General features: G+C 36.8%; 1 long non-coding RNA gene and 1 pseudogene across 1 annotated transcript; one reads left to right on the forward strand and one right to left on the reverse strand.

Moving 5' to 3' along the window:
• The first annotated feature begins 8,324 nt into the window (after positions 1-8,324).
• Positions 8,325-103,371, forward strand: LOC141581407 (uncharacterized). Its single transcript, XR_012513992.1, has 5 exons — positions 8,325-8,376; positions 9,672-9,888; positions 36,617-36,739; positions 99,417-99,480; positions 103,244-103,371. It is a non-coding gene; the product is annotated as an uncharacterized LOC141581407 (long non-coding RNA).
• On the reverse strand, positions 16,708-17,615 carry LOC101045107 (large ribosomal subunit protein eL6-like; annotated as a pseudogene).
• Positions 103,372-144,179: the final 40,808 nt, after the last annotated feature.

The following is a 144,179-nucleotide window of genomic DNA, read 5'->3' on the forward strand; positions in this document are numbered from 1 at the left end:
TGTAAACCAATATATTGAGGAAAGGGTGGAAATAGAATAAGTAATATTGATTGCATCATTCAAAAATTATTTGGTTTATTACAAGTAGTCATAGTATAGGTTAAGTTTTTCTTTCTTTAAAAATATTGACTTTTATTTTAGATGTTTGTGGTACATACACAGGTTTGTTACATGCATGTATTGGACCCAGGTAGTAAGCATGATATCTGATAGATGTTTTTTTAACCCATGTTCCCCTCCCTCCACTCTCTAGTGGTCCACAGTGTATTTTTCCCATGTTTATTTCCATGTGTCCTCAACGTTTACTTCCTACTTACAAATGAGAACATGCAGTACTTAGTTTTCTGTTTCTTCATTAGTTTACTTAGAATTATAACCTCCAGCTCCATCCATGTTGCTGCAAAGGACATAATTTCATTCTTTTTTTCTGACTATGTAGTATTCCATGGTGTTTATATACCACATTTTGTTTATCCAACCTACCATTGATAGATACCTAGGTTGATTCCATGTTTTTGCTCTTGTGAACAGCATGTTGATGAACATATAAGTGCATATGTCTTTTGGTATAGTGATGTGTTTTCCTTTGGGTATATACTCAGTAATGGAATGGCTGGATCAAATGGTAGCTCTGTTTTGAGTCCTTTGAGACATATCCACACCATTTTCCACAGGGGCTGAATTAATTTACATTCCCACCAGTAGTGCATGAGTGTTTCCTTTCCTCCACAATCTTGCTGACATCTGTTGGTTTCTGACTTTTTAATAATAGCCATTCTGACTGGTGTGAGATGGTATCTCACTGTGGTTTTGATTTGCATTTTTCCAATGATTAGTGATGATCAGCATTTCTTCATGTGTTTCTTGGCCACTGGTATGCCTTCTTTTGAGAAGTGTCTGTTCATTTTTTTTGCCAATTTTTTTAATGGGTTGGTTTTTTCCTTGCTGATTTGTTTATGTTTCTTATAGATTCTGGATATTAGACATTCGTAGAAGGTATAGTTTGTGAATATTTTCTCCTGTGAATATTTTCTCCTATTCTGTAGTTTGTCTGTTTAGTTTTTTTTTTTTCTTTTCTATGCAGAAGCTCTTTAGTTTAATTAGGTCTCACTTGTCAATATTTGTTTTGTTGAAATTGCTTTTGGGGACTTAGCTAAAAATTCTTTTCAAGGCTAACATCAAGAAGGGTATTTCCAAGGCTTTCTTCTAGGATTTTGATAGTTTTTGGTCTTACATTTAAATCTCTAGTCCATCTCGAGTTCATTTTTTATAAGGTAGGGGTCCAGTTTCAGTCTTCCGTGTATGACTAGCCAGTTATTCCAGAACCATTTATGGAATAGGGACTTCTTTCTCCATTGCTTGTTTTTGTTGGCCATGTTGAAGATCATGTGGTTGTAAGAATATGACTTTATTTCTGAGTTTTCTATTATGTTCCAATAGTCTACATACATGTCTGTTTTTGTACCAGTACCATGCTGTTTTGGTTACTGTAGCCATACAGTAAAGCTTGAAGTCAGATGGAATAATGTCTCTAGCTTTTTTCTTTTTACTTAAGATTGCTTTGGCTATTAGGGTTATTTTTTGGTTCTATATGAATTTTAAAATAGTTTTTTTTCTAATTCTATGAAAAATGATGTTGGTAGTTTGATAGGAATAGCGTTGGATCTGCACATTGTTTTGAGAAGTATGGCCATTTTAAAGATATTGATTCCTCCAATCCACGAGCATGGAATGTTTTTCCCTTGATTTGTGTCTGCTTTCTTTCAGCAGTATTTTGTAGTTTTCCTTGCAGAGATCTTTCACTTCCTTAGTTAGCTTTATTCTTAGGTACTTGATTTTCCTGTGGCCATGGTGAATGGGATTGTGTTCTTCATTTGACTGTCAGCTTGGACATTATTGGCATAGGGAAATACTAATAATTTGTGTACATTGATTTTGTATCCTGAAACTTTACTAAAATCTTTTTTCAGTTCTAGTAGCCTTCTGGCAGAGCCTCTAGGATTTTCTAAGTGTTGAATCATATTGTAAGTACTGAGAGATAATTTGACTTCTTTTTTCTATTTCGATGCCTTTTGCTTCTTTCTCTTACCTGGTTGCTCTGGGTAGGATTTCCTAGATTAACATTTTTTATTCTCAATGTATGGAATATTAGAGGGGAATCTCAGAAATTAGCTATTTGTCCTTTTCTTTTTCCTCTGTTTTTCTCTTCTAACCCCTCATTTTCTTTCTCTTTTCACTGTGTATATAATAATAAGTAATGTTATTCTCAGCTGCTGAAAACACCTTCTTTTTGGCTCTTCTTTTTGCCCCTAACATAAGGAGTTGCCCTTTCTGTCTCAGACACATTGGACACCAGTACCCAGAATGGTGAGTGAATACTGATTTTGAGAGCACTTATTTATGTCTGCAATTCAAAATCCACAACACCTTTCATCCCTAGCAGTCAAGTTGGGAGCAGAATGGTCTTTTTCTTTTTCAGTCAGGCTGCATTGCTGACATAAGTCTAGAATATCTCTTGTCTTCCTTGCTTTGACATTTGATTTCTTCTGGCAGATTGAAGCTTTCATTTTTTTCCCCAAGAAATTTGTCAAAGTCCCTGAAAGTATCCCTAAAATATCTCTCCCACCAAAAACACGGCAACAGAAAATCAACCTGATCAGTTAATGATAAATGAATCAGAAACATACAGATTAAATTCACCTTAAATATACAAAGGTTTAAAAATTAAGCAGAAAATTACTGAGTAAAATATTTTTTTGCCAAATCCCAAATGTTAGAAAAGTAGTTCAAGATGTCTGTTGAACCTGAAGTGAGTGTGAGTTACCCATCCATATTTAATTCAGGTGAGAATAATTCTTACCAGTTGAATGCTCTAGTCAGTAGACTCAGTAAGAAAAAAAAAAAATAACCATGTAGAAGAAACTCTTTTTAACATGTAATAGTTCAAACTGGAAACAAATTACCTCTGGGAAAGGTTTTCTAGGAAGATGTGAAGACTCCATTCCTGACTCTTCAGGCCACCCAGCTTTCACCCCAAATGATGTTTGGTACCCTAGAGTCACCCCTCCTCTATACAGCCTGTGTCTTCCTATGCCTGTCAGCTTCGCTATTTATTTTGATAATAATATGGCCAACAAATACCGTGGAATGGTGGGAATGACCATGTCAAGAGCTTGTTACTGAAAGAAAAATCTCTTTTCAGGGTAATTTTGGCCATTAGTGACATTAAGCATTCCTATTTATTTTCAGCAATACCTGGCCTTGTAAATACTGGTCCCATGAATCTTAACAAACGATTTATCTCTTTCTAACAGATGGGTAGAACACTAGATAGCCAAGAAATAAGTGTGTTTGCTGGAAATTTAAAATTGTTAATAAAAAGGTTGGTGTGAACTGTATATAAATGACATTATTTTCCCAAAATAAAGACTTTCTCCTGGTATAGAAGTTTTAAAAAGTCAAATAAACAGAGCAAATAAAAAATTGTCTGAGAGGGAAATAAAGGAGAGAGGGGACTTTTAAGTACCTTCTGTCAAAGCTGTAAGTTAGGGACCAGTTTACCTGCTATTGCATACACTTTAATGGGAGGAAACTGGAATTTCATAATGGGAAGGCACAAAAAAAAGAAAAAAAAAAGGTTATCTAGGAGAGTGTAGTGCCCTCACTTTCAAATTTCCAGGTATTCCACTTGGCAACTTTAGAAAGTTATATAATAATGAGCACTATGCATTCCTTTCTATTGCAGCCATAGCCAATTATCACAGGCTTAGTAGTTGAAAACAACACATACTGCAGTTAGGCAGGTGTTAGTCCAACACAGGACTGGCTGTGCTAAAAATCAAGGTATCAGTAGATCTGCATTCCCTCAGGAGGCTCTAGGGGATACCGTGTGTCCTTGTCTTGTCCAGCTTCTAGAGGCTGCTCACATTCCTTGGCTTGTGTCCTCTTCCTCAATATTCAGAGCCACCAAGGCTGCAGCACTCTGACCTGGCTTCTGCCGTCACATCTCTCTCTGACTCTCTTGTGCTTCTCTCTTCTACTTATAAGGATTCTTGTGATTAATTGGGCCCACTCAGATAATCCAGGATAATCTCTCTATTATAAGACCAGCCGCTTAGCAACCTGAAGTTCATCTGCAATCTTAATACCTTAATCCCCTTCTGCCATGTAACATAATGTATTGACAGCTTCTAGGGATTAGGACTTGGACATTCTTCTGAAGGGAGGGGGGTGGTGGGCATTATTTTTCCCACTACACACTATAATCTCATTTTTAAATGGAAGTGGAAAGTTGCATAGGAGGGAGGGATTGGATTATTATCTTTACGCCAAAGCATGCCAAACATGCTTTCTTCTATGTTTTTATGGGAGTGGAATGACACAATAATAATCATCCATTGCTAGTAATTCTGCTCAATGATTTCCAAAACTAGAAATGTGTTTCATCGTCTGATCAGAGTCTAAACATTAATTTACTTTTAGGTCTGGCCAGGACAGTGCATGAACAGTGGAAGAATCCATCAACTTTAAATTGCTGAATGGTTACTATGCACCTACAAGTGGACTCCTGACTGCTGAGATCATTCATTTGTCCTATGTTTGGGGCTTTTGAAAACTAAACCCCAGTAGTGTACACAAAGATGCAACTACATTATAACTTAGTCAGAGTCAATATCTCATAGAGGTTCTCAGTCTCTTCTGAACATAAATTAAAAAGCTTTTATGACAATGGATGTTAATGAAATACAATATACCATAAACTTTTAGATAAAAGATGGAAAAGCCACTGGCCTGGATAAAAACATCATAACAACTCAGCATTATAATAAACCCTAGTCTTTTAAAATCAGAAATATAATACTTTTAGGAAAAAACAATGCTTAATGATTTTTTGGAGGAACAAGTAATACTAAAAATACATGAAATATAGCATAATTTTGCCACTATATTAAATACAACTAGACTTATGCAATTTTCAATTAATTTTCAGCCATAATAGATATACAATTGACTTTCTCATATTTGCTGATATCATTTAATTTTCTTTCCTCATTTATCATGAGATATTTTCACTGTGACCTGTTCATTGGTCACTTATCTTTTTGTCACAGAAATAATAAAGAAAATATTTATGAATGTTAACATTAATATATTTATATGTAATATATAAGCAATAAATAAAAAGGAATAAACTAATGAATGAGAAAATTAGTTTTAATTATCAAAAAAATACTTGAAAAGGACTAAAAGGTAACTATAAATTAGGTGTAAATTTTTAGCTAAACAGAATTTTTTTAAAGTACTCTTCGAATCCAAGCCATGTGAGTATATATTTGTGCCTTCCACAGTGGGAACATCTAGTTGGTCAGAGAGAGAAAGAAACATCAACATGTTTTTAAGTTTTCATAGCAGTAAACTTGACCCAGTTTTCACCTATCTAGAGAGCCCTTTCACATTGCATGTGTTTACATGCTGGGCAGTCAAAATAAACTTTGAATTGTAAAGGTCACCTTATGTGAGAAAATTTTTAAAGAAATTTTATTTATGAAAATAATGTTTGTATTATTAGCAATGAGTGTCTATTAATTTATTAAGAAAAAATTACCAGCTACTGTACTAAGCCCATTATATACATCATCTAATTCATCTCTTAAATAGGACTAGGAAGGTGTCATTTTCACTTTACAGTGAAGGTTCAATGTTGTTAACTAGCTTGCAAGAAGATCTTACAATTGATCCCAAATACCATATTCTTCTGCTGGTTTTTAACACTAATCCTAACTATATTAAAACCAACATGATGTCATTTTATTTTTTTTTTTTTTTGAGACAGTCTTGCTCTGTCACCCAGGCTTGAGTGCAATTGTGAGATCTCAGCTCACTGCAACCTCTGCCCCCTCAAGCAATTCTCCTGCCTCAGCCTCCTGAGTAGCTGGGATTATAGGTGCCTGCCACCACATCCAGCTAATTTTTGTATTTTTCAGTAGAGATAGTGTTTCACCATCTTGGCCAGGCGTGGCTCAAACTCCTGACCTCCTGATCTGCTTGCCTCACCCTCCCAAAGTGCTGGGATTACAGGCATAAGCCACCGTGCCTGGCCCATGATGTCTTTTTTAATGCAATACTGTACTAAATTAACAAACTCTTCTTGTTGGGCTTCAACAAAACCCAAGGGAGTGTTGCATCTTACTCTGCTGTACTGGAAAAAAAGAACCTGATATCTTGACATACTAAATGAATACAAGTCACCTAATTCATTTTATTTATTTATTTAAGTGAACCACTGAAATTATTATCTCAGTGCTGAGCATTGACTTTAAGATTATTTTTGGGAAAGTGGCAAAGTTAATTTTGGATCACTTACTAGGGAAAAGACATGAAGTTAAAGTTTAATACTGAGGACATAAGCAAATAAAATGATCTTAACCACTATCTACTTTTGATGTAATAAAAAACCCAATAATTAGTTTCAAAATTCATTGAACTTGGTTACCAAAATAGTGTGAGTTTTTAATCCCTCACCAGTTCTTTAAATCCTATAGTGTCCTAGAATTCTTAAGGACTAATTTCTCCTGAGGAATGGCTTGGCTATTTCAACCTCAAAGAGTGTTGTTCTGATTAATTTGATTTGTTCTTGAATGTACACACAGGAAAATGTAAGGAACAAATGAAACCCCAAACCTTAGAAAAGTTAAAATCATTTTTCAAGCATTAGCTATTGCCTCCTTCATCAATTTCTTCCCAATAATTTAATCTGGATAGATTTTCAGTGGAGTTATACAATTTTCATAGTCACATTTTCTCCTCATACTAATGTCTCTCTATCTCATATCTATAAAACTATTTTGGTAAATGAATGTCTTAGTTCATTTAGGCTGCTATAGCAAAATACAACAGGCTAGGTCGCTTATAAGCAACAGAAATTCATTTCTCACACCTCTGGAGGCTAGGATGTTTGAGGTCAAGGTGTGGGCCTGTTTCCTTGTTTACAAATGGGACCTTCTCCCTGTGTTCTCTATGTTGTAAGGTGTAAGACAGCTCTCTGGGGCCTATTTCATAAGGGCGTTAATCCCATTCATAAGAGTTCCATCCTTGTGACCCAATCACCTCTGAAATGCCTCACCTCCTTATACCACTGCAGTTATTCTACATCAACAGATGAATTTTGTTTATGCTGTTTGATTACAGCTCTATTGTTTGTTTTTAAATGTATATCATTTAAGCATTTGAGTAAAGTTCGAATAATAACCATGTCATACTTCTGTATTCTTATTTCACAGAGTCTTTCATTCGGTCTTCAAAAAAATCTCACAGTACAGTAAAGGCCTCCTGCTCCTTTCATGCCACAACTCTCCCTGAGTAATATTATTAACAAGCAAACTTTCAGCAGCCAAATGCCCTCCTAGTGCAGCTATGCTGCATGCTGATAACTTCTAGTGAGTCTCTTCAGCCAGAATCTTCCCTGAGTTGCTGACTCATGTATGCAATTTTCTCCTGTTATTTTCTACCTGGATAATCATTGGTGCCTAAAACGCCTTCTGTCTGAGCTCTAATCACCTTCCCCATCACACCAGCTTTGTTTTCATTATTCTTGGGGGCAGTTTTGGCATGTCCTCTAACCTGTATCCTTGATTTCTTTCTATTTTTGCAAATTTTATGTCCCAAAACTCCCTAGCTCTTCTCCAACCTCTTTGTCTCAGCCCATTGCCAAGAGAATCCTAATGGTCTCCTTTAAATCCGCCCTTTGTAGAGTAATCCACATAAATGATTTCAAACATAAATATGAACATAGCATCTTCCAGATGGTTCATTGTTGTCTTCAGGATTAAGTCCAAGCTCCTTAATGAGGGCTAAAAGACTCTCTATGAGCCATCCTATACCCTTCCAGCATTTCTTTTTCTCTCCTGAAGTTAGCCAAAGTTGATCAACGTTGTCTTGTCTCATGTCTTGCCACTTTTTGCACTCTGGAAATATCACTTGCTTGAGCTCCTTAAAAGGGGCACCATTTTCTAATGTTTTTCTCCCCTTGAACTGGCTCAATCCTCTAGTAAGCAAAGACTTTGAGTCTTAATTCATGTGCTGATGCTTATTGGAAGCTTTTCCTAAGCCCCTTTTTAATCCACACCCTCCTGAGATGAATTTGTCTCCTCCATGTTCCCATAAACCTATGTTTTCGTTACAAATGAACACAGGGTCACACCATGTATGATGTTTCAATTATGGGCCTGCCTCTGTGTCCCTACTCTGTGGAGTATTTCTTAAGAAGAATACCTAGAAACATCTGAGGTCTTTCTATTTCAGTGTCTTACAATTATTAGACCTTGTGTAAATGCTTTCAGAGTGAATGACTAAATAAGAGAAGAAACCACAGCACAGGTATTTCAATCATTATGATTTTTTCTTTCCTTTCCTTTTTTTTTTTTTTTTTTTTTTTTTTTTTGTGGCTACACCATGCTGTCTCTAACACTGATCTTATCTACTTTAAAACCCAAATAAGTACTGCAATTTTGGTATGATAGAAATCACTAGTTTGAAAGGCTACATTTTCATAGTTTGATACCATAAACAATAAGTAGAATTTTAAATGAAAATTGATTGATCTGGTAAAATGTTCATATTCTTCCCTCTATTTTCACAGTTCTGGGTCCAAAATCATTATAATAAAGTTTCTGCTTTAGCATTCATCAAAACTATAAAAGAAATGTTGTCATTCATAGATGTATTAGTGCAACAGGGCCCAATGCTGCTTTCAAGGACTATTTTCTTATACAGAGAATTTTATAGTCAGGCAGTCATCTTGTTAAACATTTCCTATAAAATTTTAAAAATCATTACCTGGGAGTCTATCACTGTGGCATTAATCACACCTCTACAATTAAGTTTATTTCAACCCTTTCACTGTAATCCTTTTTCTTTAATCAAGGGTTTATTATTGGACTGTTAATGTGAGAGTTGAAATAAAAAAAAAAAAATCTCAGCCCAGGAATGAATTTCAAATGTAGCAGTTATAGAAAACCCTGAGAAATTCTAATTTTTTAATGAGATTTACGTTAGGAGATGGGTTTATCCCCCCGGCCCCACCACCTGCCGCCCACACCCCCCTTTTTTCTGTAGAATGATTCACCTTACTGAAGGGAGACTGGAGCTTTTCCTCATTTATTTAAGGCTATCCCTTATATGCTGTAATTGGATTCTCCTTTACATAAGCACAAAATTAGTTTATTAAGCTGGGAGGAGCAAATACAGTTGACCTGGGAATATTTTTTTGTCTTTTCTACATCACTAAATAAAAGTGAAGTTTTGACTTTTGTAAGTAAAAGTAGCTTTATTTTACCAAATGAATCAACCAGCTTTTATATTTTTCAAGAGTTCCAATAATAGAGAGGAGTTTTAAGTTCAAGGACAACATGTATCTTAAAAACAAGTCAGTCAAATTCTGACCTTAAAATGCACAAATTCGGTATAAAACTTTACAGTGTTAAAGTGCATTCACACATATAATTGCATTTGCTATACATAACAATCATATAAATAGTCAGAGTCATTCTAAACCTCTGTTTCCTGAATCCCTCTTCTGCCCCTCTCTACTACCATCATCTCCATTCATGTCTCAGGCATTTTGTACAAGGTCAATATCCTTCTATCACTGCATACCATCTTTTCTTCTTCAGTCAATTTTCACCATGACAGCCTGAGAGATGAAGCCAGTGCTGCCACTTTTCCTTCATTTTTTCCTGCCTTGAATATGGTGGTGACGCCTGGAGTTTTAGCAGCTATCTTATGTCCATGAAATGGCAAGCATGAAACTGAAAGACATTACACTCATCATGAAAGGAGGAAGAGCAGAAGAAATAGGTCCCTGGTGATATCAATGGTAGCTGAAACAGTGCGGGTAATTGCTTATCTCTAAAATTTCTGTTATATAAGAAAAATTCAATCCACGTTTTAAAGCCATAATTACATGACTTGAAATCAGAAGGATTCCTAATGAAGGTATGACTTACAATGCTTTCCGTAATTCTTCCATTTTCCAACAGCACTAGTGTTATTTGAGTTCCTAGGATGTTCTTTCCTACCTTGGTGACTCTCCTATCACACCATTCCAGTCTCCTCATCCCACACACTTCATCTGGTTGAATCCTACCCAGTCTTCAAATCTCAGTTAAAAATGTGTCTTTCTCCAAGAGACTTCCTCTGATCCCTAGGGGAGCTTTTCTTCTCCAGTTGTATAATCTGATAACATCCAACAGTTGTCCATGTTGGTATATACTGTATTGTTGGTGCATATTGTATTGTTACTACTTATTCATTTATATAAGTATTTAGTAATGTTGTATTTTTCCAGAGAATATAAGATCTGTTAGGGCAGAGTGTTGCTTTTTACTGTTTTGCCAATTTTTAGCATAAGGCATGGCACTGAGCATGTATTCAATAACTTTAAACTAGGTAGGAAGGAATGAAAAGAAAGAGAAAGAGAGAAAACAGAAAGAAAGAAAGAAAGAAAGAAAGAAAGAAAGAAAGAAAGAAAAAACTTTTTTCTGAAAACTAAAACCCCAAATTGGATGGTGAGCTTGGGATTTCCTTTGATATTATAATTTCTATCTCACATGTAGAAAAGAAATGGCCAAAAATGAGTGGTCTGTGTTTTTGAAATGCAACATGAAAGCATCCTAGTGCACTTGTTGCAAAAGTGTTAAAACAAATGTATTTCTTCATTATTTTGGCTTTTGGTTTTCTTTTACTTTATTTAATCTGCCTTAAAAATAAAAAGTGAGTTCATGCCTTCTGTGCAGATTGGTGGTGGGTAATCAATGCACTGTTGTTGTCAAAGAGCCTGGAATAGATAGAGTGAAAAGAGTCTTGACACTGGGTTTCTGGACATTGGGCTTTATGGCTTGATAAAGTTTGAATAGATTGACAGAAGTTCCTGCATAGGTTAGAAGGGACAATGAAGCTCTCTGAAGTTATTTATATATATATATTTTTTGTCTATGTATATTTTTCTAGAGAGGAATCCAAGGGATCTAATCAGATTTTCAGTTGGGTTTCAGTTCGACAAGAGGTTAAGAATTACTGGGTCAGGTTACAGGTTATAGTGATGATAGTAGAAATCAGAAGTCATATTCTTTTAAAAAAGATTAACTGGGCCAGGTGCAGTGGCTCACTCCTGTAATCCCAGCACTTTGGGAGGCTGAGGTGGGTGGATCACAAGGTCAAGAGATTGAGACCATCCTGGCCAACATGGTGAAACCCCATCTCTACTACAAAGTACAAAAAATTAGTGGGTCATGGTGGTGCGTGCCTGTAGTCCCAGCTACTCGGGAGGCTGAGGCAGGAGAATTGCTTGAAACCAGAAAAAGGAAGTTACAGTGAACCGGGATGGAGCCACTGTACTCCAGCCTGGCAATAGATTGAGACTCTGTCTCAAAAAAAAAAATAAATAAAAAAGATTAACTTGTGTTTACTATATGTATGTTTTGAAAGTTGTACTTGGAGTATATATAAATCCATATCATAACCAGCTGTGTTTTACAGTTTCTAAGTAAATTATTGATTAATTTATCAATCAATTTGTTAACCTAATTCATTGATTAGATGAATATAATGACCTTTATAAATGCTAGGCACTGTGCTAAACTTCTTACATGCATTATCTCATTAAATTCTTGTGCCAAATCTGCAAACTTGCCATTATCATCCCTCATTCCAGATGAGTAAATACAACCTCTGTAAGGTAAGATTTTCAGTAACATGTCAAAATTTGAGTCTGGGTATGGTGAAAAAGTAAAGATAAATATATTTTCTAGAAAAGAGTTGAGAGGAGTGAGAAAAAAAATAGAAAAATATATTTTTAGCCTCCAAGGAAACAAGACTTAAGTAAAGGAGAAAATAATGATCATTTAGAAGTAATGTATGATAATGGCCAAAGAAACAATAAAGAATAATAAACATTTTAGGATTTTTTTTAAAAAAAGATCCTTTGGGATTCTGTCCAGACCATGACCACTGGTTAAAAGCTGAATAGAAGAGCAGAAGATTTTCATCAGCCTAAGTTACATGAGCAAGACAGGGAGTGGACAACATGTGTTCGAGGGGCTAAGGAGTCCCCAGCTTTACTAGGACTGGGTTCCTGTTGAGGAGCCAGGGTAGATAAGGCTGGGAGGGTTGTCTGGGTGCAATCTCACGGTCTTCTGTGCTAAACTAAAATGTTTGACCTTTACCCTTAGATAATGAGAACCACTTGAAGAGTGTTTTGAGCTGGAAGGTGACATCATGCATACTGTTTTTAGTAAGATTAATTTGGCACCAGTGCAGTAGATGGACTGGGAATAGTCAAGATCAGAACAAGGTGGTCCAGCTAGGAAAGCATAGAGAACTGAGAGAAAGGGTCATGTGAATGGAGGTAGAAATGTCAAGAGGGGAAGAGTTTGAAAAGACATTCTCATGGAATAATTGATAGCATTCAGTAACTTTATTCCTTTCAAAGTCAACTCTTCCCTTAAAGCGGAAAAGCCACTGAAGAGACCCCACCTTTATGGGCTTCAACTGTGAAAGAAGCATCAGCTCCATCTCTACTCATTTTGTTTCTACTTCCCCTTTTTATGTGTTCTGACCTAATTTCTCTTTTTTCCTCCATTTTTCATTCTTTCATTTACTCAACAAATTAATTTTATTCCTGTTAAAGGCTACACTCAATCTAATGCTAGATATATGGGAGTTAGCAAGAGAGACAAGGTCTCTGCCCTGATGAAGCTTACAACCTATTTGTTGATAGACAGACAGTGACCAAATATATGAATATATCCATAGGAAAGTAAGTAGAAAATCAAAATAAGGTAATGTGGCAGAGAGTGACTGGGGTAAATTTAGGCAGAGTGTTAAAGTGGCCTTTCTGAGAAGATGACATTCAAACAGACATTTGAATGGCAAAAAGTAGACAGCTACAATATTTCCCAAAATATTGGGAAAGAATATTTTAGGTATAGAGCACACTGGTGTGCTGGTCTCAAGACAGAAATGAACCTGGCATAATCCAGTAACGAGAGAGGGCTCGAACATGGTAAGCCACAGAAAAGTGGAAGGAGGCAATCTGAAAACTAGGTAGAGGCTAGATGAGGTAAGTTCGCACAGGCCAGTATAATGAGTTAAGGGTTGCCATTGTAATAAGGTAGAATGTTCCTCGATTTAGGAATTAAAACAACTGGAAAGTTTTCAAGAGGACTAAGATAAAGCCTAATTTCCATTTTTAAAAGATCACTCTGCCTTTAGAATTGATTATAGAAGCAAAAGGAGAAGTAGGTACATTGGGGAGGAATCTGTGACTAGAGTCTAGGGAAGAGATTGCTGATATGAGAGACTTGATGAGAATTTTAATAGTGAGTAGTAGACAAGTGTTTGAGAGGAGGGATGCGTTTTGAAGGCAGAGTTGGTAGCATTTTGAATTACATGTGGATAGGGCAAGAGCAGAATACAGAACAATTCCCGAATTCTTTCTTTTGAGCATGAATTATGGAAGTAAAAGATGGAAAATACTGAGGGGAAGTGGAAGAGAATTAATAAGTCTTCTTTTGGCTGTGTTAAATTCACGTATTTTGGTCCGTTTCTTAAGGTTTTAGCCTGACTTTCCCCTCTTTGCTTAAAAGTTTGATAACTTAGTAACAGCACTATCCCCTGGGCATATTTTCCCAGATGGTAAGTTCCTTCGTATTGGATGCTTGGGAAGTCTTGACTGCATAGTCTGACTAACAGATAGCACTTGGTGGCTGGAGTTCTAGTGAAGGAAGGTAGAATGGGTGTTTGAGATTTTTCAAGATCTAAGATGCTAAAATTTAGGGATTCTGAGATTTAGATTTAGAGGATACAGTTGCAACTGACAGATATTTGAACATTGAAAAAACTAGTTTGTTTTGAACCCCAAAAGACACTGAATTTGGATTTGGTATGTTGTGTGAGATCAAGGCAGAAAATTTCCCTGGTAATATTCTGCATGATTTAGAGACATATCAATGTATAAAGTCTTTTATTCCTGGATTTACAAATAAATCATGTTGGAGAGAGTTAGCCTGGCTTCTAGAGTCAGTAATCAAGAAATCCACATAAAAATCCAAACTTTTAAAAATAGATATTGATTTAGAAGCAATATTCCTTGATGTTAGCTTCCTTATATCAACTAGAAACTTTATTTACAGAAGGATTCACCAGGAAGCTTTAAATAGAAAGCAATTAAATGACAAGCCCACATAGAAAAACCCAAAGTGAATGTGGCTTTTCAGAATCACAATATAATGCATTAAATAAGGTATAACTATGTCTAGGCAGTTACTTTTTTTTTTTTTTTTTTTTTTGAGGCATTCTATAAAATGCTTGGTGCTTTTTTGAAGGTGTAGAGAAAAAATGGTGAGTACCCTTCATACTCGTGGGTTAACTGATTTTCTGTCAGGAAAATAATTTTTTATAAATGTTCTTTTTTAAACTCAAAATTGCCTTCCTCTTGAAAAGGAAGCAGCTGAAGAGTTAAGAAAATTTACTATAGTTGAAAATTTACTTCAATTTCTTTCCAGATTATTTTAAATCTGCTTTAAGAAATGCATATGTCCTCTCTAAATATATTGTGGAAATGGTTCATTGAGTGTTATGAAAAGAAAGTTTAGTCTCATTTCCTAAGCTGACTTTTTAACCTGACAGTGTTAAATGGGGAAGAATTCTTTGGGATTATTGTGTGTGTTTTGATAGAGATCCTGAAACAGCTGGTTATTTTCAGTCATTTTCTCACTGAGGGAAGATACCTCTGCTGTTTGAAGCATGGGAGACAGACCCTTGCAAATTTTTTTTTTAAAGTAGGGGTTGGGGCAGGAAATTCAGAAAGAAAAAATGCAATTTATTTTTTAAACATACATATTTTAATACTCTATTTATAAAATGTGTATTTATGTGACAAAAATAATGTATCTACTAGCAATATCAGATCCTGAAGATCTGAGGGAAAACAGCTTTAAAGTCTTTAAGGAGGTAGAATTTGTGACCTCCCTTAGACATTTTCATGGTAGAGAATCTGGCATATCTAACAGGTATGGAACTCACCTTTTCTTAACTTAAAGGGCATTGGACTATTTGACAACTCTGATTCAAAACTCTAATCATTTCATAATGAGATTTCTGAGAATTCACTGTGTGGTTTGCTCTGAGGCCATGAGAAACACATCCATCAGGTACAGTTCTGATTGTACACAGGTAGATGGTTTATAGACTGTTAGCCTGCACTGCTGGTTTAGATTTGAGGAATTACTCTACAAGAACAAGGCAGGTTCTATTTTTGACATTTCAGCAATGAGACCACTTGTACATTATGGCCTGATTTGATTTACTGTAAGAAAATAAGAGTGCTGTAATTTGTAAAAGACATTTATTACATGAGTCCAAAAATTAAAAAAAAAAATGCTTAATGTCTCTGTCCATCCCATCTGGTTTTATTTTAATCTCACTCTAGTCACATATGAAATTTTGCTTAGCTGTCTTCATTTTCTTAGTCAATCTTGATTAATGGCCTTCAAAGTAAAAATAATTGGCCTGCATCAGGGTTGTTTTATAACTCTTGTTCACAAAGAATGTGAAAGGCTGGAAAATGAGCCTAAACAGAAGGAATGCATTACGTCCGTCTTTGAGAAAGAGCAGTCCTTCAGTTTTGTTTCACTGTGTATTTTTATAACAGGCGCCTCCTTGACCGTCCATGATATTGCAAATATGTGGTGCCAAAAGCTTATGTATACTTCGTCAAACTGACCATGGCAGCTGGACGTCTCCAAGCAGCCACACATGTGAAGGCAGAACTCACCCAGGCCCGCCTAACAGGCCTGGGAATTTCCAAAGTAAATTATCAGGAAAGCTGAGGCTATGAAACCCACAAGTTTAAAACGGGCAGGGGGCTAATGGTCTCTGAAGTTTAAATGGCTTGTTTATAAAAGGCTTCTCTAGCGTTCATATTTTTCCCCCTTTCTTGAAGACTACATTCCACTTGAAAGGAGTGAGAGGGAAACACCAGCGCCTTGTGAGCCTGTGGGTTTGCAGTTGAGCTCTGCTTCCTTTCAAGATCTTCACTTCTGGGAGAGCTCCTCAGTGAGAGAAATAAATTTGAGTTAAAAAAAAATGCTGAGAAGATAATTTTTTCTTATGTGAAGTTTTGGTAAATGGATATATAATGGCTCCTAAAAAGCTAGTTATTTTATGCTCGTACTGATTAGAAAATTAACATTAAGAATGTTCCAGTTTTTCAGTAATTCCAATACTAGGTTCAATTACTCAATGATTATTCAGAAATTTCATGTGTCCTCATATTTGGTAATTTAGAAACAAAATCCCTACTAGGAGTCAATTAGTGTTGGATATAAATGGATGTGCAATGACCTGCACATGCCAGGAGACCAATGCCCCACCCCAGCATGCTCAGCCGGCACCTCTGTCCACACAGCCCGAGGGCTGGCTGGCTGCCTCTGCGAGGAGGGAGGCAAAAGGTGGAAGAGACAGCAGGCAGTTTGCCGATGTTGGCAAAAACTTTGACAGTTCGATTAAGAGTAGTTGCAGTAGAGACTTGATTGAAGACCTATTACGTTCCACGTATTTTCACAAAAGAAAAATAAGTTCTCTTATAGCTGGGAAGGCTGGATTTTTTTTTAAAAGGTAATCAGTTATTTAATTAGATTATTAGGGCATCTAAAATACCAATTTGTGAGGATAAATTCCATTTCTTAGGGCAAACACAGATCACAGGTAGACCAGCAGCTGAGGAATAGCTTTGATTTTTGGTAAAATTTGTGAGTTCACAGCTTTCTGATCAATCTTGCGCTGCTCTGTAATCTCGTATTTCTCTTTTTCTGTGTCGAAGATCTCACCTTCCTGGTGTCTGGGCTTTCGCAGCTTCTTCTTCTTGAAGTAAGCATCAGTAAGATGTTTTGGGATTTTTACATTGCTGATATCAATTTTAGTTGAGGTGGCAATGACAAATTTCTGGTGCGTTCTTCGCAGAGGAACTCGACTGAGGACCAGAGGTCCAGTCACAAGTAGTAAGCCACTAGCCAGCTGCTTCAGGAAAACCACCCTATTGCCCCTGTGGCATCCAGTGAGGATGATCAGAATGGTCCCGGGGGTAATGCTGGCTCATAGTTTTCTCACGTGCTGACTAAAGGGTTTTTTTTTTTTTTTTTTTTTTTTTTTTTTTTTTTTTTTTTGCCGTGGCTCAACAGCTTTCGAGGCACATCCTCAGTAGGATAATACCTAGGCATTTTGCGAAGTTTAAGCACCCGGGTGCTGCCGTTTTTGTCACCACCAACTGGTTTTGTAACAGTTGCAAGAACTTTCTCCTTCTTTTTTTTTTTTTTATCAACCTTGGATTTAGCTGCTGAGCACTTCCTCTTGTACATGGCCTTTCTGGAATACATGGCAGATCGGGAATACCTGCCAATTCCTCTGACAAGAACAGGATTGCGGCTGCAATGGGGCTTCCCCTTCTTGGGCTTTTTAGCCTTGAGGTTACCCTTTTTCACTTTGCCACCAGCATCAGCCTTCTTGGCTTCAGGTTTCTTCTCTTTAGTATCCGGCTTCTCAACTTTTTCACCAGCCATCTTGCAAGATGGGAAAGGAAAGGCTGGATCCTTATGGTATCAGGGTGGCAGCTATAGGTAAAAATTGGCTTTAGAATTCCAACCCCGCTTCCTTTAATCTCCCATATGTGTGTTGCTTTCTGCTGGGCTTTCTGGGCCTCTACCTTCACGGAGGTTTCTCACTTGCCATCCTCCCTACCCATCTCTCTCTGTCTTTCCAACCACTCCTTTTCTTTCTTCACCTCCTGAGCCCTCTCAGTCTCTTGCTTGCCCCTTGCTTTTCCTTTATCCCCAAGCCCAAGAGGTGAGGCTGGGTAGAGCTGGGATTTTCCTGGCTGGTGATTTGTACATCCTTGTGCTATGCATTATAGGATGGTTTCACTTCTCAGGACAATGGAGCAATCACAGATAATTTGCCAGTCTACTACAGACACACACACACACACACACACACACACACACACTCACACACGTATGCATGCACAGGCAACACACAGGAATCCATAACCTAGTCCGGATGCTATATACTTACAACAGTTTGTTCATTTATTTAGAAATCTATCACAGCTGTCGCTTACATTTATTTGATACTTTCTGAGTCAGTCACTGCATGAAGCACTTTAGAGTTTGTTCAGCACCTGGTTTATGCTAAACTGACAATAAATATATTGTCTCAGTTACTTATAAAATAACTTAGAGACGCATGTTTTAGTCCTCATTTTATAGATGGGTGAATTTAACCTTAGTTAGGCCCAGGAAATTATCTAGGTAATGTCTAAATCGCATAGCACCTTCTCAAGACAATATTCCAACTCATAACCATATGCCATTGTCATAAGATAGAAAAAATATCAGGCCTACTACTAAGGGCATGCAAAAGGGCATTGGACCTCTGGGTCAATTTAAAACTGTCACCTAAACCAGACTTTAAGGTTAGGGAGAGCTCCCAGGAGAAAAGCAAATCATAGTTGTGACCTAATTCATGACTAGTGTTATGAATGGAACTATGTTTTACCAAAATTCTTATGTTGAAACCCCCAGTGTGACTCTATTTGGAGGTGGAGTCTTTAAGAATGTAATAAAGGTTAAGTGAGGCCCTAAGAGTAAGACCTTCATTTGACAGGACTGCTGTTCTTCTAGAAGGAAGAGGCATCAGAATTCACATGCTGTCTCCTTACCTCCCCACCCCCTGCCATGTGCATACAGAGGAAAGGCCATGTGAGGACAAACTAAAAATGTAGTCATCTGCAAGCCAGGAAGAGAGGCCTAGTCAGAAACCAATCCTGATAGCACCTTGATCTTGAACTTCCAGTCTCCAGAACTGTGAAATAAAATTCTGTTGGTTAAGCCATCTGGTCTGTGTTACTTTTCTATGGTAGCCCTAGTGAACTAACACAACTAGAAATGAGCCAAATAAAGTGGGTTCAGGGGCAGGGGTGGGGACAACAAGCACAGAGGCCCAGAGTGAAATAGAGTGATTATCCCCAAGGGAAGGCCTGACAAAACACTGCATCTAGTCCATTGCATTGGTGTTTATGCATGATCTGCCTAGCAGCACCACTCCTCAAATCTTACCCACCATGAATCTGACAATAAACTATAAGTGATCTTTTCTAAGGTCAAGCAGAGGGTCTATATATATGTTGACTATTTGAAACCTCTCAAAGCCATCACAGGTTCGTTTCCAGTCCCAGTGATATACTGTGCATGATAACTAAAGTTGGGTAACATATCTTTAAAGAAAAAGGCTTTACACTGAACAAGTACTTAGTAAAGGGTGAAGTGAAGTGAACAAACACAAACATCACCTAATTTATTTATTTTGAAACCCTGTAAATCAAATTCCAATGCTAATGAATTTTAAAGAAATAGAATATTCAAGATGTTTGAGCTTTTATTAGTTTAACTATGTGTCAAATATCATACTCCTTTAGGAGACTTTAAAAACAACACTGACAACATTATTTACACAAACAAACAAGGAATAAATATTGTAATTGTCTTGTTTCACCACTAACACCTTACTTGCTCCATAAAAAAGAAAGTGATGGAAGCAAAGGAGCACTATCATCTTCACTTTAATTATGGGCTCTGCTATTTCTTTATAGGTAAAATAAAATAAATGGTTGATATGTACAATAATTTTGACAACTACAAAATGTGAAGACAAATAATAAGACCAAAAATCTACTTTTTTAGGTGAGTCTTGCTTGTTTTTAAAGGCCGGAGTAAATGATGTACTAGACCCTTCATTTTCTTATGCTCTCTTCCAATCCCTGCTGAAGAAATCTGCATTGATCTTTTCATACGATATGCAGCTATATGCTCTTTCTTACATAAACATTTGCAGTTCACCAAGGAGAATGTAAGATGCATCCTGCATGCTTATCAAGCGCCACAAGAACTTTACAGATTACTGCCTGCCTCAGGATTCTAGTTCCCTGGTGCTTATGCATAAGCAATGGATTTATGCAAACATTGTAACATTTCCAAACAGACTGTGACATGAGTCGTTCCTAGTTCATATAAGGTTCAGATATGCAGCCTATTTTCTGCTAGTACTAGATCATTCATCTCATCAAGCTTAAAACGTATCATCTCAGCTTATGATGTTGTCAATATAAAATGTCGTAATGTGGTACTCAATTTGAGCAGCAAGATGGATATTAATCTCAAAGGCTTCTGTGCACTGCTGTGGTGGAATTGAACAATGTGAAGCAGCATTAGTCTGTTTGTTTGGTAGTCTTAGCATCAAGCACCATATGCATAGGTGGTAAACATTTTGTTATATACAGTCTACTAATTTTCCCTGATCTAGAGTGTTTATACAGCCCCAATGGTATAATATGCATTATAACTTAAATTGGATAATGTATTTGGAAAAGGAAAAAGCCTTTACAAAGAACAACATCATCGAAGTATAATGATAACATGCCTATTTACATAATGATAATGCACATATTTACTGCCAAGCATGTTTGTTTTGCCTTAGTGTTTGTAGCAGGGCACAGTGAATTAAAGAATTACGAAAGGGAGTTTTTCTAGTCTCCATTACTGTGGTGGGGTGATATTGGCAGTGAAGAAAGAAATAGAGAAACCCATATTTTAACTAGTGAGAAAAATGAACAATGCTAGTTGCTGGGTTCACATTGTTTATGAGTACAAATAGGCATGTGCCCAAACCCTTCAGTTTTTTTCTAATACTGAGACACAGTGTCTCTTAAAGCAAGTACAAACTCTTAGACAATTTTTTTGGCAGCCAGAATAAAAAATTAAATACTAAAAAACATCTCTGTTGGCTGTATTCATTCTTAACAAACATGTGCTTAAGAAAAGCCACCGTTGGAATAATTTACTCCAAGATGTGAAAATCTGCATTTTTGTGTTCGCCTCCAAAACTGTGAATTTTATTTATATGTCTATGAAAGCCTGGAACCTTGCACTTTAAAAAAAAAAAAAGTTGGTAGATGTTATTTTGTGAGCTGTCATATGTTTTCTGAACTTTTTATAATAGAAAGGAGTCTCTGAAGAGCCCTTTTCCTCACTCCTTTAACAAAGCTATGTCCCAGTTTATTAAAAAATCATACACAACAATACTGCTTGCCAGGTTTTATAGTCCTAATGAAAATTTGGTCCAGAGCACAAAAATTATCTGGAAAAATGCCTAAAATTTTCCCTGTCGCAGATGTTTCAACAGAAGGTGCTTGCATGCCATTCGTTAATACGGCGCCATACGGGACTCAGTGTGGCCACTGCAATATAACCAGTAAGTAACACACGCAGCGTGCGCAGAGCTGCGCCAAATTCTCCGTCTGTTGTGTGGGACTCGTATCCCATGGATTGAGACGTACCTTGATGAAACTGCATTGTCATGGAATGATAGTATTTGTGGATCACCATGCACAGAAAACATCCTATCGAGAAAGTGGGAGGTCCGTTTAAAGATTCAGTGCATTTCTTGGCATTGGAGTTGGTTAGAACGGAAATGAATATTAGTGTTTCGAGCCTCCTTTTCTTCCTCTTACGCCAATTTACAGGAAAAATTCCATGGAGAGAAAATTCGTTTTCAAAGAATAGTAGTTTAAGGCAATGTAATTAAAAGGCCATGTGAAAGTTGATTCATGTGGACATAGAAGACAAATGTACAGGCTGCTTTAGTATATTCTCTGCTGTAAAAAATAGATGAGTGAAGTGACTCGATGCTCACTCTCTTTAAAATAAAAGGAATTGCTTCGTCTTTGCGGAGGCCGGTAGAAATAGAGGCACGTCTAGGAGGCTACTCTCATGCCCTTAATTTTTCTGGTGAACATGGATAATTCTTGCTGGATAAGACTATTGAGAGCAACATCATTATCCATTGTGAGCAACAGATTTTCAGTTACCCGATGCATATTCCATACTCAAATCTGGCCACTGGATCGTGAAAATAATGAGCTTTGTGCTGGGCGGTGAGACAGTTGGAAGAAGGTCGCAAGTTCATTTATCCAGCATCTTGTGGTCATCCGGGGTGCTAAAGGGATGTATACACACAGTATATTATTTTTGTGTTTCCTGAAGTGTTACTTTGCTATGTACGGAGAGCAAAAACATATCACAAATTTCGAGACTCCATTTTGGCATGTTTATGTTCTCCTACTACATCAGAAAGCCTCAAAAAATAAAAGTGGCCTGGGCTGCTAAGAAGCTCTCTATGATCATATTGTTCTATGTTTTTCAAAACAATAAAGTATTTAATTATGCTACTTCATTCACATTTTATAATTCTTTTGTGGGAAAGAAGTTGACATGTTTAAATACTTTGTTTTCTCTTTTTGGGGGAGAGAAAACAAATTATAAATACTTCTTCACATTAAACAATTTAAGTTAATATCTCTGTAAATAAAAAAGAATTTACAGTAAGCAACAATTACTTAAAATTTTCCTTAGAGTCTTTCTTATCTTCACCGAAGATTTTGACATCAATGCTAAGCATTTTTGCTACAAAGTGGAAGGTGGAGAGATTCTTTTAGCCATTTTTTCTCAAATAAAATAAATTATTGCTTCTTGTTAGTAATTATAATTATCATTTTTTAATGTGTTCATTTATATTAATACTTTTAAAATATATTATCTTTCTTGATGTTTGCATAAAGTATTTCCAATTATTGGCAAGAAAATTGAGGCTCAATGCACTTGCAAGACTTGCCTAGAATCATATTTTCAGTTATGGATATTTCTAGGCCTTGAACTTGAGGCTTCTGACTCTGAATTTTAGTTTCCTTTCATTGGCTTATACAAGATTTCTGTATAATTAATTCAAACTTTTAAACCATGAAATAAATTACTACCAAGACATGGTCAATGAACAACTCTTAGCCACAAAACCAACGGTTTCTGTAGGTCTACTAAAAATGGTATTATTATAATTTATGCCATTGTCTATATTGACAATATGGGACATAATTATCTAAACTTCTATTTCTTATTCATTAATATATTTATAAGTCTATGAAATTTTGAGAACACTATTCTTCAAATTATTTCACTATTTTAAAGTGTATATATATTTGCATATTTAAGTACATATTTTGTTATATTTTAGCGTTTTTATCAGTATTTTTCAGAAAAAGTAATAAATATGGCCTACAAATCTTTTTACTTCATAGACTATGCCCCCAATCAAGAATAGTTTGAGGTCCACTTGGCTAACCAAAAATCAGAGAAACCAACAAACACAATGATTTGTTCCCATGAAATTCTGCTTCAACATGGATTCATATAACCTGTTTATCTTTTTTAAAGGTGAGAAAAATGTTATTTTAAAAATCCCCATAAATTTACTTTCTTTTGAAAAGTATCATCCTCTCTAAGTCATTCTGAAATTTTAAGCACTGGTATATTTCTATGCTCCAACATGGAAAAGAACTAAATTTATCTTCGTGTGATTATCCTGCAGTTAAGAATACTACTTATGGTGCCCTGAGATGACATTCCTCTGTTATAACATTGTTAGAAACCAATGGTTGGGAGTAGCAAATTGTTCACTGATGATTCTTAGTAAGGCCAATTTCAAAATGCTTCTCTCCACAGTAGCACTTCACAGAGGGGAAAGAGGAAATGTCTCTGCTTGCCGGTGAAACTCAACCAAATGATAATATGCTGATATATAATATGCCCTTCAAGACACTGATCAAGTTAATTTTTTTCTGAACTCACAACGGCCTGCTCTTTGAAGCTATGCTGCTATCACTTGATATTATTTTAATGTATATTTACTAATCTCCAAAATTCAGCTTGTTCTCTGTTGATTTTTTTTTTTACCTTCGGGTAGATTAAAATATTCCTAAATGCTGCTTCTGTGGAAGATTTCTGAAGTATTCTAAGCCTTCCCAGAAGCTATTGGTCAATGTTAAACAATACTGAGAATTTTAAAGTAGTTCTACACAGTCATACCCATTGGCTGAGCCCCAAAGGAAAAGATGCTACCAGCTGTGTTTCTGATGCATAAGAGCTCTTTCATATTTTGATTTTTAATAATTTCCTTTGATATTTTAACACTTCTATAATATATCTTATTTTGTTTTCTCTTTTTCTTTAATTTGCTTCTCCCTCCTTTTCATCACCCCTCCCTCCTCTTCTTCTTTCCCACTGTTTCTTAGTTATTCCGGTCACCCTCTGTGCTTTCCAACTGGGTTGCTGAAAAAGAAAGTGCAGTTGGCTTTGCCTGTTTAATCAACTTCGGAATATTAGCCAGGTCTCAAAACACTCCTTTAGCTACCAGAGGGTTGCTCAATCATTGTCCTGTTATTTTGAAACTAAGTGAGATTTAAGGTTCTGATGTTAGTAACTGTCTATCAGTGCTCACCAGGTAAGAGAAATCAACTTTAAATATATATATATATATATATATATATATATATATATATATATATATATATATAAAGTTAATCTAGATGTCACTCAAATTGTTTGCCCTACAGTGAAGTTAAAAGTGATTGTGGAACCTCCTTACACATTCAGCTCCTTGGTAATATATGTCCTACTTTCAGAAGAATTTGCTTGCTGTTTCCCCGCTGCCCCTTGCCCGGCCAGGCTCGCTTTTTTTTTTTTTTTTTTTTTTTTTTTTTCTTTTTTTTTTTTTAGCACTGGTGATACTTTCGCTTCAGAATTTCCAGACCTTGAGTGGTCCCTCATCTCATTGTTGAAAACACTGAGGCACAGCGAAGGGAAAGGGCTGGCTCATGACACCAAATCTGTAAGAAGGTCCCACTCCAAGTTCCCATCTAATACGATACTCTGAATTGAAACACATCTGGTGCTGCAAAATAAAGACACCCACCTTGTGAATAGAGAACATTTCAGCATTCAGAACATCTTCAGATACCTTATCTCATGCCAGTATCCCTTTGCTCATTACCAATAAATCTTAAAAAAAACCATCTGAATGTTCCGTGGCCTCCTCAGGACAAATATCCCAGAGGCTGAGAGGAAATAGATGTGCTTGTTGAAGGCTTTAGAGTGTTTTGAACAGATTACAATGTGTGGGCTAGGCACAGAGAAAACAGAAAACTAAAACAACAAAAAAGAAGAGAAAACAAGAAAGTTATGAGGTCGTGAAATGTTGATTTGGGGTGGTAAATGGATATGTAAGAGGATGAAAGGAGAGGCCCAGTAGAAAAATAATTGATAAATTGGAGAACAAAATTAGCTGTGTAGGAAAAGGAACAAGAGTGAAGGAGAAAAAAAAAGTTAAAACATGAATGCCTAGGAAGAATCCTGTTATAAAGCAAACATGTTTTCATTGTTAAAAATACCTTCTTGGTGATGATTTCTTCCCTCCATGGCAATTGAATGCCTTTATTTTGTTGAATGTTAAAATGACTATTTGTTCTGGGTGCAGGAGTGCTGGGAGAGACATTAAATTAGCCACTCTATTGATAAGAAGTCACTGTGGGAATAATGTGAAGATGTAGATCTCCCATTTTTTCTTTGCTTTTTGTTTCTCTATATAGTATTTAGAGAAGTCCGTTGAGCAAGCATTCCTCTAAATTTGTCATTAGTAATATGTTCAATGTCTTCACAAATGCTGTCCCCCAGAGTAAAACTCACTATGAAATCCAGGCTGTGATTGACCCAAATGCAGATTTTTCCTGAGCTGGAAGATCCCTTGATTCATTAGGAATTGCATATTTTTCATTTCACATTTGAGCATTATTTGTTGTATTTCCCCAATAGGCTATAAAAGATATAATTATAATTATGAAAAGTTAACACATAATACTGTATGGTATTTCATAATAAAAATATTGAGATATTTATGGCAGCAAGTAGGCAAATGAGTACCCCTGCTTGAAATTTACAGAAATAGGTGGCTAGGTAGAATTTTTGGCTTTTATTATCAATTTAAATTCTCATTCTGAAGAACAGAGATATTGTTAATGTGTGGTGACTCAGTTTCCCTTTAGCAATCTTGACATCTAATTTCTCTGTGGATGTTAAGAGTAGCTATCTAGGCCAGATTCAGTGACTCACGTCTGTAATCCCAGCACTTTGGGAGGCCCAGGTGGTCAGATTTCTTGAACCCAGGAGTTCCAGACTAGCCTGGGCAACATGCTGAAATCCCCTCCCTACAAAAAAAAATTAGCTAGGTATAGTGATGCGTGTCTGTGGTCCCAGCTCCTAGGGAGTCTGAGGTGGGAGGATCACCTAAGCCCAGTGAGGTTCAGGCTGCAGTGAGCTGTGATCATGCCACTGTACTCCAGCCTGGGTGACAGAGTGGGACCCTGTCTTAAAAAAAATTTAAAAAAGAGACTGGCTATCCACACACAAACTGCTATGCATGTTTGGTGAAAAAGTAGTGAGAGATTAAAATGTATTTTAGGTGATGCCAGATTGAATTTTCTAAACTGATTTTTAATTTGACTTTGAGAACTTTGTTTCCTTCACGCTCTTTGTAAGTACATTTCTTTGTTTCCTTCATGCTCTTTGTAAGCACATTTACTGTAAAATAGCTCATTAGAATTACCACGTGTGGTTTTTGCAAAGATTATTTTTTTTAGCAAGGGTGGCTTTGTTCATTAACCCTTTGATTTTGATCACATCAGCAATAAGAGGGACTAGTTACATAAATGTTAATGAATGCATATTCATGGATGAGAACTAGGGAATTGATAGCATGGCACTTTGAATTAGCTTTTGATTTTCAAGTGGAATGCAAGATAAGATCATTTTAGTGACCACAGAAATAAGGAAAGCTTTGGCCTTTCTATTTTTCTCATGTGTCAGGATAGTGAATTATCTATTTAGGGGCTCTCAGACATTTTCTGCTGACTAGAGAGGTTAAGAAATTGTAGCTCTTGGTCATGCAAACTTAGGTACAAGCCCCAGCTCTACCATATACTCACTTAGATATGCTATTAAAACTATGTGCCTCAGTTTCCTCATCTACAAGAAGGCTATATGATACCTCACATAGCCTTATCTATGTGATAAGGCTCACATAGATAAGCTTCTTCATCTATAATAGAGCTATATGATACCTTACATAGCCTTTGTGAGTATTTTAATACATACATAATGTGTTGTATGTATTAAAATAAGATATAATAAGACATATAGTTTCAAGGCACAAGGAATATCTATATTATCACTCACTCACTTTCTAGGTTTATACATTTTTTCTCCCTCTTGTTATTGGAGTAGAAAATTGAGCTAAAAGAACATGGGAAGGTGTCAGACAGACAATATCAGGCTGGGGTTGAATTCTGGTAATCCAACACTGAGAGCAGCGTAACGCAACACTAACTAAATGTTCTTTGAATAAAAGAGTGGACAAACAAAGAAAACGTTCTTACTCTCCTTATTCAAATAGCTTATGATTTATAACAGTAGCTTCATTTATTGGGTATTTATTATGTGATAAGCACTTTACATTTTTACTCCCACTAATTTCTCAATTAATTCCTTCAAAACAACACTATGAACATTTTATTCCTATTTTACAGATGAGGAAACAAGTTTAGAGGGGAAAGCTTTTCTAAAGACCTAAGGTTAGTAAGTGGCAGAGCTAAGAATTATTTCATTCATGCGTGCTTCAGGGCACTACTTCACAAATGCTGGGCTCCACTGTATTTGCTTCTTGGTTAAATAGTGGCTTTAAAGTCAGCTGCCCTGGCCACATGAACTTCTTGAGATGCTTCCTTAATCCTCTGCAAGGAATATGACAATCAGTTTAAGATATTTACAGTGCTGTTCCAATTTAAACATCATAAATGTCTTAGCCTTTTACCCTTAGTAGTATTTTGGGGTGTTTTAAGAATAATCAAGACTTGTAATACCCAGACTTTTGTCTATTATCTAATTTTCTTCTCTTCTTAATTTTTTTTTTTAGAGTAGCCAGTAGAACACACTACTTTCTTTCTTGAAAACCTTTCATGATTTACCTCAGATCTTTCATCTACAGGAATGTCTTAGTTTTCTTTTCTTCTAACAGGTGGCCAGTCACAATCTCTGTTTTAGCCAAACTAAACAATAGATGATTGTTATTTTTGGAAAACAATGTTAAAGTCCAAAGCCGTAATTGCCTGCAAGGTAACATGGCATAGTAAAAATAATATAACATGTGCTTGTCTCATTAAAGCATCACATTTTTCTGGATCAGAATATATTGGTCTTGGTGCTAGCAAAGTATATAGCAGCAATAAAATGCTATCAATACCAATTATTGTGAAATGGAGTCAGAAGGCTGAATACCAAGAGAACTTTCTAATTGGCTATTAATGATGTCAGAATGAGTACAAGCCCAATATATCTGTGAATGTGACCATTCTTATTTTTTGGCTTAAACATTTTCCATTCCATCTGAATAGCAAAAACTTTCACTGTATTTACAACTTTTCCCTGGGTTTCACACCATTTCCCAAAATTAGATTCATGGAGTATTTCATCTTTAAAATTATAGAACAAAGAGATACTCAATTTTTCATCAAGAATTGACTGACTTTTAATTTATGGACTATCTGAATAAGAAAATATATTTTTATATAGTGTTTGTTTTTTAATTAAGTAATTTTGTAGAACAAATTAAAAGTCATTGCAAATATAAACATAACATAGACAAATAAGTTGTTCAAATGTAAATAAAATATGGAATTAATACATTTAAAATATGAGAGCATTGTGATCTAGTATAAGGAGTGTGGGAGCTAGAAAACTTAAAGCCTAGTAACTCCTCTGGCAAATGTTGTGAGGTAAAATACAGAATGCCCAGTTACAATTGAATTTCTGTTAAACAAAAAATAATTTGACTACAAGCATGTAACAAATATTGCATAGGACATACTTATCCTATAAGAGTATTCAATGCTTATCTGATATTAAAATTTAACTGGATATCTTGCATTTTTATTTGTACAATCTTGCAACCCTACTAAGCTTCAGTATATTTTCACTTGTGAATGGCTTAATAATCTCTAGCTGCCTCGTCAGCTTGTTAGGATACTCCAATGGGATACAACAATTGTGTATAATGAGCTTTTTTGACTACAACATATTCAGCTATATGCCTATCCTCTCATACCTCACAAAAAGATAAAGAAAATCAGAGGCAGAGAGAAAGACAAACAGAGATGGAGAGGTCAGTGCATAGGAGCATGGGCCATTCTGCAGGGCGCTCCAGGACCTGAGCACATGCCTGTGGGTAAGAGTGACATGGGAGGCTGTTTCTGGTTGTGCTTCTGTCTCCCTGTGGCTGCTTCTCAGAATGTGAGCACCTGATGGTGCAGGAGTGTGATGCTAGTGTTTAAAGATACTTATTTTTCATGCAACATGGTCCCAAAACGCAAGCCAACTGCTTCATCTGGAGCTTAACCAAAGAAACAGCGATCTGTTCCAATAGCAGAAGAAAAAATAAGTCTTTGGATTTACTGAGAAATGGTATGTTGATATTGCATGTGGCACTTCCTAAGGAATTTTTAAGGGTAATTTTAACTGTAGGCAATCTTCATCTTACATATTGGTTTGAGAGCCCAATCTCCATATAAGATGAAATTTCACTATAATTGATGTAGAAAGTGTTTTGTACACTATAAGGTAGTAAACTGATGGAAGGTATCATTATTTTTATATTTTTCTTTTAGTTACTATTGGTTTTATTGTTTCCATTATCACAATCATTACTCCAGGTGAAGCGACATTTACATTTTTGAGGGTTTGCCAGAGAACTTTGAATAAATAAAAGGCAATATGAAGACACAAACAGATTCAATGATAACTAAAGTCTGGCTACTGATGACTAATATAGGAATAAAGGAACGGATGCATATGGTATGGCATCTTAGGGGAACAAACAACTTAGAAGCAATGAGATAACTATAAACATTAAGCATCATAATTACACATTGACATTACTTCTTTATAATGAAATTATGGGACCTGAGGTTTGTTGAAACGATTAGAGGAAAAGTATAACCCATAAAAAGAAATTTCCTGGAACTTCTGTCTAATATAGTGTAGGACAATCTTTCATGGGTTGTGGTAGAAATCAAGTAGTTTCAGTGATTTTAAAATAGAATAATAAACACTTAAGAATATGCTACTGGGAACTGCCCTGCTACAGCAGGAAGCAAGATCAATAAATCTAAATGACCTTGCTTTGACTAATAGTTCTAAAATTTTCACTATATATCTACTAGTATATATCTCCTGAATGATTCATTCACTTTAGAACAGTGCTGGGCAGGATGGCAAGCACTGAAGTAAAGTTAGTTGAGATGATGATGATAACGACGATGATGATGATGGTAATAATGGTGATAACAGTGATGATATTACATTCATAGCTTATTACAGTTACTGGAATTGCATATATTATCAGTTACTGGATCTAAACCTCTTAGATTGAAGGGACCATTTACCTCCTTATTCTTCCCGGTACCCAGGTGAGTGCTTTTGTCCTCACTCCTTTGGGAGAACATCATATTTATTCCCATTTTATAGATGGAGAAATAGGCACTAAAAGGTTAAGTCACCCATCAGGGTCTCATAGCTGGGATGTGATGCACCCGGTGTAACCCCAGATACGTAGTCATCCAATCCTCGTGCCATGTGCTTTTCCAAGGTCATGTGAAGAATGGGCTGCAGGTCCTTGGGCAGAAGACAATTGATGCACATGAGGGAAGGTCCAGTAAGATTTCCTAAGAAGATGAACTGTGACTGTAAATATGAGACACCGTGTAGAGAGACAATTTTAGTCAGGAAGGGAAGATTATTCAAGGCAGAAGAAATATTGTAGGCAAAAAGGATAGACAGCTTAGAAGGGATGAGGGAGCTCACAGAGCTAGAAGCCCCGAGAATGTTGTGCTGGCAGAGGAGAGGGTCAGGCACAAGTTTCCGTGACTCTTTGGTCATGAGTGGGACATGGGGGTGGGGGGAGTTTAGCTGTACCAGATGAGGCTAAACAGCTAACGATGGCCCAGAGGGTGAGCTTAGGAAGAACTGATGGGGTGGTAGGAGGGGTGGAAAAGGCTACAAAAGGAGCCGTAGAAGGGCATGGCGGAAACCCTTTTCTCTTCTCCTGCCTCTTCAGTTTGCGGGATGTTGAGATGGATCTGCTGAAAGGTCTTCTCAGGTGGGCATGTTTGGCAGGTAGTTGGAATGCAGTTTTGGCACCCAGAAAAACATCCATGGCTGTGGAAGATTTTTCAAGTTACCCAAGGACAAAAACCTCAGGAAAGCATAAAGCTGTTTTCAGAGAGACAAGTGTGAGGAAAGAGAGTAGAGAGTAGGACACAGGATGAGGCCGACACTTGATGTGTGGGCAGAGAACGGACAGAGAGTGAGCAGTCAGAAAAGCAGCAAGAGCCTAGAAAGTCTAGAAAGTCCTATATATTTGACATAGGTAAATATGACTGGTTAGCAAACGATAATTTTGCTTTTAAATCACACTATGTTCCCTTCTCATCCTTCTACCTAAAGACATGTACACACAGACACACACACGCACACACACAGACACACACACACATACACACAGACACACACACACACGGCCTACCTTTACTAAGAGCATTCTGTTCTATATTCTGCTTAGGAAATAAATACTTCCAAGAACTGTAGAGAAAGACTCTTAGGAGCAGAGAACCAAAAAGGATTTCAAGAGCCCATTTGGTCCATCTCCTTGCCAGTAGGGGCATTTCCTAAATCATCCAAAGAAAAAATTGTCAATTCTATTTTTGAAGTATCTCCACAGATGGCGATTCCATAAGCTTCCCTGCTAATTTGCTCCAGTGTTTAATCAGTCTGAGACACAAAGTTCTTCTTTACATCTAACTCAATGCTCTCTTGCTATAACTTAGAATCTATTTCCTCCTCAGAGGTGGAAATGCAAGGCAGTCTAAAACCCCAGAAAGCCCCAATCAAGTGTTCTCAATCTTAATTGCTGGAAAAATGCATGTGGTATTTTTTTTATCCCTTGTCAATAGCATGCAATTTGGTCCAAATGAGAAGAAAAGGCATCTACTCCTACGTCTACTGCAGACACTGATTAAATAAATGCTCAGATGCCCTTTTGCTTTGAACATGGATAATATATGAGGAGACCTCATTAGAATTACTAAACCACCATTTTCCCAGAAAAAAAGCCCCATCTAAGGATTTTAATGAATCTTTTGGGGGAACTCTAAGCATTTTATCTATGATGCATATGATAAAGTGAAAAATCTTCAAATGTGTATAGATTGTTTATGAGTATTATAAACACTATTCTTAATTTGCTATCCTTCTTTAATAATGTCATTTGATAAATTGCTTATTCTTCAAGCCAGAAATCTATAATAGAGTCATTTTTAATTTTCATGAATGCTACCTGGCTGGAAAAAAAAAAGATCTACTGAAATAGCTGAAAAAGAGCAACAAGATGAAAACTTTACATTTTGATATTATTTTTAACATTGGTTTGGGCCAATCACGTGGGACCTCTACTGTATAATAGTTCATTAACCACAGTAATATGACTAAAATAATACACACACTTATTGAGAATACAGATGCAAAAAGTTAAGAAGCAGAGTTTTAAAAGCTTTTCCTATTGTTCTAATGAACATTCTCAGCAACTTCTTGGGAATAGAGCTGTCTGAGGCCTCCAGGATCACTGATGCCAAAGGAGAGGTGGTCACACCAAAGTTAGAGGCATAATTATCAAGGAAAGATGACATGACTTTCTCTCATAGCTGGAAACAATCCAAAATAAACAAATAAGAAAGCAAAGCATTAGCTCCAAGATATTTAGAGACCAACTCCCAGCATTTTTAAAAAGTGCTATGAAGAACACTGCATCAATGAATATAGAAAACTATTATTCAGTTCTCACACATATGCACACAAACACACACACACACACACACACACACAATTTAAAAATGAAGCTATTCTCTCAGTTGAGAGAATATGCTGTGCTACATTTGTTTTTACTTACAAGTCTAACCTCTAGACTTACAAGTAAAAGAAACAAAAGCCACCACTATTGCAAGGACAGGAGGCACAAGAGCCTCTAGAAGACATGCTCTTGCATCTACTGGGAATTTTCTTCCCGCTCTAGGATTTTCTTCAACACTAATTTTTAAGACTCACTTTGGATGACATCTACTCAGAAGAGGCTATTCCTGATCTTCTTATTAGGCTGAGATGCCCCTGTTCTCCATTCTTCAGCTATTTCTGTTACTTAACCCATACTGAGATGAACTGCATTTTATATATATATATATATATATATATATATATATATATGTATGTATGTATATATGTATATATACATACGTATATATGTATGCGTATATATACATACATATATATGTATGGCATACATATATATGTATGCGTATATATACATACATATATATGTATGCGTATATATACATACATATATATGTGTATATATACATACATATATATGTATGTGTGTATATAATTATATATACACTATATTATATATTATATATTATATATTATATAATATTATATATTATATATTATATAATATTATATATGATATTATATATTATATATTATATAATATTATATATTATATATTATATAGTGTATTATATATAACTATATACACACACATATATATATACACATACATATATATACGTATATATATATATATAATTTATTTATTATACTTTAAGTTATAGGGTACATGTGTAGAATGTGCAGGTTTGTAAACTACATTATATTTTAATTATTCCATCCCTTGTCCATTTTTCCTACCCAATGTCAATCACAGAGGAGAACATCTTACCCATCATGTCTGTATATCCAGTGGCTAGCACGTTGCATTTATAACATATGTCAAATATGTGAAAATCAAACACACACATATATGGCCATCAAAATCTTCCCTGCTACTCTGTTTGTTGATGCCTGTCTTACCTGAGCCTTTCTGATCTTTCAACTGAGTCAATGTTATAGAATTAATTGAGTACCCTCTAAGCTTCACATGTTGGAGCCTGAAGCCCCAGGACTTCTGAATGTGACTGTATTTGACAAAAGGACCTTTAAAGATGTGACTAAGGTACAGTGAAGCTATCTGGGTGGCTCCTAATTCAGTCTGATTGAATCTCTTTGTAAGAAGAGACACAGGGATACGCAAGCACTGAGACAGGACCAGGGTGAAGAAAACAGGGAGAAGGCCACTGTCTGCAAGCCAAGGAGAGAAGCCTCAAAAGAAACAAACCTGCAGACACCTTATCTTGAACTTCTCACCCCCAAAACTCTGAGAAACTAAGTTTCTGTTGTTTAAGTCATCCAGTTTCTTGTAGTTTGCTTTGGCAGCCCCAGCAAACCAGGCCTCTTCCTATACAATCTATAGGACCTCACTGATACTTTTTGGTTTTGGTAATCACATTTCTAATATTTCATTTAAAACCACTTCCGCACTTAAGGGCCCATGAGAAAAAACAAAACCAGTTTAGGTCTATCAAAAAGAGAATTTAATTAAAGGATTTGACCACATGGATTATGAAGGCTGAGAAGTTAAACAGAGATGGTAGGCAACACAGAACAAAAGCCACCGCTATTGCAAGGACAGGAGGCACAAGAGCCTAGAGAGGTGGAGGCTCAGTCAGCGTTGGAGCCAGGCTATCAGGAGCTGGAGTTTAGAGGAAAGTCAGCCAGTGCCTGAGACAAAGAAAAGAAAAGGCAAGGCCGCTCCTTTCTTGTGTTTCCCGAGTGCCTGCTGCTCTCGAAGAACTGATCAAGAGTCATTTGGCAGGGGAGTCTTGGAAATGTAGTCTATAAGGATTACCTTTCTCTTCTCTCCCGCCTTCAGAGAAGCAGGGGAATGGTAAGAAATGCATGTGCGAACGAACAGTTAAATGATGGGCACAGTCCTCGAGAATGTAAGTAATATGATGGCTAGAATCATATCTTTCTGGTTCCTGCTTTAACTCCAGCAATTGATAAACACTGTACAATATGTATTTGGTATTTAACAGAGTTGTTGAATTAATTTGGCTGAATGAACTTCCTATTTCTCATTTACCAAGTTCTATGACATAATTAATATATTATGTGTCTATAACCCCCCACCAGAGAATAATATTAAAGAGACAGAGATTTATTATCTGTTTTCTCTGCCCCCCCCCACCACCACTGACAGAGTGCTGGCACTTACAACATGTCTGGCCAGTAGTATACACTCTATGTATTTGTTGAACCAGTGAATACAAGTTTTGTTTAATGAAAAAGCCCAACTTGCCATCTTCCTTTCTCTCTTTTTTACGGGAAGGGTCTTGCTATGTTGCCCAGGTTAGAGTGCAGTGACTATTCACAGGCTCAGTACACTAGAGCCTCAAATTCCTGGCCTCAAGGGATCCTCCTACCTCAGCCTCCTTGGTGGCTGGGATTATGGGCATGTGCTACCATGATCAGCACCATCTTCTTGATTAAGGTGTGAGAAACTGTCATGAACCAAGTGCCTCCTGAGTTTAGAGGAGGTTGTCATTCAGGTGAGTCACAGAGACTTCACTGCTTTGCCACTATCTTAACAAAGCATGATGACTGCCTGCAGCTAAGGAAAACAGTGACATCAGCATGGAATGCATAGGTATAGCTGCTAACATGAAAAGCCATATCTGAAGGCTGAGGTTCCAATTTGAGATATAAGGATTTATCTTAATAGACCAGAAATTTGAAACTTTATAGCACTTATATAGGATTATAAGGCATGCAGGTCAGATAGGTGATACTCCAGCTGGAAAAAAATATATAACAATGTGATATAGGGCATATATATTATAACATATACAAGCTGACTTATGTTTAAACCTAAAACATCAAATTAAGTTTCAAAGAATATTGGGGAAAAATTGTATTATGGAAATCAGAAGCCTAAAGAAGAAATATCAGACAGAAGTCACAGGAGGAGAAAGGCTTAGTGGGAAGAAAGTTATTTAGCCGATAGAGAAACTTGAAATGAAAAATGGGGTAGTATCCCTGTGAATAATTATTTAAAAGTATGAGAATTCAATGAGAAGCAGGTTTAAATCCCTGCTATTTCACTTATTAGCAATATGACCTTAGGCATGTTCTTTGCACCTCAGTTTTCTCATCCAGAAAATGAGGATAGTAATAATATCTATACATGAGACGTTTATGAGGATCACATGAAAAAGATACAGGTAAGAGGCTTAGACCATGTCTGCACACAGTAAGCACTCAGGGATGTTAGCAGTGTGTGCTTTTATTATCTTCAACGAAGCTTGCAGAAAAAGAAAGAAATACATTCTGCAAGTGTTAAGTTGGGTGTCAGAATTTCCTCCAGGCCAGGTTTGCAGAAAAGATTTATGAAAAGAATGTATGAGATGTTCTTGTAAGGTAGAGTAATTCCAAGTCTATTCAGACTTGAAGGCTAGAAGGTAGACTACTTCTCCACATTTTCCCTCAAATGACCTTTCGAGTTCTCCTTCAGCCTTTCCTTACATAAAATGTTTAATTGCCCTTTCTGGCAGTTCCTAGAAAAGTGCTATTTCCAACCCTTCTAGGCTGCTCTGGATGGAAAATGCCCTGGGTTCTCTGAGACTTAACACCCCGCCTTGAGAACATGAGCAAGATTATTCTCTCTGAGCAGCTCTTTTCACATGTGATAAGCTTGGCAAGTTGCCCTGGTAAGTGTCAAGCCCTGAATGTTTTTGTTTTTGCCCTGGTGGTCCTGAGGAGTTACTGGAATACTTCTGGAGATCTGTTTTTTATCAAACTCTTGGCCCATAGTGACATTGAGAAGAAGCAGGTAGAAACAGAGAGCAGGGCTCTGGACTGCATCGCGTTTAATTCTGATAGCAGACTCCCTGTCTGCCCTGGCGGCCTTAAAGCTTCCTTCAGCCTTTTTTTGGTCCCTTTACTCTGGGTTTCTCAATATTACAGGGCAATCTTGTGTGTGTGCATGTGTGTGTTTTCTCCCTTCTGCTCCCCAGAGAGTCTTGTCAAAACTCCTTATCTGTTGATGAATGAAAGGAATTTCTCCTGTGCGGCCGCGACCTGGTTAATGCAGCTCTGGCTCAGCACGGGTGGGTCACTGAGCTCAGGGAGCACCAAAAGGAAAAGCCCACTGAAAATACTGCAATTGCTGTCGTGCCAGGAAGTGCGATCAGCAAGCATTTTCCTCCAGGCAGATGGGGGGATGAGAAGAGGAAAGGCTAATGGAAGCAATCTTGAGTTAATTTACTCCACTGGGGAGAGAGGCGCCCGGTACCAGTTAACGTCTTTCGAGTTTGCAGCATTTACTCTGCTTTGATACTTGAAAACATGTGCTTAGGAGTTTGACTATATTTTAGAGCCAAATAAGAATCAGCACCACTTCTTTTTGATACAGGACTTTTTGGTTGTTTAAACTGAGATTTCTTTTCTTAATTTCTTCCAAACCTCAATCATCTGAAAATTTTTCCAATTATACAAAGTAAAGGAGACTAGGCTGCTATATCCATTAGCATATACATTCTATAATACCTCATTTATGTTCTTAGTATCTCACACAGTCACCTGCATGGTGTGATGACTCATTTAATATATCGTGAAAGATTCATTCAAGGAATCAGGGAATGGGTTCCCCCCACCCCTTCTGCCAGGAAGCTCTGGTGTATATGGCATGATTGGCCATACAAATCCTGAAGAGGAAACTGCTAAAGAAAGAAAGAAAGCTGTCCTGGTTTCACAATGTGACCTATGGATTGAGAGGGGAGATGTCAGGAAAGTCACAGGTGGTCACTCAGTGATTCTTCTAAGATGCTCATGATGTCTGTTACATTCACATAATTTATTTACTAAGTACATGCAAATTAATAATGTGTAAGGAATTCAACCTTCTCACAGTCTAGAGGAAAGCCTTTCTGAGTGTAGCACGAGGACCATAGCACATAAAATCAGGAGTCCTGGGTTTAAATCCCGACTTCACTTCTTTTTTAAGGTGACTAACTTCAACTTAATCACTCTGAACCTCCCAATATTCATCAACAAAATGAACATAGGAATAACAGCTACTTGACTTACATATAAAGATATTTAACTTTAAATTTGTTTCTATCCATTCATTCATTTCCAGAAGGATTTGTAGCTCATATACCTCTAAACTAAAAAAAAAGAAAAAAAAAGTTTATTCATTTGAAAAATTTTTAAAAAGCGTTTTCAATAAAAAGAAACTTATAAAAAGCTTACCAATTTTATTTTCAAGAAATAGAAAGTGCTTGCCGAGTGTGGTGGCTCACGCCTGTAATCCCAGCACTTTGGGAGACCAAAGTGGGTGGATCACCTGAGATCAGGAGTTTGAGACCAGCCTAGCCAACATGATGAAACCTCATCTCTACTAAAAATACAAAAATTATCCAGGTGTGGTGGCGGGCACCTCTAATCCCAACTACTTGAGAGGCTAGGGCAGGAGAATCACTTGAACCCAGGAGGCAGAGGCTGCAGCGAGCTGAGCCTACACCATTGTACCACTTTGGCCTGGGTAACAAAAGCAAAACTCTGTCTCAAAAAAAAAATAATAATAAAATAAAATAAAAAGGAAAGGAAGTTATTTGAAAGAGTCCTCCTTGTTCAGAAAGAATTGCTTTTCTGAAATAGACCGTTTTCTGCCCCTGTCTGCCAAACAGAATGAAGGGAGCATAACTGTATTTCTTGTACTACCTGAATGACATAATCGTCTTATCATGTGACCAGTAATCTAGTAAATGAGAGGCAGACTAACAAATATATTAAGCAATTCACAATCCAAGAAGCATAGCTAAAAATAAAGTCCATCTATTTCTGCTCATTGCATTCAGAAATTAGACTTTGGGTGATTGGGTGATTTTTATTTGTGGACGATAAAAAGACTAAGGATTTGGGGCTCAGGCTTTCTTCCCCATTCCACTGTTAAATCTGCCTCTGCATCTGTTGGTGGAGCTTGCATTGTTTGTTCCTCTGTTACATTGACCTCTAAATCCACAATCTAGGAAAATGTCTCTCTAAAGAAAAAAAAAAAGTATCCTTTTATTTTCTGATAACAGTTTGATTCTTTTTCTCCTTTCTGTTAATTCTCTCCCAGAAGTCCTAACACTGGCCTAGTTCCTTTTAGTTATCATCTTCTGCGGTATCATGAAGACATTTCAACTTGTATCTTTGCCTGTGACTATCCTATTTCAGCTCACCTCTTGGCAGCTTCTTGTGCTTTTGCTTCTTTCTCTTCTCCCGGTCAGGCCTCACATTGTGCTAAGACAAATACAGCTGTGATGCTAGAACTGGCTGCTGCTCCTTTTGAGTGATGCAGTTTTGCATAGAATGTGCCAATGGCCATGCACACACAGACATAGGCTGTACAGCGGTAAATAACTCCTCATCAATTGAGGTGTACCAAATACAACAGATCCTCTTATTGTCAGAGTCACACTGTCTATGCTGAAGCAGACCTTAGAGATCTCTTCCAAATGCCTCATTTTATAGACAAGGAAACTGAACTCTAAAGAAAGGAAGAGTCTGGCAGAGGTTGTAGATAAGAGTTATTTATGACCTTTAAATGTAAATCTCAGACTTAGAACACTAATTTGAAATAAAACAGACATTTTTAAAACAGAGAAATGAACAAGAGACAAATAAGAAATCTGGAACCCAAGGGGCTGGTATTGGGGAAGAAGTGCAAAATTGTTACGTGTGTAATGAAAAGAAAGCACGGGAGAGTAGAGGCAAAAAGTGTTCGAAAGGGAAATTAACCAGACAAAAAGTTAAGGAGCTAACAATGAAAAATTAAAGGGCTTAATAAGGTAACCAGGTCCAAAACTGAAAGGCCCAATTTTGGAAATTATGTGGACTGAGCACCTTCAAAAGCCAAAGACGAAAGGTTATTTCTAGAGATAAGGAAAAGAAAGCTCAAGAGAAAAGCTCAGGATGTTAAGAATAGTTTAAAAAAATAATTTGGGTGAAATCTTGGAAGTGACTGCTCTTTCCTTGAGTGAATTAAGGGAAATAGACATGTAGTTTATCTTTGTGCGAAAGTACTGTACAACAGTTTGTAATCAGACTCGTTTAGACAAAACAGAGCTAACTATGCATGATTTGCTGACCTGTAAGCAGTGTGAAATCCAAGCTTCCATACTCTGAGATAAGGTAAGTTGTGCAGCCTAAATAACTGGCTGTGCATGAAATTCTGAAGACCATGGTCTCATATGTAGACTTCGTTGTTCACTCTTTTGAGTTAGGAGTTGATGGTTGCACTTTTTGCTGTGAGTTTGGTCAATGACAAAATTAACAGCAGTAAAGAAGGGCTGCTCATCTTTTGAGAGTTGCCTATAAGTGAAAACACCAACAATCATAAGTAGTCTAAATCTACTATCAAATAATACCAGAAGCTAGTGATTATGGCAACTTCAAGGTAATGTCAGCAATGCCCATTCCTGTTCTGATTCACCACATGCATAAACTTGGATGGAAATAATATACAGAAATCAGCTATGCTCTTTATTGCGTATGAGACTGATCTTATAAAATCTTCTCGAGACTAAGGCAGATGATGAAACACATGTTTACTTTCATGAAAATATTCAGTAACTATTTAGAGAGTCCTTACATTTTATAAGGGACCATAGAGTATTAAAAAATAATTATGTAAAATTGAGTGAGTTTACAGTCTGTTGTACTTTATAGATTTTAGCTATGTGTACCAAATAGCAGCTTGTCTAGAGTACAAAGCTTTCCTTCTCTCTGAATGAGGCAGCTTTGGGGATTTTTGGACAAAGAAGTGTCCACATAGGTGACATTGCTAATTTAGTCTTCAGACAACATTTATTAAAAAAATAGAAATGAAAATAGTCTAATAAGATAGCATTATGCTATATTACACTACAAATTATAGCTATAAATAGCAATTTTTAAAAGAAAAATGTATCCATAATAACTATGTTAAAATCTCTACATAAAGTCAGCAAAACAAGGGAAAAAGATAGACCAGAGATATGAAGATGAATTATTCAGATTTACCAAGTGTCACTCAAGCTGTTCTGTTTCAAAGATTCACTCATTAATTTATTCCTTTAGATAATCTTATTAAATATCTACATGATACTTGACAGTACAAAATAACAGGACAATGTGTTTAGCCTCCAAAAAGCTAAAAATCTGGCAGTGAAAACTCTCTCTACATGAATATCTATGTTGCAATACATGTAGCAATGAAGGTTATAATCAACACAGAGAAGAGGAAAGAAAGGTGAGAGCTATTTCATACAGAAGATGACATTTAAACTAAGACTTAATAGGAGAGGAGACTATTTGCAAGTCAACAGAGTGAGAAAGGACATTCTGGACACAGATAATAGCTTATACAATGTCATCAAAGAATAATAGCATATTTCCAACTCACATACCTATGAAAACTTAATATAAGAGAGATGTCATTAGCGGTGGCTCAAGCCTGTAATCCCAGCACTTTGGGAGGCCGAGGCGGGTGGATCACAAGGTCGAGAGATCGAGACCATCCTGGTCAACATGGTGAAACCCCGTCTCTACTAAAAATACAAAAAATTAGCTGGGCATGGTGGTGCGTGCCTGTAATCCCAGCTACTCAGGAGGCTGAGGCGGGAGAATTGCCTGAACCCAGGAGGCGGAGGTTGCGGTGAGCCGAGATCGCGCCATTGCACTCCAGCCTGGGTAACAAGAGTGAAACTCCGCCTCAAAAAAAAAAAAAAAAAAAAAAAAAAAAAAGAGAGATGTCATTAAAAATTAGTAGGGATAATATGATTATTTAATAATGCTACTGATAAATAAGATATCCCTGTGCAAAAAAATAAAGTTAAACCCCTTCCTCACACTGTACAGAAAAAAATAAATTCCACATGGATGAAAAACATGAAAAGTTTAGAAAAAATATGAAAGATAATTATTTATAACCTTGAGACAGAGTAAACAAGAAAAAAATGCACATACTATTAAATAAAGTATATAGCTGAGTATGTTCAAATTTAAACCAATGTTACACAACAAACATTACAAATAAAGTAAAAAGATATTCCACAAACCGAAAAGGTCTTCTACAAAGCATATAACAAAACAAGTTATAATTTATAATTTTTAAGGAATGCTTACAGATCAATGAGAAATAACACATAAGTAAACTCAGTAGAAAAATAGGCTGAAGATGTAAATAAGTAATTCAAAGAAAAGAGAGAAAATATTATCCTACAAGCATATGAAAGGTTGCCTAACCTCCCTTACAAGGGGAAAACCAAAATTAGGTATAATTTCAGACTTATCAGTTTGACAAAACATTAAATGTTTGATAGCAGCATATGTGAGCAACATATTTGACACAGTAGAACTCTCATATACTGCGGTAGAATAAAAATTTTGTTTGAAGAACAACTTGGCAATATCTAGCAAATGTGAAGATGCATATTTTCTTCATCTCATAAACTTCACCCTTAAATATACAATACAATGAACTCTATCTAGTAAATGTTCCCAAGGGATCTGTAAAGAACACGGTTTGCAGCATTTTTCTGTGTGTAAAAATTAAAAGCTAAAACAAATAAACAGAACCTAAAACATTAACATTTATTAACAAGAGGAAGAATAAGTAGTCAAAGATGAATTAAGCTAGGCCTATGAGCATCAACATGAATAAATCTCAAAAATATATTAGCAAACAAAAACGTTTCAGGTTGATGATACCATACATAAAGTATAGAAAGAAGCAAAACAATATTATCTTCTTTAAGGAGTATATATATAAAAACATGCATGACCGAAACTAATAAATGACAAATTAATGATCATGCAATTTCTGTAATGTTTCTTTCTTTAAAAAAAAAAATTGACTCAGAGCAGATCCCTAAGTAATATGTTTGCTTGATGATTCTCTATAATTTTCCGTGTTCTATTTGCTAGGTAATGTGGAAACAGGGTTCTCAATTATCTGTATGAGCTCAGGAATCATCCAAAGAGATTTTTTTTAAGATTATAATATTTGTAGCAGTTCTATCATCAGTAGAGACCATAAGAGTGAAAGTGATTAAGGAGATGGCTTATTTTTGTAACAATAAGAGCACCTGTCCATTGGTATACTTCTTTATTTATTGTTCACTGGCCTTTGAAATCTTGTTCCTAAACATGGGTCTGACATTTTAACAGGATGAGACACTTTCAGCAGTTAGAAATGGACTGATGCTTATTGTAATTTAGAATCATGAAACTCGGTAATCAACAATTGTTTCACAGACTGGAAAGTTTCCTCAGGTTCAGCAAGGCATGGAATAGAGACAGAATGAACTTCATGTTTGTTAGGTTTTTTGGACAGCCCCAAAAGCCATTTGAACGGGGCTCAGCAGGGGCAGTTCAACTCTGTTCCACTTGGCATCATTGGGGGCATCTTGAAGCTTGGGCACTGGAGTCATCTGAAAGCTCACTCACTTACCCTCTTAGCAAATGATGCTGGCTGTTGACCAATATGTTAGCCGTCAGTTGAAAGACCTCCTCATGGCCTTAGCTTCTTCACAGAATGGTGGCTGTATTCATTTTCTATCACTGTTCAGGAAATTATCATAAATGTATTGGCTTAAAATAATTCAAATTTATTATCTTACAGTTCTATAGGCCAAAAATCTGATACAAGTCTCACTGGGCTAAAATCCAGTTGTCACCAGGCTGTGTTCATTTCTGAATGAAGGCTCTAGGGGAGAATCTGTTTCATTTTCCAGTTTGTAGAGGCTGCCCACATTCCTTGGCTCATGGCCCACTTCCTACCTCTTCAAAGCCAGCAACACTGCATCGCTCTGTGCCTTCCTTCCATGATCACATCTCCTTCTGACTCTGAACCTTCTGCTGCCTCTTCCACTTTTAAGAACCTTTGTGATTATATTGGGCCACTCAGATAATTAAAAATAATATTTTCATCTCAAGGTGCTTAATGTAATTACATCTGCCAAGTCCCTTTTGCCTTGTAAGGTAATATATTCATAGGTTCCAGGGACTAGGACATAGACATCTTTGGAGAGTCATGACTTTGTCTTCCATAGTGTCTGAGTTTCCATGATGAGTATCCTGAGACAAGAGCCTACCAGCTGCTGTATCACCTTTTCTGACCCAGCCCTGCAGCATGTGACCATGCAACATTGCTTCCACCACAGTGCTACTTGTCCTGGTGTTCATAATGCCCAAAAGGTTTCAAGAGGAGGAAGAATAGATTGCGACTATTGATGAGAGTGTAAGGTTCTGGAAGAGTGTGTGGTAACAGAAATATGTTCTGGCATTTTCACAAAATGCAACCTTCTGCACATAGTGTAATGGATGAAAACACTGGCTCTGGTGTCCGACTGTTTGTGGTAAAATCCTTGCTCTTGGTAGTAATAGCAGTGTACCCATAAGAGAATCAATCTTTTCAATCTCAAGGATTTTTTTATCTGTAATATGAAGATAACAGTAGTACTGTCCCAAAGGGCAAGTCACAGGGCTTAAATGACAATACATAGAATACTATAGAGAGTGCAGAATTTGACTGTGTAGAGCACTTAGCCTGGTGTCTGGCTCATAGCAAGGCCTCAATAAATGTTCCTAGAAATCAGCTATAAGAATTTAGGCAAGCTACTCAATCTCTTTGAAACTCAGTTTCTTCATTACAAAATAATGATGAGAATACTTATTTCCAGGATTGTTGCAAAGATTAAATGAATTTAAGTATGATTGGTAGATAATAAGCATTCAGTAAATACTACATGAATATAATCATAATTATATACATATATTTAGAATTATATATAACTCTATGTATAATTTTAATAATAAATATAATGGATTTTTCTTAATCATTACCCTAAGAAAGCAACATTGCATTCAAAATTATAAAAGAATTAAAGTATGAGACCATATGTGTGAGACTATTAAGAACCTCAAAATTATTTTTTAAATTTAAGTTTTTAATGACTTTTTCAAATATGTACTGCAATAAAGATTATCAACCAAATAGTATTTTGACTATTGTAACAGTGTGAATATGTACACTGATTGATCATAAACCAATGACATTGGGACCTGCTCTCTGTGGTTTAAAAAAATATATTGATAAAGAAATGGGACCACAAAGAGGAGGGAAAATGGTCACTGTGAGACTTTGATGATTGTTAATCCAGTCCAGGCTGTAAAGGACTCAGAGAGCTATATCTGTCTAAACTCACTGAACACAGCCAAGACTGCTTGGAGCAGTGCCCTAATTATACTTTGATTAGAAAAGCACAACTCAGGAACAGACTCCAAATTAAGTCATTGTTGTTCTTTGCTAAGTTCTTTTAGTACTGCTAGGTATGATCTGTATAAACCCATAAAATAAAAGATACACTGTTTTTTAAATTTCTAAAATGCCTTGTCTTTCTTGCCTTAGTGAGGCAGAAAGTTCTTTTTCGAAAACAAGATTGTATATGTTGGAGGAGAGCCAGAGTTGGCAGGTGCACACAGCTCCTCCAGGACACTGCAGGATCAGGGCCCTGTGATGTCACCAGCAAAGTCACTTCCTATCAGGGTCAGCTTCACAGGAGTGATCAGTGCAGCTGCACGTGGCCCCTGGCTCAGAAGGACCTGGGCTTGCGGTTCTCTGCTCTGTAGTCACAGTCTCTAAATTACTGATAATTTTGTCTTTGAATTTGGATTTTGTCAATGAAGTCTGATGGAACAAGAGAGCATGTGTGACTGCAGAGGGATGGTGGCTTAGAGATTCACTAATGTGAATGCAGCCACCTGTTGCCTCCCCTGCTTTCCAGGGACAGGTTTTGGCAGCCAGGTCATCACCTTCTAGGCTTTGAGACCCACATTTCCCCATTCCCACCCTGCTACCACTGACACCTTCGACCAGGAGCAAGGGCAGGACAGCAGGGAGAGGCACACATCCTGCCACTACCCATCACCCCTGGCAGGTGCCTGGGGAGGACATGAAAAGGGGTGGGGTTGGGTGAGCCTGTCCCCCATAGAACCTCGGAATATTGCAGCAGCTCTTTTCACCCAGGATTAGCAGCACCACAGAACATTTGATAAGCAACTCGGGAGGAGGTGCCCAGTGTGTCCCCCCATGGAGGTTGGACTCTCTCAGGACCTCCCATCCATCGTGGCTTGAGTGGTGGGTGCGGAAGAGGGATATTGACAAGTTGGTCTGGCCACTCAGGTGCCTGTGAAGTTCTGCAGGCTGTGTGTATTCACCTGCCTGAGGGACTGCAATGTTAAAAACTCAATGAAAAACTTCATGAGAGGTCAACAGGGAGACTTTGGAAGAAAGGAAAAAGTTTTACATTTTTTAATTTTTAGTAATACTTTCTTCCTGCATTTTGAACAAAGTGTTCCCATTTTCATTTTGCACTGGGTCCCGCAAAATATGCAGGCAGCCCTACTTTCAATTGATGACTGAATTTTCTTAATTTCTTTTAACTGTAAGCAGTGATGGAAGTGAATTCAGACACAGTGCGGGGACTTGCTACGTCTACCACAGAGGAGCCAATTCCGCGGGTCTGAATGGCAACAATTCTTAAGGTGAATCAAATATGGCTTCAATACTGAGCTCAACCCGCTCTCTTAAAATAGTCTTCAAATTGGCCGCTGGCCGGCAGTCTCCAATTAAACTCCCATTCTGATTCATTTCTGTGGTTTGCTCTTGGCACTTTTTTAACTGAAAGCAGACTTGTAATTGGTTAAAACTGCATAATGATTTTATGGATTTTTTAAAAGTGCTTCTTACTTTTGGCTGTTTCTCTTTTTTTCTCTTTTTAATGGCTTTTGTTTATTTGTCACAACAGTGACATTATATGATGTAGCTCATCTCATATGTAGGTGAGGTAGTTGAATCTTAGGGACCCCATAAAGAATCTAGCATCTGCCCCCAAATATTCTGATTTCCCTCCCTTAATGGCTTGGTTTTGTGTATTAAAGAGTTGTCCCTGGTAAGCATGAATAGACTTCTCCTTTAGACTTGAAAGAACAGAATGTAGCATGAGTTGATTTTCTACAGGATTTTCAAATCACACCCTAAGATTAAGCTGGATAATAGTGTAAATTTCTCCAAAGAGAATTTTGTCTCAGGTATGTTTCTTTTGTCCAAGATTGGCTTTCCACAGGTCAATAAATATCATGGGATGTTAAATAACATTCTTTCCACTCATATTTTGTGTATTTAAAAAATCTGAGCAGGTTTTGCCTATTACAACACATGTATTCTTTTTCTTCTTCATTTCTTCCCTGTATTAGCCACATGCTTCAGAGAAGGAGTTACAGGAGTCAGGCATTTGAACTACAAGGGCTGGCAATCTTTTTATTAAACATCAAACTTTAATTTTAATGACCAATGGGTGGTAGCAATAAAGATGTTAACAAGTAGCTTGAAGAGGAGAAGGGATAAATCTGACAGGATTTGCTGATAAATTAAAGATGAGAGGGCAGTGAACAAATGGACATCAGGAGGACCCACAGGTGTGAGACCCAAGCATCTGAGTTGATGAGTGCTCCATTTACTCAACTGGAGAAAACTGGCAGAAGAACTGGTTTGGTGTAGGGGCAAACCAAGGATTCTATCCTCAAGATGCCTCTTAACACCAGTGGAGATATCAAGGATGCAGTTAGACAGAAAAAATCTGGACCAAAGTGATAATGTCACAGTTGAACGTACAGATGTGGGAGCTGAAACGGTGTATAAGTTTAGTGGAAGGTCATGAAAGCTAATGTGATCACCCGGGGCTAGATTCCTCTAGCAAAGAATGGCAGCTTGGTGCCTACATGCTGAGGCAGCCCAATGTCTGCTGGTAAAGCAGGAGCACAAGCAAAGGAGACTGTAGAGGAGTTCTCAGAGAAGGCGAAAGGGAACGGGGAGAGCATCGGGCAACCTCAGCCTACAGGAGAGGAGGCTTCAGAGAGGGTCTAGTCGACTGAGCTAACAGGAGAGAAGGTAAGAAGGCACAGGAAAGAACTGTAGGATTGACTTTAGAGCAGTCACTGACGATCCTAAGGAGAGAAATTTTAGTGGAGTAGTAGAAAAAGATGCTTAATTTGAAAGAATGAGGAGAGAGAACATATGCAACATTTTCAAAAAGTTTTCCTGGAAGGGAACAAAGATATTGATGGTAATTGGAGTTCAACTCAAATTGCTTTAGCCCATTATCAAATGTTAGCTATTTAATAAATAAAGTTCGCTATTGTGGAGTTGTGTCCCTCCCCAAATTCAAATATTGTAGCTCTAGCCCGCAATGTGGCCATATTTGGAGATAGGGACTTTAAGGAAGTGATTAAGGTTAAATGAGGTGGTAGGATAAGGCCCAAATCCTATAAAACTAGTGTTCTTATAAGAAGAGGAAGAAGATACAAGATACCCCACCCCCGTCTCTCTCTCTGCATGTGTACACAAAGAAACGGCCATACGAGGACACAAGGAGAAGGAGAGAAGTGGCAAGTCAGGAACAAAAGCTTCAACAGAAACCAGTCTTGCTGGCACCTTGGTGTTGGACTTCCAGTCTCTAGAACTGTGAGAAAATAATTGCCTCTTGGTTAAGCCACTCAGTCTTCAGTGTCTGGTTATGGCAGCCTGAGCTGACCAATACAGTAGCTTACATGGTGTACTTACAAAATCTAGTTTAAAATTAAAGTATTTTTTAATGGTTTCATACTGCTTAAATGTTTCTCACTTTTTGGTTGATCTCAATCTCATTTAGAACTTTTTTTTTTTAACAGTTGCACCCACCTTATCCTGTATATTACCCTCCATTTCAGCAAAAGCACCAATATGGAATCATCTGTTCAGGTCAAAAATCTCAGAGCCACCTTTGATTACTCTCTTTCTTTATGCAACACTTCCAATCCATATGAAAAATTGCATTGGATCTACCTTCAAAATATAATCTAACTGCTTTTGTCTTCCTTCACTTCCTCTTCCTGACTTTTGGCTACCATCATCAGTCAGTTGAAAATCCCTCCTAACTAGTCCCCATATTCCACTCTAGCTCCTCTGCAGTGCCTTTCTGATGTAACACAAGCAATGCATCTAAAATATGAATCAAGTCTTATCTCTTACCTTCCCTTCAACATTCGAATGGTTTTCCTTCTCACAGAATTAAGTCCAGAGTTATTGTGGCCACAGGGTGGTCAAGATATGGCTCTTGGCTACTTCTCTGTATCATTTAACTGTTTTTATATAAATAGTGATTTAACACATTATTTATTTATTATTTTGTGTCTGGAGCTTGGCCAGGAGTTGACTGATCCAGGCTGGACTCAGGTGGGATTGCTTGGCTGGCTGGCTCTGCTCCTTCAGGGACCAAAAGGCCAGCCTGAGCTCTTCCTTTTCTAGCAATGGAAGACATGCAAGAGAAAGAGCAGAAACAGGCAGAGCTTCTTAAGATTTAGATTCAGCACTGGCATATGTCATTTTCACCTTGTTGTATTGACCAAAGCTAGTCACATGCAAAGTCAAGTCTAGGAAAATATACTATTTCCTTTTAGGGGAAGGAGCTACGGTATCACATGGCAAAGGATGTGCATCAGGGAACAGTAAATGATTATGACCAGTAATACAGCCCACCACACATACTTCAATCCGTTTCCTAATTTCATCCTCTTTCTCAATTGACTTCAAGATGCTCACTTGTCAATCAAGCTGCATCTCAGCTCCTCTGAACTTATGCTTCTTTCTACTTGGGACAGTCTTTCCCCAGATTATCACATAGATCTTTTATGTTACTCTGGCCTCTATTAAAATATCATGTCCTCAAAGGTTCCCATGACCAGAGTCAGCAAACTATGGCCCCTAGACCAACTCTTGCCTACTGCCTATTTTTGTAAGTAAAGTTTCATTCGAATATAGGCACATGTGTTCATTTACTTATTATCTAAGACTCCTTTTGCATTGTAATGGGAGAATTGAGTACTTGTGTCAGAAACTGCCAAAAACCTTAAAATATTTACTATCTGGTCCTTTCCAGAAAACGTTGCCTACCCATGCTCTGTCTGATTATCATGCTTTATTTTTCTTCTCATGCTCATCCGAAATTTTACATGGTATAGTGCCTGCCTTAGAAGCGCTCAAGACATATTTGTTGAATGATGGATTACACAGAGACCACTTTTTAGGAGTCAAATTTAAATTTTTAAAAATTGGAGAATAAACTAAATGACAGGAGGTAATATTAGTATCACTCTTCAGTGTTCAGGGGATCCTTGAGAAAAATCTCTAAATGAGACTCAAGTCCTGCAGCAGCACTCCCATCTAATGATGTTTCTTTGTCATAGAACAGATGAGCCTAATAACATACAGACCAGGCATGTCAAGGTTGTTACGACCTTTTCCGAAAGGCATGCTGCCCATCAGCATCAAAGGAGAATGGAAAGCATCAGCAAGCGTCCCGCCTAAGGTCCCTCTTCTAGATATCCTGCTTACTGGCACTCTTAAATACGCATTTTTGAGTAAAGAGGAAGAAACTTCCTTTTATATTCCAAGTAAGGTAAAAGGAAATTTTTATTTTTATTGTACTTTAGGTTCTGGGGTACATGGGCAGATCATGCAGGATTGTTGCTTAGGTACACAGCTGCCTCCATCCCTCCATCATCTACGTCTGGCATTTCTCCTCATGTTATCCCTCCCTGACCTCCCCACCCGCCGCTGTCCCTCCTTTGGTACCCCCCAACAGGTCCCAGTGTGTGATATTCCCCTCCCTGTGTCCATGTGTTCTCATTGTTTAACACCCACCTGTGAGTGAGAACATGCGGTGTTTGGTTTTCTGTTCTTGTGTCAGTTTGCTGAGAATGATGGCTTCCAGATTTATCCATGTCCCTTCAAAGGACATGAACTCATCGTTCTTTATGGCTGCATAGTATTCCATGGTGTATATGTGCCACATTTTCTTTGTTCAGTCTATCATCGATGGGCATTTGGGTTGGTTCCAGGTCTTTGCTATTGTAAATAGCTATGAACATATGTATGCATGTGTCTTTATAATAGAATGATTTATAATCCTTTGGGTATATAGCCAGTAATGGGATTGCTGGGTCAAATGGAATTTCTATTTCTAGGTCCTTGAGGAATCACCACACTGTCTTTCACAATGGTTGAACTAGTTTACACTCCCACCAACAGTGTAAAAGTGTTCCTGTTTCTCCACATCCTCTCCAGCATCTGTTGTCTCCAGATTTTTTAATGACTGCCATTCTAACTCTGTGAGATGGTATCTCAATGTGGTTTTGATTTTCATTTCTCTAATAATCAATGATTATGAGCATTTTTTCATATGTCTGTTGGCCTCATATACATCTTCTTTTGAAAAGTGTCTGTTCATATCCTTCTCCCACTTTTGGATGGGTTTGTTTGTTTTTTTCTTGTAAATGTATTTTAGTTCTTTTTTGATTCTGGATATTAGCTCTTTGTCAGATGTGTAGATTGCAAAAAATTTTTCCCATTCTGTTGGTTGCTGATTCACTCTAATGATTGTTTCTTTTTCTGTACAGAAGCTCTGGAGTTTAATTAGGTCCATTTGTCTATTTTGGCTTTTGCTGCCAATGCTTTTGGTGTTTTAGTCATGAAGTCCTTGCCTATGCCTATGTCCTGAATGGTTTTGCCAAGGGTAAAAGGAAATTCTAATTGGATTTCACCTTAGATCTAAAATTTCCCTCTAGGGGAATAATAACAGGAAGCGGGGGAGGTCAGAACCCTTCCCTTGCCTCACTAGAATGTTAGATGAATCTTAACAGTAGCTTTTCTGTCTCCTCTGCAGTCTTATGCCCTGCTCTCAGAGTGAGCAGTGCCAACTGTGGAGTGAGGACCATCTGCAAAATGAAGACTACTGCCTTTAGGAGGCTGGAGGCAGTTCATGTAATAACCAGATATACCCTGAGTTGGGGTGAAAGGCTGGTTCTCCTTCATGTGTAGAGGCTGCAGTGGGACACTTCTCAGGTGCAGGAGCATCCTGCCTGTCATCTGGATGCCCTGTGGATTCTGCCCATTTCCCAAAGGTGAGAAGAGGACATATAAAGCCTCATGTCACACAGCCTAGTTGGATAAATAGCTATTAGGTGGGAATTTGTTGACAGTAGTTTTATTATGACATGCTAAATGTTGCCTGTGCCCTGCCATATCTCCTTGCCCCTAACACCCTGAGGTGTAGCAACCCAATCTCCAACTGCCAGCACCTGTTTTTTTTTGCCTGAAGGTTTTCTCATACTTCTGGGGCCTGCTTGGCCACCTGCACAGACCAGAAATGCAGGGGGATTAGCAATTCCTAGGAGCAGCCCTTAACCAATGACTGACAGAAGCTGGTGCATAAATACCCCAACTCTCCCACTTGCCCAGTGGATTAACTCTGGGATGTATGTTTCCCATGAACTCCCAGGGTTTTCTCAGTGACATCAAACAGCAGTCCCCTGCAGTGGTGACTGGTTTGTTAAAATTGTACTTGCTGCCTTCGCTTTCCTATCTTACTCCCCACATACCCACCCACACTGGTATTTTCTTTCACCTCCCAAATAAACTATTTGCACTCAAATTATTGCATCAAGGTTTGCTTTTGGGGAAACCCAGACTAAGATACATGCCTACCCAGTTCATAGTTATTTTTAGTTCCCTACCTTAACTTAAATGTGTGTGATGATCTTATTTTTGTTTCAAATATTAGGAAAAGTATGTTCAGCTTGAAAAGTCTTATTCTTCTCTTTAAGAATAGATTGAGAACTTTGGGAACATTTTGTGTTAACCTTTCTAATGATTTTTTATTATTAGTTATAAATGGATATATCATTGTAAGCTGAGAAAATGAACATAATATCTATAGGTATGTTAACTTTTGGGATTTTAATGTAATAAAATATTTTAAAATCTGACGGTTTTTCTATAAAATCTAAGCCCTTAATTTTACAAATAAGAAATTGTTAAGCAGTATAAAGTTTATGAAGTGACTTATCTAAGATCTCATTGCTAAGTGGTTTTATAGCTGAAACCACAATTAAATTCGGTTATTTCTTAAAAGTTCATATAAATTGATGTCAAGTGCTCTATATCCATCTTCTCTTCTGGGTTTTTCCAGTTGTACCTGTTTTAACTATTTTTTTTAAACATAGTTATTTCTAAATGGCTCAGGAAAGGGAATTTTTTTTTCCTCTTCTTCCCTTATAAGCAGGAGAGGGCCAGCTTCGTAACATGAAGAGGCTCCTTTTTGTGATTTCTAAGCTTTCCTGAATAACCAGCATTATTCCTTTCAGGCAAGAGAAAATGTTCTTACCTTCACTCTCTGCCAATATCTGCCACCACCAGCTGCAGAAACAGTCATCCTATGGTAGCAGAACTAATGATCTACCTCCTAGAACTCAGGAGAAGCCCCTCTTGCCACCTAGAGACATGCATATGGCTGGTGTGCTTGTATATTTTAGCTCTGTCCTTGTGCCAGACTCAGCATATGTACCTCTCCAGAGACATTCATGCCTACCTGTCCCAGAGGCCTGGACCCTGTGACAGCCCTCACCCATAAGAATGGGTATGCACTTTCCTGCAATCAGAAAGCCATGCGGCTGCTGCTGTGGCCTCATCTTGTAACACTCCGGGTTGCCTCTGCCTCCTGCAGGGTCCAGGATTGGGCTTCATTCAGCAAGGTTTCATCACCATCATGTCTGCCTCATCAGGAGCCCCAGAAGCTGACCTAACCAAGCTCAGAGAGGATCTGGCTTCCCAGGGGGCTGCCTAACACAGTCCAGACATGCCATCATCATGGATTTTGAATTAAAAATAGATTTTCAGTTGACAACATTTTGAACAAAGCATATAGCATTGGTTATTTTGGCCATTTTAGAGACTGGGCATCTAAATAGAGAAAGCTTAGTGGCATTCCTAGAATTACTTATTGTATCATCAATGGATTTGAAAAACAATTACTTAGCCTCTTGATTTCATCTCACTTTGAGTTTTTCACTCTCCTGTGCCTGTTTTCATTTGCTTTTCCCTGCTTTATCTGTAGAGAGATGCATAATGGTTAATTTCCTCCTAAAGAATAATTCATCTAGGGCAGTGGATGCTGCATACATCTGCGAGGCTCTTAAGTATCTCATGCATTATGTGGCCCAAATGGCTACATTAGAAAAAAAAATTCCAATTAGTGAAATTTAAATATGGAATTTCTTTGAATAGCAGTTCTCCTTTCATATGTTACAACATCCCGATCAATGGCACCAGAAAGCAAGAGGTTTCTCTTATTGCTATATATTTTTATTTCCCTCCAAATATCAATGCCACATCAACTGTTAATCTGAAAAACCTCATTTAATGTCAGCTTGCTCACAGTTATGAAAATTCAGGTAATGTATTCCTGTTACTAATTGTATTTGAGAAAGTGTTATTAATTTCATATATCAAGTTCGTAGTGGCCATCTGTTCCCTCCGAACTGCTGCGTCTCCCTCCATCTGCCCTGTTTTTCTTCTGCTAATCGGGTGGCAAGGGCTCAGATGATCGGGAAGTTTCTCCCTGACTTTTGATTTGTCACTCATCATCAAGCCAGCTGTGCATTTGTAACAGACTCCTCCAACGGGTGGTGGTGAATTTAAATCTGTCTGGTTTTCTTTCTTTCTTTTTTTTTTTTTAATAAAACTTTTTTTTTGTCAAAAAATGTTTAAAGGAAGCCAGATTGTATTTTCTACACTGTAAAATGTGCTTTGCTGCCACTAATTTGGCTGCATCTGCACTCTCATGAATATAGATGAAGGTACATGGCCAGGATATTATTAGGGACTGCAGCGAGCAGGGAAGAATTTTAAATGCGGCAAGATACCATGGTTTAGATTTCTGAGAACATTAGGACAAACTAACGTGAAACTGCTGACATTTGCTAGCTTTAAGTTCAAGATGAGTTTTTGAATCTTAACCACAAAGATTCTTCTTTGGATATTTTTACTTGTGTGAGGTTGGGCAGAGGAAAGAGGTTATGAGGATTCTGAGAGAGTGTTATTAAGTTGAAAATGTTTTCATATCAAATTGCTTCACCTTTTCTCCTATAAATCATGAAGCCAATGTGTACGTGTTATGTTTGAGTTTACATCCCATAATTGCATAAGAAGGGCATAACAGTAGCTAACATCAGGACTTTCCAAGCCACTTAGATTCACCCTGTGGGATCGGATGTGAAGCTTACAGATTTAGAGACTTGAAGAAGCCTAAGATGGTTATTATTTATTGTTCGTAATTGAAAAAATTTGAAAAAAATTACTTAGCCTCTTGATTTCATCTCAGCTTGAGTTTTTCACGTTCCTGTGCCTGTTTTAGTTTGCTTTTCCCTCACTTTCTCTGTAGAGAGATGCATAATGGAGTATGCATCTATACATTTTAGTGCTAATAACAGGTTATAACTGGTAAATATTTACTAAAATGTCATTCATCTTTTCTGATACACGTTTTCCCTAAAGTGCAATAGACAATTTCACTACTCAGATGTTTATGAGGATTTTAAAAGTTTCATTTTGCCTTCAAAATGATTCCATATAACTTAATAGGAGAAAATATTCAACTGATATGCAATATACTTTTATTGAGTGTGCAGTTTTAGGAAAAGAAACTCTAAATAATGGAACAATATCTGTCCTCTAGAAACGTACAATCTAGTTACTATACAAAGTGATAAGGTACTCAATAACATTGCCAATGTCACTGCTAATAAACAGTGAAGCAAAGAGTGTCAGCTAAAAACACATAGAAATCTTCACTAGAATAAACATTTTGACTTGCATTAGCTCTAAAACAAAGATATCTGATTATTACTACATAGCTAATTAGTATTTTTAACCTTAAAAAGTAAAACTTAATCATAAGGTTTTTTCCTCATAATCACAGTACTTTAGTAACAAAAAGAATTATCATCCTTATTTTAGAAAAAAAAAAAGAAACTCTTCAATATGGTATGGTTTCAAAAAACCTGGGAATTTGCATTCCAGAATGCAAAGAGTCTATACTTTAATACCCACTAAGGATTGAAGTGTGTTCTCTAAAAAGATATGTTGAAGTGCTGACCCTTGGCATCTAGGAATATGAACTTATTTGAAAATAAATTTGGGTCTTTTTAGATGTAATTAAGATGAGGTCAGACTGGATTAGGTGAGCCCCAATCCAATAGAACTGGTGTCCTTATGAGAAAGGGAGAAGACACACAGAGAGGAGACACACAGGGAGAACGCCTTGTGACAACAGAGCCAGAGGCTGGATGATGAATTTGCAAGCCAAGGAACACCCAGGATTGCCAGCAACCACCAGAAGCTAGAATAGAAGAAGAGAGGATTCTTCCCTAGAGCCCTGGGAGAAATGTTGGCCCTACTGACACCTTGATTTCAGACCTCCAGACTCCAGAATTGAAAAAAATCATTTCTGTTGTTAAGCCACTGAGTTTGTGAGAATTTGTTAATTCAGGCCTAGGAAACTAATACAATACCATAATGCAATTTAAGAAATAGAATCAAGAAGTTTGATCATGTCCCTTTTCTTAATTTCTAAAATTTATATTTAATTATAACAGAAAGCCAAAAGACCTCATGTTTCTTAGTGTCATGAAGAAGAGAATCCACTGACATTTTAAAGTTTTTGAAACAGTTTTCTTTCTTAAAAGTGTCATCAGAAAAGCAAAATAATTGTGTAACTGTTAAGTTTTTTTAATTGCTAGAGTTAGTGTCATCAAAAAAATGACAGAAGAAATACCAGATCTAAATTATTTTGAAGTACAATGAGAAACTAATATTTTGCATTAGCATAACTGCTTTAACCATCTCTTACTGGGAAAATTATGCCCTTGTTTTTTTCCCTTGGCATTTTATCCTTTTCCTACGGATGCTGCTACCAAACTAGAATTGCGTTCCAATTCAATTTTCCACTTTGACTTTTGATATCATTTATTCATTTATGAAAACCCACTTGGTATATCTGCTTCTCAACTAAAAAACAAACAAAAAGTCTGAGACATCAACATGTGACATTCTCAAGAGAATTTGGAGGGTTTCCAGACCCGTCCAGATCTTTCAGAATAAAAAATTTTAAACATAACCTAAGCATTCTCTTTGTCTCTTGGTGGTGCCTGTTCCGCAGGTCTTTCTCACTTTGCTGAGCAAGATACTCCCCAGAGACCCTGTGATGCCCATTCCCCTTCATCATCATGTAGGTCTTGACGATGTTTCCCAACTCCTTTAGATTAGTTTTCAATTGACGTCAGTACTTGGTAGTTCTGAAAAATTGTAATCTTTGAATTGTCCTAAATTTTGCCCTCTCTATACAACCTGGCAGATCAAAGTGGGGTCTGGAGACCAGCAGCATCAGTATTTACTGGGAGCTTGTTAAATATACAGGCTCTCAGTCCTCTGAATCAGAAAAATCATTTTGGATAGGCTGTCCATGTGATCTGAAATACACTGAAGTTTGAGAAGCAGAGCTGTACAGCATGTTGTTTTTCCCTGCAAATTTCCAAAGCAACGTCTTACCGTACTATTATGTTCTGGGTCGCAGAATGCCTCTCTTTGGGATGGACTGTGTCTATTTTGATAACAGTATCCCTCTTTTCTCTTCATGTAAATCAAAATCCTTTAACATTTATGAAATTTGTATGTGAAGAAAAGGATAAAAAAGACCCCAGAGCATAGCTATTACCCCACAGCATTACCACTGATGCGTCCCTACTGCACCACGTTCATTTACACCAAGACCTTCGAATATCATTAATGATATTAATAGAATATACATTAACAACACAGAAGGGAAAACCAGGCCCATTGAAGCGATAGTTCTGTTTCCTTTCCCTAGGTAGATAATGAAGTAGATTCACTTTTCCCATGACACTGGGCTGCCTGATATTTTGCTGTGTTACATGACGTGCTTCAGCATGACTAATACAGCCCAGCTGGTCTCAACAGCAGGAAAATGTGTCGTTGGGGGAGGGGTGATATGGTGAGGAAGTTATGCCTGCGCAGGCAGAGGAGGATCTGTTGTGTCTATGAGTGGATTGGGGGTGGGGTGGGAAGAAAGAATGAATGAAAGGGGGAAAACGAGAAAATCCCAGGAGTTCTGGAGACTTGAAATTTTTCAAGCTGTCATTTACCTTTGCAAAGTTGTGGTTGGTGACTGTGTTTACAGGCTTGGATCTGTAAACAGCACATGTGCAAACCGTTAGCTATTGTTTTGAAAATGACAGTATGGCCAATAATTTCAATTTCAGTGTTTAAGCGTGAACCAGATGACGCTATGTTTTATTTAAAACTGGGCATGTATCAGGAAGAGTGGAAACTTGTACCTCTCAAACACTTTTATATTGTGTAGTGTGCCATATGTTGCCTGCTTTCAGGTTTCTAAAGTGATTGCCTACTGCCTCAAGGTAGCTTGTCTCAAGATTATCATCCGAATCTTGCTTGAGGGCAGAAATCAACCCATTAATTTAACAGTACACTAATGGGATTGGTATAAAGGTGTTAATTCTATTCAATATTCCTTAAGGATTAGGTTGAATGATAGTTTGGTTAAAAAAAAAAGAAGAAGAAGAAGAAAAGGGTAGAAAATCAATATAAAAGGTATGGGACCACATAAAAGATTTGACCAATGTGTTTTTAAATTGTCTAAGAAATAAATTTAAAAAACCAAACTCGTTAGCTACATGAAATCGTTTCTAACTGAAAACTCTTTTTAAAGTCTTAAATTACAAAGTACATCTTCCTTATTTTATAACTTTGGATGGAAACCAGTTTCTTGTTCTCTATTTATTCTCAATAAAGACAAGAATGCATGCTAACATTTGCTCTGACTTATCCTGGGTATATATTCTAGAAAGTTGCTGCATGCATATTCCAGTTGAATATTTAGTTTCGATGAGATTTGGTCTGGTCATTGAATAAAAGACCCCTGCCCTCTTGAATTGCTTTTTAAAATTTGTATCTGACGTCTGGCTGAAGGGAGAGGTACCTAGCTCCGAAATGATATCCACCAGCTAAATGCAATTAGCTTGTGTGATCCTTGACCCCTGTGGAATGTGAGCCTTTGTTCTGTATGGTGATGATGTGGGCAGCAGGGAGAGAGAGGCAGAAGTGGGTGAAGACTGCCCATGCTTTGATAAAGGTCATACAAATTTCTGTTTTTCCTTAGAGGAATGTTGCTCTAATCTTTGGAACTCCAAAGCCTAAACTCATCTAATTCTTTATCCTGTGCTGGCTCCCCAGGCATTTCACTTCTACGAATCCAATTCTGTCTGCCTCAGAGGAGGCACATGCCGGCTCCGGCTCCCTCATCATCTTCCACCTCCCCAAGTCGTCATCCAAAATACCGTTACCACTTAATTCACTTAATACTAGTAACCATGTTAAACTAATATCTTCCTTTAAAAAAGATTGGCCGTTGTTTATAACAGGATTTCTTATCGGGTAATAACTATCTAGATTTATTTTAGAAGCCCTTTTTTGTTAGCATAAAAAACAAAACCCAGCCAGGACAGAAGATTAGGTTTCCCTCTAGGCAGGGTTCAGACAGTTTTTTTCTTTGTGTTTGGCTCTCTTCTTTTGTAAGATGTGATCAGCAGCCTGTATTTGGAGGCCTGTGAGGGAAGAGATTAAGTTCTCCTCAGCTGGCTGTCCAAGGGTGTGGCTTTTTAACATTTTGGCTAACAGATGGTGGCAAACCAACAGGTGCACCCAGATCACTGCACCAAGCTTTTTACATCTGCTGGGCACACAAACAGTGTGCTTGCTGCAGCTCCCCCGCGCCAGCTGGGCCCTTGGCTGTTACCAAGCCTGGACGCAACAAGGTGCAGAGAGATGGAGGCTGGCGACCTTCAACTATTAACCTACTGATATGATATGCTTTAGAAGATAAGCAGGGCAAGAATGCTTTGATCTGAATATTACCCAGTGAAAAAAGAGACAAAGGGGCGAGGAACCTGAAGTGAAGTGAGGAAGCGGCAGGCTTTTCAGGACTTGACAGCGTCTCTCATCAAGGCCAGAGATTTTCACTTTCAGCAAAGACCTTGGCCTGCGTTTATTGCCGTCTGGGAAAGTTGTTGTTCGATGGACTAAAAATGGTCGGATGAAAAGAGCCTAGACAATCCTTGAGACAAATCCCTTTGCCACAGTAACAACTAACCTTTAGCATGCATTGGCTGTGTGCAATACTCTGCCTGAATTATCTCATCACATTCTTACAGCAAGTTTGTAGGGCGGGCACTGTTATCAGTAGAGAGATCAAGTCACCTAGAGGCTAAGCAATTTACAACTGGAAGAGAACAGAAGCAGAGCTTACTAATTCAGCATTATTTAAACACATGTTTATTGAAAGTCTACTATGTGCCAGGCACAGGCCTATGTGCCAATTCTTTATACCAAGTAGGCCTGACTCCAGAACACCTGCGTTGAACAGCTATGTGCAACAATCAGGGATTAACTTACCTTAGCCCTCCATCTACTTGAAGCTACAGAGAAGAAAAAATGTGCTTGAGGTCACTCAAAGTTGCAACTTCACCTATTAACTCCATCTCAAAAGACTTGGGTTGTTTAAAAATTTTGCATATTTCTTTTTTGGTCTGACTATCAAGTTTCTTATGTCGCATAAAAGAAGGTCATGCCCCATACCGTTGTACTAATCCTGCTTATTAACCCTATTTAAAGCCAGGAATTTTGAGACTTAAGAATTATTTCTCTTACATTCTTATTTTTACAGTTGAGGAAAATTACTCACAGAACTGTCTCCTAGGGTTCTATAGCTCTGTGGTATCAAACAGGGACTGGAACTCCAATTTTCTCGTTTTTCTACCCTCAATTTAAATCTATTTTTTCCAAACTAGATTGCCTCATTTCCATTTCCATGTGTTTCATGCTCATCTCTGTAAAGGATTTGGGAACATAGTTGTAACAGGCTGGCTGCCACTCCAGCCCCAGCTGTCAGTGTACAACCTTACGCCTGCCAAGTGGGGAGCAAACACAGTAGGGCCATGTTTAACCTACCTTCCGGGGGAAGGAGTTACTAAGCTGGGTAACTTAACAGATCTGAACTAAAGAGGAAGGTGAACAGGTACAACAGGGTGACTTAACGTAAGACGAGGAGTAACTTACAAGGGTAGTCCAGGAACCTAGGGGTCATTTATTTTATTGAGACAGGGTTTCACTCTGTTGCCCAGGGTGGAGTTTGTGGTACAATCACAGCTCACTGCAGGCCAGACCTCCCCAGCTCCAGCCATCCTCTCACTTCAGCCTCCCAAGTAGCTGGGACAACAGGAGCATACCACCATTCCTGGCTAATTTTTTATTTTTATTTTTGTATAGATGGGATCTCACCATGTTGCCCAGACTGGTCCCAAACTTCTCGGCTCAAGCAATCCTCCCACATTGGCCTCCCAAAGTGCTGGGATTATGGGCATGAGCCACTGCACCTAGCAGGTTACCTATTTTTTAAAAAGGCTATATCCTGTGTCTGACTGGTAGCAAGAAGCCACAGAGGACCAGGGTCAATGTCCTTGACCTTAAAAGCACCACAAGCCCCTAAAATAACTCCAGCCATGGCAGGAAGAATACTAAGAACCACTGATATACACCCACCTTGATCATAATTTGCTGAGGGACTGGGGAAGACTTAAGCCAGTGAACGGGGATTTTAGCCATGATGCTTTGAAGATGTGGGGAGCAGGAAAATAAGGAACAGCAGAGGAAGGGGATAACAAAGGCAAGTGGCCACACTGGTTACAGCTCCTTCATAGTCAGGCCCAGCAGCAAACAACGTCAGAGATGTGAATCAGGAGCATGAGTTTGGGGCTCTTGCCTATTGTGTTCCCTATTTAATCTCATAAAACCTGGCAGCAAATAGAGGCTTAGTATGTGTTCAACGAATAATAGGCTGCTGCTTTTCAGTAAGAAATGTGTATCTTGCAAAACCAGGCATTTAATTCCTACAGGATTTTCAACAGCGGCAAGTTCGTTAAAATTTATAGCAGCCAATAGCTGCTCTTCAGGAATCACTGGAACTGTGGCTCTTCATAGTCAAACCAATGATAGTAGAAATCAGGTTCTTTAAATGAGATTTTATTCTTACTGAGTAAAATTCAGTTGAATTTTTGCTGCTTTCCTTTGAAAGATTAAGGAGTTAGAGATGTTATTTAAACAATCTATAAAGTAATTTTAAATTGAGGTGAAGAAAGAAATACGCACTTGTGATTTCATCATCTGTTTGTATACAAATGCACACATGGTGTCAAAAATGATTAGTCCAATTGGAGATATTATTCAAATAATCTATAAAGTAATTTTAAATTGAGGTGAAGAAGGAAAACTTAGCTTGGAGCTTACATGCTGAACTTCTCTGGCTACTTCTTTACATAGCCCAAATACTAGTAAACACACACTTGTGATTTCATCATCCCTTTGTATAAAAATGCACACACAGTGTCAAAAGTGGTTAGTCCAATCAGAGACTACACTTTGTGTTTATCCATCTTATTCCCGGCCTGCTGGGGACATAGATGTCTCAGGTGGACGCACAGCCTTCTCGGAGAATCTCACCCAGTCTCAGAGCTCTAAGTTGTGTGGGATGGCTTGATGCTTGCTTGTTGACTGCTGATTTTAACAGCCCGGTGGGTTTTTCAAGTGTAGTGGCACGGAAAACTCAGTTGCTCTTGATGCAAACTAAATAGTTATCTTTCAAACTGTGAGTCCCTCTCTTCTCTGTGGGTATATTTAAAATTAGGAAGAACACAGCAGCCACTTGTCTTAGTGAATGCAGTGACTTGCCTTGGGCCACACAAGAGCAGCCAGGCACATTGCCAGCTCCGACGGCGATGGCGGGTTCTGGGGCGTAGACTCAGGGAGCCTCATTTCGAGTGTTAGATGGATCTTTGAGCAGTGCACGTCGGCATAAACTGCAAAAAGATCCCCGTAACAGTATTAACCCCACAGCTAAGATTAGCTGAGAATGTTTTCGATCTTCACAGTCATAATCTGCTCCTCAGGTGAACAGTGAGCACCAAATGCCAGGACACTGTGAGAACAGGTGTACTAACCTCTGCCTGGGACTTGGGGAGAGGAAGTAATGAGCTAAGAATGGCCAAATAGCAAGTTCTTAGGTAAGAAAGCTGTTAAACAAGTATGCCTGGACTTATGAAGCTTGAAAATGCCCTCTTTGGCGTGCTGCCTACAATATAGTGCCACATAAAGAAACACTTCATAAAGTGTGTTTCATGGAACATGGTTTCCCCAAGATGCTGCGTGCAAAATTCACGTGTCATGCCCTACACCAGAACAGGAGTGTGTGAAAGACTCAGAAACATCCTTTAGCAAAACACTCTTCTGAGCTTCTATATCTGGCCAAAAACCTATTTTCACGCAATTACCTTTTCACATCTTTCAAAATCGTTTTCAGTTGTACACATTTTGGGAAACACTAATCCAAACAACAATTCAAATGCAGTTAACATCTTCCAGAAACCAAAATGTGGCATTTCTGAGACTTCAAAGGGTACACTTCAGTCAAGGTTCTGGCCTTTCCTTGGGCAGTAGAATTTAATATCCTTCCTTCCTATCCCACTATTCTTCCAATCTGAGGCACTGTTTTCATTGATACTAGTTTGTATCTAATACTTACATAAATCTTGTTGGGCTTCTAACCTGTTTCACTAAGCTAACATTGCAGTAAAATACTTTCACTGAAGCACTTGAATTTCTTTTCCCTGACCTTAAGGTAAACATGGAGGTCCACCCAGCAAAGTGAGGTAGTCTACTTGTATAAGAACTGAGAGCAAGACATTAAAGATCCTTCCTGCTTGAGAAAGCATAACTTGACCTAACCTATTAATACTGCTAGAACATCAGTAAGTCGGAGAAGCTACAGAGGTAAATGCGCTGATCCTAGTAGGAGACCTTTTCTACCAGCATCTCTTTTATTGTTATTCTGCAAGCCAGATGCTAGGCTTCACATGGCCCACCTGCAGGGCTGGCTTCGTGGGTGGCCACCTTAGCAGTCTCCCAGAGCCCCACACTTAGAAGAACTTCAGACTTAGTGTAAGGCTCTGTTGTTGCCTTATTGAAATTTTTAATGATTTTTTTTAGATGACCCACATTTTTATTTTGTACAGGGCCCTGCAAATTACATCGCTGATTCTGAGCCCCTGAGGAAGGTGAGCCTCTCTTCTGGTATCATTTTTCAGAAAGGTTACTTTCTTGACTGGCACAGCACATCAACTGCAGTTGTCACTTGCATTTATCAGTTTGAATACCTTTCCGTAGTAAAATCTGAAACTACTTGAAGATGTCACTGTGCACTCATGAAAATATGGGATTTAAAGTCAGAGATAAATGGACTCAAGCCACAGCATGCACATTTACTGAGGTTTGGATCTGAGCACTGTAACCTAGCTTCTCTGGGCTTCAGCTGTGCAGCTCCTGGTCTGCACAAGAGTTTGTAGACACAGCCAGGGGACCAAGTAGAGATGAACTAAACGCCTTGCTACTCTTACTAAGCCATCTGTCGTGACACCTGCGTTTGTAATTTACACAAAGGTGCTACATAAGCGATTGATGATCCTGCCCAGCTTTCTCATTTTTGAAAATGGGAAATGTGCTTCCTGTCTCACAAAGACTGAGATAACGTATGAAGTATTTGCATAGAAGTCATCTAATACCTGTTACATTTCCTAAAGATAAATGTATATATACAGAACTTTGAAAAGGCAATAAACGTGTTAGCTGATAAGCTAAACTCATAGTATAATATTAATTAATAGTTAAGCATATGCATTTCTTATACTTATTCATTCATGAACAGTACACATGCATCACAAGTAATAATGTTTCTGATGCTAAATTCCAATTTCTCTTGACTAATAAATTTGTGAAAAATCCTTGGTCATTATTTTTTATATTGTTCTTGTTCTGCACTAAAGGCTTTTTCATGCTTCTTGCTGGGATCAGCTTGCATCAGAATGGTTATTTCTGTCATAAAGCTTCTATGATAATTTCAGTGACTACTCAAGTCTCTTAACTGTAGTCATCTAAAGTCTCGTTTTCAAGTAGTTTTTATTCAATGCAGTATTCTGGTAACAGCATAAATTCCTAAGGGCCAGGCAGTCTCAGGTTTTAATTTCACTTTTTATTAGTTTCCAGGGATGCTGTAACAAATTGCCACAAACTGGGTGGCTTAAAACAACAGAAATATGGTCTTTCACAGTTCTGGAGGTCAGAAGTCTAGAATCAAGGTACAGTTTGGCCCATGCCTCTCTTCCCGGCTTCTGATGGCTGCCAGCAAGGCTTGGCATTCCTTCACTTGTAGATGCATGCCTCCAACCTCTGCCTCCGTCTTCACATCACCTTCTCTGTGACTGTGTCTAAATTCTTCTGCTTTTCATTTGCAGACATATGTAGACATATGTCTAAATTCTTCTGCCATTCAATTGTAGACAAATCTAATGCCACTTGTCACTAGATTTAGGTCTTACCCCTAAATCCAAGATTATCTCATTTTGAGATGTTTAACTTAACTACATCTACCAAAATACCTTTTTTTTTTTTTTTTTTTTTACAAACAAGGTTGTATTCATAGGTTTTGAGGGTCAGACACTGACATACTTTTGTAGGGCCAACACTCAACCTTTTATAAGGTTCCTGTGTCTTTGGATTGTTGCTTAAATTGAAAACTGAATTCATATCAGCTTAAACAATGAAAGGTATTTATTCCCTATTGTAACTGGAAAGTAGGGTGAACATCAGCACTGAATGATTCAACAACTCAAAAATATCATAAAAGATCTGGATGTTTTATTTCTCGAGACTGTCACATTCAGGGGGTGCATGTGCAGGTTTGTTACATGTATAAATTGCATGTTGCTGAAGTTTGGTGTATGAATTGATCCGGTCACCAAGATAGTGAGCATAGTAGCTGATAGGTTTTTAAACACACACCTCCTTCCCAACCTCCTGCCACAAACAGTCCCCAGTGTCTATGGTTTCCATTTTTGTGTCCACGTGTATTCAATGTTTAGCTCCCACTTATAAATGACAACACACAGGATTGTGTTTTCTGTTCCTGTGTTAGTCTGCTAAGTATAATGGCCTCGAACTGCATTCACATTGCTGCAGAGGACATAATTGTATTCCCTTTTATGTGTGTGTATTATTTCACGGTGTATATGTATCATATTTTCTTTATCCAGTCCACTCTTGATGGGCATCTAAGGTTGATTACATGTCTGTGCTATTGTCAACATAGAAGTACATGTATTTTTTGGTTTAATGATTTATTTTCCTCTGGGTATATATCCAGTAGTGGGATTGCTGGGTTAAACGGTAGTTCTGTTTTAAGTTCTTTGAGGAATCTCTGCACTGCTTTCTATAGCGCCTGAACTATTTTATACTCTCACCAGCAGTGTGTATAAGTGTTCCCTTTTCTCTGCAACTTTGCCAACATCTGCTGTTTTTGACTTTTTAAAAAGAGTAGTCATTTTGACTAGTGTGAGATGGTATCTTATTCTGGTTTTGCATTGCATTTCTTATTGTGGTTTTGATACTCTTTCGTAGTATCTTATTGTGGTTTTGATTTGCATTTTGAAAATTCATATCCTTTGCCCATTTTTTAATGAGGTTATTTGTTTTGGGTTTGTTGAGTTATTTAAGTTCTTTATAGACTCTATATATTTTAAGGTTTTTATTGAAATTGTTTCTGGGGAGTTGGCCATAAATTATTTTCCAAAGCTGATGTTCAGAATGATTTTTTCCTAGGTTTTCTTCTAGAGTTTTTATAATGTAGGTCTTACACTTAAGTGTTTAATTCATCTTGGGTTAATTTTTGTATATGGTGAAAGGAAGGGATCCAGTTTTAGTCTTCTGCATGTGGCTATCCAGTTACCCCAGCATCATTTATTAAATAGGGAGTCCCTTATCAATTGCTTGTCATTGTTGACTTTGTCAAAGACCAAGGGATTATAGGTGTGCAGCTTTATTTCTGGGTTCTCTATGTTGTTTCATTTGTCTGTGTATCTGTTTTTCTTACCAGTACCATGATTTTTTGGTTAGTGTAGCCTCGTGGTATAGTTTGAAGTCAGGTAGTATTATGCCTCTGGCTTTGTTATTTTTGCTTAGTATTGCTTTGGCAATTCAGGCTCTTTTTTTGGGGGACTGGGTTCCATATGAATTTGTTGAGACCTGTTTTATGGCTGAGCATGTGGTCGACCTTAGAGTATTTGCCACGTGCAGATGAGAAGACTGTATATTCTGCTGTTGTTGGGTGGAGTGTTGTGCAGATGTCTGTTAGGTCTAGTTGATCAATTGTCTAGTTTAAGTCCAGAATATCTTTGTTAGATTTCTGTCTTTATAATCTGTATAACTCCAAAAGATCTGAATTTTTAAAAATTGTGTCTGCTTTATCATTCTTGGAGTTAGCATCATGCACATGTGATCTTGCTCTCCTGATGGCAAAAAAAAAAAAAAAAGAAAGGCTGGAGCTGTTCTAGGCTTTATCTGTAATTTGTATCATCAAATACAAAAGAAGGAACATGCCAGTGAATTTCTAGTTGCTCTCTGAAATGAGCAAGAAACCACATGCAATCTCCCCTTCAATCACTGTAATTGAATTTCATGCCCATTTCTGAACCAGTCTCATTAGACCATTTCCACATGCAGTCTGTCTTTGGTCTGAGTTACCAAAACTTGTCGATTGTGAGAAGGAAAGGCTAGCAGCTTTGCAACTGATGATGTTAATCATCATTGTTGAATATTAATTTGATATTTTTGTTTCTGAAGTTAATGTTAGTGTAGCAGTATGTTAATCCCCAGTAATGTTCAGCAACTCTGCTAGGTACTTGGGTTTCACCAAGGTTGAAATTTGGCCCGATAGAAAAGAGAGAGAGAGTCAAGAGAGTTAACAGTGTTTTAATGGAGATGATTATGTAATGGACCATGGCCTCTCAGCTGAGTAAAGAGGAAAATGATAATATGACAGACTGAGGACTGTGACGAAGTCACAGTTTTTTACTACTCAAAAGTCTCAGTGGGGTTAAAGAATTATTTGAGAGTGAGTGGACTTAAAGGTGGGTACAAAGAGTAGAACGATTGCTCATTGAGAGTTCAGTAATGGTATGGTTACTGTGATGACCGGGTCAAGTGGCTACGGTAGGGTGCAGAAAAAGACCCCTGGATGTGAGCAGGTCACACAGTGATGGGTCATCCAGATGCTGGCTTCTCATTCCACTGGGGCTTCCTGTAGTACAGTGCAGGGAGTTGGTGACCTGGTCACTAGGAGATTGGGCAGCCTAGCCTGAAGCCCCAGAATTGAGATGAAGTTCACAGAAGTAGAAAAGTCCAGTTCACCAGGAGTGTGGCCAAAAAGAGCATGTGCCTTTTCCTGTGTCCATCCCGACTACATTCAGTTGGACCATAGCATAATATCTTAAATAATTAGATCTTGATGTTGTAAGGAACTCCAGAGTATAATTTTGCCCTCACCCCCCGGATACTGATCATGGCTGATTAGAGAGTTAAAAATTAGGAGGTAATATGATTGACAACTCATAAATACCAGGGATTGTTAGAAGCACTGAAATCTCCCTGGTGAATCTCGCATATTTTATTTCTGGTAGAGAAAGGAGTTGTGAGAGAGGAGGCGATGAGAAAGACGGAGACAGAGCGGGAGGGAGACACCCAGAGAAAATGAAGACAACATTTCCATCTGGGGTTTGTGCTTTTCTGAGTGCCGACTCATTTTGATAGATTATTAGAAAACTCATATTTGCTCATAAATGTGAAAAAATAGCAAATGTAAAATTTGCAAATTTATTCCTAAATGTAGTTAAATTCATAAATATTTAGACATTTTCTGTAAAGCTTCTAATTTATAACCTTTACATGAATCTATAATTTGGTATAAAAGCTTCTAAATGCAGTAGTAATGTCACAAATGTCTATAAATATTCACATCTCATTTACAAATATTCTGCAAACCATGGAATGAAGTAATTGTGAATGCCAACCATTTTTAGGTGGATTTCTGTATAGGTAAATTAGTACAATGAACAAAAAAAAACCTTCTAGAAGTAATTTTGAGAGCATGATTTTAGATTATTGCTATATAATCTCAAAAATTGTCAAGAATGTCTAAGAATTCTTGTATTTGGAATGAATAAGATTAGGAACTGTATTAGTTGTATTAGGAATGAATAAGATTCAAATATAAAAATTAAAAATTAAGATACACAAAAAATTGAAATAAGGTTTTCACAGAAACTAGTCAGTACTAAGTAGAATGTTGAGGTTTTTTAATGAATACTTATGAAACTCAGTGTTTTCCTCTGTAAAATGGTAATCATACATTCTTCATAAAGCCTTTTTTTCAATAACCAGGACTATGAAAGTAGCAAACAACACTTATCTCAAAAGTGCTGAAGGAAACAGAAACAAAAATTCAGTGGCTGACATCCCAGAAATCTTCAAACTTCAAGTCTGTCTTGATGCATGGGCTGAAATTGAAACTCAGCCTCTCTCTCTCTCTCTCTCTCTCTATCTCTCTCTCTCTCTCTGTCTCTCTCTCTCTCTCTCTCTCTCTCTCTCTCTCTCTCACACACACACACACACACACACACACACACACAATCTGACTTCTGCTTATCTTCTCAAAGTCATGCTTTCTCTTCCCATCTCCTGACTCTGCTTTTCTTAGTATTGGCTTCTTTTCTGGTGGGCTCTTGTTGACTTCTGACCTTTCCAGGGTCATGTCACCCCTACACATAGTGACCCCAGAAGAAAGAGAGCATCTCTTCCCCAATTATTCCAGAGAAGCTCCCCTGATGAATTACTACATGATCAGCTTGAATCATTTGCTTATTCCTCAACCAGTCACCATGCCCAGAAGAATGGAAGGAAGAGCATTGGGTCTGTTACGGATGCTGTCACCAGTAAAAGAGGAGGATGCATGCTAAACAGGCAAAAGGCAAAGTTCTCCTTTATATGTGCTAGTGGATAAAGTGAAGCAGTATATGAAAGGCCTTAGCACAGTGTCTGGCACATAATAAGCCCCCAGTTATTTTCATCAGTCCATCATTGCATCCACTACTCACTACTATTATTGCCTTTTCCACTTACTATTGTTACTGCATTTTCCACTGTTGAGAAAGGAAAGGAGAGGTATTAAAATAGGAGACAGAGAAATCTAGAATAGATGTTCCTGCTCAAAACTGTGTCTGGAGAGTCTCGGGAACAAAGTTATTCCTTGGATTCTGCTAATGGCAACCACCTTGGTCATTCATAACCTTCCCAATCAACACAAATCCATGGCCCCTACCAAGTCCCTGATTCCAGGAAGTCAAGGAGAAATCCTCATTCGTTGGAAATTATCTATACAGAACCATAGAACAAAGACTCTGTCTCTGGTAGTTCGTCTCCATTATAAATCCTCCTTTATGGAGTCAAGTTTTCTATTTCTTGGGTTTGGTGAATGCTCTCACTGCTACGTGACAGGGAAATTTAATGCTTCATGTTGCTAACTGCAGAAAATCGAGGAAATATTTCTGTATCCTGTTCAAAATGTGCTCAGCTGCATACTTAAACTATTTAGCCCAATCTATTCAGACTTACATGCTTTTCCTTTGATGCTCTCTAATAATATATACCTTATGTTTATTTATTTGATAAAGTAGTACTGTAATTCCTTCTAGATTTTTTCTAAATGTAATTTTAGAACATTTTCCAAACTTCAAGGAGGTTCTTCTACTGCCAATACTCCAGGTAAGGAATGCTTTGTCCACCAAATCCACATTTGCCATTTTATTACCTGTTAAATATTCCTACTTCACCCTTAGTTTTCCGCAATGAAAGACTATAATTTTATAGTCTATCCTATAAGAAAGACTGTATTCCTTTAATCATCTTAGTTGCCCTTCACTGAATTGTCTCTTCTGCTGGTCCATTTTTATTAAAATGTGGTGAGCAGATTGCATGCTGTAATGCAGTTTTGTAAAAATAGATGCCTGTGGCTTTATACAAAGTATAGATGAAATCTGATTAGTGTTTGGATTCTCCTTAATAAATACATAGAATTGTGTGTGTGTGTGTGTGTGTGTGTGTGTGTGTGTATTATATGCCTTTCTAGGCAATTAAAATTGCTTTTGTTACTGGAGTTATTTGCCCAAAGTCATGTCATAGGTTTAACTGTTGACCCCCAAACCCAAATAATCTCCAGTCTCCTAAACTCAACTGCTATTTCTAATGTATCTTCTTGCTTTCTCTTTATGAAGATAAATTCATCTCTTTCTTAGTGTTCCCACTATTTTTTTCTGAAAATAGGGTTACAGTTTGCACTTACCTCATAGAGTTACGTGGAGAAATCTGGTTCAGCCTAGAAAGAACATTGACCAGCTCCCTGGCTCATGGACAACTCTCAGCAGATATCTACTAATATATTTTTGATCATGATTGTCATCATAGAGTTGGAGGTTAAGCACCCTCTTATGAAATCAGCATCTGACTGGCACACTTACTCTTTGCTTGAGTGATCCACCCTTAGATTATAGCCACAGAAATTGGAAGACTTCAATGGGTGAAGTGTCTGCATATAAAAATAATAAGGAGGACTTTTGTAGACATTGATTTGGCTGAAAAAGTGGCACATAATGAAAACAAAGAGTTGGACTTCACTGATCTCAACAGAGTAGGTAATTCAAAGAACAGAAATATGAAAGCAACCCGTTGAGATCAGTTGAAAGGTTGGCAAAGACTACAAACCTTTGTCCTGCCTTCAGGTTTTCAGCTTCCTCCATAATATAAAAATTGTCCGTTAGTCATGGTGTAGTCTTTCTTAGAATCCTTATTTTAATTCTGTAACATTTATATTCCAGGAGTAACAGCAAATCTGCTGATTACTTATGAAAGCAGGGGAAAAAACATTTGCAATTACAGTCAAAATTAAAGTTATTTTCTAATCTTCTCGTCTTTTTTAAGGAATGGGAAACTTTAAATATGGTCAACGTAGCACATTTTCAGTGTCAAACTTACTGAATTTTTCTATGCCAATTGAATAATAATCTTCTATAAAACAGTAAGTGCTCTAAAGATTTTTTAAATCATTTGACCTGTTTAATATGAGTTGAAAAATTCCTCTTGTGTAAGTACCATTGCATAATGCTGTATGCTGAGCTATTAAGATATATTTAGTAATTCCATTAGAACTGCACCATCGAGCAGGGCAGAGCATATGGAAAGAAGTTGGTGGAAAACTGATTAAACATTTATATCAAGTACATTTTGATTTAACTCACATAAATAATTCATTTTTATGTTTTCTTTCTTTCAAAATAAACCTTTTTGACACCTGCTGTGCTAAAAATAATGCTAGCATGGCTGTAATAAAGAAAGTCTTAAAGCTCACAGCAATGACATCATCTGTTACCCATACAGATACTAAATTATTGGCACATAAGTGTAGAAAAGTAAGACTTGGTGTTATTTATTATCTATTTAGTTCCTCAAAAATTTGCCATTATTTGTGACAAGTAAAGAAACTAGCTGAGTTTGAATATAGAATTTGTCTCAAGAAAGGCTAAAAATTAAAGGGCTCTCAAAGACACAGGAAAATGTATGAGACAGCCATAACTATACCTGACCCCACTCATTCCCTTGAGCGTGTGATCTAAGCTAAGAGATAAGAGTTACTAAGCTAAAACAAAGACCCTGAGAGATGTTAGAGGTCCTTTACAGTTTAAAGAGGGAGACACAGGCAACTATATAGGGTCACAGCATCATTCTAGTGCAGTAATTTCCAAAGTGGGAGATAAACAACACTGGAAGTACAAGGAATGGTTAGGTAGTCCAGAGGCATAGCGTTGAATAGCACTGAATCATATCATCAAACAATTATTTTCATTAATCTTTTTAATATCCTTTTAGTAAGTCTAGGAGAAAGTTTCAAAGTAGACCTGTTCTGACCCTGAAACCCTTATCACTCTATTCAAGCTCCTTCTTTTTTCTTATTTTTAAACAGAGACAAGGCCTAATGCCCAGAGGTTTTTTTTGGACAGTGGCATAGTGGCTAATATCACCTAACTAAAATTTGTTAACATTTCTTTATTCTAATTGTATCTACTCAAGGCAAATGTTAGTTTTCCACATGCAGCATAGTATGAAAACTCCTTTAAAAACATTCTGGCAAAAACATGAATCTTTTTAGTGAAAATTGTTATAGTTAAAATTGTTATGTAAACAAGAGTTGACCTCAGAGACAGCCTGCAAAGGGGATATGTTTAGGCAAAATTAACAATACTTGAAAATCCAACTCCCAACAGCTGGCTGGTACTGGCTGGTTTTATCAAAGGGAAAACTTTAGGATGAGTGTAAGAGGCATTCCTGTGTTTTTGGACTACAAAATACACAGTAGATGGCAATGGATAACCCAGCAGATTCCCTTTAAGCCAACCCTTCCCACACAATCCAAAAAGGTGCAGCTGATTGCACAATTGCTTGTTGGTGAGATTCAGTTAAAGAAAACTTATTTATTTTGGAGGAAAACACACAAAAGCACCACAATTGATACTGAGAAAGAATATCACCCATTTGGCACTTGCAAACTCAGTTAGCATCTGCTTGACCAAATATTTGTATGGGCTAATTTTGTTGTGAGAGATTCACTTCAGAGAATGATTTTAATTCATAATGTACTCTTTCAATTTTTCAAAAATAAAATTATGTATAGTCATGATCATATCTATTAGAATGCACTATTGGCACACATTCTCTTGACTACATTAGTTCAGCTAGAAAGGAGAATGCCGGGATCAGGCTTACAAAAGCACTGCAGATATTTTCTTCTCTGCTGCTGGATGCAGACTTAGCAAGAATGCTTATCAGGGAAAATACATAAAAGTATTATGTTTTGAGCAGTACTAAACTTTAAAAATAAAATCAGGTTACATTTTTTAAAATTTAAAATAACCTTTTTTTCCGTGATTAAAAAGTTAACGGTTTTCTTTTTTAAAACTTTTAAACTGTAAAAGAGTTGAAGAAGAAACAAAAATATAATCAAACCCTCAAACAAAAAAACTATCATCCCATTACTTAGTGAAAAACACTGTTAATATTTTTCTGTGCATTTAGATTGAACTGCCTTCCCATCTTCCCTGTAGGACTTTTAACAGTCTGTTTAAAAACTTCCTGCTTCTTCAGCAGCAGTTTGCAAATTGTGACCTGTGTTTAGACTGTGGGTACAGGAAACATTGAGTTATCTGGACAATTTAATGGTAGTTTAACTTCCATATTATTTCCATATTAGGATTTCACATAAGATATCATTCACTATAGAAACTGAGAAAACATTTTCCTCATTTACGGTTTTCATGGTTTCATACTTTCTCTAATTCAACCAATTCTCTATTTTTAAAATTGCAATTGTTTTCATTTTTTACTACTGCAGATAAAAGCTTCACCAAATGTCTCATCTACAAATGTTTAGAAAAATAAATACTACATTGAGATAGAAACGAACACATTAAGGTTAATTTGCTCAGAAATGAAATATCAATTTTATCTCCTGTCAGTAGTCTATAAGGGTGTGTGTTTATTGCAACTTTGTCTTTAGTGAGCATTATTTAGTTATCAAGTCATTGAGTTAAATAAGAAATGTTCTATTTGTTTAAAATGTTCAAATGTGAATAAGAACATTCACAAAATAAAGAGCTTAATAATATTCATTAATTAATGCTCATACTTGAATGGGATCTGGAGAGCAAAATTACAATGACGTGGAAGTCATGCTTTTCTAATTAATACTCCTATTCTATTATGTATGGTTGTTTTTATTCTAGAATATAAAGTAAAAGTTCAGGGTGGCATTCCATTCTCTGATATATATACCAAATGTAAAAAACAAAAACAAAAACAAAAACAAAAACAAAAACAAACAAACAAAAAAAAACGAAAACAAAACCCCCGAAAAACGAGGTATTCTGCATCAGCCATCAAGGCGTCGTCAGCAAATCTTTACTCAAGTTAATGGGTGTTTACATAATGGGATCATTCTGTCTTCATTAGTGGCCAGAATTAATCACCCCTCCACAAATAATACTTCTTTAGCGCTTGTATCTTCATGGTAATATTGATGACACTCCGGTCTGCAGTATAGCTTTTTGTGCACCTGTCTTTTCTCTCTTTCTAAATCCTCATTTATCTGTTAATCCCCCACAGTGGTTAATGAAAAAAACCTTGACTTAGGTTTCAATAAACTCACTTATTCATTTATTAAAAATTTACTGATCACCTACTATGTGCCCGAATGATGATAGTCATATTATAGTCACTGCAACAAGTAAGAGGAATGCAGTTCCTGTCATTGTTATCTTTCAGTACTGTGGCATAGCCAAATATTAATTAACTGTATAAATATATATAGAATCCCAATTGACTTACATACTATAAAGGTACTGGAAGCAATGAGAAGGTATAAGAGGGCAGGCATGGTGGTGGCAGTGGCAATTGTGGTTGTGAAAAGCCAGAGGGAGGGGAAGATTTATGGAGACTGTTGAATTAAGAAGAATGCAGCTACATTGAAAAAAAAGGAAAGTAATCAATTTTGCTACTGTTTCTTTAATATGAACAGTCAAATAAATATGTGCATTGAACCAAAATTATTGATGAGGTAGAGTCATATGATTTGCTTTTTATTAATGGCATTCAACCAGGATATAGATTTTAGCTATAAAGTATTTTTTTATGTATCAAGTACTTTGCTGCGCCCTCTCATGCGCACTTGTGCGCGTGCGCGTGCACACACACACACACACACACACGCAGACACACACACAAATTAGTTATTCTTAAAAGTGCTACTGAACTAAGATTGACTGTTTTTACAGGAATAGGACATTCATTCCCGAAGTTTTCTCTGAATTCTGAGATCTTACAGGATTCTAATCTGCATTCTCCTTATGAGGATATGAGATTGGGGGCTAGTCAAATGTCTCATTTCATTGGGATTCCACAATACCTTTCTCAAGCAGATTTGATTATTTGACTGAGCAGAGAACCATAAGCAGTGGACTCTTCCACTGAATTCCTTTTAGGCTTTACTCCTCGGTAGATTCAGAGCAAAGTGAAATGATAAACTATGCTAGAATGGACTGGTATTTTCTTAGCTCCTTTTTCCTCACTGATGCAATGACTACCATGGACTAGAAAGAAACAAAAATTGAATTGAACAAATTTCACCATTCTGTTTTGATTCCAAACAACTTCTCCCTCAGTGCTCTAATCTTGCCTTTTGAACATCTCAACATCATCCTGTGGCATGTGCTCCGTCTTTGCTTTAGACATAAACTCTGTCTTAAATTTAACTGATGGAATGAGATGGTGGTGATTTGAGATAGCATCATAATTCTAACATTTGAGTGAAATGATCTTCACATTTTTCTGTTATATTTTTAGGCTGTCACTAGGTGTTTTTTTCTTCACCAAGCAAAACATGTTTTTATTAAAATAATATACAAAATATACTTTTGCCCTGAGTCCTTCTGCATGTTTATTTTATCATAAGATCTGTTTTCTTAGTGAAACACAAGGGAGAGAGCTGCTAAATTGGGATATTAGCTTTTATGAGGTTCATTAAATGACTGTGAGTAGAGAATCAGGAGAGAGAAAATTTGGCAGACCTCTTACTACAGAGACTAAGGTAGCTGTCTAGCTCAACAGAGAAAGTCTTGTGAATTCATTTTGTTTTGAGCAATATATTGGTCACTGGCTGGACACTATTACTTTTCCTTCATCATCAATGAATGTAAAGCAATATATTTACATATCAATGCATTATCCCAGATATTGCAGAATAAAACACTACCAAGTTATTAGGTATCACCACAGACAAAAATCTGCTAGAAGGTAGCAGACATTTATGGGTTAATCTCTACTCTCTGTCCAAAAATTCTCTGCATACTAATATGTCACACCAAATCAATGAATTATATCCCCAAACCTCAACCCTTTATGAAAAATGCTTCATTTCAAGCTTTTGGGTTTGTTTGTTTGTTTGTTTGTTTGTTTGAAACAGTCTTGCTCTGTCACCAGACACCATACTAGAGTGCAGTGGCACAATCTCAGCTCACTGCAACCTCTGCCTCCCAGGTTCAAGCAATTCTCCTGCCTCAGCCTCCCGAGTAGCTGGAACTACAGGCATGTGCCACCATGCCCAGATAATTTTTTTATTTTTTACTAGAGACGGGGTTTCACCATGTTGGCCAGGATGGTTCTGATCTCTTGACCTCATGATCCACCCACCTCGGCCTCCAAAGTGCTGGGATTACAGGTGTGAGCCACTGCACCCAGCCTTGGAGTTTTTTTTAAACATGTACAGTAAATTGATTATAATTAGTTTCAACTATGAGTAATAAAAATTTACGATATCAGTGGATTAAATATTAGTGACATTATTTTTCTGTTTCAGTAACTTTAAACTTTTTAAAGTGTTTCCACATTCTTATTCTTTCTTGATTCTTACAACAGTTCCGGGATGGAAACAGAGTAGATGTTAGAAAATGAATAAACTGAGACTCAGAGGAGTTCAGCATTATTATAACTGTGGGAAATTTCAGTAACCCAAAAGAAGAGTCCAGTCTTGAAGGCATTGGAAGCACAGTCCCTTTACTGGCTGGCTTTTCATGTCATTAGGAGACATGTGAGCCATCAACATGTAGACCTTTTCCGACCTGGCTAAGGCCCACACAGACCAGAGAGTGGAGTGAACACAGCAGTTTACAGTCCTTCGAAATTGCCAATAAAGATATTTTCAGTGAGCATTTGGCTAAACCTCATGCTGCCAATCTTGGCCAACAGTAGTTTCCAAACATCACACACTGGGGCATGTCGGGGGTGGGAGGGTTAGGGGAGGGATAACAGGGAGTGGAGGGATTGGGGAGTTGTAATATTTGGAGAAATAACCAATGTAGACGACGGGGAGATGGGTGCAGCAAACCACCATGGCACGTGTATGCCTATGTAACAAACCTGCACATTCTGCACATGTACCCCAGAACTTAAAGTATAATTAAAAAAAAATTGTAAACGTATAGTGTGGACATTTGTGAAAGAGCTTTATATACAGCACCAAGTTACTTACTACAAGTTCAGTCTCTAAATGTAGGAAAGTAGAAAGAGGAAAAAGACTATGGACATTAGAGCTAAACAGAATCAGGTTTTAACCATGGCTTTGCCACTTCCTTGCTGTGTAACCTTGGTTACGTGACTTAAGCACGCTGGTCTTTGGTCGGTAGTGTGGTTGTGCTCCTCTGATGAGATAATGTCTGTGAGTCCACCTGTGCTTCATGCTAGCGCAGGGCTTGGTCGTATGAAGCCATTGTTTAAATAGAGTTATTATTCAAAGAAGGCCAAGGAAGAGTCTAACCCGTGCATCTCTTTTGCTGAACTCGAATCTAGAAACAGATGGAAAGGGGTTAAAGTAGTTAAGGGATTCCAGATGTAGCCAAAACCACAGAGTGGCTGAAGGTTGTCTGAGAGCCTAGATGGCAAAAGGAAAGCGAGGACCAGAAAAAAGGGCAACTACCACCTCTAAGACCTGCTACTACTTGGTTCTCTCTTTTTTATCTTTGAACTACTTAATAAACACTAATTAACCCTGCTCCCTGTGAGACAGACTTGCCTAGGGCACCATGCTCTTAAGAACTATACACAGTTCCTATAATTGACTCGATTATTCTCATTGCCTGGGACATCAGTAAAGCTTTCTTCCACCAACATCTTAGGGCCATAGGAAAAAACTCGCATGGATACACCTACATCTGACCTCGTGAAATTGAGGGTGCAGTCCAAGTGCCACAAAGAGCAGATACCATCTTTCTGGCACAAAAGTTCCTGACTTAAATAAATAGAAGAAGGGTCAGCCAAAATTATTCATCAAGCAGTATAAAAAAAAGCAAACAAGCCAAAGTAATCAATTAAAACATACAGCCATGCATACATTCATATGTGAAGGACGTATTTGATCATGCTTGTGTCCACGTGCTCAAAACCGGAAGATTATTGTACAGTCCCTTTACTCCCTCTCTAGCCAAAGCAACTGCAAATGCTCTTTTCAAGCTCAAATTGCAATATTAAAGATCTACCTCAAGTAAGCTGGGTACAGTGGTGCACACCTGCAGTCCCAGCCATGCAGGAGGCTGATGGGGGATAAACCATTGAGGCCAGGAGTTCGAGACTAGCCTGGGTAACATAGGATGACCCTGGCAAAAAAAAAAAAAAAAAAGGAAAAAAAAAAAAACACCTCTAGTGCTAAATCACTTTTTCTTAGCACCTGCTGTCTTTAGAGGCCTTTTATATATGTCTGCTTTAAAAGGTTCTCTGTTTGTTTTTGCATATTTATGCACCTCAGATAGATTATCCTCTTTTTGACGGCAGTAACGTAATCTCTGATTTTTTTCCTTCTTATTGACTGGTCCAGGGGAAGGCACCCAGGGTATTGAGACTTCTGACTGATTTTCTGCAGTTCTGTTTGTACACACCCTCTCCATCTGTGTGGTCATTCTTCTAGATTCTTTCTGCTCTGTTTATGGCCTTTCCTACTACTCCCTTTTCCATAACCTTAACTCTGCCTTCTCTTCCATTTCTACTGTCCATTCATACTTGAAGGCCTAATTCTAGCACCAACTCTTTCACCACCTGTGGCCTGATCAGCCTAACCATTAGATCATTTCTTTCTTTGCATTCTGATTGTGTTGCCCATCATAACATTCAATTACTCCCAGTTGCTTTTATAATTTCTAGCTTGATCTTCCCAACTAAGTACCTTAAGGAAAATGACTTATGTCTGAATTTATTTTCACTGATCCATTCGGCAAGCAGATTTCTTTTGTTATCTCCAGTTGCCTAGCCAGTTATGATAGAAACATAGTAGACACTCAGTAACTACTAGTTGCTTGTTTAGACTAAAAATTATTCCCAACGTGGGTTAATCTCTAGTAAATCCTTTTCTTGGACTATATTAGAAAAGTGATTCTAGGCCGGGCGCGGTGGCTCAAGCCTGTAATCCCAGCACTTTGGGAGGCCGAGGCGGGTGGATCACGAGGTCAAGAGATCGAGACCATCCTGGTGAACATGGTGAAACCCCGTCTCTACTAAAAATACTAAAAAAATTAGCTGGGCATGGTGGCGCGTGCCTGTAATCCCAGCTACTCAGGAGGCTGAGGCAGGAGAATTGCCTGAACCCAGGAGGCGGAGGTTGCGGTGAGCCGAGATCGCGCCATTGCACTCCAGCCTGGGTAACAAGAGCGAAACTCCGTCTCAAAAAAAAAAAAAAAAAAAAAAAAAAAAAGAAAAGTGATTCTAGTTTTAAGTTGTACTTGCTTTATACATCTGTCCAAAATTTTTACCATGCATTTCTTCTCAAAATAAAATAGAATTTTCTTGGCCATTAACAGGGGAGGAAGAAAATAGACATCTATACACACACACACATATGTATGTATATAAACGTATATATGAAAAACAGAGAAGTATGAACAGTAGTCCCTGTTATCTGCAAGGGATATGCTTCAAGAACTCCAGTAAGTGCCTGAAATCTTGGATAATACCAAACCCTATTATACCATTTTTTAATATGTATATAACTATTAATTTAAAAATTAAGTACAGTAGATTATTAACAGTAACTAATAATAAAATAGGACAATTATGTTAATATACTATAATTAAAGTTATGTAAATATAGTCTTTCTCACTCTTGAAATACTGTAATATTTTTGAACTATGGCTGATGTGGGTAACTGAAATTGCAGAAGGTAAGACCATGGATGAAGGGGACTATGACATATAAATATATGCATGAATGTATTTATATAAATATATAGATATTGATTCATTTTTGTTGTTGCTATTGCACATGTTTTATGTTTCTATCCCAAGTGTTTAACATTTGTCCTCTGATCTACCCACTGTCCATCTCTGCAGCCCCTTCTCCTACCCTTCTAGCCTTTGCCATAATTCTCTAGACCTACTGACTTCTTTGAGTACCTATAACTTGCCATGCCTGCTCTGATTTTTACGTCCTTTTGCACACACTGTAGAATCTATAAGAATTATCTCCCAACCCCGATCCTCCTCATCTTCTTTCTTCTATTTAGTTCTCATTTATCTTTCAGAATTCAACTTTAACGTCACTTATTTTTTGGAAAGGTCTTCCAGATGCCACAGCCTGAGGGGCCACACACCTAAAACATGCCAGTCTTCCCCAGTGGTAAGATGCCACCTTTTGCCAATGCCTGGATTCTATGCTCAAGGAGCCAAGTCCTGGATCTGTTTTGTTTACCTCTAATACTCCCAGTGGCGCCACAACACCAGATACAAATGAGGGGCATATTGACTCTCAGCAACCGAATGGATTGTCATAGGGAATCTACTAATACATGGGGACTGGGAAGTCCTGCCTTTTCCAGCTATTCTGAAAAGCAGGTTCCTGCTTGCTCCCTAACTTATCTATGTAGTTCAGTTTACTGACTTTCATTTTATTTTTTAAAGATGTTGAGCCTCTTAATATATAAAATTAGATTAAAGATAATCCTGGTTTTATTTCAAATTGCTTAGTTGAAGAAATTCTGGCAAGTTTTTTTTTTTTTTTTTTTTTTTTTCTAGAACAACATTATTCTTTTAGGACGGCAAATTCTCTTTGAACATTTTCCAAGTGTGTGCCCATTTAAATATTTACTTGGAACTGTCTTTTGTTTTTGAGAATTTTTTTTTGAAAATTAATTTTGAGTGCAAATTATGGCTATGTAATCCATTTGGACAAAAGCAAGCTGGTTGCCAGGTTACCATTTTAAATGGGTTCATAAAATAGTGCTTGGTAATATTACTTTAATCCGGTGTTTACTGTACCTGGCAACTGTCCTTGTATGCTTCAAAAGCATTTAGATAGGATGTTGGTACTAATAACTAAGGGGCCACCACTACTGGGTAAATAGGATTAGAGTGAGACCAAGATCTTTTGCTGCTCATAACATACATTTAAATACATGAGAGTCAAATTTGGCAAACTGGAGGAAGTTTCTTTTAGGTACATGAAAGCTTTTCTTGCCTGGGATATTTTATTTATCAGAATCATATAAGGGCTACTTAACACTGGAGGAAATGCTTTCATATTTGGTTCTGCTTCTTACATCTTTCAGAAAAGAGGACCAGACACATGGCGAGAAAATCAGTATGGCACCCAGCTCAACATGCAGGTGGATGGACAGCCGCGCCGCCCTGCTGCAGCTGTGCCTTCTGGCAGGCATCTAGGGCTCCTCAGCTGTGCTCGGAACCCAAAAATAGGTACTTCCCTTCACTTCCTTTCCTGACTCACCTCAGATATAATGAGACTTTCTGCTTACAAAAAGTACAGCTTTACTTTTATGCTCACAAAATCACCCGATGACGTGAGGATGCCAAGGATCAAATGCAAATAGCGTGATTTTTTTCTCCAATGGAACCAACAAACACGGCCCGGTGCCTGCCCTGTGCCACTTTCTTTTAGTCTCAGTATTCTCACAGTCTCCTTTTTAAAGAAAGAGCTACCCTTATTGAGTCCTTTTGAAAAGAGTTCAAGTGTCTGCACACAAAAGTTCTTGCATAGGGTTTGGGTAATAAAGTAGAGCAATTTTCGGTATTCTGCTTACAGCAAACTCAGGCAAGGTGTTCACCAACAGCTGGCCTTTTCTTCCTGAGCGCACAGCGGAGGCACATGTCCAGCCTCCCTTAGGAGCAGCTTGGGGATTGGATTCTGGCCAAGGTAATATGGGTAAACGAGGGTGCACCGTTTCCAGGCCTGGGCGATGAAACCTGCTCAAGCCTCTGCTTGCTGTCTGCTGCCTGTAAGGATTGTGTTTGAGGTCTCCAAGGCTTTAAACGGAAGGATTGCAAGTAGAGTATCCTCCTGGCTACCACTGAACCATGATATGAGAAGAAATCAACTTGTATTTTATAAAGCTGCTGAGGTTTGGGGTACTTTGTTGGAGCAGTTAACCCAATCCGACAATTGTGTGCCCCTTAATCCTTATGACACTCACAAACTCAGGAAAATGGCCACTGTGAAACAAAGCAGCAGTCAGCAATGAACCTACAACCTGAAGGGGAGGGTAGAATAATCCAGGGTAGATGCGTCTCTTGAGCCTGACCTTGTCACGGTGATGGGAGGAATCTGAAGTTCATGTGACCTGCCCCCTGCTCTATTTTCCAGATGCAGCATGGACCTCCTCAAAATGCTCCTGCAAACTTTTGTATCCTTTAAAATCCACATATACATTGATAATTATGATTTGTCATACCAAAGAGGCTACTCTATTCACGTCTTGTCTTCCATTTTTCTACACAAGAACATTTTCTTTAAGGCGAAAAGCAGATAGATTTGACCTCAGGTTCTCAGGATCATCACAGGCTTTTGGAATTGCAAAAGGTGTTCACAAAAAATTGTGTCTCGTGGGTCCTGTTCATTGGATGTGCTTATAATTCTTTGCTTAAGCTGAAAAATATGTCCATGAAGAAAAAATAATCAAAGGTAGATTTGTCAATGATTCAGTTAATCTGCTCGTGATAGCCAAAGAAATCAGGTAATTCAAGCTGAAAAAGACAATTCACTTAGAAAAGACATTTTCAGTTAGGGCCAGGCAGGAATATCTGCCTGCTGGTAGGCTATTGCATTTTTGAAGAAGTATTTTATTTTCTTGGGAAATACAAGTGTAGAAGAAGTATCCAAGTACTTGAAATAAACTTTTCTCTTCCCAAATAGCCTTGGGCTATCAAGTTCCTGCAAGGAAGCAGGCATTTCCCTTCTGAAAAGGGAAGGCTTTAGCTTTTGGCAGTTAAGCTTAAGAAGGGGATTCTTATTTTCCTTCCCGTCTATATCACAGCCCCCAAAATAACTCAGCCACAGTAGAGTTGGTATCCTTTAGCACCTGCATTGCTGAATCTCCTAAGGCTTCTAAATTCAATTTATAAAAATTGGCTCTAAAATTTTCAAAGGGCTGTGGGATAGGGAAAATGGGAGATTAGAATCCAAAAGGGCCTGTGGAGGAAACAGTGGAGATTTAAACTGCCTTCTGTGTGCACAGCTGCCCTGTTACTAATACTTTTGCCCAGGAACATCTGCCTGGGGCTTCTCCACATACCCAGGGTGCAGGCCGAGGGTTCAGTAGTGCAGACCGTGATATGGGATTATCCTTGCGTGTGTTCTCCTGTAACTGTGGTTGGTTCCAAGCGGAACTGTTGGTGATCCAGAAACAAAGTGATCTCCTTTCCAGGAAGCTATAGTAAAGGATTAAGAAGCTATAGAGGCATATGAACGTTTTCCATGCTACTTAGAACTTGACCAGACTCAGCTTTTAATCAAAGTTAATCAACCCATCTGAGGCATATCAGAGAGGCCATCCAAACTGGGATGAATGCTAATGCCGTGGGGGGCATCCGGGGCCTTACTGGTAAAAGGCAAGAGAGCCTCTTCCTCCAAATGTGCGAGATGCTCCACTGTGTGTGGCCATATGTCTGCTGCAATCTGTGGCCTTACGGATGGAGAACTCTCCCGCCCCCAAAGCACTATGTTAAACATGGAACAAAACTGGCAGTGCCAAAGGGTAAAAGGCATTCACCGCATTTCAAAGACAATCAAAATATTTTTAGTAGCAAAAGGGTTGGTAAATGAATACACCATGGGTGTGGATTGTTTTCTATGGTGTTTGATCAAGAATGAACAGAGTCTTTAAAATGTTTAAAAACTGGTGACTATAATATTAAGGGTTTTATTTTCTTTTAAAGCACAAGAATACTGACAGTTCCAAATATTTACCATTTTTTCCAAAACTGCCACTGGGGAGCCTCTATATACACCCCAATAAAATGGCTATTTTTCAAATAATGTTTGGAATTTTCTCTCACAGAGTGCCATCAGAAACTGGCTTATTTTATTAAACACTCAGGTGTGAGTTGTCACACTCTATGTATGTAACATGGGTTTGATTTTTTTTTCTAAATAGCCAAAAGTTTTAAACCTATGTGTTGTGATTAAAGTTTGTAATTAAAGAGTTGGATTAGAGAATAAAGGGACTTATTTAAAAGTAACTAAATTTGGGTGGGGGTGCACTAATTTACAAAGTAGCTTTAAAAACCGTGATCTACAGGAAATTCTTGAAATGCTTTGGAAAATGGTAAAATGGTAGAATAAGTGGCTAGCTTCCAAAGATGGTTTAACAGGCAAATATTTATTTGGGTCTTTACATAATGGCACAATTATTTAAAAGGTCAGTTTGTTCAGAGTTTCAAGTGGACTTTTAACATGCACTTTCAGTAATGAAAGATAGGGTAAGTTTGACTGCCTCCTGCTGAGGACAACTGGCAAAGCACAAAAAATATTTTCAATCAAATTATTGGAAGACATTGGAAGGCCAATAAGGCATGGAAAGATTACTGGGTCAAGTTTGAAGAAGACAGATCCTCAGAAACATGAATGCTGCATTTGGGGTCACCTTTTTCCTAGCAGCATCTGCCCATTTCTGAATAGGTGGTTAAGTAGCCTTGAAGATTGCAAACAATTCTCCCAATAGTCTTGTGGAGATGGGAGGACAAAAACTAAAATAGAGGGGCTGCTGGTAGTGCTGGCATAACACCAGTGCTTTGGCTTAAAATTTCAAAGTTTCTCTAGGAGTAAAGACTGTAGGAGTAGGGGTAAGCCAGAAGTACACAGCATCTCAAAAGGAATGAAGACCAGATTTAAATCACCTAAATCTTTTAAAATAGAGTGAGATAAGACTCTATTGCTAGCGTGCAGAGCTGAAGATAACATCAGAACTGGACTAATCTTATCTCCATAATTTTTCATATGCAATGTTCAGCACTCAATCAAAATAATCAGATGCATAAGCAGACAAGAAAGCCTGAGGAGGTAAACAGACTATAGAAACACACATTCAAAACTACGAATGAACAAATGAAGATTTTAGAATAGCTATGTTCAATATATTTAAGGAGAAAAAAGATATTACTGAGAAGTTCACCAGAGATCCTGAATTATATATATAACATATAATATATAATATATAGAGAGAAATTAAGAACTCAATGGAGGTAACAGTACATTAGACACAATTGAAAAATCAGTAAATAAACTAATAGACAAGAAACTATCCAAACTGAACAATGATGAGTTAAAAAAAATGTAAATTTTAAAAGAGAGGGCAAAAACATAGAGGACAGTGTAAGAAGCCATGAAATCAGAGCCCTAGAAATAATAATGAGAGAAAATAGGGTATGAGTGACCAATGATAAAATGGTAATGGCTGAGAATTTTCCACAACTGAAAAATCCATCAAGACACATATTCAAGAAGTATCATGAACCCCAAGAAAGCACACTGGGGCATGTCAGGGGGTGGGGGCCTAGGGAAGGGATAGCAGGGGCTAAGGGGATTGGAGAGGAATAACATTAGGAGAAATACTTAATGTGGGTGACAGGGTGATGGATGAAGCAAACCACCAAGGCACGTGTATACCTATGTAACAAACCTGCACGTTCTGCACATGTACCCCGGAACTTTAAGTATAATAATAAAAAAAAAAGCTGTATCTAAATAAGCTGCTAAAATTCAACAGGGAAAAAAAAGAATATGTTAAAAACAGAAAGGGTATGAAGAAAATGTAAGAAGAAAAATAATTAGACTGTCAACTATCTTCTGCAAAGAAAAAATAGAAACCAGAAGAAAAGACAGTAACACCTGTAAATACAAGAAAGCAAATGACTGTCAACTTAGAATTCAACTCAGTCAAAATATCCTTCAAGAATGAAAGTTGGGCCTGGTGCAATGGGTCATCCCTGTAATCCCAGGACTTCGAGAGGCAGAGGCAGGTGGATAGCTTGAGGTCAGGAGTTCAAGACTAGCCTGACCAATATCATGAAACTTCAACTCTACTAAAAATACAAAAATTAGCTGGGCATGGTTGCAGGTGCCTGCAATCCCAGCTACCTGGGAGGCTGATGCAGGAGAATCACTTGAACCAGGGAGGTGGAAGTGGCAATGAACTGAGATTGTGCTATTGCACTCCTATCCGTCCTGTGAGACAGAGTGAGATTCTGTCTCAAAATAATAATAATAAAGGTAAATAAAAACTTTAAACTGAAACAAATTGAGAAAACTCATCACTAGCAGATCTAAACTAAAAGAAACACTGAAAGGTATTTTTTGGGCAAAAGGAAAGGATGCCAGATGGAAAGTTGTAGATTGAAGAGGAATTAAAAACACCATCATCAACAACACAACATAAACATGTGGGAAAATAAAAGTTAATACTAAATTTAATAAACAATATTAATAACATCTTCTGGAAGTTACAGTATACAAAGAATTTAGGTATGCAAGAAGTCAATGGTGTTCAAAGTATTCTAGGGTCCTTACATCAAAGATAAAATTAGTAATTTATACAAGAATTTGAAGAAATTTAGGAGTACCCATGGCAACCTCTAGAATAAACAGAAAAATAATAGGAAAAGCTAATAGAGGTACAGTATAATTGAAACATTAAAAAAATAGCAAATAATTTCAAAAGAAAACAGGGAAGAAAAGAAAAAGTAAATAGAAAAGGCAGGACATAAAAAGCAGATGATCAACTTAAATCAAAATACACGAGGGATTACATTAACGTAAATGGGATAAGCAATATTGTAAAGGAAATTCTTTACAATATTGTAAAAGGAAATGTTAAATGTGTCAAGAAAATAAATAAGTAATGTAAGTTTCATAAAGGATGAAATAAAAGTCATTATTAATAGTTACTATAATTGTATATATAAAAAATCCAACGAATCTATAGATAAATTACGGGAATAATAGGTCAGCTTAATTGTTGAGTGCAAGAACAATTTTAAAATCAGCTGTATTTTTTTATAATAGCAAAAATTACTTTGAATACAAAATTTAAGGAAAATAAACTATTTAAAATATAAAAAAGCCATTAGCCCTAAATAATTCTAATAAAAATGTGTAAGACAGAAAATATAGAGTTCCACAAATCAATAATAATGATGTAAAACCCAGAAAACACAATAGAAAAATTGGCAAGAGGTTTTAACATTCTTTAAAAGGATATCAAAATGACTAATAAAATATACAAATATGTTAATCCTCATTAGTTATCAAGTTATCAATGCAGTACAAACTGAAAACACAATGATACGCCACTATACACATTGGAATAGCTAAAAATAAAAAGACCAAATAACTATTGAAAATACTGAGTTCATGAGAATACGCAGTTGAATCTCTTTTTACTGTTGTACAGAGTATGTGTTGTTATAACCATTCTGAAAAATTGTTTATTGTTGTCTTTTACAGTTAAATATGCATATATCCTAGCATCCAGCAATTCTGCTCCTGGGTATACACCCAGAAAAAGGCACGCATATGGGCCACAAAGAAACATGTGTAAAATAATTCATAGCAAAATTATTAATAACAAACCTAAAATGAATCCAATCCAAGTGCTTATGAACAGTAAAACTGAAACTTATGTAAGTATATATACACACACATAAGTATGTGTATATGTGTATACACTTACAGTTATCAGTTGAATTCTATTTTAACAATGAAATGAATCAGGAGTATACAAAATAAAATGAATTAATCTTATAAACAATATTGAAGAAAGACTCAAAATATCCACTCAAATATTCCATTTGTGTAGATTTTGTAAACAGACAGAACTAAGCTGTAGTCTTAGAATTCTGGATAGTGGTTATGTGTGCTGAGACATGCTTGGGAAGCCATGTAAGGGGATTTTGGGGAATGGCCAAGATTCTATTTTTTGCCTTACAGTAACTTGGGTGTTTGCTTTGTGATCATTAATTGTACAAAACCTTTATAGATTTGTACACTGTTCTATATTTGTGTTTTCCTGCTCAATAACTAGAGTTAAAAAAAAATTAATGAAGGGCACTTTCTGCTTCTTGAATATGTTTTCTCATCTACAAAATGGTGATAATAACATTGGTTTTCAGAGCTTTTCAGCATTTAACACGATTACAAATATAAAGTGCATAACAGAGCTGTTGGTACCTAGGACACAATAAATATATGTGTATGGCTGGATATGCCGTATGGCTGGATGTACTCAGTACACATTGTTTGAAGACAATGGTCTTTTCAGTGCTGCTAAAGGCAAAGCTGGTTTGTCTCATTGCATGTAATTGTAGCATATAATTAAATGGATTTATACCACTAATATTTAATAATTAAAAGAAATGTCCTCTCTAGGACTGTCACTTAATAGTATCTTATTGCAAATAGGGACATAGGAAGATTATGCCTAACATTCTGTTTTTGTAAATGATAAACTGTTTCAAATTCCAGTCTTTGTGTTTGTTGTATGACCTTGAGCAGGGTGATATTCTTAATTTTCAATTTTTCTATCTGCAAAATTAGGCTAATAAGAGAACTTAAACCACATAGGGTTATCATAAGCATTGAATGACATAGAAAGTGCTTACTAAGTGCCTTAAGCCCTCAATACATAATTTTAGCTTAAAAATATACTAATTGCAAAAAATTTTGTTTCATAATTATGGGCTACGGGAAAGAGTGCTATATTTATCTTCTAAAATGAAACTGGTTTGAATCACTATCATTTTTCAAGTAAAGATTCTAGAAATCTTAGCCTATAAACACAGAATTTTAAAAATAATTTTATTAACATCTTTTGCAAATTAATTACACAATTTATACTAGAAAACAAAATATACCAAAATATTTAAAAATCTCACTGCATCTGGGGACAATATTATAGCTAGTTTTTGCCCTATAAATCTAGCCAGTCTATTTTCAGGATATCAGGTGATTTTTAACTTACTAATTCAACAAACATTTAGCAAGTGTTTCTCTCAGATGCTTCTCTGAGCACAAAGATAAATAAGATACTGTCCAAAACCGAGCAACTCACATTCAATGTAAGAAAAGTAGCAAGATATTTATTCAGTCACTCACTCAAAATTTATGGAGCACTGCTAGATGATGGACAGTCAATGATAAATGGTCTTTATGGCCTCTGCTTTTAAAGAGCACACGGTCTAGAGAGCATGATAAATTCCAATAATATGTTCTAAGTTTTATGATGAAGGACACAAGAAGAAACAGCTGACTCCCCCTGGGCAAAGCAGTGGTCAAGAGGACGTGACAGCTGAGCTGTGTCCTGAAGGATGGATAGAAGTAACACCATGTTAAGAGGGAAATGTGTATTTCAGCAGGTTTGGAGATCTGCAAACATTTCAACGAGGCTAGAACCAGGTGGATGGAAACAATGAAGGAAGAAGGGGCTGAAAAGTAAAGAGGAAGCCAGATGGCAAATGACTTTTAACTACCATGCTAAATGCACTGGACTTTATTCTTTGGCAATTTATGATTATTAGGTAGTTTTAGGAAGAGTAGTGACTTGTACGTGTTTATGTTTTAGAAATAGAACTCTGTTAAAACAGGACATCCTAGAGACCATGTATAGGACAGAGATGAAGGTGGAATATGTAGGAGACATTTCAAATACAGAGCTAAAGATGCTAATAACTGCGTAAGTGTGACTAGGAAGAAGGCTGGAATTTTAGTGGTGTCCTTACAGCTATAGGATATGCAGGAGAAATGGGGGAAATTAAAGAGTTTAGTTTCTGGTTATCAGAGTTTTAGGTGCCTAAGGAATAAACAGAGGGTGTCCTTGAGATCAAGGATCACATTTCAATCTATACAGGTTATTGATATAAATCTATAACCATTTTCCCCATCTGATAAATGACAATAAGAATGTCTTCAGTTGTAAATTAAATGTGTTATATTAATGATTTCACTTTTCTAATGAAAGGCTGATAAAGCCTTCAGAGCAAAAATAAATTCTGCAGCCCCTCTGAAAATGTACCATTAGATGTCTCCAAATATTAATTGCTCCAAATATCAAAAGCTACATTCTGTTACATTTCCTCTTCCAAATGTCCCTAAATCTACCCACTCTCACTCTTACCACTGACCCCAAAAAGTTTCCCCAAAAGGGTTTTAAGTGGTATCTGTAAATAGAATAAAAACTATAATTTAGAAATTTAAAGAGCAAAGAGACGGAGAGATCCAAGATGGCTGATCACTAGCAGCTCGGGATTGTAGCTCCCAGTGAAAGCACAGAGAACGAGAGGATGCCACACCTTCGCATGAATTTTTGTTGCTCACGCACCAGGAGATTCCCAGCGGAGGAGCCCCACGGGTCGCCAGCGCTACTCTTGTGACCGGCGAGGCGATTTTGCCGGTGCCTCAGAGCGTCGGTTCTTGGTGCAGAGTCAGAAAAGCACCATCAATCTTAACGCCGCTGATTTAGTCGGCACAGTGGGTGGCTCAGATTTCGGCGCTGAGAATCAATAAGTTGGACGTCCACTCAGAAACCCAATTACAAAGACGGTAATTATAAAGACCACAGATGGATAAATCTACAACGAAGGGAAGAAAACAGCCAAAAAAAGGCTGAGAATACCCAAGATCAGAATGCCTCTCCCTCAGCAGGGGATCACAGTTCCTCATCAGCAACGGAACAAGGCTTGATGGAGAACGAGTGTGTTCCAATTACAGAAGCAGGCTTCAAAATGTGGATAATAAGAAACTTCTGTGAAATAAAAGAACTTGTTCTAACCCAACCCAAAGAAACTAAGAACTTTGAAAAAAGGTTTGACGAAATGTTAACAAGAATACACAATTTAGAGAGGAAAATAAGTGAATTGATGGAGCTGAAAAACACAATACGAGAACTTCATGAAGTATGCACAAGTTTTAACAGCCGAATTGATCAAGCAGAAGAAAGGATATCAGAGGTCGAAGACCAACTCAATGAAATAAAACTAGAAGACAAGATTAGAGAAGAAAGGATAAAAAGGAATGAGCAAAGTCTCCAAGAAATATGGGACTATGTGAAAAGACCTAATCTACGCTTGATAGGTGTACCTGAATGTGACGAAGAGAATGAATCCAAGCTGGGAAATACACTTCAGGATATTATTCAGGAAAATTTTCCCAACCTAGTAAGGCAGGATAATATTCAACTCCAGGTAATACAGAGAACACCACAAAGATATTCCTCAAGAAGAGCAACTCCAAGGCACATAATCGTCAGATTCACCAGGGTTGAAATGAAGGAGAAAACACTAAGGGCAGCCAGAGAGAAAGGTCAGGTTACCCACAAAGGGAAGCCTATCAGACTTACAGCAGATCTCTCAGCAGAAACCCTACAAGCCAGAAGAGAGTGGGGACCAATATTGAACATCCTTAAAGAAAAGAACTTTCAACCAAGAATTTCACATCCAGCCAAACTAAGCTTCATAAGTGAAGGAAAAATAAAGTTTTTTGTGAACAAGCAAGCACTCAGATTTCATCACCACCAGGCCTGCTTTACAAGAGCTTCTGAAAGAACCACAACACATAGAAAGGAACAAACAGTATCAGCCTTTCTAAAAAATACCAAAAAGTAAAGAGCATCAATATAATGAAGAATTTACATCAACTAATGGGCAAAATAGCCAGCTAATATTAAATGGCAGTATTAAACTCACATATATCATTATTAATTCTAAATTTAAATTGACTAAATCCCCAAATCCAAAGACAGGTAATTTGGATAAAAAACTAAAACCCATCAGTATGCCGCATCCAGACCCATCTCACATTCAAGGATACACAAAGACTCAAAACAAGGGATGGAGGAAGATTTACCAACCAAACAGAGAGCTAAAATAAATAAATAAAAAGCAAAAGTTACAATTTTTGCCTCTGATAAAATAGTCATTAAAGCAACAGATCAAAAGAAGCAAAGAAGGACATTATATAACGATAAAAGGGTCAATGCAACAGCAAGAAGACCTAAAGATCCTAAATATATATGCACCCAATACAGGAATACCCAGACATACAAGACTAATAAAGAGACTTGGACTCCCACACAATAATAGTGGGAGACTTCAACATTAATATTAGAGAGATCAATGAGACAGAAAATTAACAACGATATCCAAAACTTGAACTCAGATCTGGAACAAGTAAACGTAATTAACATTTATAGAACTCTCCACTTTAAATACACAAAATACACACTCTTATCAGTACCACATCATATCAACTTAGAAGTTTAAACGAAATGTTGGTTGGCTCCTTGTTTGTTATTCTCTTCCCTCATTTTCTTTCATGTCCCATTATTAAGGACAATTATAGGCATACCCATAGTTAGACTGCATTCTAGCCCGGGCAATAAAGCAATACCCCCATTTTCTTTCCCTCTTCCTCTTCCTCTTTCTTCCTCTTCTTTATTCTTTTTCTTATTATTCTTTTTTTCTTTCTCAAAAAAAAAAAAAAAAAAAAAAAAGAGCAAAGAGACATGAAACTATTTGCCTACCTTGGTCTTCTCTTCCTCCTGGGATGCAACTGTTGGTAAGAGTTTTATTTTAAATTTCGAGTATTTGGCTTTACTTTACAAAACAAATACTTCCAATATCCTAGTGTGCAGTTATTTTTTTCCTTGAATAGTCACTTTGTATACATTTCCCTGCTTATACCATCAGCTCATTGAGGGTATATCTTAAGTGCTGGATTTTCTAAGACCCTCAGTATGGTACTTTGCATATAGTCCATGCCAGGTATAGTTATTTGATATGTTATTTTAACTGATAAAATTATATCATTAACTATTTTTAAGAACTCAAAGGTTAAACTTAAGGTGCAAATCTTGAATTTTATAGATAAGGTGCTTGTGTTTTCAAAATGCTGCTAATTTTCTTGGAAGATACATATCATGCCCTCACAAAATGAGCATTTCAAATTCCTTGTTAATGCATTCTCTGAATTATAAAAAGAAAATTGTTAAGTTTGATTCATAAAAGGTAAAGAAAAGAGTAACTCACATTTTGGTACTCAGGGTGTTAATACTGTTTTTCCCCCCTGTTGTTGAACCCTATGATTTGCCAAAGAAAAGAATGAAAGCCACAAATACCACAGTGACCTCACTCATGTCTTCTTAGCCAAGTGCTTGTCATATTCATCAGGTGGCCAGCCGGAACATTTATAAAAGCCACAGGGCCTTTAAAATGAATTGGAAACAGGTTTGTTTCAGTGAAATGTGGAGAATATATGTTACCGCACATTGCTATTGTCAAGGGGCATTCCACAGTCCCTCCCATTTTACAAAGTATAATTGAAGTATACCACAAGTTAAAAGGAGACAGAGGTGATTTTTAGAATCAACCAAACCTGTTCCCTGAATATTAAGGGCTCATAAAACCTACTGCAGTTCCTGCATGCATACAACTTAGCCTCTGTGGAGGAGACTGGTTTAGTCCCCTGAAGGGATTAATTTCCTCATAGATGACAATGGACTATGCAAAGCTACTCATCAAATACTTATGACATCTAACATTGAGACATATATAGGGCTAAAATGTGCCTACCCACTGGGAAAGAAAGCCCAAAAAGGTAAAAATGATAGGATTTTAAGATGGGTCTCTAGGTAGAATAATACAAAAGCACGTGAATTCATACCAACTGAGTATTATTTCTTACCAAGAGAGCACCCTCAATCGTCACTGAAGTAAGCTTTAGTGAAATCTGTCTTTATGTGGACCAGCAGCTTGATTCTTTCATTGTTTGTTGATTACAGTAACATTTGTAGTCCTAGAATATCCAGACAGTTAATTCTAGTGATTCATGCTTTATTTTGTTCGACCTTTAAAGCATTTTTTAAAGTGCCAGTCATCCACTAAATCTATAAACCTGGCACACCAATTGGTTCAATTCTTTGCTTGCTGTTAAGTGTTTATTGAATAAACCACAATATATCTAACAATATAGATAAAGTCCACTCTAAGGATCCACTCTAAGGACTTTATCTATTTAGAAGCTAAATTGGCTTAAGCGTTAGTTATATATATATATATATATATATATATATATATATATATATATATATAAAAGGGTCCTAAACAAGCATATATTGATTAAATTTTAGTTAGGTTATGGGGGATGGACTTGAATGGAATACCATGAGAGAAAACAATGGCTAAAAGGAGTTGTGGGAAGTGAGAGTCTTCATTTGCCTTCACTGTTCTGAGATTTCACCTGAAAGATGTGGCCTGATGAAAAGTCCTGAATGTCAGGATGTTGGTGGGGCTTTTGCAGACCGGAGACAAAGCGATTTGGATCAAGAGAAGGAAATCCAAAACAAATGTTCTAAAACCGAGATGTGAAGCAGATTTCTCAATGAAAATAGAAGATTTATTTTAAAAACTAGGCAAGACTGGAAATTATCTGGTGACTTTGATCAATATTAATTATGTGATCAAATCTGAAATTGAGTTGAGGCAGCTTTTCTCCACTGTCTTGATTGTTTACATGTTACATAATTGAATTAAGCATATATTTGCACTCATGCTTCTGAGAGTGTGGCTATGAGTGCAACCAAGTCAACAGCCTCCAAATCACAAAAACAGTGTGATGTCAAGTATTTCTACTTTGAGGACCTGGAAACCACTTTATGAAGTTTAGCGGGGAATAAATAGAAGGTTCTGTGTGGGTGATTTTTTGACACGGAACTTTCTATGGATATCAGACTCAAGGGTTCTATTGTTTCCTGACACTTATCTGTATACAAATTTCCTCAAACATTTCTTTTCTGAAACAACAAAAATAACAAAATTAAGAGTTCTGGCTCAGAAAAAGTTGCTGTTTTTATTGTATTTAAAAATTATTTTAGAAATAATGATATTACTGTGTAACTACTGTATTTACATTGACTTATGTAATATACAAAATCCTATTCCTAAAGCTCTTGTCTATTTATAAAACACTTTTGCATTTATTATCTCATTAGATTCTTTATTTACCCTTTGAAATAACTCCTACTGTCTGTATTCAACCGATGTGAAAAATAAAGCACAGGAGATTATGTGACCTGCCCAACCTTATACAGCCTACAGCAGCACAACTTAAATCCCAGGGTCCTTACTCCTAGAGTTTTTTTTTTTCTTTTTTTTTAAATTGCAATAGAATATCTACTAGAATATAGTGAACAGTCACGCTGTGGAATATTATTTCTGGAACATTGGAGATCAACTCATAAAATGCTAAAGCAGCAATCTTAGATAGGTATGGACAATGATGGCTCTATCTAGCTTTTTAAGGAATAGAACCTGTCACAGGATGCAGATTCAGTTCAGCTTTTGAAGTCAGCTTGTCCCCTTCCTTCACCGATGAGGTATTGGAGATAAAATGGAGGAAGTGGCCAGAACTTTGCGTGGATGACTGAAACCTGGCTGCTGTCTTTGTACACATACCAAACTCACCTCATGTGCTGAGAATTCTTCTCATTAGAGACGGTAGGAAATTAAAAGAAACATAACCTACAGGGTAAAAATGAACTTTTCCTTTGGAATGACAGTAGTTTACCAGGTTGAAAGCCAGAGTGACTCAGATTTATCTTTAAAAGGCTGTAGCAATGGCTTGACTGGTAAAGCACATACTCCTCAGGTCAGCACCATTCCACTGAGACCCTCTATTCTTCTGAGCTACAGGTGATAAACTGTGATAGCTTTGGAGAATTGGGGTGTAAGGAGAGGAGGTAAAAGGAATTTGTTTACACAAACTTACTTCCAGATGTCCTAAATTATAAATAAATAATCATCATCATCTAAGCTGTCCCATAAAAGAATTCGTAAACAAAGACATTTGCAGGATAGCACTTTAAATGAAAGAATTACAGGGAAAAAGACAGACACTAAATCTTTAGTGGTGAATGGTGAGTGGCTTTACAGCTCTGCTTCCAACGTATTCGATGCTCCCTACCAAAGAGCAGCCTCACACAGGATGAACCAGTAAATCGTTAATTTTGTTCAACCTCAGAATCCCGTGAACTTTTTAGAAGATATATTCAATCTTCATTTGTAGTTTGAATTTGGCTACTCTTTACAATTTATTTGTAATTTGTTTATAAAATTTATTTGTAACAACACTCGTGGTGCTTTTGCAGTGATTCAGATTTGTGCAGAGTGGTAAAAAACTGGACTCCCCGTTTGTGCCCCTTCTCAGCAGAAAGAGAACGAGACAGTACTCTGTCTTGTTGCTTCAGTTCTCATACCGTGTACAACCATCTTCTCCACTGTCTATTTTGTGCCACTTTTGTGTGTGTGTATTTTTGTTTGTGGTGGGCATTTTGCTGTTTAAAATGGCCCTCAAGTACAGTGCTAAAGTATTGTTTATTGCTTTTAAGCACAAGAAGGTTGTGAAAATGTGCCTTAAGGAGAAAATTGGTGTGTTTGATAATCTTTGTTCAGGCATAAGTTAATGAATCAACAATATGTATTTAAAAAGGTTTCTTTAAACAGAAAGACACATAAAACAACATAATGATGGGTTGATGAAATATAACCTATTTCCCCTAGAAGTAACGGCTCTGTGTTTGTTAATTCAGTGTTGCCAGTGACTTTAGAAAACACATACTCCCAGCAAATAATAAGATTTGACTATGGTTTTGTTTCTAGTATTTAGAATTACCAATTATATAAAAGGCAAAACAATAATTTATATTACTATTTAGAACTATAGAAGTTGTAGCTACAAACCCCAAATTTTGAATGTAATAAAATAAGTAATAATGTAGTAAGTTTTGAAAAATTTGCATTTTAAATGTATGTAAACTTGAGTATATATCTGTACATTTTCCGGCATATTTTGTTCTCTTCAATGAATAGTTAATCATTTCAAAAGTAATTCAAGTGAATAAAACATTTCAAAATGTTGTAAATGGCAATGCTTTCAAATGAAATGAAGCCCCAGTAAATGTGTCCAAGCTATGACTTTGAAAGGACTCTGTATTTTAATAGAGTTAGTATGACTGAGATATAACTCCATGAGTATTTTTTGATATGCATTAATTTTATTGCTGAATAATAGTAGTCATTTGCATTTGCATGCTTATTGTGATTTTAAGGCCTATGCATGTGCACTAAGTCACTTTGATTCTCTGAAATGTGGGCAGACATTTGGGTTTCACCACCGCAGTTTAGCTGATGAGAAGAGCAAATTTTGACCAGTAAATTACTTGCCCATAGTAACATGTACATGCCACTGTTGGGATTAAAATCCAGAAGCCCTTAGATTATGTTATATATTTTGCCTTGTATTTTCATGCCAAGGTACATTTCTAACCTTAAGAAGTTTTCAACCACAACTTTTTTTTTTCTATTGGCAAAACTAAATCCAAAGACTATTGGAACTATCCTAAATGTATGATTGTTAAATATTTCCAATTTAAAATTTCACATACTTATATTTGAAACACTGATTTTAAACAGTAATTTCACTTTACATTTGCTTCTTAGAAATGCATGATATCATGTCTATAAGAAGTATTTACTGAGATGCAAGTTGAATTTGTAACTTGCGTCTTATGATTCTATGCTAAAATTTCATCTCTTAGCAAATCTAGAATTGAGCAGTGAATGTTTAATTTGAGGACACATGTAAGTCTTGTTTATACTCTTTATATATATATATACATATATATGTATGTATATATATATATATATATATATATATATATATATATATAATTGCACTTTAGGTTCTGGGGTACATGTGAAGAAAATGCAGGATTGTTGCATAGGTACATACATGGCAATGTGGTTTGCTGCCTCAATCCCCATCACCTATATCTGGCATTTCTCCCCATGTTATCCCTCCCCAACTCCCCACCCCCTACAGTCCCTCCCCTAGTCCCCCCGAACAGACCCCAGTGTGTGATGCTCCCCTCCCTGTGTCCATGTGTTTTCATTGTTCAACACGCGCCTAAGAGTGAGAGCATTCAGTTTTATGCTGAACAAAAAGGGAAACGCCAAGATAAGAAAAATGCAGCTGCCGTAAAAAATGGTCTTCAAAATGTTGCTATTATGTTATCCTCGAACTAATTTTTTTTAACATAACTATGTTTGGTAGCTATAATATTGAAGAAATTTGGGGGAAAAAAAGACTTTCTTTTTGCAGGGAGTGTGTGGAGGTGCAAATTTTCTTGCACCTGACAAATTACCTTATTTTAAATGGATTCAACAGTCTGTGAGGGGGCAGATGTTCATGACAACAAAAGAAGGACAAATCAGACTTAGTTTAAAAAGGAGCATATCGGAATAAATACGACATGTGACTAGTAGCCTAGAAAAGGGCTATAAGGAATAAAAACTTGACATAAATGAGAAAGCAGAGTGATGGTGTATATCAGACAAGCAAGGAAGGACAGCCAAGTAGCAAGATTTTGTGGAGTGAAAAACTTATCTGCAAAAATTTCAGCATCTAATGAAATTCTTTACAGGATTCAATTCCCACCCACTGTTCTCACGCAACCCAACAGAGAAGAGGGCTTGTGACTGTGTAAGGTAATTATGCTCATTCAGACTTCAATAACTTTGAGGTTTTTCAAGAGGTTGATTAGGTCACGGAGTCACTTGGATTTCTAGATACAATGTTTATTCCCACAACATTTCTAATGTAAACATCAGATTGACCTGAATGGGCAAAGCTTCTCTTTGCTATACCTATGTGGATATAGTAATTATAGAAGTTTCTATCAGAAGATTGAGGATATAGAGGGATGTATATAACTGGCTGAAAGTTTGCTGGAACTAGAAAGAACTTTGCTTCATGAGTACTTTTAATGGATTGGGGCTAGAGAGGGCCCTGCTCAAAAGCTAAGCATGGTGCAAAAGATTAACCAGTGAGGTGTGCAATTAGAATGCTTGTAGAGACATTCTGCTATGTTGTTGTTTTGTAATAGTCATTGTATTGTAATTATTACTGATTTGTTCAGTATTGTTGTGAGCCTTTTATCCCTTCAAATATTCTGTCAAACATTTAAGTATTAAAAGTGTGACTCAAATACACAAAGGTTCCAAACAGCTTAGATTGGTTGCACATGAAGCTAATATTTTTTTCTTTTTTTTTTTTTAGTTTTTTAAAAAAGGAGTCTCACTTTGTCACCCAGGCTGGAGTGCAGTGATGACATGACCTTGGCTCACTGCAACTTCTGCCTCGTGGGTTCAAGCAATTCTCCTGCCTCAGCCTCCCCAGTAGCTGAAACTACAGGCGTGCGCCACCATGCCCGGCTGATTTTTGTATTTTTTAGTAGAAATGGTGTTTTGCCATATTGGACAGGCTAGTGTCAAACTTCTGACCTTGTGATCCAGCTGCTTCAGCCTCCTAAAGTGCTGGGATTACAAGCGTGAGCCACTGCTCCCAGTCGAAGCCAATATTATCGAAGAATATTCAGTCATTTGAACTAAAGAGAGAACATGAAAGAGAAAGAATGGACTATCTCCAACCTTTAAATGAAAAGTACAAATGAAACACTTTCAATAACGGAATAATTTAGTTTTTCTGAATTAAAATAAAGTAGGCCACATCAATAACACAGGTAGAACTTTGCTCTAAACACTCCTTTTACAATTAATGATTAGCCTTCTAATGCCTTGTGTGTGAATTGTATTAACGTTGTGGATTAAAAACAGTATGGGGTACATTTGGGAAACATAGTTGATTTTTCTCCCCAGGACACCAGAGGATATTTTTCATTTTAGAAGTATGTAGCTTTGCCCTGTAGACAAATTCCTAGAGAGTTATTTGGGAAAAAAAAAAAGTTTTTGTAAATAAAGGCAGTTTTGTTAGCATTAAAATATTGTACTATATGTAAAATTACAGTAAATTCGAATTCCTTTTTGGTAGAGTTAAATTTTCAGATAATGCATTATGTAAAGCAAGGTGGGTCTCTATGCAGAACTCTTGGTGAAAGGGTTAATTCTGTTTTCTCAAGTGCCTAATTTATTAGAGAGTTACCTTAGGCACTGGAAGCATCTGGCTCAACATGTACGTATTTTTCAAGTACAAATTAAGGACTGAGAATGAGGCCAAGAACACGCTGTTGTATGCAGCAATAGGATGGACTCACCAACAGAGAAAGGCATAAATATTGCCTCAGATTTTAATAAATATGAAACTTCATACACATTAACAGTTCTTTCTCAATGTCCTGAAAACCCTAAGTCATTATACTTGATCTCTGCTTAATGTTCTGCATGTGTGAACCAATTTGGCTTGATGGTGCATTCGGCAGGTAGGGCATTAAAATAAGACTCCTCTTTTATTTGTAAGATGTTTTTAAAGAAAGACTGTGTTATATGACTTGTCCTGCAATTTGTGCCAAGATATGTATCTGCATGCCCATTTCTGCCTATCCCATCTAATCTTAGAGGGAGGACTAAATAGTAATTTTGCATGCCATTAACGAATCATGTTGACTGCCCACCTCTCTTTGGCTCTATTTATTTAAATCAGGGTTAATTCTGGTTAACTGAGAAAAAAACTTAACAAACCTTTTGCAGTTGCTTTGTTTCTTCGTGAATTCTCAAAAGTGGTCAAAATAAGTTAAACCTTATCGGGGGTGTTGAGGTGGCATATAGTATTACATTGGAAGCTTTAGTGAGAGACAAGATCAATTCCAGTTTCTGCTACTTCTTTTACTATTTCTCTGATGTCACATTATGTGTATACAGATGATGCATGTTTCCTTAAATCAGGGATAAATTGTTCAATGACTGGAAGACTCTCTGTGTCAGAAGCAGAGTTCACAGGCACATATCGGTTGTCTTGGGAGTGTAGGGAGATGCCTGTGCATCAATGACTGGATATAGAATACATTAAAGTGCATAAAACTTGGATGGAGAGGTTTCATGTGGACAATGGAAATGCCATTTCCATGTATTTGCCAATGTAGATATGCAAGGTGAAATAAAAGCCAAACCTCTTTTGGCTAGTGTCCATATCTACCCTGATGCAAAGAGAATCTCACTTTGGGTAATGGAGCTCTAATATCTCACTTACTATATGTAAAGGAACAATACAAGCAGCTGAAGGAGCTTCCCAGGACAGACTAATTTTCAGGAGAGAGAATGACAAGGAAGACTCAACCCTGCCTCTTGCTCTGTGCATTACAAAGGCATCCGGGCTCCAAGGTGATCAGTTTGACCTTTCTCTTAAGCACTGTCTAATTTTTTTTTAAACGCTGTTAAAAATGCCAACATGCAAATTGTACATAAAATATTTAAAACATGAGCCCTCCCTTTGAAAAGGTGAATTAATGAATTCATCAATCAAAACCCTGAAGTTCTGAAAACCTCTAATTTACTCTTGTTGTAATTTAGTGGGAGAAAAGTAGCCTTCTGCTGGATAGCTCCACAGAAACGTAATTAACCTTTGCTTTTGATGGAACAGGTGGGACAATTGTTAGAGTAGGATGATAAATACACACACACACACACGCAGACACACACACACACACACACACACACACACACACACACACACACACAATCTTATAGGATTATTACTCCCGACCTTTTTGTGAAGACCAAGATTTGAAAATACTGCAAACAATAAATGACTAATATAAGCTGTTGCAATAGTTGTTTGTAGACAGGTATGTAGAGCCAGGCAAACACACATCCAAATGTTAACAAAGTATATAATGATTTCTGTTACAGAAATGGAGGTATCTTCCCCTTCTAAATTTTCCAATGATTTTTTTCAATTAACATGTATTACTATGAAATAAAATAAAATAAAATACCGACATCCAGTATCTACCGGCAGGTGCCCATAGCTGATGGCCACAAGCCATGTCAGCAGCAGCATATTTTCAAGCAGAAGTTGTAGCACGAGCTAAAGTGCTTTCATGGGGACAATGGTCAGAATATTTCGCATTGAGGCTGCACATAACAGAGATTTGATTCAGTTCAAGACATCCAAGAAGATAATTCTCTTCTCATAAGACTGAAGTGTGTAAATTAAAACAAGATGCTCCTAGCTCTCTCCTTCCTCTTAGCTACTGTCTTCTGCTGATTCAGGACAGGGTTGGTTTGTCTTCCTCACTAATTCTCACCAGAGCCCCAGTTCTTTCTCGCCTTTGTATAATGAACTCAGAGTTCATTTATATTGGATTCTAGACTATGTTTAAGCCTTGGCAAAAGCTTAGGAGGAGGATGAAGGCATTTTGTAACACATGGAAGCTTTGATACAATACAGAGGAGAAAGATTTACTCTTCCAATTTTTACAAGTTATTGCTTCTTTAATTAATTTTACTTCCACAGGTGAAAATGGATATACCATTTCTGGGAAGAGAAAAGAAGCCAATTAAAAGTAGGACATGTCATTACACTGACAAGAAATGAATGTACCTTCTTTAGAATAAAGAATCCATGTATTCCTGCGGCTCTGATTTATTCTTAGGTTTCTTGTCTCACTCGTTAAGGACCCTTTGGCCACTAGCGTTTGTGTATGTATGTTTGTGTGCATGGCCATGTGTATACCATGATATAAATATAAAGGATTTAATATTCTTTTTTCACCACAAATGTAGTTTATATTTCAATATAAAACTTAATTTGACTAAGCAGCCATGATTAATGCATTATCTAATTTATCTTGCTTTAGTAGAAACAGCTCAATTCAGGTTGTAGTTTTAACATGTTCTTCTTTCTTATAATACCTTTCTCCAAATGATTACGTATATGTTCACTGGAATCAATGGAAATGCTACAGGAAATCATAGGTTTTAAATTCTCTTTTTCAAAAAACTAAAGTACCAAAATAAGCTGAAGAAATGTCTTCTTTTTAAAGTACTGGACTTTTTAAAAGGACTCTATCATCTATCTATCTATCTATCTATCTATCTATCTATCTATCTATCTATCTATCTAATATAGATACATATAGTATATATATATATATGTAAAAATACAAATATAGATAGAGTCAGGGCTGGTCATGTGTGTGAGTGTGTGTATACATATATATAAACCTGTATGATAAATAAACCATTAGAGAGGTCCTAGAACCATTTCAATTTCTCTCCCATCCCACAATACTTTCGTTTCTTTATTTTTTGTTTGTTTGTTTGTTTTGCGAACAGATTTTTAGTGGGAGATCCTGTTGTTTGTGCTTTGTAATGATGAAAACTTCTGTCTTTTTGTTTTGAATCAGTTCCCACACACTGACTGGGAGGCTCAAAGTGTAATATGGCTGTTTTTCGTTTTTCTTAAACTAGTATATATATATATATATATATATATATATATATATATATACACACACACATATACTAGAGACTATGTATATATTAGCCTTCATGGTCCTGCTCACACACAGCAAAGTTGATCTTTAGTTTTATCATAGCTTATAACTGTGCAAACAAAAATGGTCAGAGTGTTGTGAGTGTTAGATTTTGGCAACCAACACAGTTTCATATGGTAATGAAATTTCCCCCCTGTAGGAGGGCTATGAACTGCTAATTAGCATCTATGACCTAATATTCTCTAGCAACCAAGAGTAATAGCAGTAATTTCCAGTTTTATGCAGAGTACAAGTCTCTAATATTACCAGCACTTCTGTTTCATTTATAATTAACTGCACACAATTATTACAGTCAAGAAAGTATATCCTAATGTTCCTAGGTAATAAAAAAAGAAATTACGTTTCTAAAACTTGTATATGAGTCATGCTGACTGACTGGCATTCTTTGGAAGCCCTGAGGTTTTTTTTTTTAAATCTATCGCTTAATTTTTCTTTTTGTCTATACTGCTATCACCCTTAATTTTAATTTGTAACTTTTCATTTGCTGCTTAATTCTTTGTTCTTTTCTTGAAAACTCGTATTTATTAGATCTGATTTTGAATTCACGAACAAAGAAAACATGTAAAAACTAATAACTAGGGGGAAATGATCTGATATTAGCTGACAATGTGTTTCAAGAGACTGGTAATGCGTATTTCTTAGGTATGGATATACTTTGCACAGGAAGAATGTTTTATGAGGTAGAAATAAAGGAATTTTATTTGACGTTCTCCTATGAAAGTTATGCTTCTGTAAATGTCAGTAGAATTGTTCTATAAAAATTAAAAATGACATTTGAGAAAATTTCCTACTTAAAAAAAAGTTAAATCTTATTTATCTAAAATTGTGAAGGACTACAATTTTCTGTAGGAGATATTTTTCCCAGAGAATACAACCCTTAATACACCGAGTTGTATTTTAAATATTTTGATGTTTACTTTCTGAAAATAAAATTAATCTCATGCTTTGCTCTACATAATTTTCTAAGGCACATCTGAAGTTCCTAACGACCCTTCCTGTGCAACAGGGCTGTCATATTAGGTCTTTTCAAGTTAGGTGAGTACGTTTAGGGTCTTTATCTCTACTACCACACCAAGAACAACTCTACTTGTTTGCTTTCTGTACTGTACCATACTGGATTTCTACCTCAGAGTCCACTCAGAAAACATAGTTTGTTGCTCAGTCTTAGCCTCTAAAAAGTTTCTGCTTTAGAAAACATAGTATCTATATACGTTAATGCTTTTTTGAATAAGTAGGGTCATCATTATGCACATCAATTATATTGTGCAGAAGTATAATAGTGTAATTAACATTTGGAATTTTGCCTCTTTCCCCTACACTGAATGGCTTCAGATGTCTGTGCTTTTGTGCTTAATATTTCTTGTTTCCTCCTTTATTGACAACTGTAACTTAATCCTACTGCAACTGCCTTAAGTTATCTCTGATTCTAATCTATTTGAAGGCCAAAGAAGTACTGAAAGTGGCCAAGGGAAATTACATGAAAAAGTTCAGTATATCCTAAAATGCAAAGACGTAAAAGCACATGGTGAAACTGTCAAATACTCAAACCATGAAGCATTGCTATTAAACAGAACTGGACGAACAGGTGGGGAATATGACAATGTAGACTTACGCTCAAAGTAAAGAAATACTTATTCAAGTTTTAGGGGCAATAATAATGATGATGATGCTATTAACCATGAAAATTTGCCAGGCACAGTGCTAGCTCATTTTATGTAGTATTTAATTAAATGTAATATGTTATGCTAGTGGGTGGATATAATTATTAGTGTTATCAATAGTATTAGTACATCAGAAAATTCAGACTTTATCTATGTACCCTTAAAAAAAAACACACAGAAGGAATTTATAATAACACCCACACCTGTTTGATTTCAAACCTGCGTGTATGAGTATCAAGTTCTTCTGTCTCCCACCAACAACAGAGCACAAGTAAAGAAAGCATTTTCCACAGTTACCAAGACTAACCTCCTTATGTATCGCTGAAGACACTAAGGATCATAGTGTTCTTGCTTCTAATATTCTCTCCCAGGGAAGGAAACGTTTTCTTAATTACATTGAACATGAAGACTTTACTCTCAGTCTCTATTTCTCCTGCAGTTGGTCTTCCCCACCCACCTCGTTCCTTGAAACTGCACTTTCAGAATAGAGTCCTGCACATTGCCAAATGCAATAGAGTCTTAGTTATGTCTGGTATGTTTGGAATAGTTCACATTGTCAATCACTCTATTCTCTTTGTATTTCTTTCCCTACTTACTCTTGATGCTAGCTTATGCTGAATTTCCTCCTTTTCTATCTCAATCTCTGTATCAATTACCTTTACCTTTTACTACATAACAAGCTCTCCCAAAAGTTAATAGTTTAAAACAACAACCGTTTATTTAGTTTACAATTCTACAAGTCAGTAATTTGGGTTGTGCTTAGCTCAGCAGTTCTGGTCCCAGCTGGGCTCACTCATGTCTCTGTGGTTAGCTGCTGGCTTAGCTGGGGGATGGCTGGCCTAGAATGGCCTCTACTGGGCTGGTTTGTTTCTGCTCCAGAAGGCCTCCTATCCTCCACCTTGCACTTGCAAAGGCCAGCCTGGGCTTGTACAATTGGCAACAGCTCAAATTCTAAATAAGAATGTGAAATCACATAAGTCAAATAATCCCTTCTGCGTTCTGTTAACAAAGCCAGTCCAAAGGGCAACCAGGATTCAAGATGAGGGAAAATAGACTCTACTTCTTGATGGAAAAAGCTTAAAAACCACACTGCATGAGGCAAGGCCATAGCAAAGAGCGAAGAAGGGATTGTGGATATATTTTGCAATGTACAGTGATCCCTTTTGCGAGTTCCACTTCTCACACTTGTATTTGAAATGCAAGTTTAACTCTCATGTTCACTTTTGGACTCTTTTCTTCTTTTTAAATGTTTTCTCCTTCAAGCATCACATTTTTTCCCATGACTTCAGTTATCGTCACTCAACAGACAATTATCAAACCTCTATATTCAAATCTTACCTTATTCATAGGCTCTCAACTGGAATTTCCAAGTTCTTCATAAAAATGTACCTGGTTCCCTATGTGTGCCTCAAATACAAGTTCAAAACTCAGCTCTATATTCTCCCACAAACTTGTTTCTAGTTTTAAAACATCCATTCACTATCATTTGTGTTATTTGCCATCTAGCATCATAGTCTAGAGACTTCATTTAATTTTTTAATTTTTATTTTTTGTGGGTAAATAGTAGGTTACATATTTATAGAGTACATGAGATGTTTTAATATAGGCATGCAATGTGTAATAATCACATCATAGAGAAAGGGGTATCCATCCCCTCAAGCATTTATACTTTATGCCTCTCAAGCATTTATACTTTATGTTACAAAGGCTATAAACAATCCAATTATACACTCCTAGTTATTTTTAAATGTACACTTAAGTTATTACTGACTGTAGTCACCCTATAGTGATATCAAATATTAGATCTTATTTATTTTTTCTATATTTTTTGTACCCACCTCATAACCATTTTTGATAGTTCTCTCTCCTTCAATCCTTATATTCAGTCACTTAGCAAATCTTTGTCATTCAACCTAAAAGTTGCTCATCTTCCTCTTTGTGTATTCCTAATATCACCCAGGTTGGGGCTATTGTTGCTTGTTAGATTATTTAGGAATTTATTAGTTATTCTTTACCCCTTGAAATGCACAATCTAATATGGCCTCCCCACTGGGAATAGTATTCCTAAAACACACATTAGACCATACAGTTTCTTTTGAAAAAGTCTTTTGTAGTTTATCCTTATTTCGAATAAATGGGAAGTCTGCTGACCCTTGTTAATGGAGATTTTGGGCATTCCTGGAGGTCTGTATAGTCAAGAATTATTTCATATATCTCTGTTGTATTCCCAGTGTCTTACATCCTGCCTGATAGTTGCTCAGTAAATATTTGCTGAATGAACAAATAAGTGAATGAACAATGGTAGCTCTACTAGGGGGAGAAAGAGCAGGCAGAACATTCCTATGTGTTGTGTTAGAAAAGGTAAGAAGACTTAGGCCAGGTATGATGGCTCATGCCTGTAATCCCAGCATTTTGGGAGACCAACCTCGGTGGATCACCTGAGGTCAGGCTTTTGAGACAAGCCTGGCCAACATGGTGAAAACCCGTCTCTACTAAAAGTACAAAAATCAGCTGGGCATGGTGGCGCATACCTGTAATCCTGGCTACTCGGGAGGTTGAGGCAGAAGAATTGCCTGAATCCAGGAGGTTGAGGGTGCAATGAGCAGAGACCACACCATTGCACTCCAGCCTGAGCAACAAGAGTGAAACTCCATCTCAAAAGGAAAAAAAAGAAAAAAGATAAGAAGACTTAGAGATCAACAGTCCTGGGTTTGACTCTAGCTCTGCTACTTCCTCACAGTGAATCTTGGACAACGTATTTAACCCTTCTGAGGCTCAGTTTCTTTGTCCATCTGAGATTCAGATTCTTTGTCCATAAAATGAAGATAATTATAATTATAATTATACATGAATATATTTCTAATCATCTCTGTCATCATCACTTAGCAAGAGAGCCATTAGTTTCAGGTGTGACAACATGTGACAGGAACTAAATAGTAGGGTCTGAGATTTGAGCTCGAGTGGATTCCAAGTGCCAAGATACTACTCTTAAGTCCTAAAAACAAACAAGTAAAACAAATTGGGGCTCAGGATGAAGAACTCCAACAGGAAGTCAGATAGAAGAAAATAAAAACTGGAACTGACTTAGAAGAAAGGAATAGGGGAAGAAGTCTGGACATTACCATAGGAAGCAGGGGTAGAATAGGAGAAGACAGACAGGATTCATTGATATCGAAGGGATAAGCATCTCATTTAGTGGTCTTTATATCCCCAGAGTCTGGATGGGGATGAATCTGCAAGAGTATCAGGAAGATATGGCTCCATCTGCAATTAATGTGAAATGCAATAGAAAGAGGTTTAGGGGGGCAAAGGACCCAACTGTTTTTTCTATCTGTACAGTCTTTACTGAGCTGTTACTATATCTGTTTAGGAGACCTTGGGGTTCATACTATGTGGAAACAATGAAAGAATCAGCTACTTGATAGGGCATGTTTCAATTTGATCTCTCTTTTTCAAAGGTTATCCTTTTCATATTTTATAAATGTTTAATTTTCTTTGATGTCTTTGTTTTAATATTGACATTATTTTCTTAGACAGTCAGAGAATATTTTTGTATTCTCATGGGGGAAAAAATTTTCTTTGATGTAGCTATGATATCATTCTCCTTATTAATAGGTCCACAACTTTGATTCCTATTTTTTTCTTTTCTGCCTATCTATATGCCAAATTATATGACTATTCTCAATAAATACAGAATAATAACATCTTGAATAACCTAGGGAATTACTATTTTTAAAGACAATATGTAATAGCTTAAAACACCATTCACGATATTCACATATATTTGTTGCTAGTTAAAACCTTCGAATAGGAAAGGTAGGCAATTCATCAGAAGATTGATTTTATTATATTAGCTTTATTCTTCATCCACCTTTTCAATCACCCTAATCTTCCACATCAGAATGGCAATTTCGCTTCATCTTGTATTCTTGATTCTGATTGATAGGTAATGGCTGCCTACAGCAGAGTGTTCAGGAGAACTCAAAGGCATCATCCAGACACAGGCACAGAGTGCCATGATTGATTAACAATGTCTGCTATGGGAAAGTAAGGGGAGAAGAACAGAACTTTTGTAGTCTATTTGACAAACCTATTCTATGTAATGGTATCATCATCTTTTTCTACTATTAATATCAGTGGTTTTGAAATTACTGATAACCCTATATATTTTCTCATCTCAACCACAGAACACAGAAAATGAATTGAGTGACTACTTTCTTAATTCTCTAAGAATGATACATAATTGGTACTATACTAAATGCATAGGAGAGAAGTTAATTCTAACATACAACGTATAACTTAGGATATAAAAGTTTAATTATCTCCAGTTTGAAAAGACTGAAGTAGTCCAATAAGTGCCTCAAAGGCTGCTATAGCTGTAAGGAAGGCCCAAGAGGGAAAGATTCCAGTCTTTCATTTGTACATCAATCAAATCTCTTTTACAGGGAAATGTGTATGTGTGTGTGGGGAGGGGTTGAGTGCATGCATATGTACTATATATTTGTATACACAACATACATGCTGCAATTAAGAATTCATTCGAAGACTCTTTGAAGTTTATTCTCTTCTTTTTCTTGTCTCTATATAAATTTCTTTCTATTGTCTGAGATAAATTCAAATGTTTCTGTATATTTTGACTTTAATTTTTTCCCCCATGAGAATACAAAAATGTTCTCTGACTGTCTAAGAAAATAATGTCAATGTTAAAACAAACGTCATCAACCCTTGAGATAAATGAAATCTAGATTGTGTAGTCAGTAGGAAAATCAGGCCCATAATATCATGATTAACAGAATCCTTGAATTAAAAAGTTGGATGTAAATTTCTATTTTCACCTTAGCACCTGGATCTTGAAACAGCTGCCCCTTTAATCATTTAAAAAGGACTTCAAATAGTGTTTTTTCTCACTTTGTGTTATATCAAGGGTAATTAATGTAATTTCAGCAAACCTGTAATAATCTGCGTGTAGATTTTTTTGAATTGTGTCTAGTAACGTCTTCCGACGTATTAAAGCTATTTAAAGCAGGATCTGCTTTTTGGCACAGATCATTTCAATGCCCCATAAATAATTAATCACAAAAAACCTACGTTAATGCAGCCCTCGGATCATAAATTGGGACCTAGAAGCTAAATGAATGCAAAGTTCACATTCTCCAAGAAATATTCATTTTCTCACATGGCTTATTTTACACAATTTATTTGCTCTATATTTAGAAGCCCAATTAGCAGCCCAATATCATATGTGCAGTGTGGAAAAATTCCTGTTATTGTAAGCACTCTGCATTGAATCTATTTTTTCAGTGATTATTTACTGGGCACCTACTCATACCAGTCACCAGGTAAAAAGGATAGAAGAGTGCATGAGGTAGATATGCTAACAAAAATCTTATAGTTCTGTGAAAGAGGCAAATAATTAAAAGTTAAAAAAAATAGTCATTAGAAATTCTGATCAATGCTATGAAAGACAGAAATGTTGGCTGAGCTAAAAACAAATGGGACAGGCTCTTTAGGCATGGTTGGACAGTACTTTCTGAGGAAGCTCATTTATACCAACACTCCCATCTCAGTATGTTCAAGATGCCTGAGTATGATCTGTGAGCCTGAGCTCAGTGCAGGGAAGGGTAGAACAAGAGGTAGTTCTGCAGATATGGGCTGGGACCTGATGATAAACCACTGATTGGTTTGATGGTGGGAATTACTGCAATGAGCTTATTTTCGGTTTTAAATGATGAGTTTAGCAGGAGGGTTGTGAGTGGGCAAGAGCAGCAAAGAAAAGATGTGCTCAGCGGCAATTGCAATAACTCTGGCCACCAATTATCTGAAACTTGGGCAGAAGGAGGCATAGAATGGATGACTGTAATATATATTTGAAAGATAGAATGAGCCAGGCATGGTGGCTCACACCTGTAATGCCGGCATTCTGGGAGGCCAAGGTGGGTGGATCACCTGATCAGGAAGTCAGAGGTGAAATCCCATCTCTACTAAAAATACAAAATTAGCCAGGCATGGTGTCACACACCTGTAATCCCAGCTACTTGAAAAGCTGAGGCAGGACAATCATTTGAACCTTGCAGGCAGAGGTTGCAGTGAGCTGAGATCGCACTACTGCACTCCAGCCTGGAAGACAAGAGCAAGACTTCATCTCAAACAACAACAACAACAAAGAATAAAAGAGAAAGATAAAATGAGCAAAACTTGCTGGCGGATTGTATGGGGTGGAATAAAGGGCATGGTAAGAGAAAAGAAGAAATCAGGAGTAACTCTTAAGAAAGTGAGTGTATAGTGGTGCCTTTACTACGATAAAGAAAGCTGGACAAAGGGGCTTATTGAAAAAAAAAATGAGAGTTCTATTTGAATGCGTTAAACTTGAGATGACTGTGGCACATCTGCACAGAGATTTTGAGCAAGTAATCAGATAGATGGGAAGCACTTTAGGGTTGAAATACAAATTTGCGAGTCATTACCATAGAGATGGAATCTAAAGCTGTAGAACTGGATAAGGTCACTTAGGGAAAGAATATGGTTAGAGAAAAGAAGTGGGCTCAATGCTTGGCCAAAAGAACACCAATAGTTAGAGATCTGTCTGGAAAAAAAAAAAAAGATTTGCAAGTAAATAGGCAGTAAGAAACTATGGATTTGGGAAATGTTTGAGAAAGGCATATTGCCATGGAATCCAAGAAAAGAGAGTGTTTAAAAAGCAGGGGGAGAGTCAGCCCTGGAGAATGCTGCTGAGAGGTAGATGGAGCTGCCAACAATCAGTGCTTGTTGGGTCTGGCAGCATGAAAGATGCTCGTGACCTTGAAAAGGGCAGTGTTAGTGGTATTTTGTGATAGAACTGATTGAGTAAAGATGGAAGATCATTAGTCCAAGAGAATATGGTGAATAGTAGCATGAGCAAAATCTTTAAGAAAAGAGCAAGATGGAACTGAAATTCAAAATAGGGGTTGAAGATTTGGTCTTTGAAAAAAATGTAGGATGATTCACCCTGTTGATTCTCTTTCCTCAATAAACTAAGACACTTTGAAGAGGAAAAAATGTTAAGATCCGTAGTGAGAGATGAGGGTTTCTCTGAGAAGCTGTATTTTCATGCGGACAGCTGAGAGGCAGAGCAGTGGCTGAGAAAGCTTCCCTTGCCTACTTGCACTCCCAGAGATCCCCAAGATAGCCAATGAAAACCCAAGGAGTGCTGTCTCACCTTCCGCATCTATTGGCAGGCAGGTAGTGTCTTACATTTTAAAATCAAAATGGCATAGATTCAGAAAATAGCCCAATTGATGAATCTCTACAGTGAAAGATTTCTTACTTTCAGATGTCAGGTTTAGAAACTGGAGTCTAAAATGGATTTGTTTTTTGATCAAGCTATGAAGAAAAAGCTAGTCAATTCTGCCTAAACACTGAGTATTGTTTGGCTTGAATTCCATTTCTAAACCCTGTGGAAAAGTTATACAGTGTTCTTTTAAGAAACGAATAGATTTTCAAAAAAAAAAAGTTCTGCTAGAATGGTGGAAAGTGATCTTAAACATTTCAATGCAAGTTAATTTTTATCCCAGCTTTAAGCTTTGAAGGAAATGGGGGCTGAGGGAAAAGAAGTGTGAAGGGAAAGAAAATGACTCTCTTCCGACTAGAAAGCAATCATTATTAGACCATTGTGTGGTTTTACACACTCCTGGAGCAGAGAGCAAACTCCTGTCTACCTGAGCATGTGAGGAGCTGGCATTCTTTCTGTCTTATAACTTAGACCAATCTATGTGGACCAGAAAGATGCATGGAACAAAAAATAGTGATTTTTCTTCTCAGCAAACAGTCGGGATCCCAGAGAGTAGAGTGAGAAAGTATGCGACACCACACAATCTAGAATTAAAGTCGAGGGCAAGTGTGACTGAGGAAAAGATAAGCTTGAAGGATTTGTGACCCTTTGCTCCAAAACGTAGTTGGAAAAGCAAGGCTAGATCATTCAAAAACAAATAATTGAAATTTGGTGCACAAGTACCACATTTTGCCTTTGTTTTAAGAGTTAAGATTATTTAAACATGTGAAATAATGTTACTAGCAATTGTCATCACAGTTCATTTAAACAATGATTTTGCATTTTTACAGAAAATACGTTTTATGTGAAAATAAAGTTAGCCAAACTATTTGCTCTTTTTCTGGTGCACTTTATGAGAAATTTAGCTATTTATATTATGTCATAAAAATTTATCAGCATCATTCCCCTGATGTCAGCAGCTGATATTTTAAAATTAGTAAATAGGATGAAATGTCCCTGTAAATCTAAAAGATGTGATGTTTTCATACAAAACTTTCTGAGGAAGTGGTTGTATTTTGACCTCAAGTGTAGTGGGTATATGTTTAGTTTTAAACACTCTAGCTCCCATTCTCTATTGCAGTAAGTTTAGAGTTCTCAAATTCTTGCTAGAAAGACTTTAAAAGAACAGAGGAGCCAGGTTTTTTATTTTTTAGCTTCAGGCCCCATGCCCAAACAAACTTCCATAAACCGATTGTAATAACTTTGAAACAAAAACTAGTATGGATGTATTGGATGCTACTATTAATGAATACAAACACCACTTATTCTAAATCTGTCTGGCATTCTGCTGTGTAAAACCACTAACAAATTTTATCAAAGTACTTAATCCAGTGGCCTCATGCTTATTTGTCTATACCTATAACTTAAAATAAAACAAAAGGACATATTTTCTATTCAAGTTCCCTTTTTAATGTCTAGTATGCACAAGGCCCTAAAATTAGTGTTCTAGAAGTCCCTGTCTTCAAGGATGTGAACATTTTGTGCTATGCATTACAGGCCTAGTAGTGTCTTTCTTCTGCTAAGATTTTAAGGACCAAGGACAGTTACAACACATCTCTGGTTCCAAATTACAAACAAGCTTGATAGCTCTTATTAAAATATATGAATCATTACTGCCTAGTAATAATAACAGAAATGTAATTGAAGCATAACAGCCACTACTTGGAAAGAATAATTTTATGTTTATAATATTTTCTAAGAAACAAGACCCCAATCCTAAAATGAAATTATCTTTAAATTGTTTTTCAGAATCATTTCCATAATCCAGGAGAGAATTAGATGATAGGCTATTGTACTGTATTCAGCCCCTTCGTACTCTAGGGACATGAAGGAGTAAGGAGAAAGCCAGGATGATTGGAAACTGTAGCGCTCACTACCTTTGGAAAGGCTGGAGATTGAGGTTTACCTTAGGAGGGTATCCAATTCTTGGTCTGTTTTGGGTTATGCATCAGTAACTGCAGGGAGTGGGAAGGCTGGGCCAATCCTAGGAGGCAAAGCAGGGTGTGGTCTTAAGAAGAAGGGGCATTTGGAGTAGGAGTGGCGAGAAGGCAGGAAGGAAAACTAAGTTGTTCTCTGTGCATCTTATTTCATTATGAGCTACAAAATATCAGAGTTAAGGATGTATTCCTGGAATATTATTTTCAGATTGTCTGTGAGTATGCTAGATCTCAGCCAAGCCAGTGGGATACCTTGGTTTTGGAGACCCAGGAGTAGCGAAGACAGATACCCAAAAAAATATCCTTTGGGCCCAGGGAAGACCCATAGGAAGACAGGCCTCCTAAGTGAGGGAGAGAGGTAGGGCAGTAGGTCTTGGCACTTCAACTAGAAATTGAATTCCCATTTTGACGAACCTATAGGAGCTTCAGTTTACCTGTTCTATGGATATCTGTAGAGACAATACTATCTAGGGACTTCTGTGAAGATAGTGTGTATAAAGTCCTTTGCATATAGTAGATGTTTATTCAAGGACTGCTATTAGTGTTAAAGAAGATGTTCTCTCTGCCATTAAAGAGTTTAAGAAGTGGTTACCTCCAAAGCCTTAGTTTCTTTTTGTTGTTTTTTGTTATTGTTGTTGTTGGTTTTCTTTTCTTTTTTTTTTTTTGAGACTAGAGCTATTGAAGGTGCTCTCTGAGCCCTAAACTCAAGAGTTATTGAATTTAGGAAGAGAAGGATAATTTGCAGATGACTGGGTGCACGTTGCAAAGATTGGAATAATGGATAGCTAAAATTTCTATCATTTTTGGGAAACAGTAATTCTCTATCAATATGCTACACATGAACAATCTTGATCACAACATTGGAGTCAAAGTAAAGTTAATACTCTGGGGAACCTGAATAAGTTTTAGTACAGCCACGTTAAGCACTCAATAAGTAAACCTCATTTTCTCAAGCAAACTAATCTCACATGGTCGAGCAGCCCAATTTGCAATTGATACTGTTGATTCACATGAATGTGAAAATAATGGCTTAAATCCAAGAATTAAGAAGACAATGATTACTTCACTAAAGTTAAAGTGATAATAAAAGGTCTTTTCCAAACTGTTTTCTGATCTTTTTGGTCAATTAATTGTGGAATTTTTTTAAATAATTGAATTTGGAATTTTATCATTGCTGAGTTGTTTGCACATGTGGTAGCTTCCCTTGGTACACAGCATTCTTCTATGTACAGAATAACAGGTCATGCTAAGTCTTGTATCATTTTTGACTATGCTCATTTTGAGTTTCTAAATTGGGTGGAAAAATCAATGCAAGACCTAATATATAGACTTTACTATTAATATTTATAAAATGAGTATTAAGAATTACTAAAAGTTACTCTGCCGCAACAAATAAATATGCCAAATAATTAAATTTTTAGGCATTGAAAAATCTGGTCATGTTTTAGTTTTTAAAAAATGATTAAATAGCATTTTTTGAATGTTTTGGTTTCGGAAAGCTGCCAAATGGGTTTTGCCAAATACATTTTCCATCATTTCTCAACTCGTGTGTGTTTTAATGAATGTATGTACTTATGTTCTGATTAACTTAAACTTAGCTTCACAGAATCTGTTTTAAAAATAATGTGGCTTCCAAGAAGACTACAACTGTCCTAAGAAGCCACATCTCTACTTTCAAAAAAAGAAGTCATAGTTAATAATGAATAAACATAATAGATGTATAAATTTAGAATACAAATCTAAATCTTAGATTCACATCTTAAATGAGCTGTAACAGCTTTAATAACTTGTGCTCAGTGAAATAAATACGATTTCATTCTGAGCTATTGCTGTCTTATGTAAAATGAAAGGTAAAGAGAAACATCATCCATTTTCCATGTCTATTAAATATATCAAGAAGAAAGATACCAATAGTGAAAAGACAGAAAGACAGTTCAAACCTATGCTTCTTTTATATGGCAGAGTAAACCTTTAAATACCTGTCACAATAATTTACAACAAATATATTTAAAAATAAACAGTGAACTGAAAACAGGTGTTAAGGAAAGCAGTGGATAGTAATATAAAAGCAATGTGCTCCTAGGGAAAAATTCAGAGGTGGTAAGCTGGAATCGTCAGTGGAACCTGGGCTCCACAAGGAAGGAAAACTGAACTTGAGATGGGGAAGAAGATTGGTAGCAGTCCTTATATCACAACTGATTAATACCAAATTTCTCACTAGATAAAAGAATTTCCAAGTAGTGTCCTCAGAATTTTTGCCGAGTAAGTTATGTGAAAGGAGATTCAAGTTACTAAAAGATAGAACAAAGTTCTATGCAATAAGTGTTCACAATTTAATAGCAAAACAAACACCAACATAAAGAAGCAAGGTACCACAAGTGAAGTCACACTAGATCCTCAAACACTTCAGATACTGAAATTTTCAGATATAGTATAACTATGTTTAAAGAGTTTTAAAAATACGACTTAAAAATGAGTAACATATTCTGAAATATAACCTAGCTTATTTGAAAAAAGAACAAAATAAAACTTTTAGGAAGTAAAATGAAGCTATGGCAATAATAAAAAAAGGCAAACCAGACATATAAAACAAATATAGTTAAGAATGATACTAGTAAAATGTTACACAGAAACACAGGAGATGAAAAAATAAAAGTTTGAAATACAAGAAAAAGAGTGAGAAACTAATAGTATCTGTAAAAATGAAAAAAACTTAGAAATAAATTTAGTTAAAGAGGTGGAAGAACTATTCAATGAAAGTATAAAACATTGATGAAATTAAATATACAAATAAATGAAAAGGTATTCCATGCTCACATACAATGTGAGTGAATTTAATTTCATTTATTTTGCTTGTTGTAAATTTCAATTTCTCTGGCTCATGTTTCTTATTGTTCCAGAAAATTATCACCAGTACCTCCTTGACTATTGTGTCTACATGTATTTATTTTTTTCTCACTTTGACAAAGATTATTTGTCTCTCTCCTAGCTTTTTTTTCTCTTAATTTTTTTTCAAGTAGGTCTTTGTTTATAAAAATGCTATTGAGAATTCATTTGTTAGTTGTAATAAATCTTTCTTGAAATCTTTCGGTTTTTTAACATATGCAATCACATCATCTGCAAATAAAGATAATTTTACTTCTTTTCCAATTTAGCTGCCTTTTTCCCCCCTTTTATCTAAATTCTCTTGTTAGTACTCTCAGTACTATGTTGAATTCAAGTGGTGGAAGTGGGCATCCTTCCTTGTACTGGATCTTTGAGAACTATAGGTAAGAAAATTGTACCGTTTGGAATTTATGCTAAATGAGTAGATTTTAGTTCCTCTTGCCATGATAAACAAAACAAAAAGATAAATATGTGGGTTAATATAGATGCTAAGTTGCTTCACTATAGTAACCTCTTTACTATCCCGTAACATCATGTTGAATATCTTGCATATACATAATACATTTAAAGCTAGCGTATACGAATCAAAGTGATAAAATATAAACAATCTAATAGAAAATTGAAAGACACATACAAAGTAATGTACAGAATATCTGTAAGTGGCAAATAAACATATAAAGATGCTCAATATTACCAGCAACATTTCCAGTAATCAAGGAAATGAAAATTAACAACCTATTAAGATTTCATATTAAAATGGAAAAAACTTATAAATCTGGCAATATCAAACACTGGCAAGAACAAGGAAAAAAAGAAAAACACTATCCATTAGTATTAGAGATCTATTAATAGGTCTAATAAATTCATACAACTATTTGAATAGCAGTTTGTCTTTATCTTCAGCTTTGCTTCTCAGTGCAGTTATAACATGCAGGTATAAAACTGAACATTTTATATTTTTACTCTGGTCCTTTATATTTAATTATTTTATTTTAAAAGTTTATTATTGAGGCTCATTAAATACATTTTCTAATCCAGTATGACCTATGATTTGAAAAATATTGCTATAAAGAAGCTTATGTGTTACCCTGGAAATAGGTATGAAAATTCAAAATTGTTCATAATATGATTTAAAACAGAAAAGGAAAAAAAAAAAAAAGGCCGGACATGGTTGCTTACACCTGTAATCCCAGCACTTTGGCAGGCCGAGATGGGTGGATCACTTGAAACTAAGAGTTTGAGACCAGCCTGGCTAACCTGGTGAAACCCTGTCTCTCCTAAAAATACAAAAATTAACTGGGTGTGGTGGCAGGTGCCTGTAATCCCAGCTACTCGGGAGGCTGAGGCAGGAGAATTGCTTGAACCCAGGAGGCAGAGGTTGTAGTGAGCAGAGATTGCACCACTGCACTCCAGCCTGGGCAACAGAGTGAGACTCTGTCTCAAAAAAATGTAAATAAATAAAAATAAAAATAAAAGTGAAACAGTGAAAAAAGAAAAAATTGCAATGTCTATCAACAGACATAAACAGACAATTAAGTTGTGACATATTCAAACAAAAAAATCATATAACAATGAAAATAATGAACTATTGCAACATAAATAAATTTTAGAAATACTACTTTGAAGGAAAAAAGCAAGATATGAATTAATTCTTACAATATAATTTTTATAAAACTGAAAATCTAAATTTGTATATATGACAAAACTTCTAAAAAGCAAAGGAGTAGTATATCCAGACTTCAGAGTAATTGTTACCCCTAGGGGCAAAGCAATAGGTTCAGAAAGAAATATGAAGATGGCTACAATGAAACTAATTCCTAGTCCAGGTTGTGGATAGTTTGTGTCCATTTATTTTATTATTTTACTTTCAGCCAAATATGTTATGCATACATCAAATACTACATAATGAAATCTGAAAAAAAATCTGAAAATAACTCTTTATTTGTTCAAGGTTTTGAAACCTGAGATGCTGTTGAGGAGGGTGCTAACACACACTTCCTAATTTCCATGAAATAGGTAATAGACAGCAAGGGAGAAACATGTAAGAACTTTCTGGCAGGTTTATTGGATTCTAAAAGAGTTACAGAGGGAGGGTTTGTCTCCTGAGACACTTTAGTGTGGGCTTGACAGTCGTATGTCTTCTGTGGTTCAGGAGTGGTCTCGTCTACTGCAATGATTGATGTCTCAGGGATGGATTAGATGACCTCTTTGAACCTCTTCAGCATATGGTCCTTGGTCTTTCATTCATGTCCTCCTCTGGGCCTTGACAACTGTGTGGCCTCACTCTCTGCCTCTCTTTGTGTCTTACTCATCTACTTTAAATAGTCTGCCAGGAAACACAGACATTTTATTTTCAAGTGAACAGTATTTCTTGGACAAAACATTCATCAGAAGGATCAAATAAATCTAACAACCTAAATGATCAACTCTGGACTTTGAACTTTTCACCTTCTTCAAGGAATGTCTGTGTCCATAGGGACTGAAAGGCATGCATACTAACATATCCACACTCTGCATTACTATGTAAAAAAATTGCATCATGAATTTGCTAACAAAAAATCAAGACAAGTATGTATCTCAGCAAATAATTGTGTATATATATATGTATATATATATACACACACACACATACAATTATATATATATATATATATGCACACATATATGAAAAGCATGTGAAAAAATAATTTCTAAGGAAGATCTTGCAACTAATAACCATGGTTTTAGGAACTAAACAAAGAGGTAATATTCACATTGCCAGTCTCTTAATGGCATCTTCATCAGTATCCTGATCAAGGAAACCAGCAATTCAGCATGCTCAGGCTCTAGTAATGCTTCCAGATCTAGCCTAGGTTTCACCCCAGTCACATGGAGGGAGGATCCATTTCAGAACCTGAGAGCAGCCAAGTGTTCATAACATTTAGTCACAACAACAAGAATATGTACTACATTGCCACACTTGGTTATTAGCTTATATCTCTAAATTTCAGGTTTAGGCACACCAGTGTCTTTTTTCCCCGTTTTAATGTTTATTGGGAACCCATAGCTAGCTAAGAACTGAGGAAGGTGCTTGCTAGACACGAAGTCACATGACACATCACAACAGCCCTGTGATGCAGGGATGAGTCCCATGGAACAGTCCAGAAAACTAAGGCTCCCAGGTGACCTGCCAGCTCATGTGTTAGCTAGTTGTGTGGTACAATCAGGGGCTGAATGCAGTTCTTTTTGACTCCAGATTCAATCCAACTCTTGGTTCCATTGTTTTAGAAAATACAAAAGGTTTGGTCCCAATCCACAGAGTACTTTAACTACATTTCCAGGTTTTGGTTTGTAACCCCCCACCATCATAATCTTTTCTGATGTTTGGAAAAATATGATATAATTTAAAAATTAAAATAGGTGCATAGTTTGAAGTTTGGCAGATCAGTACACGTGTTCTGCATGGTTCAGGGTTCCTTTCTACCTGGGTCTCTGTCAAGTGTCTTTTTTACTAAACTTTTTAGACTCATCAAACCAATTCAATCCCTGCTTACAGACACACACTCACTGATATACAACCTTTCTTCTCATGGAGCGTATTCACTTTGTGATTTAGGGGGACTTCATGAAGTATTTTCCTTTGGTTTCTTTCCTTTGGAAAAGTTTTGGAGGTCTTTGAATGTCTGCTCATGTACAATATATAAAATGCTTGTTTTTTAAGGAGAGGAAATTCCAAATCCCTAGAAGACATCTCACTTATTATTTAAGATGGAGGGAGGAAAGTGTGCTCAAGGAGGACTTTCTTTTTTCTATTCCAATATAGCATTTTACAATAAAAATATATTTGTATAATACTTGTGTCATTTAAAATGAATAAATAACATAGATTAAAGAAGAATCATTGGAATCAACTGAGGTGTGACAGGGTGTATGATGTAACACACATGACCACAATTTCTAATGCTCAAGGCAAAGTCTGTGTTCAATTTGCCACTGGAGTCTTACAGCAAGCACCGTACTTCCCCCAGCTTCCCCCACCCTTGAAGCAGCAGCCAGCTGCAAGACAGATTCCCACCCAGACGGAATGCAGGTGAAACATCAATACAGCAAGAGCCTAGTCAAAAGGGGGCATGTGGAGTTTGGAGAGTTTTAGAAATTTTTATTGCAGGAACACATGTGTTAGTGTAGCAGATGGAAGTAATTATGGCAGGAAAACTTTGCCCTGTCCTTAAAACCAAATTCCAATAGTGTGAGCTCAGCCTAATGACTATCCTTGAGGACAAGTAAAATCAGACCACAGTGAATTTTGAAGATCGGCTTCACATTGCATCAGGTCATGATCTGCACTGCAAAAACTCATCAAAGCTTGATTTTATCTCTACCTCATTTCTCATTGGAAAAGGATGTGACCTCAAACTCACTCATCTGAAATTAATATTGCTTTCCTGTATTCTCTGTTACAAACAGCATCTGACACTGGTACTTCATAGTCTGACTTGTAGAAAGTACAATTATGATTGCTAATGAATAGCATGATTATTTCAGATGGGAGAAATGTGCTTCGTTTGGATATTTCTTTGCATATAGTTCTTTCTGAAAGCTTCTTGTTCTCTTTGAAGGAGACAGGCAGATACCTGACATCTCCCTTAATAAATAGTATCATGGGAGTTAAGATGAAGAAAATAAAGTGAAATAAGGTTGAGTGCTAAATCTGAGACCTATAAAACAGTCAGAAGGATTCTAAATAAATCCAGCCCCATGAACTCTTGTCTAATGGTTTACCCTGCAGACTTGGGCACTAAAGTAATTTCTCTCCCTCTTTGGTATTGTCACATGATTGTCTCTACTTACTGGTGACTCAAAAAAAAAAACTGACTGGTAATGATTATGGATGTACAGAAGTGTGTTTGCTTTACAGTGATATAGTATCACTTGTCAGAGAAGTTCAACACCATTACTCTCATGGAACCAGTGGCTGAAGGATTTACTGAAAAAGGAGCAGAAGGACTAGAAAGGTACAAAAATTCACTGCCCAGAAGGAATACAGTGAGCTGTTCAGTTTCTTAAATCAGTTTTCTGGCAACATGCACAGTGGCTTACTTTCTATTGAAAGAATAACTTGATATTTACAACTTGACTTTTTAATATTTTGCTATTCTAAGTAGAGAAGAGAATGATGAGGTAAGCAAGAAAAATAAGTCTCACAAATGTATAATATCAGTTATAAGTCAGTTAAAGACACAAGGTCAAACTGCAAAACTGGTTAAGACAGCCATACCAGCTCATTGAATTTGCACAGCTGGGAGAAAATATGCACGCAGCACAGTAGAAAGAGTACGGACAAAAAGGAAGTGTGGCTTCCATTCCTGTTTTTTCAACCCAACAGTCTTGTTCCTTTGGACAAGTGACTCGATTTCCCTACTTCTCAGTGGAGTCATGAAAATAGGGAAGAATAATACTTGCCCTATTTCATTAGGTTAATTAAAGTTGGAAGTGAAAAAATATATTAGAAAGAATGTGTGGAAGCATATTTTCCTACGTAACTCAAACAAGTACTATGTTCCTTAGGTGAGGAAACCCGTATCCCTCATTTTCCTTTTTCTTTTTTTGTAATTTTAATTTTTAATTTTCGTGGGTACATAGTATATATATATTTAGGGGTACATGAGATATTTTCATACTGGCATATAGGACATAATAACCACTTCAGGGTATATGGGATATCCATCCTTCAAGCATTTTTCCTTTCTTTGTGTTACAGACAATCTAATTATACTCTTTTAGTTAATTTAGTTATTTTAAATATACAATAAATTATTGTTGACTGTAGTCATCTTGTGTGCCATCAAATGCTAGATCTTATTCATTCTACCTAATTATATTTTTGTACCCATTAACCACTGCCCCGCCCAACCCCACCACCACCTACTACCCTTCCCAGTCTCTGGTAACCATCAATCTATTCTCTGTGAGTTCAGTTGTTTTAATCTTTAGCTCCACCACAAATATGTGAGAACTGGTAAAGTTTGTCTTTCTGTGCCTGATTTATTTCACTTAACATAATGACCTCCAGTTCCATCCATGTCGTTGCAAATAACAGGACCTCATTCTTTTTTTACAGCTGAACAATACTGCATTGTGTATACGTACCACATTTTCTTTATCCATTCTTCCATTGACGGACACTGAGGTTGCTTCCAAATGTTAGCTATTGTGATAGCTATAGTGCTGCAATAAGCATGGCAGTGCAGACTTCTCTTTGATATCCTGATTTCCTTTCTTTTGGGTATATACCTACCGGTGGAATTGCTGGATCGTATGACAGCTCTACTTTTAGTTTTTTGAGAAAACTCCACGCTGTTCTCCAGACCAGTGATACTAATTTACATCCCCAATAACAGCATATAAGGCTTGTTTTTTCTCCACATCCTCAGTAGCATTTGTTATTGCCTGTCTTTGGGATATAAACCATTTTCACTGGGGTGGGGTGATATCCCATTGTAGTTTTGACTCGCATTTGTCTGATAGTCAATGATGTTGAGCCCCTTTTCATATAACTCTTTGCCATTTATATGTTGTCTTTTAAGAAATGTCTATTCAGGTATTTTCCCCATTTTTAAATCAGATTATTGGATTTTTTTCCTGTAGAGTTGTTTGAGCTCCTTATATATTCTGGTGATTAATCACCTGTCATATACACAGTTTGCAAATATTTTCTCTCATTCTGTGTGTTTTCTCTTCACTTTGTTGATTGTTTTCTTTGCCACACAGAAGCCTTTTACTTGATGTGATTCCATTTGTCCATTTTTGTTTTGGTTGCCTGTGCTTGGGGGTTATTATTTAAGAAAGCTGTGCCTAGTCTAATGTCCTGGAGAGTTTCCTTAATGTTTTCTTGTAGAACCATCATACCTTGAGTTTTTAGATTTAGAAGTTTAATCTATTTTGATTTTATTTTTGTATATGGTAAAAATAGGGATCCAGTTTCACTAGTCTGCATATGGATACATAGTTTTTCCAGCATCACTTATTGAAAAGACTTAGCACCTTTGTAAAAAACGAGTCCACTGTAGAAATGTGGATTTGTTTCTGGGTTCTCTATTCTGTCCCGTTGGTCTATGTGTCTGCTTTTATGGCAGTACCATGCTATTTTGGTTACTATAGCTCTGTAGTATAATTTGAAGTCAGGTAATATGATTCCTCCAATTTTGTTTATTTTTCTGAGGATGGCTTTGGTTATTCTGGGTCTTTTGTGGTTCCATATAAATTTTAGGATTTTTTTTCCCTGTTTCTGTGAAGAATCTAATTAGTATATTCATAGGGATTGCATTGAATCTGTAAATGGTTTTGGGTAGTATGAATATTTTAACAGTATTGATTCTTCTTATCTATGAACATGGAATATCTTACCATTTTTTGTGTGTCCTCAATTCCTTTCATCAGTATTTTATAGTTTTTATTATAGATATCTTTTAATTCTTTGGTTAAGTTTATTTCTAAGTATATCATTTTATGTGTAACTATTGTAAATGGAAGTACTTTCTTGATTTCTTTTTCAGGTTGTTTTCTGTTAGTATAAGGAAATGCTATTGATTTTTGCATGTTGATTTGGTATCCTGCAACTTTACTGAATTTACCATTTCTAATAGTTTTAATGAAATTTTTAGGGTTTTTTTTTTTCAAATATAAGATAATGTCATCTGCAAACAATGGGTAAAATGGGTAAAAAGTAAAATTTGATATTTCTATATGATAATACACTGTTTGGAGGCTATTGAAAATTATGGTGTAGTAAAACATGTTTATCTTGTAAAATATGTATGATGTATTGTGATGAAAAAGTAAAGTATACTTTCATTTACATGAAACAAAAACAACCAAACAAAAGTCCCTATCTATGGGCTTGCATATACTGCCACATAGCACAGTAATATCAGTAATAGTGGTTAGGAGGTGGGAATTTGGCTGATATTTTCTCATTGCCTTTCTTGTGTATGTTCTTAGATTTTTTAATTAAGCATGTACTATTTGTTTGGGTGAAATGTAATAATTATAAATAGACAACAGAATATAAAACAGAAAATAGGACTGATCAGAATAGTATTGATCTTTTTAATCAAATTTGCTTTTTCTCTTTGTTCTTGAGTTTAGATGATTAAATCACCATCTACTCAGCCCTATAAATTAAAAACCAGGGATTCGCCTATCTTTCTTCACAGCTCACTCCCTATAGGTGATTACTGCATTCACTCTGTCTCTGCGTTTTGTCTTTTCTCTGGCTCCTCTTCTTCCTGCCAGCATTGTCTTACTTTAAGCCCTCGTCACTTGTCACCTGATTAACTGAAAACTTCTCAAATTATCTTCCTCTCACCAGTCTTTGCTCACTCTATTTCATCCTCTGTTACATCTATTTTCCTAAAAATCAAATTCAATCATATGTTCCTCCTTTTATAAACTTTTATTGATTCCTGTTGCTTACTAAATAAATACCAACATCTTAATATGTTTATATTAAACTCTTTACTAGCCAGGTGCAATTTTAGTCTCACATACTGCACTCCAATGGCTGATTCTATGCTCTATTTCTAGTAAATCTTAAAATGTGTGATTTAGGGTATAAGACCTGGCCTTTACACAGCTTTGTTAGTGTATGGAATAGCCCCTTTCTTCTCCTTGTGACCTAGCAACAGTCTACTGCACACAGCCTTCAGTTTCCTTGCTTCAAACATTTTTTCTTTCCCTTCTCTGTCACCTCGTCCCGTGAGTCATAGCTAGTTTCACTTTCTTGTGTCCTCTTACAACTTTCTTTAATAACAAACTATGAAAAAGTTTGAGGTTACATTATTTATATATTCATCCACTTAAAGATAGTTTTGAGTACCTGTATCATGATAGGCACTATGCAAGATGGTGAGAATAAAGATATGAGGAATACAGACAAAGGCTTCAGATGCTGTCCAGTAGGACTTCTCATTACTAAGGAGAGGATGAAGCTGCATTCTGCAGTTTACTGTACCTTTTTTCCAGTGCTTTCACTTTGGTTAATCAAAAACATCAGTCTCTGCTTTCTCATTAGGACCATGTAATTTCAGTCTGAGGCCCTCTAGTTATACACTCAGCATTGAATGGTCAAGTCCAGCCAAGTTCCTGATGGCTGCTCATCATCTTCTCCCAGCTTCCAGCTTCTGTTGAGCATCTGGTCTGACTACACAGTGTCAACCTGTTTCTGCCTCACTCTGTCTTCAGCCTAGTTAGTTCATTTCTATATCCCATATTGGTCCATTCTGACAAGATTTCTTATAAGCTGGTAGGAAATGCTGTATCTAAGCTGGTAGAAAATGCTATAGATATATTATTCTAGAAACGCAGAAATGCTTAGATACAGTATTTTCTGCCAGCCTTAATCTAAGAAATACTTTCTGTTCAAAGCACTGACTTTACTTGCCTCAAATGTAAAGATTTCAACAACCATACATTTTGATATATTTAAATCATATTTCATTTAATTTCATATGCAGTAATAGATATGTAAATCACAAATATGCTAAATAACATACTAATTAAGCAATTAAGATATAATGTTAATCTCTTTTCTAACATTCTCTTAAAAAATTTTATTTCAGCTTTTCACCAACATATTCAATATCAGTGACTTCATCATTAGAGAACCTTTTTGTCTTGTAAAATATATTCCAAAGCATGTGATGCTCTTTTCTGTTTTTTGACTGAGGCCAGAACAAATTTTGAAGCTAGGTATAGGATTATGACTAAAAATATTAAGCCATAAAAATTATTTTCTATGTCATACAGTTGTTTTATCTTGAAGGATATATAAGACATAGCCAGTTATCAATTTAACTTTTTAAATTTACATTTTATAAACGTAAGTAAATTTTATAAATTTATTTTTATAAATTTTATAAATTTTTATATATGTAGCTTTGAGTTTCTTTGGATTCTGAAATCAGAGCTGAGATGTGAATGCGGATGGAGTTTGTTTGTTATGCAAGTGATTCCAGGAAGCAGGAGTGAGACAGCAGGGAGAGTGAATGAGGAAAGGAGAAAGATGAGTCCTGGAGAAAAAGATACATAAATTGCTGCTGTGGGTAGGAGGAGTGGGACTTGAAGGTCAGTTCTGCCAAGACCTCTTGTGAAGCATCCAGAATTATATTCCAGAATTGTTCCCTTGAAGGCTGGAAGGCTAGAACAGGTATTCCCAGACTTCTATTTCCCATCTGTTGAGGGTGACCCTGTGGGCTTTTGTTTCCCATCCCTTGGACTTCAAGGATGCTACTGTGCAACAGTCCCATTTGTCCCCAAAGCTTTGGAAAAGATAGTGTGGCAGAAAGCCAGTGCTTGAGATAGGACACTGTCAGCACGAGAAGTGTCTGCCCTCCCAAGAAATTACCAAATGAGAGCTGAATTGAGCTGATGTGATGCAGGCTTATTCACAATAGTCAAATGAGACAAATAACATCCTTGTTTATTTTCTATCCTTCTTTTGAATTCATCATTTCATTGTAATGTTGGTCTATTTTCTGAAAAGTTTTTTTTTCTATTTTTTTTTTCGACTTACAGCTGTTTCTTGGTCTCTGATTTGTCCCTTTGGGTTTCTGTTGGTGCGTCCTGTTTTTAGTAGCCCATCTTAATCATGCTGCCTACTCCTAAAGCTAATATTTTGTCCTTCATTGTGAAGTCTTTAATGTCTCCTGAACTGCTAAAAATAAGTTCACTAAGAATACAGTTACATCTATTTTTAAAATTTAAAAATATATATAATAAATATGCACACCTTTAAGGAGAACATATGGTATTTTGCTAAATGCATACAATGTATAATGATAAAATTGAGTATTTAGGGTTTTTTGTAGCCTATCATTGATCATGCTGCCTTCCCCTAAGGCTAATATTGTGTCCTTCATTGTTAAATACTTAATGTCTCCTGAACTGCTATACAAAAAAATAAATAAATTCACTAAGAATAAAAATGCAGATATTTTGCAAATTTAAATATATATATGTATATAATAATTATATGTATTTAGGGAGAACATATGATATTTTGATAAATATTACAATGTATAATAGAAAATCAGGGTATTTAAGGTATCTGTAGTCTCAAACATTTATTATTTCATTCTGTTAACATTTCAGATAATCTCTTCAGGCTATTTTTAAATACACAATAAATTATTATCTACTATAGTCACTATATTATTCTATCAAGCATTAAAATGCATTCTTTCTAACTAACTGTTTTATTTCGACCCATTTACCAACCTCTCTTCCTACCCCCAACACATTTTCCAGCATCTAATCGCTATTATTCTACTACATACCCTTATGAGATTAACTTTCTTAGTTCCTACATATGAAGGAAAACATAAAATGTTTGTCTTTTTGTGTCTGACTTATTTTACTTAAGATAATGACACTCAGTTTCACATAGGTTGCTGCAAAGGACAGGATTTTATTCTTTTTATCACTAAATAGTTCCATTGGTTATATATATCACATTTTTAAAAATCTATTCATTCATTGATGGATACTTAGATTAATTAAATATCTTGGCTATTGGGAATAGTGCTGCAATAAGCATGGGTGTGCAGGTATCCCTTTGATATATTGATTTCCTGTCTTTTGAATAAACACCCTGAAGTGGGATTGCTGGATCATAGGTTAGTTCTACTTTTAGTTTTCTAAAAAAAATTCCATACTATTTTTCATAATGGCTGTATTAATTTACATTCCCACCAATAGAGTATAAAAGTTCCCTTTCCTCTACATCCTCACCAGCATTCAGTATTTTTTTTTTTTTTTGGTCTTTTTTATTATAGCCATTCTAACTGGGGTGAAATGATATCTCACTGTAGTTTTGATCTGCATTTTCCTGATGATTAGTGATGTTGATCCTTTTTTAAATATAGCTGTTGGGCATTTATATCTCTTCTTTTGAAAAATGTCTATTCAGATCCTTTGGTCACTTTTTAATGAAATTATTTGTTTTTGTGCTGTCGAGTTTGAGTTTCTTTACAATCTGTATATTATTCTTTGTCAAATGAATAGTTTGCCAATAATTTTATCCATCCTGTAGGTTGTCTCTTTGTTTTGTTGATTATTTCCTTTGCCGTGCAGAAGTGTTTTAGTTTAATACAGTCCCATTCTTTTATTTGAATAGAATTGCTTCTCATCTATATACCTTTTCGATGCACTTGGGTTCCGCTTTCTTTTATCTCCTAAGTCATGTACTTCTCACCCATCTATTTCCAAATGTTTGTCAGTATCTCTCATTCACTATTGCCTCCTCTTTCACCCACTTTGTACTTGTAAATATATGCCTTTTTAATTTCTTTATAGTAATTTTAAAGGACCTTCAGAAATATAAATACACATGATCATACCACCATATTTAACCCGGAGCCTCCAAAACTATAATTCTGTTGCTTTGACTGTTTACATTTTTGTTGCTAATTGTCATTTAACAAATGCATAAAATAAAGGAGCAAAATAATTCACAAAACCAAAGAGCAGTGAAAAGAAAATGGCATTTATCAAGTCTTGTCTTTATGCCCATCAGAATGCTAGGTGCTACTGACATAAAGTCTCATCAGATACTTACAATCTCTACGTTGTTCTATGACAGTCATTTTATAGATGAGGAATTGAAGCTCATAAAAAATAAGTGATTTGACCAAGATTATGAAGCCAGCAAGTAGAAGAACTAAGACTTCAATTTAACCCTTATTTCCTTTTCAGTGCGTCAATGATTGCTCCTCAAGTAACTTCCCTCAAATGCAGGGAAACATCTCAGAAAATCAGCTTATACCACCACTATTGATGACAAACATAAGCATCTAATCATTCCACATATATCAATGACTATTTTTGTGCTAAATACCATATCAAAGATTTACTTTTAAAATTATTACCTGTATCCCTTTAGAAATGTCTTTTGCCTGAATGATTTGGTAGTGGGGGCAGGGGACAATCTATCTTGGTGCCTTTTGCTAGGGTTTATAGCTTGAGTTTGTTGTTTAACTCTTTTACATCAATTGAGTTGCTGCATCATAAGGCATTCTTAGCAAGCCAGGAAAGCAAGATGTTATCACCCCAGAGGTCTGGCTGAGGAACAAGAACCTTAGATGAAAGCAAAGCTTTAACTGTACGGAACACAGACTGGCTTATCCCAGAATCAGAGGACCATGGTCTCAAGCTGGAAATGAAAGGAGGGCTGAGATCATGTCGTCCAGTGCCTGGGGGTATGGTGAGACAGGGCTGGGAATGGAAATGTGAGGTGGACTCACTTATCATATTCTTCATTAGCTGGTTTTTGCCCGAGGTAGTGAGGGGTGTAATGTGCTAGGTTTTATGTTTGTCACTTGTTCAGCTCTGTTTATCCCACTGGCTCCGTTACTTGACACACACACTTAGAGAATGAAGCTTTTTCTCTTGGGCCCCTCCAAGCATCTTCAATGTCAGCTGCCTTAAAAATGCACAGGTGAGGCCAGCATTCATCCCCTTGAATGTAATAACTCACTGCCCCTGTGAGGAAGAGCCCATACGACTTTATCCTTATCACAGTGATGTATTTCCACCTCATTCCTCTTTTTCTGTGAATTGCAATATCACTTCCTTACCTTATCCCTAACACATGTGAACACATATAAACTCACACATACAACAGGATATGGATAGAAATCAAAATGTGTTATCCCAAGATGCCCGAATTTATGTGTAGCAAACAAAATCTTTTCTCTAATGAAGACACTTCCATTTTCTTCAAGAAAAATCCTTCTGAGCAAGGCTATATGTCCTCATTTCCCTTTTATTTAAGGAAGACTTCACTCAGAATAGAGCCTTTTTTTTTTTTTTTATCTTCAATGAATATGCTGCTGGCTTCCAAAATGCATTAGGCCTTTCATTATGCTTTATAAAGACATATATGCACAAATATCGGTAACATATTAAATAAAGACTATAATATACTTCTATAGATATTGTTATGGCATAGAGTTGAGAGGACTAATTTTATTTGACTCTGTCTTTTAGCAGAGAAGAAATAATGTTACACTTAGCATGCCATGTGTGAAGAATCCAGGGTAGAGGATAAAAATACACAACAGTAAGAATCCATGACAGCGTAGTCTCATGACATGCTGCTTTATTATTCTTCTTAATCAGAATATTGATAGGGTGGGAAGTATTTTGGCACTGAAATGTCCATATAATTATCAGCTGCATTATATATAAAAAACAACAAGTGTTCAACATGTTTTGTACTGAGGCATTTTATTTACAATGTATTCCTTCCTACCTCCAGAAACAAGAGTGGAGGGTCGGGGTGAAGCAACAAAAGAAAATAAATCCCTTGACTGAAGAAGGCATTGTTTCACCTAGCGTTATTAAGCTGATGAGGAAAGCTGATGCAAAATTCACAGTGTTATAGGACTGGGGATGCTCAGGGGACAGAAAGTCAATTATGATCTTTTCACCTTTGTATTGTTGTGGCTAAATGCAGAGTAGGTTTGGAAGTTAGAAACTGCTGATGCTGTGTGAGGCCAGTTGAGCGATCTCTGTGAAATGATTTATGATGGTCTTAAATCCGTTGTTAGTGAGCAAAAGCCACATTTCATGTGTGATTGGTGTGAGTAGTTCTTCATGACAGTCCTTCTATCGGTTTTCACCATTTTTGCATCATTATTCAACATTTTCTAGGAACAAATTTTTTTCACTCCCTGAGCAATAAAAGAAGCTCTTGTTATTGATTGCCTATAATGTGTCAAGCTCTGTTTTTAATACATGGCTCACATTATTTCTAATCCTTAAAACAATCTGGCAAAATAGATATGATCCCCATTTTACCCAAGAGGAGACTGGGGTTCAAAAAATTAAACAATGTAACCAGTAAGTGATTGACAGTAATAGATTTGATTCATGTCCACGGGACTCAGAAGTCTGTATTTTTCTGCTAATTTAACACATGGTCCCTTTTTAAATTCAACCTGGACAGTCACGGTTTCTTACTTTCTGTAATGACGCCTATGAAATGCCATGATTTTGATCCTGGGGGCCTGGGGGACATGAACACTCAGATGTCTCTTGAGTTTCTTCAGGAGCATTTAGTAAAATTAGTAAATGTAGAACATGTTTTTTTTCAAAAAAAAAAAAAAAAAGAAAAAGAAAAAGAAATCCACAGTTTGAGTAAAGATATCTGGATAAATCTAGCTGACCCCAAAGAAACTTAACTTTTGGTTTAAAAAAAAAAAAAAGACAATAAAATAATGAGTAACAGTAAGAAGGACTCACAAAAATATAGAAAAACTGGAGGAAACTTAGAGAAGGGTAACCAAAACAATGGGTGGCCCTAAAATCAAATAGCAGAAATAATTGGTGAATAAATCAGGAGTTTTCAGGTAGATACTTGATTTCTCTCATCAATACTTGAAAGGAGAACTACGGGAAACAAAGTTAACCTTCCTCGTATAAGGTGGAAGAACGTGGACCTCTGGAGGATCTAGCTCAGGGATAAAGGGGAACTGTCTCTAAAGTTCCTGTGAAGAACAATCAGGGTTCTTACATGAAACAGGCAGTCTAGAGAAGCAGGAAATTCCCGACTATTAAAGGTGTGTAGGGAAGACCCAGCCTGTCAGCTGAAGGGAATTAAATACAGGGAAGTCAGGAATCAGAGAGGTGATTGAAACAGATTTCCTTCAAAGTTCCTTTCAGTCCTGGTTGAAAATTGGCAACCCTGATGCTACTTGACAAATATGTGCCACAAACACTTTTGGATAGAATTAAACCAGCACATATTGGTATATGAACAGTTTCTTAATAATAAAATTGGATGACATTATCAAAATGCTGTGGGTTTTTTTCTCTCTCTTTTTAAAAAAATTTTGGCTTTATGCATCCTGCCACAGGTTTTAGGCCAAAATGGTTAATTAATGCTCAATTAACACAGCTCCTGTGCTGATTAGTTAATACTATATTAGTATCAGTGATGAGGAAAGTGACAGACTGAATAGAAAATCTAGACAGGGTGTTAGAAATAAGGCAGGGCATAAGCCCTACACCTGGTGAGGTCACTGGTCAGGACACACCCTTCCACCTTCTGTTCACTTTTTTTTTTTTTTTTTTTTGCATCCTTTATGTGCATCTCTGTTTTGGTACATACAGGCTTGAGCCAGATAATGTAGTGAGCACTCAAATGCTTGTCTGCTACCAGCATTGCCTGATATCCCTCATGTGTGATGGCCAGCTCCTCTAAACTAGAAGGAAACTCGGCACACATCATAGAGTTCAGACCATGGAGAGTTTACTTCCTTTCTACATCCTTGTGGAAAGAAGGGCAAAGAATAATAGAACCAAGGCCCAAGGGTACTTAAAACAGGATAAACTGAAACGGGTCTTCTACTTTTTAACGGATCAGGTTAATCATAGACTTAAGCTGGGTTGCCATGATTTTATGAAAGAATAAAGAAATTCTGAAATTGCATTTTTTTTTCAGAGCTGGGGACCAAGAGTTTTGAGATCTACCTAAACTAGATGCTTCTATTTTAGCATCACAATGATACAGCTACCATGTATTTTTTTTTTTAACGAATTCATTGCTAGACATCAACATTTGTACCATAAATTCTTTCTAGGCAGGGGTCTGTTTCTTTTCTGTGATCAAAAACTTTTTAAAGCCAGTTCCTAACAAGGTGATTTTTGCTTTTGTCTATGACAATTCTGAATAACATGGAAACTATGTGTACAAAAATGCATTTCAACGTCTGTTTTTATAGAGAAGCTATTGAGCATTTTGCACTTTGTCCTGATTAATTCTAACATGTGTTCCATATATTTCTGAACATGTAAATACTGTCACGGGACCTGTAAACTGTTGTTCCTTTAGGTGAAGCCACATTAATTATTTTCTCTTATTATGCTTTTCTTGGGGGAAGGAGGAAATTGAGCTTACCCAGGATGAAGCATTTTCTTTCTTGACAGTAAATGGGTTGAATAGAAATCTCCAAATATTTTGGCCTGATTTCTATATTTGTTTAATTGTTTTAAGATGCAAACAAATTAAATGCTGAACAAAACCTTTAGTCAATGAACAGTAAAATTCTCTAGATTCTATAGAAATTGTCAAAAACCAACAAATCTTCGGTTGCATTTAGAATTAGTTGATGAGGCCTTAGATTTAGTAAGATCGTGGTCTCAGGACTGATCCTCCAGAAAAAGAGAGAGAAAAAAAGATTTATATATTGAAAAGCATCACTGAAGAGGCAAAATTGCAGACACTACATTTTTCCCTAGGAGGAGTCATTCCTGGAGAAATATCTCTTCTGCCTTTCCCCCTCCCCCTTCCCCAGGATCTGCAATGTACCTTTCAAATATCGTTGTCCCTTTGCTTCTGACAAAGTGCCTCCATATTACTCTGCCTGTGATATGTGTGTGTGTGTTTGTGCAAACCTGTGCCTTAAAAAACCTCTCTACAGGCAAACTAAATCTAGACCTGAAGTTCCCACTTCATGAACAAGTGGACCCTCTCATGTTCCATTTCTTGAGCATGGTGAGCCCCAGCAAGACAAAATAAACATTTATATGTGTATGAGGCTGTGTTTGAACTGCTTTATTGAAAGATAACTGGTTATTTTAAATCATTACTCTCAGGGCACTTGAACCTTGAACACACAGCAAGTGTTCAGGAGCATGTGAAAACTAGCCCCAAGATGTCCCCTCTATCAGGAGTTAAGAAACAACAAGGCATTTCTGAAAAATAAAATTGTGCTGCTTTGGCAACATTTTGACAGCGAGAATTCTCCAGGTTCCTACTCCCCACAGCCTGCTTCTACCCAGCATAAACATAACCAAACTGCTGTTCAATTACATAATGGCCATTTTAATTATTATTTTGTTTAAGTCAAAATGCATATTAGTTCCCACCAAGCTAATTTTTAGCAGGTAGGTAAAACAGTGAAACTCCAAAACGGAAGCTTTCCTTGCAGCGCTGCAGGGGTCTGTATTTAGGGTGGCCCTCTCCGTCTCTCTCCTGGTTTGGCAGGTCTCTTACCGTTTTATTTCAATTATTACCAAAAGCTATCCTTGCAGGAGTAGCTCCATACAACTGAAAATTGCAGTGAGGTTCACATCTTAACAACATTTCAAGTGCACATTGTAGCAGAGCCTCCCAGTAATCAAGTTGCATGAAGGCTGTTATAATATTCTTTCTCTGTCTCTGAATTGCAGCCGGAAAGGCAGATGTAGAAATTATGAGTAATGTAATTGATAATCTTAAAGCTTTTAAATACCTAAGTTCTCAACAATCAAGGTCTATTTGAGTTCAGGATCTTATAAGAAGTAAATACAGTAGGTTTCAATAAGACATTTTATCAGGAGCTCAGCAACACTTCCACTCCTTCTGCTTTTATGGGCAACATTATCATCTCATCAGCTGACAAGTTAGAGAATTTTATTGTGACACGTAATTATTTTTAGTTCTTCATATTTCTCCTTTCCCTTGTGCAGATTTCCAAAAAATAAAGTTCGCTCATTAACTACAACGTTTCAGAGGGGTTTGCCCCTATTAGGTTTAATAGGAAAGGAAGCACAATGTTGTTAAAACAAGCTGTTTATTGACAACTAATTTATTGTGTTCCACTGTAGGAGGCTCTGTAAAACACATCATTGTGTTAAAAATAATACCACTAAGAATTTTTCTAGATACTTAGAATCAGAAAGCCTAGCTAGTGACATTTATTTCCAAATTGATCCTACAATTTATTCCCTAGCCTGGCCCCAGAGAACTTGCATGCCATTAAGAGTTAATTCAAATGCCACATTAAATACACCTCAATATTATTTTTGTTAATGTGCAAATCATTCATAATATCAGGGTGATGTTACATTCAGTGGGAACAGCAATAATGCCTGCTTAATGACGTACTCACCAGTGCTGTAGGTGTCTTCGTACTATTACTGTTATATGTTGTTTTCAGAAACAGGCTTGACTACAAAGAATGTTTTATTGTCTCTAAAATAATGGTTTCAATCTTTCTTCTCTCTTTTGGTGAAAAAATATCTTTGTTAAGCACACAGAAGTACTGATAATCCTTCTAATGTTATCATTTTCAAATCCAGATATACTGCTAACAAGCAACCTAGCTTCTGTGATCTGGAGTTATTATCATTACATTTTAATCACAAAGGAATCTCATCAAAATACGCCTTGTTCTTTTTTGTTTCTTTGAGAAGAAAAATTATTTTCACATTTCTATCATTTTTTTTTCCTGGATCTTCTAACAATACAATAAGAAAATTATTTATGAAATAGTGTCTTGCCTTGCCTAAAACAAATGTGCATGCATGTGTATATAAATGAATAAATAATTTCTTGCAAAATAATGCAAACTCTTCATGGCACCAATAACATAAAATATAAATTGATGTTTTTTCTTCTGAACATGTTTTACCACTTTCCAGTGGAACAAAAAGGATAAAAGTGGTTTAAAAAGAGGCAACGTGTGAAATCTGGTCATGATTGCTTTATCCTCTAAAGCCATGTGGAGGTATGCAGTGACAAGGTAAATAAGCAACAACCTCAAAAGGGCATTTACATACCTCTATCCTTGTATTTAAGGCTTTATTATTTTACGCAAAATTAAAAATCTCCAAATTCTGAATTATCCTAAATATATAAGAAAAGAAACATTCCTATGATTGTAAGCCTCAGGTTAAACCACGAATGACGTCTAACTTTCATACCTCTTTTTAGAATGTTGACTTTCAGTCACAGCCTTCCTGCCCTGGGTGCACACTCAGCTACAGATGACAGGAAGAACACATCGATTGATTATACAAAACATTCAGATTAAATGTACAGCTATGAAAGAGAAGCATAAAAGAGGTGGAGGAATTTTTCCTTCTCCCAAGCTCACCATCCCAGGATTTCCCAGTGATAAAAATTAAAGCTAACCAAAGGATCTTTTGGAAGCAAGATTGTTTTGCCATGGATGAGGGATTACTGATTGGCTTTTTAACTTCAGCTTTTCCAAATAGTTTTTCAGTTATTTAATTTACTCTACATGGAGTCTATTGATTATTCAAGTTGGCAGTCAATTTTATAGGGCACCCCGCCGTTTCTTTGCTTAATGTAGTCAATGATTGTAATTGCTTGATCAGTGCAGCCCATGAAATAGGTTTTGTGTCTTTTTTACAATGCATTGATGGCTTTATCTGATGCAGCCTTGGCAGGGGCCAGGTTTTACAGTGCTACCCGGAACTCCCAGAGGTCTCTAGATTAATGGCTATGGCGAGCTGCCGGGGCTGCTGATGCTGCGCTCCAGAATGTATTCACACATCTGGCATGCCACACTTGGCGCTGGCGCCAGCTTTGTGTTGTGCAGCTACAGAATCTCTCACCAGTGCCTAGTTAACTGTTTTCACTAAGGGAATGAGATAAAAAGCCATCCAGAGAGCTGCTGGCACCCATTCTCTGTCACTGTAGTCACACATTAAAAATTTTTTTCAGTCTTTTTTTTTTTTTAAGAGGCAAATGATGTATGGAAACAACAAATTACGTGGAATGTTTATGTTTTGAACTCTGTTTGGATTCTGAAAAGCATCCCATGGGTGTTCAAATTTCCTGTAAACCAACAAGCAGCCCCTCCTTCCTTTAACCACCGCCTTCCCTTGGATGAGAGCATGATAGTGTGAAACGCATCCAAGTTTTCCGTATGAGCTGACAGGGGCTTTAGATTTCGAGAGAAAGGTGGATAGCAGAATCACAAACGTGAAAAAGCAGCCTGAACCACCCTCCACAGCTCATTACAATAAAAAGATAATTCTCCTGTCCTTCAGTGAATCGGGTTAAATTGCTCAGGGATCATTTCCCTATGCCTGCATGTCAGTGTTACATATTTGCTACAATTTGAATTGCATTATTAGACATGTAAAATGTAGTTTTAATAAGTAGACCAAGAAAAAGTAATGAAATATGCAATGGAGTTGCATAAATCCACAGACAATATAATTATATAGTACACATACACTATTCACAATGCCCAGGATGACATCCGCCAAAAAAAGTAAAAGTGTGATAGATTTTTAGACCAGCTGGGCTCTGAGTTGATTTTCTCAGCAGAGTTTGACATCAGAACTGGACAAGTACAGTTTCTTTATTAATACATTTCTCCATAAGTAATAAACTATAAATGAATAATGCATCTCTGAAAAAGAAAAGTCTACGAAGAAGACAGAGAATAATACTTTAAATTCGTAGGTATATATGGAACTGAAATTTTCATTAGAGAAAGCAACTATTCTTATGAATACCATATATGTGTATGCAATACCAATAACATGCTGGACTGTGTGCAAGAAAAAATATTAAATTTTGAAAAAAATAACTATTCTCATTTTTAGATTTTACAGTCATTGTGTGATGTCACTGCTAGGAACACTTCACCATTAATTCAGATTTTAATGCATTTACAATAGAAGGCTCTCCAGCAAACTCCCCCTCTCACCCTTTCCTTTCTTGGCCTTCAGACACATTCTAAATATAATTCATCCATTTTATGCATCACCGTATATATTACACAACTTTCTTTCCTTGTGCAGAATGTTATTATTTAATAAGTTGAACAGAAAGAAGCCAAGTCAGCAATTTATCCCAGTTTACTGCCAGCCCAGCTTTTGAAATATAAAGAAATGCCTTTTTCTTAAGGACTGGGTAAAGCATCTTTCTGTTCCTCTACTAATTTCATTTTACTTTGAAATGTTATAAAAATGACAGTCATTTTGAAATAGATGTCTGAGTCACGTTTTCATTGCTATGTGCATCAAGATGGTTTTGTCTGTATGACTGAAAGTCTGGATCCAACCTCCTGCACCCCCACAACACACACGTATACAATGGGTAGCACAGCAAAGAGTGACATGAGAGCTAAACAAAATACTCAGAGGAGCTGAAGGACTCACTAATATGACAGCTGATGAAAAGCCTTGCTTCAAACTCATTTAAGATAATTTGTGATATGGGATGAGTGTTTGGAGAAGGTCTGGGAAGATTTGCATTGTTCAGGTTAGGATGATCATACCCCCTCCCCCACCCAACTCCCTCATAGTGACAAAAGTTTGGCAAGTCAGTTCCCGAGGGAGACCAGGTATAATCAGTTGATCCTGTAGTGGGATTAGGTTGATTCTGGTCTCCATTCATTCATTTCTCGGTTTGCTGAGCACTTATTTGTGGGGGCTAGGTCCCTTTTTCCACACCTCTCACCCATCTGTTACTGATTATAAAGTTCCAGAGGGCAGGGCCTTTGTCATTTTCACTTGCCTTTTATTTTTCCTTTTGGTAGCAAGGTGTTATGCAGATGTGGACACGTAATAAATACTACAGTGCTGAGCTTTGTTGCCCCTACATAAAAGGAGACATGGCCCGAGGAAAATAAGTGCAAGTGGGTTTAATCATGCATCTGAAAAGATGGAGAAAGTGTGTGGACAACACAGACTTTTACAAGGATGACAGGGTTCTCTCTGGTTATCCTCCTCCCAGAGTACAAAGCTGTGAGAAGGAAATCAGGGACAGGAGTAGCTTTGTTCAGCAGAAGTGGATTTGAACCCCTGCCCTTGTCCTCAGTGCTGTGTGATCTTGAGCAAATTATTTATTATCTCTGAACCTGACTTTCCTTTGAGGAGAAGTACAGATACCAAAACAAACTGCTCATTGTTGCTGGGAGGATCAAATTGGGCATCATGAAGCAGCACCTGGCTCAGTATCTGCCACATAGCTGGTATTGCATAAATGTTGTTCCACCCAGCTGTGCTTACAAGAAGACAAAGTTCACTTTCTTGCTCTTTCTCTCCTCCTGAGCACCTGTGGAACTTGTGTGATCTATCTCTTTTTTTTCTCCCCTTTGGCCTTTGTTTTAATCCAACTTTGCTTTTCATGCCTAATCATACCAATTGCTCCCTAAAGACATAAACTTAAATATAGTTTAAAACAATAAAACAAACACAATGTGCAATAGCTAAATATTATCAGGTTTAGAAGAATATTACTGGTTCTCGTATACTACATATATTTCAGAAAAGATCAGAACTTAATTGATACCATTTGTTGCCTGAATTCCTTTACTTGGATCCTTCCCTGGGCTACCAGACAGCAGGAAGAGCCAGTAGTTGAGACCGAGGGCCTGGCCAAAGACCATCCTGGCCAGACTATCCTGGCCAAGGTACTTTTGCCTGAAGCAAAAGAGGTGAATTTTAACTAAAGTTTACAAATGAAGCCAAAAATTTAAAGCAAGGATAACCAAAAGCAGAGTCTAAGATGTGAGCGATGGATGGGAATTTTCTGGTTTACATGGTAACAGGAAAGAAATGGATATATCTAGAAAAGCAACAAAAGTCTTGCAAGGTTGTCATGAATATAACTGGCCTGGCCCCTCAGCTTCCTGTTTATATGGGGGTGTTTTTGGTTGTCTTAAAGAAAAAGGATTGAGGCAAAGAATACTGGATATTGAATTCTGAGCCAGATGACATGTGACTCTCTGCCTAACCACAGCAGACAACTCTATGGTTCTCCTGATTGGTTAGATCCTGGTTTAATTGGCAGGTTTAAGAAAGAGGTCCTTGGAGATGACAGTCACACCTGACCCTTCTTACACCTCTGGACAATTCAGGAGTTTAGGGTTGATGCCAGGATAGAGAAGTTGTCTAAGAAAAAAAGTCTTCTACGTTGGTACATGCTGCATATTTTCAAACCTAACTGCTCATAACAGCAGTTTTCTGAGAAAGTTCATAGCTCTCAGTATTTCTCAGGAGAGGATACACCCGTCTTGTTACAGAGAAGTTGGGGGGAAATGGGAAGAATGCTCTCTAATATCCCATTAAAGGATAAACTCTTTAAATACTCTGACATCAATGGTTGTGTTATTCTTGTATGCAGCTATATCCACCCATTCTCCTAGGTCTGTAACCACTAGTGAATATCATAACATAAAGGCGAAAACAGAAATACATAACAGTAAACTGAAGTTTTACTCAATTTCTATGAATCACATTGTTTGTGATGTTTCCACTACTGAGTCAGGGGCTTTCAGGGTGCTTTGGGGAAGGACAGATACTCACAGTGATACGAAGGGCAGGGATGGGACAAGATGCCCAAGTTGTGGCTATAAGAGCTCTGATTCTAACAAGATGCCATTCTGGAAACGGGTAAGGGAAGACGGTTTGAGAGAAAAGCAACTTTTTTTTTTTTTTTGAGACGGAGTTTTGTTGTTACCCAGGCTGGAGTGCAATGGCGCAATCGGCTCACCGCAACCTCCGCCTCCTGGGCTCAGGCAATTCTCCTGCCTCAGCCTCCGGGGTAGCTGGGATTATAGGCACGTGCCACCATGCCCAGCTAATTTTTTGTATTTTTAGTAGAGACAGGGTTTCACCATGTTGACCAGGATGGTCTCGATCTCTTGACCTCGTGATCCACCCGCCTCGGCCTCCCAAAGTGCTTGGATTACAGGCTTGAGCCACCGCGCCCGGCTTTTTTTTTTTTTTTTTTTTTTTTTTTTTTTTTTTTTGAGACGGAGTTTCGCTCTTGTTACCCAGGCTGGAGTGCAATGGCGCGATCTCGGCTCACCGCAACCTCCGCCTCCTGGGTTCAGGCAATTCTCCTGCCTCAGCCTCCTGAGTAGCTAGGATTACAGGCATGCGTCACCATGCCCAGCTAATTTTTTGTATTTTTAGTAGAGACGGGGTTTCACCATGTTGACCAGGATGGTCTCGATCTCTCGACCTCGTGATCCACCCGCTTCAGCCTCCCAAAGTGCTGGGATTAAAGGCTTGAGCCACCACGCCCGGCAGAGAAAAGCAACTTTAATGGAGAAAAAAAAATTAATTTGACTAAAAATATACCAGAAGTGGGTGTGATTTTAACTGCTTACTTTGTCATCATCTCACATCTAACAACATCAAACATTCCTCCAGCTCTTCACCCATCTTCACCACAATTAACAAGAATAAGGGCCTAAGAACAGGAAGAGACAGGCTTAAAAGTGAGATTACTTTTCCCACAGTTCTGAATCATAGTGAGTATAATTTCACATCTACTATGAAGACTCTTTAGTGAGAAATCCACAAAAGGCCTGACCGTTCTCTTTCACTTTAATTTTGGTCCTAGTAAGATACTCTGGCTCATATTCCAACAGAAAGAGAAAAAAGGAGGTCTAAACCAGCACTCATTGATCACTTAGCATCTGTAGGTATTAATTAGTATATATGCTTTCATATATATATATATATATATATATACACACATGCACACATATACACACACAAATGTGCACATTTATGTGTGTGTGTGTGTGTGTGCGTATCTCTGACTTCAAGTTTCATTTAAACCTATTTATTAAAGTGAGATAAATATTACTGTATTTGCTTTGTTAACGGGAAACTGAAACTCAGAGAGAGGCTAAGTAACTTACCTGAGGTTACACAGATAGTAAGAGGTATATGCACGGACACACCAAGTGTGACTTAATCTGAAACTATGCCTTTACTCTAGATCCTTAGAGGACTCATTTGTGGGTCTGATTCCTGAATGTGATACATATGTCTGCTATATAACACTGTGTCCTGCTTGCTTAGTTTTGGACATGCTGGTTATGGACTCATCCTGGAAAGGTGAACCTCAGCTGGTAGGTTCTGCAGTCTCCTCTCTACATATTCATGTGCAACTCCTATGTGGGTATGAATAGAGTCCAGTTTGGATGTTCTAGACTTTGAACATTCTGGGGGGAAAAAAAAATCCCTAGTTATAAAAAAAGCTTTAAAAATATAGACACTAGTTTATAGAAGACCTGTAATAAGTATTTACAGGTAGTATTCAGAGAAAACCTTAATTAAAATTCTCCCACTGCATTTTGTTTTAATTTAAAAGCTTTATTATCTGTGTAAAGGACATATTGATACAAAGTACAAACATTCAATGTGAATTAAAGATTCAAAATTCTTTCCCCAAATATTGTCCTTGTTTCCCACAAAATTTATTCTCCTCCAAATCCAGGACTTCAAACTTGAAAAAAAAAAAAAAATAGGATGCTGTACTTTGTATTTAGGCTGAATACCTTGAAGACTGAATTCT

This window comes from Saimiri boliviensis, chromosome 15, assembly GCF_048565385.1.
Source record: "Saimiri boliviensis isolate mSaiBol1 chromosome 15, mSaiBol1.pri, whole genome shotgun sequence".
In the NCBI taxonomy this organism is placed as follows: Eukaryota; Metazoa; Chordata; class Mammalia; order Primates; family Cebidae; genus Saimiri; species Saimiri boliviensis.